Source organism: Narcine bancroftii, chromosome 1, assembly GCF_036971445.1.
Source record: "Narcine bancroftii isolate sNarBan1 chromosome 1, sNarBan1.hap1, whole genome shotgun sequence".
Lineage (NCBI taxonomy): Eukaryota > Metazoa > Chordata > Chondrichthyes > Torpediniformes > Narcinidae > Narcine > Narcine bancroftii.
Window position 1 is genome coordinate 371,148,371 of NC_091469.1, and position 144,179 is coordinate 371,292,549.

Genomic DNA, 144,179 nt, shown 5'->3' on the forward strand with positions numbered 1-144,179 from the left:
GTATCACACTCTAAAAGAACGCCACCAGAGTTGTTACACCTTCAATACACGAGGCTCTCAAGAACTATTTGTCGCTAGGATGTGGACGATGGGCAGTTTATGGACAGACAGACTTATTTTTGAGCTGGTGGAAGATAAATAAAGCTGAGGAAGTGAAGAACCGCGTTCAGTTGCAGCAAAAAATTGGGAAACTTGGTTCGGCCTGCTCCTTCCTGGCATAATTGCTGGAGCCGCGTCAAATATCGAAGTATCTCTATTCATATGAAACTTTCCTTTGGTTTTCAGAATGTTTGGTTTGGGCTGCGTCGTTTTCTGCATTGGGTCAATCAGCTCACTTTTCTTCTCCGAAGTCGACCACCATCCATGGAAACTAACCTGGTGTGCGCCTGTGTGACAGCTTGGGCTTTGCACCGCCCCTGGCGGGGTTCTACCAGCTCTGGATAATGTAGGGGAGTGAGCTGACACCACGACTGTGGTCACCATTCCAGCGCGGATCACTTCCTTAAAAAAAAGCTCAATAATTGTCTGCACGTACAGAGCGGCTGGGAGCCATGGCGGAGAGCAGCGTCGGCGGCGGAGCGGGCGGGCTTCAGCAGGGCTCCCCGGCGGTCTGTTTCGGAGCGGGCGGCGGCTCCGACTCCGTGTCGGTCTCCCTGGCTGCTCCGGTGTCCGTGCCGCTGCTGGGCTACGCGACGGTGGCGGAGAGCGGCCGTTCCACCGGCTCGGGCGGCCAGCAGCAGCAGCGGGAGAGGATCGCTCTGAGGAAGGCGCAGCTCCGCGGCTATCCCCGGACAAAGAAACTGGAGAAACTCGGCGTTTACTCCGCTTGCAAGGTGAGCGGCCGGAGCTTCCAACTCCCAAGGACGGGGAGAAATCAGTCGAGGGTCTGCGCCTCCGCACCCCAGTCAGACGAGCTCGTTTTTCAAACAAGCTGGCGAATAAAGTGACATGTCAGAATGAATTTGTTTTGATCGTGTTGTATCAGGTTGGATTGTTTCCCAACAGGGGGCGGGATTGTTTCTCTGGCTGGCGCTTGTGTGTTGTAAACAATGTTAGGTCGCTACATGCTGTGTCATTTTCTGACATCGATGACAGTTTTATTTTAGGAGCCTCGTGTCATTTCCCCCCCCCCCCCCAAGGCAGCAGGCAATACTGGGATGGATGATGTCGTGCACAGAGATAAGAGAGGAGAGGAACTGCTTTTCAAATTTCAGTTTGCCTTTTGTGCCCAAATAACTATTGGGGAAATTTGTACACACTTGAATTTCCGACAAAATATGGAACTAAACCCACGAGCACCTTGTGGTTTCTGAACGTGTGGTCGGTCAGCTGCATGAAAGCCCACATCTCCTCCAGCGATATTGGGCAGTCCTTGGGACTTGATTCCTTTCGACGACTTGAATCCCTGAAGGGAGGCGGAGATGGCGAGCATTAGAGCCGTCATTGGATTTATGAAATGGACCCACGCAAGTCTAAATGGCAGGTGCGCGATTGCAAAGGGCAGGGTGACAGGAAAGGAGACCGTGCTTCCATTCTCTGGTCGGAAACAAAAACACACGAGATTCGAAATGCGGGCAGAACTTTAATCGAGTCTCAAGGGTGCAGTAGTTTTATTTGGGGTGGACAGTAAACAAAATATGTAATGCAGGTAAAAGTGATTTTGCATTTGACTTGACAGCAGGGTTATACCATGTTTGACTGGAATTCAATAAAATCTTAATGAACTGCGCTTTTAGATTTCTGGCAGGATAATCACTCTGTCATATCGTTTTATCAGTGAAATGGTGAACATTACAGCATGCAGCGTGATGGACCAAAAGGCCACAAATAGAACTAATTTAGAATGCCATTTTAGTTGGCATGGATGAGTTGGGCCCTGCAGTACTGTACGACTCTATTAATCTGTTAAAGAGCAGAGGATATATGAACGTCATATATTCTTAATCTTCTTTAGGCTGAAGAATCCTGCAAGTGCAATGGTTGGAAGAATCCAAATCCCCCTGCCACTCCTCCAAGAGTAAACTTCCAGCAGGCGGCTGTTAGTCTTGCAGAACCATGCCGGAGCTGTGGCCACACGTTAGGTGAGTATGGGACCTCTTCATGCACACTTTCTGGCGGAAAATGAATTATGCCGACTAACTCTGAGGTCAGATGTTTATCTAAAATGACCTGAAAATTTCAACACATCTTTAGTTGGTCATTATCAACAGGAAGTTCCATGCTGCTTAAGACAGACAGTATTATTCAGAGAAAAATCTGTGAGAGTGTGTTCTATGCAGATGTATTTTTCAAAGCACAAATGTGGAGACTTGAGCTGACCTTTTATTTTATGTATTCTCCAAATTCAATTGATTTTAATTATGCAACAAAATTATTCTTGACATCTATGTATTTTGGGTTGAATTTCTCAATGTAGTCATATGTAATTTAGTGAAAATTGCATTTAACCATTACTCAGAAGTTATTACTGTCTTAAACGCTTCTGGTTTACCCTTGAAGTAAGGTTTTTCCTCAGGAAACAATGTAATTTTGAAACTGATAATTCAGAGTACTCCAGCCAAAAGCATATGTGATACTGTTTGACGAGATCTGATGTAAACTATTAACAAACTTGGCAAAAAAAAATCTTGAAGGGAATGAAAAATATGTTAGTGGTTACATCACTGGACTAGTTTCCACAGGCTTGAACTGTTAATCTAGAGGCAAGATTAAAAATCTTATCAGGCGATTCAAAGTAGTTAAATTAGGTGCAGAATGCAAAGTTATTGCAGGCTATCTTCAGGTAACAAGTGGGTTTTGGTTTTACAGAGGTCCATGAGTTGATTTTGTCCATGTCAGAAAATATATAAAAATGACTCGATAAAGTAACGGTACCACCCTAGATCGGAACAAAGGACCGATAAGAAAATACAAATGCTAAAACTATAGAGAAAGGAAACAGGTTCTGCTTCTAAAAGAAAACAATCTGTGGCGGAGCTCAATGGGTTGTACAGCATGAACAGGAGGGAAAAGAAATGTCGATATTTTGGCCCCAAACCCTACAAGGTCTCCCATTCCTGGGAATCAACACATGCATCCATGTCAGACTTTTGAATTTAATTAAAAAAAGAGAGCTCACTTGTATGTAGGGGTATCCATGGCTGCTGTTCATAACCCGGGGGGAGCCTGTATGTACATTGGTGACCATCAAACTAGCATTTTGTTATTTGAAAACTTCACTAATGCCCTTCAGGAAAGAAATCTGCTGTCCCTTTTTAGCCTGTCATATACATGGGTTCAGAGCCAGCAATGTAGTTCACTGTTACTGGCTTCTGAAGTAACCCAGTATGCCAAGTGCAGGGGGCAATCAGAGAAGAACAATAAATTCTGACTGAGTCAGTAACATCATATTCCCATGAACAGATGGAAGTGATCGGAAATTGTATTAGGGTGAGTAAATGAAAAAGAAATCTATTAAATTAAAATGAAAAGAAAAATCAGCAGATGCTGGAAATCTGAAATTTTTTTGAAAACTGAAAATGCCCAGGAGGTCAGGCAGCATCTGTGGAAAAGGAACAGAGTTATTATTTGAGATTGAAGAGGTGCATGAAGACTGTGAAAGAGAAAGCATATTAGTTTTAAGTTATGGGGAAGGTAGGGGAGGGATAGAAAGGATGAAAGGAACATTTCTGATAGACTGAGGACAGGGTGCCATGGGAATAACTTGTAGAGGATATCTGGTCACTGGTTTAATTGGAGTATTTAGATAAAAATAATGAACAAACATAAGGAGATGAGTTACAGAAATAGAATGCAGAAAAAAAATATGAAAAGCCCAAAATGACGGCTATGTAGCTTTATCTTTGCTTCATAAAGGACACTGTTTGACTTCAATAAGACAGTCATTGACTTCAGAACAGGGACAGAGTTCACACCCCGATTCACATCAATGGCATTGAAACCAAAAGAGTAGATAGCTCCATGTTCTTTAGAATAAATATCTCCAATGATCTTGGACAAGCACACCAACAGCTCTACTTTCTTAGAAGATTAAGGAAGATTGCCACGTTCCCTTGTCCCTCAACGTCTTCCACAGCTACACCATTGAATGCATTCTTGCCAGTTGCATCATGGAAGCTGCTCCGCTCAAGTTCAGAAGCTACAGAAGGTGGTGAATGCAGTTCAGAACATGATGAAAACTGCCCTCCCTTCAGTGGACTCCATCTACATCTCTTGCTGGTGAGGAGAAGCATCCAACATACTGAAAGACCAAAAAAAAACAACCCCAGACAATTCTCATTAGGGAAAAAGCTTAAGATTGTGAAAGCATGCACCAAGCTGGCTTAAAGACCTTTTTTTTCCCCTTCCCCTGCAGCCTTAGGTTTCTAAATGACCCATAACAGTGCTCTCCTGCTGTCCTTGTGTGGTGCGATCTTCCTTTTCATTGCAATATGTACTCTGATAAACAGTGGACAGCAAAGATTTTACTTTCTGAATACTTTTGGGTGCATTTTATGGATTTATTGCAGCTGATCATTGCAGCTACATTTTTCCTATCAGGTACCATTTTTTCAGTATTTCTGTGATTTCCTGCATTATTTTAAGTTTTCTCATACACTGCACACAAAGTAAGTTGTTTTGGTCAGTCCAAACATGCCTGAGCATGCACTCAGTGCAGATGCTATGCAAATGTTATCTTAGGCCTGCGCATGCTTAGAAGGCATTTAAAGATGTTGTTGATAATTTTCTTGGCAACTACAGAGCATCAAACGATGTCCAGCTAATTCACAACATATTCAAACGTACAAACCTACGAAGCGCCACATGATTTTTACACGGCTGCATGACTGTTAGCAATATCCTATTAGTCTGTTCACAAAAGAACCCCTTTGCTGTAATAGATATTTTGTGATAAATAAATTTAAAACGTAGTGGTAGTTGCACCAATGGATGGTAAGACATGACTAAGAATGAATGTGTAGGTATGGTTTGTTACATTGGCAGTTTACTTTTAATGCCTATCTAATTCTATCAATTAACTTTCCCTGGTTTCTAAGATTTTCCATTTTGTTACCATCTCAGCATGTCTTTTAATTTGTGTCATATTCTTTAATTTCCTTCATTGTACTCTATTAACATCAAATACTTTTATCCAGCATTTCTTGAAAAGCTTAACTTCACTATGCATTTGTGGGAATTTTACTCAATTTTTAGTCAGTGGTTGGCTTGAAATCTTAACTACAGTCCTTTTTTTAAAAATCTTCATTGAGTTTAATAAAAAAATGTGCACACATATCAATCGAATACATAGATTGAAATATAAGAGAAGACAATTTGTACTTCTCAAATAATACTTAAATCTTACATAGTGTAAATTGTGTGATTGTGTGTATACCTCTCAATCTAATCCCTTTTACAAAATATCTCAAAAGAAGAAAAAGAAAACAAAAAGGAGGAAAAAAAAGACCCCCCCCCCCCCACCACATTAGGAAACGACAGATGACATTAGGAAATCAGACAGCGCTGTTCATTAAATTATGGCAATTCTCCATGACTGAGCCGCATATCTTGAAAATATTCACCTTCACATCTTTAACATTATATCTAATTTTTTTCAAAATGTAGGAAGGATATGACTGCCTGTGACTATTGAGTATGAGTAGGTGGAGCACTGTCTTTCCAATTCATCAAAATTCTCCATCTAGCTATCAATGAGATAAAAACTAAAATTCACTTCTGAGATGAAGACAATAATATTTCCTCTTCTTGAATAAAACCAATCAGAGCAATTAATGGGCACGGTTTGAATTTGATCCTAAAATTAAATGATACATTTTGAAAATAATTTTCCCAAGAATCTTCTAAACTCGGTCGACCAAAAACACTATGTATCAATGAAGCCTCGAAAATTTTACATTTATCACATAAGAATAAATATAAGATAGTTAAAGTTTTGAAATATTGTCCTCTATGCACCACTTTAAATTACAATGAACAATATCATGCACTGAAGGAGGATTCATTAATCAAATTTAGAACAATATCCCAGTCCTCGTCTGTGAGTGACAAGTTCAAGTCATGTTCCAAGTCACTCTTAATCTTAACTAATGAAGCTATTCTCAAGTCCATCAAATTACTATAAATAATTGATATTGAGCCTCTATGATAAAGTTTAAAATCAAAACATAAATCAAGAATGTTTGTTACGTAAATCCATGGATATTCAAAAAGTTTAGACTGAACTAAATGTCTGACTTGTAGATATCTGAAAAAAGTTACTTTTGGGTAATTTAAATTTTGCTCTCAATTGTTCAAAAGAGGCAAAATTGTCATGAATGACAAGAACTTTAATTTTTTTTCCCCCTTTCCCCCCTCCTAAGAACTTTAACATTTTTAATGCACAGTTTGCACTACTCCCTAAAGCCTATATCTGACAAAGAAGGTAAAAAAAAAATGGTTAGCTGTAATTGGACAAGCAAGAGAGAAGAAACAATGGATTCCAAAATAATTTTCTAAACTGTGCCCATATTCTCATTATTGGATTACCTGTTAATTTAGAAAAAGAGAAAGGTAAAAAGAAGTCTAGGACAACCAACATAGATGTTTTTTTAGAAAAATTCAGTTCCATTTCCACCCAAGAAGGGCAGTCAACTAATTTATCAAAAGAAGCAAATAACGTATATTGATTGCCCAATAATAGAATCTGAAATTTGGAAATAACAGACCTCCACTCTATTTTAGTTTATTAAAGATGCACTTGATTTAAATGAGGTTGTTTTCCTTGCCGTATATACGAAGAAATAAGCAAGTCAATTGAATCAAAAAAGGATTTAGGGATAAAGATTGGTATGGACTGGAAAAGATGGAGAAATTTCAGTAATATATTCATTCTAATTGAATTAATAGACAAGGGTGACCAACCCGATAATATTACTTTAACCTGATTAAATGTTGGAGACAAAATTTCCTTCAATAAATTCTTATAAATCTTAGTAATAGTACTTCCAAGATAAAAGGGAAATTGCAATATCTTACAGAAGCCCCCTTTAGGGGTAATAATTCACTTATGGAAATTTAATTTGTAGCCTGAAAATAAGCAAATATGGTTAATATACTTGATAGAGAAACCTCTGGATTCAAACTAAGAAGCATCTGCATTTAAAGAAATGTTGTGTTCAACTCCATTCCTAATAATCCCTGAAAAATCTCTACACTTCCTTAAATATATGGCAAGGGGTTCTAATACCAAGTCAAAAAGCAACAACAACCTTGCCAAGTTCCCCAAATAAAGCCTAAACAATTTTGGCTGTTGTGAATTGGTACAAATTATGACCAATAATTTAACTACACTTCCAATAATCAAGATCTGGAGGCTGAGGCTGAAATTTTTGCTTCCTCTAAATTCTCAATTAATTATGCTGCTTTCTCTATTGTTTGTGGTATTAAGTTCATGTGGTTAACAATGTTTCATCAGGGATGGGGAGAAAAGTGGTGGTGTAAATCAATTATCAAGTTGACCTTGAGTCAACAGATAAGAAACAAAGCATGCTGAAACTTTCTGTAGAGATTTTGTAAACCAGACTATCATCACATATATTGCAATTTCATAATGTTTACTACTTAGACCAGCCATTCTCAACCTTTTTTATTTAGCTCTGCACCCCCCCCACCCCCCCACTTACTACTTTTCTCAAAGTTTATGGGCCCCTTCCTTGTGAAGGAATCATTTAGTTGCTTTTTTCCATACTTCTCTCCTACTGACTACATTTAAAAAAAATAATTTCAGTCCATGGCCACCATTGAGAATGGCTGTCCTGGACTGTTAAAACACCAGATTAACATGTAACGTGATAGTGGGATGGAATTTAAAACAAAACTGGTCTGGACTTTTTTCAAAAATAAAATATTCCTGAAAAACATAAAGTCACATTTTTAACTTTAAAGAAAATTATTTTCTGTTGTTCATTGTGCAGTAATTTTGTTCGGCCTCCAAAACTTCAAATGTTGATAGTGTGAAATCCTTTTTGGCTAGCCTTTGTCTAGCACAGAGGTCCTCAACCTTTTTCTTTCCACTCACATACCACTTTAATTATTCCCTATGCCATCGGTACTCTGTGATAAGGAAGGGGATTGCTCTAGACCCAAATGTTGTCTGAAATATTTTGCTTGAGAAAAACTGTCATCTGCCCATTTCCTTTGTTGTTATGAAACTGTGCACATAACAAGGCATTTTGATATGATTAAAACAGTAGTTTTCAAACTTTTTCTTTCCACCCACATACCACCTTAAGCAATCCCTTACTAATCACCAAACACTGATGGCGTAAGGAATACGTAAAGTGGTATGTGAATGGAAAGAACAAGGTTGAGAACCACTGGTTTACATAAACAATTATCGTTCTTAGATGAAATTCTGCTGACTACAGAATTTGAAATTTGATTTATTGGAATGAAAACAAAATGGGACTATCCCAAAGATTGACACCACTGTATGTTGTAATGTGTTTTGAGGTTTGATATTGTTGTAGATGTTGTGGATCTTGGCTTCTTGTCCTTTGTTGAGGTGCACTTCAAAAAAGAAGGTTACCACAAGTCACTTCCTGGTCATTATTTCTGAATCTTTTCTTTATCCTGTTGAATGCCAGTAAGAATTTTTCAGACCTCATTAAAGCCCACTTGATTCTTATCAGTAAATGCTTAACTTGTTATCCAGTAGGACAGAGTTTATGTTACTCCTGTTTTTCTGGCAGAATCAGGGCAGTAGAGATAAGAAGGTCAGTTCTTTGTGTTTTGAGACAAAATTTTAGCTGTGTTTATGGCCTATTTTGACTGCTTACTCTCTCTCTCTCATCCTCCGAATATATAATCTAGTGATCATTGGGGGTATCAGAGGTGGAGAGGGTGAGCAAATTTAGGTTCTTGGGAATCACTATCTCGGAGGATTTTTCCTGGTCCCAACACATCATCGTGAAGAAAGCATGTCAGCACCTGTTTCCTCAGGGGGTTTTAGAGGTTTGGTATGATACCAGAAACCCTGGCAAATTTCTATGGATTTGTGGTAGAAAGTGTGGTGACTGGCTGCATCATGGTCTGGTATGGGGACACCAATACCCCTGAGCATAAAGCCCTCCAAAAGGTAGGGGTCATAGCCCAGGACATCATAGGCAAAACCCTCCCCACTATTGAGTACATCTACAGGAAACTCTGCCATCAGAGGGCAACAGCAATCATCAAAGATCCAAATCACCCAGCACATGCTCTGTTCTCGCTGCTGCCATCAGGAAAGAGGTATAGGTGCCACAAGACTCACACCATCAGATTCAGCAACACCTGCTACCAATCAGGGACTCATTTAAGGACACTTGTGCACTTTATTGATTTTTTTTGTTCTCTGAATATTGCAGTTTGTTTACATTAATTATCTGTTTACAGTTCTTTTATCTTTTTTTTACATGTTTACATTTTTTTTGCACTACCAATTAGTGGTAATTCCGCCGCACCCACAGGAAAAAGAACTTCAGGGTTGTTTGTGATATCATGGATGTACTCTGACAATAAATCTGAAATCTAATCATTTTGCAGATGGGACAATAAAAATATCGATGGGTTTGATTGTACATTTTTGTGTTTATGTTTGAATTATAGGAAATTATTTAACTTGGCAGAAAAATTGAACACTTTTATATGCTTGCAAAATATGCTTTCAAATTGGGTGGTCTGGATGGGGAAGGATTGGGAGTTATCATGCAAACAAGTGATAGCCAAGAAGATTTTGTACTATTAACATTTGTACTATCAGAACAAAGGACAGAAAGGAAACAACAATCTTCTCTGTAAAAGATGTTGTTTCTTTTGTTAAAACTTAAGATTTTAAAGACTATTTAACTTGACATGCATAATTCTCTTGAATTGGGGTCATTTTTATGGCAGTGTGGGGATTTGCTCAGTATTTTAACATATTAGTTATTCTGTTAAAACTGACACCCGAAACTAAAACATTTTTTTCTCTTATTTAGCTGATCATGTTTCCCACTTGGAAAATGTATCAGAGGAAGAAATGAATCGGCTACTTGGAATAGTACTGGATGTGGAATACTTATTTACCTGTGTCCACAGAGAAGAAGATGCAGACACCAAACAAGTTTACTTTTACTTGTTTAAAGTAGGTATAAGGAAAGATTACTTTTCATTATCCTATGCATTTTGAATCTTTGACAAGTAGACAGCCAGTTATCATCTGAAGTGTTTAATACCTAAGTTGTAAAATAAATTTCATCAAATAGAATTTACAGGGCATAAAATTGATCAGCAAACTCTAAGACCTGGGATTCAACACCTCACTACGTAATTGGATCATGGATTTCCTCACCTCCAGACCATAAACAGTGAAGACTGGTAAGAAAATCACCTCCATAATCTTCATCAATACTGGAGCACCACAGGGCTATGTTCTTAGCCCACTGGTCTACTCATTCTACACCTATGACCGTGCGGCTCTGTATGACAACAACACCTGACCGTGCGGCTCTGTATGACAACAACACCTGACCGTGCGGCTCTGTATGACAACAACACCTGACCGTGCGGCTCTGTATGACAACAACACCTGACCGTGCGGCTCTGTATGACAACAACACCTGACCGTGCGGCTCTGTATGTCAACAACACCTGACCGTGCGGCTCTGTATGTCAACAACACCTGACCGTGCGGCTCTGTATGACAACAACACCTGACCGTGCAGCTCTGTATGACAACAACACCTGACCATGTGGCTCTGTATGACAACAACACCGACTACACATTTGCTAATACATTTGGTAGTGGGTTACTTAAAAAGGGCCAATGAGTCAACATGCAGGAGGACAATTGGAAACTTGACTGAATGGTGCACCAACAATAACCTCAGACTCAATTTCACCAAAACCAAGAAACTGACTGTTGATTTCAGGAAACTAGAGTTCGATCCAGTGATCACTGGGGGAATCAGAGGTGGAGAGGTTGAGCAAATTTAAGTTCTTGAGAGCACTATTTTGGAGGATCTTTCCTGGACCAACACACTAATGGCATCATGAAGAAAGCATGTCAGCACCTCTACTTCCTCAGGAGTTTGACAAAGTTTGGTATGACGTTGGATATCCTGGCAAACTTCTACAGATGTGGAGTGGAAAGTGTGCTAAACGACTGCATCGTGGTCTGGTTTGGGGACACCAATACCCCTGACCATAAAGCCCTGCAAAAGATAGTGGACACACCCCAGGACATTAAAGGAAAAACCATCCCCACCATCAAGAACCCTCAAGGAATGCTAGTGTTGGAGAGCAGCAACAATCATCAAGGATCCACATCACCCAGTACACACTCTGTTCTCACTGCTACTATCAGGAAAGAGTATGGGTGCTACAAGACTCACACTACCAGGTTCAGAAACAGCTGCTACCTGTCCACCATCAGACTCCTCAACAATAAACTCAATCAATCAAGGACTCATTTAAGGACTCATACTTTTGCACTTCATTTTTTTTTCTCTCTGTATTGCACTTTTTTTTGTACTTCTAATAGGTGATAATTCTATCTGGCCTGCAGGAAAAAGAATCTCAGGGTTGTATGTGATGTCATGTATATACTCTGACAATAAATCTGAAATCTGAATCTAGCCACATCCATGGCAATGATATGTTCGATGCCAATTTTAAATGCGTGCCTAGATGCATTTACAATCATATTCAGGCTCAGTTCTGTCTTTCCAGGACCTGAAGCTCATTGCAAAAAAATAGTTATAATAATGATAGAAAAGTTTAAGAACAGAATAATTTTATTTCATTATGAACAGCAACGACTGACATTTACTCAGTGCATTTGGAGAGCTATTTCCTATATTTCCAGTTTACTTGGAAATAGTTTTCAAAATTATACTTTTCCAAATGTAACTTTTCTTAAGACCTATTTTGAAAATTGCAGCACAAATTAGTCCACAAATCAACCCAATGAGGGAGGCTTTTTGTAACGTAATTCAAACAAATTTGCATTATGTTCCTTGATAAAATTAAAAGTTCCATTATATAATTTTATGTATACAGTTGTAAATAGATTTTATCACATATATAAGATCAATTTTAATAGTCTCCACTAATGGGCTCAAATGTTAGAAACTTGCCATGATAATTGGTCTGATCTGGGGATGTACCCCTTTTGTGGGCAGGACCAGCCTTCTGTTGAAAGATTAGAAAACATCAGGAAATTGTTTTAAATCTGCACAAAGGAATTCAAATAAATTACAATAAAGCCCCTGGTTTCCAGTATCCATGGGGATTGGTAGATGCCAGTTAAGTGTATTTTCTGGTTGCTTGAGACTTACTCTTAAAATGCTTAACTAATACACCCACATAAAGAATAAACAGTTTAAAAAAAAACAAAAATACTAAACTGATCTTACACTGAACAAATTCACTTGCATGAATATATAAGCCTTAAAGCATTTTACTTTATTTTCAGTCACATTCTTTAAAAACTTTAAACCATTGCTGCATTTGCAGATTCCTCCCCCTCCATGGAGCTGCTTCAAAGACCAACAATAACATTATAGATAATTAACCTCCCCTCCCACAAGTTTACAGATTAAGCCTTGGTAAGTTACTCTTACCAAGCAGGGATATGGAGTCACTTTAAGAGAGTCACCCCAGTGACAAGCAGCATCAACCAACTCTTCATCATAGACATCACCATTGCTGTTTCACACAACTTTATTCAAACAACTGCTACGAGCAAAACACGACCAAGGCACTCCGCTGGCTGAGTATTTTTTCCCATCTTCACCAAAGGTTTATGTATAACTTCAGAGAACATTTATTTGTACAATTTTAAATCTACAAATTTTTATCTATTATTGTATTCTTATTTAATTTTTTTAAAACTTTCCCTCGATTTATTTGTCGGTTACTTGAATTCAAGATATCAGGAGTTTTATTGTATTTGAACTGCAAAATTTTCACAAGTGTGAAAGCTGGTGGGGAAAATAAAAGAGAAAACTCCAGAATTGTGTTCTGTTTATATTAGGTGTTTTTTTAAAAAAAAATACATCTATGTATAGTAGGATTTCATACGTGATGCATCAAGAGTCTTTTGCACTTCCATTTCTTATCCTTGATTTTAACAGTCAGCCTGCTTCACACAAACTTTTCTCAGAAGCTCCACTTCTTTCTTATAGTAGTTTTAACTTGGAATCAGAATATAACAAAGTAAGTTAAATAAATTTATAACTTGGTCTGGCAGGTCTTCTCTCGTTATCTTTCTGCAGCTATTTTCTTTCATCATTCACTTTGCATTAAATGATAATCCAAAACAAACACAAGGGATGTAATTTCATATTGAATATGTCCATCTGGTTTTTCAGAGATGCCAAATGCTCCTTGAGAAACTGTGAGTGATCCTATATTGAGGAACATAATTTTCCTGCCAACTGTTTTATTAAATTTCTGTGAATACATTTATAATGCCAATAAATTATGTAAATTTATCATAATGTTACAGTATTTTACTATTTCCCCAATTATCTGGTAGGAAAGTGTAACCATAACTTTATATGGAAACTTTCAATTTTTATAGAAATTTATAGGCATAAGGAGTGATTGCATGTCTTTAAATTGAGAACTGAATTCTTAAAATACACCAAACAAATGTTCCCTGCATTTGAACCCCATTTGACTTGAAGTCAGTGACTGATAGGAAATTGGCTAAATGGGAAAAGACAGAATGGTAGTGGATGATTACTTCTCAGACTGGAGGCCTGTGACTGGTGGTGTACCTCAGGGATCACTGCTGGGACCATTGTTTGTTGTCTATATCAATAATCTGGATGATAATGTGGGAAATTGGATCAGAAAATTTGCTGATGACACTAAGATTGGAGGCATCGTGGACAGTGAAGAAGGCTTTCAGAGCTTGCAGAGGGATCTGGACCAACTTGAAAAATGGGCTGAAAAATTTAAATTTAATGCAGACAAGTGTGAGGTGTTGCATTTTGGAAGGACAAACCAAGGTAGGACATGTATAGTAAATGGTAGGGCACTGAGGAGTGCGGTGGAACAAAGGGATCTGGGAATATAGATACATAATTTCCTGAAAGTGGCATCACAGGGAGACAGGGTTGTAAAGAAAGCTTTTGGCATCTTTGTCTCCATAAATCAAAGTATTGAGTACAGGAGTTGAGATGTTATGGTGAGGCCAAATTTGGAGTATTGTGTGCAGTTCTGGTCGCCAAACTACAGGAAGGATATCAGTAAGATTGAAAGAATGCAGAGAAGATTTACTTAGGATGTTGCCAGGTCTTCAGGAATCGAGTTGCGGAGAAAGATTAAACAAATTGGGACTTTATTCCTTGAAGCGTAGAAGAATGAAGGGAGATTTGATAGAGGTATTTAAAATTATGAGGGGTATAGACAGAGTAAATGTGAGTAGGCTCTTTCCACTTGGATTAGGAGAGATAAATACAAGAGGACATGCTTTTAAGTTGAAAGGGGGAATATTAGGGGATCTTCTTCACTCAGAGAGTAGTGGGAGTGTTGAACAAGCTGCCATCTGACGTGGTAAATGAGGGCTCACTCTTAAGTTTTAAGAATAAATTGGATAGCTACGTGGATGGGAGAGGTCTGGAAGAAGTATAGAATGTGTGCAGGTCAGTGGGACTAGCAGAATGATGTTTTGGCACAGACTAGAAGGGCCGAATCACCTATTTTCTGTGCTGTAATGTTCTATGGTTCTATGGTCTGGACTTTCCTGAAGCAATGTTACTTAAAGCTGATTGTAGTTTGAGATGTATCTTAATAGGTTGTTTGTTTGTTCACTGATGTATACTTTTTCAATATTATGTGTCTGTTACTTACCGGTAACCATCACATAATGGGATAATACTTTTCATGGCTGAGATTTTACTATCAATTGTATGGTTGGTATTAAACTTGCCTTTAATGTGCTGAATTTTAAATCAAATTTTCGTACCTTTATGGTCTGCATTCCAGGTAAATGCAGTAAATGTTATTTCAATTAGTTATGGTTACTTTGTTTTATGACTTCAGGAAATGGTTATACTGTACATAGTTTCTTGCTATTTATTTTACTTTTGTTGGCTGTAAGCTCCTCCAAGAATAGATTCTCAGTTCTTGCTAAAGCTAATTACATAGCAAAACATAATTGTAGATACACAAATGAAAATGCAGAGATCTCTGAGGGGTATAGAACTACAGAGGGTAAAATATGAAGGCATTTAAAGGTAAGAATTAAAATTTAGTCTTAGTGTTAGAGGATCTGTCCTGGGTAAACTTGTACCTTTCACTTTGTTCGTTTTAGATTGGTCACAGTGTTTGAGCTACCGAAAGAAAACAGACACACACACCGAGAGTAGTTGAGTTTATACAAATCTTTATTACTAAATCTAAAGCTGAATTCAAATTACAATATGCAAGCCCTTCCCAATTATACTTATCAACGCCTGGACTGGTCCCAACTGCCGAAGCGAGGCAACGACCGCACACTTATAGTAGGTTGTCTGGGCGCCGGTAGCAGCTCCTCCATCTCCCCCGACCGGGATGTTGGTTGGAATCTAGAAGTTCTTCTTCTTGCTGAGAGATGTTGCCACCTCTCGGAGAGTCTCAAACATCAGCAATGGGACCATGGCTTATATTACCCAAAAATTGTTTACTCATAGCTTATCTCTTTGAATAAATGATTTAATTATCTTCAAGGTCTCCTGACAGTCTGCGACCAACAAAAGACAACTGCATCTATGGGCCTCATGGTGGAATTTAGATAATGTCTTCTGATGCAACTGCATCCCTTCTTGCATAAGCTGGTCTAAATCCTTCATTACAGGATCCAAAATCAATCTCAACGTACTGCTTAACTAAGTTTTCTTTTCTAGTATGTTATCCTCAAAGCTGTCAACAATTATTTTGAAAAATAATATTTTGTGCATCACTTTGTCAAATACCTTTTGAGAACCACTCCCCATTTTCAAACTCCGATCCTTACATCCTATTGTTTCATCCTCGTGAGAACAATCAGTTTTGTCAAACACAGTTTCCATAGCAACATTGACTGCTAGACATTTATTATGTTTCATGATATTAATAATGAAATTCCAGTAATTTCTCGAGGTTCATATGTCCGGCTAATTGGCATCTAATTCCTTATGTTCTTCCTCCTTACTTCCTTGAATGCAGATGTTGCATTTGCTACATTCCAATCCATTAGAATCATTCCAAAATCTATGTCATTTTGGAAGAAAGCCAGTAATGCATTCTCTATTGTCACAGTAGAATATTAGAATGTAGGCATCAAATTCATGGTATTTGCTACTTTAGGTCTCATTGTTCGCTGTTATTTTCTTTTTATTAATACTTTAAATTGCTAATTCTCATCAAACTATTGGACCCCTACTATTTTTCATTCAACAGATCCAAAAACTAATTTTTTATTGATTTTATTAAAAGCACAGTTCATGGTGCGTTAAAAGGAATAAAGAATAGGTTTGGAAAATGGTGGTATATATGTATTTACAAAAAATATCATGAGTCTTAGTTCAATGTTTCTATTTTAAAAATATTACTGAGAATAATTGAGCATGCATTGACTCAATAATGACATTTTGTGTCCTTTCAAGGAATCCAAACATGAAGTTGCAAACTACTCCATTTCAGCATTTAGTTTACTTGCAGCAAGATGTCACACTCTGGTTTACAATGAGCTTGTAATGTTTACCTCAGCACAGGACAGATTCAAACCTGGGATCTTCCTAATCTAGGATTTTGGAAAGTCAGCATGCTACCAAATGAAGGATTAGTTATCGCTTAATTGATTTTTAAAGATACTTTATATTAATTTACTTTTAAGGCTCTTCATTAATATTATTTGGTATTTCTACCTCCATGTCATTTTAAATTGTCTTCTACCCAGTTTCCTCCCATATTCAAAGACGTATGTGGTTAGTAGGTTAATTGGTCACATGGGTATAATTGGCAGTATGCGCTCATGGGCCAAAAGGCCTGCATCACTAAATTTAAAATTAAAGTATTAATAATTCTAACAGTATGAGGATATATTGTTTATTTTGTACATGTTTTCTTATCTGCGCTCATGCTTTTTATGAATTATCTTTTCAGCTTTTGCGAAAATGTATTTTACAAATGGGAAGCCCTCTGGTGGAAGGACCATTAGGAAGTCCACCTTTTGAGAAACCTAGTATTGAACAGGTAAAGAAAGAAGTTCTTTTCAATCTGCAATTTGTAGAATGAGCTTTGCCCTTCTGTATTGAAGGCACAATTTCATTCTAAAACAAGACTGGGCAGAAAAATAAAGATCGATAAATGGAAGAAACTGTTCCCGTTGAAGTTCAGTGCAGGAAAATGTGACCAAAGAGTACAGTGGATGATAATGTCCATGCTGGTTTAAATGTGTTAACATTTCCTCTTAAACCCTGGATTCCTCATTCATGCCTTGTGTCTGCATAAATGTAGTCTGATGTAATTCTCTTCTTTGGCTTGGCTTCGCGGACGAAGATTTATGGAGGGGGTAAAAAGTCCACGTCAGCTGCAGGCTCGTTTGTGGCTGACCAGTCCGATGCGGGACAGGCAGACACGATTGCAGCGGTTGCAAGGGAAAATTGGTTGGTTGGGGTTGGGTGTTGGGTTTTTCCTCCTTTGCCTTTTGTCAGTGAGGTGGGCTCTGCGGTCTTCTTCAAAGGAGGCTGCTGCCCGCCAAACTGTGAGGCGCCAAGATGCACGGTTTGAGGCGTTATCAGCCCACTGGCGGTGGTCAATGTGGCAGGCACCAAGAGATTTCTTTAGGAAGTCCTTGTACCTTTTCTTTGGTGCACCTCTGTCACGGTGGCCAGTGGAGAGCTCGCCATATAATACGATCTTGGGAAGGCGATGGTCCTCCATTCTGGAGACGTGACCCATCCAGCGCAGCTGGATCTTCAGCAGCGTGGACTCGATGCTGTCGACCTCTGCCATCTCGAGTACCTCGACGTTAGGGGTGTGAGCGCTCCAATGGATGTTGAGGATGGAGCGGAGACAACGCTGGTGGAAGCGTTCTAGGAGCCGTAGGTGGTGCCGGTAGAGGACCCATGATTCGGAGCCGAACAGGAGTGTGGGTATGACAACGGCTCTGTATACGCTTATCTTTGTGAGGTTTTTCAGTTGGTTGTTTTTCCAGACTCTTTTGTGTAGTCTTCCAAAGGCGCTATTTGCCTTGGCGAGTCTGTTGTCTATCTCATTGTCGATCCTTGCATCTGATGAAATGGTGCAGCCGAGATAGGTAAACTGGTTGACCGTTTTGAGTTTTGTGTGCCCGATGGAGATGTGGGGGGGCTGGTAGTCATGGTGGGGAGCTGGCTGATGGAGGACCTCAGTTTTCTTCAGGCTGACTTCCAGGCCAAACATTTTGGCAGTTTCCGCAAAGCAGGACGTCAAGCGCTGAAGAGCTGGCTCTGAATGGGCAACTAAAGCGGCATCATCTGCAAAGAGTAGTTCACGGACAAGTTTCTCTTGTGTCTTGGTGTGAGCTTGCAGGCGCCTCAGATTGAAGAGACTGCCATCCGTGCGGTACCGGATGTAAACATGGTATTGATGTAATGATGTACATGAAACCCTCATATTCTTGTTAAGAAAGTGAAGTCTTCCCACCGCCGCCACCCCCCCCCCCCACCAGAAAACAAATTTAATTGCCCACCTCTGATTGCTGATCGTGGGGATAGTTTTCGGGTGTAGTTGTACGAGGCTGGTCTTCCTGCTACCTTCTACTGCCCATGATTAGTGGTCAAACCTCTGGAGGAAATCCATGATTTGCTGGCATTAACAGTATTAATGCTGGCCAATGGGAACCTTATTAATTATTAATGTTTGCAGTTTAATTAAAGGGACATAAGGTGGCATATTTATGCTACTTCAAGTTTTGGGGTTGAATTGGATCTTGTAGGTGAAGATTTAAATGTAAGAGTATATTGAAACCCAACTAATTCATGTGTTGATGAGATGAGCAGGACACAGAGATTGGAATCATGTTTCATACTGATCTGCTATTTACTCTCACTGCAAAGCTCAGACTTTCAGGGTGAAGATGGGGACAATTTTTAAAAATTATATAAATCTTGAGAATTCTCTACTCTAGAACTATAAAACATTACAACACAGCTGTGCCAAACCATTTTTTCACCTAGTCCCACTGTCTTGCATCCAGTCCAAAGCCCTCCATACATCATCCATAAAGGTACTTGTCCAAATTCTTCTTAAATTGAGCTTGCATTCACCACTTTAGCTGGCAGCTCGTTCCACACTCCCACCACTCTCTATGTGAAGATGTTCCTCCTCATGTTCCTCCTAAACTTTTCACCTTTCTCTTTTAACCCATGTCCTCTGTTTGTAGCTCACCTACTATCAGTGGAAAAAGCCTATGTACATTTACTCCCTCTATAACCCTCATAATTTTAAATATCTCTATCAAATCTCCGCTCATTATCTGCGCTCCAGCAAGGATATTACTCCCCCTCCAGTCAGCTGCAAACTGTCCTGTCAGAACAGGTCCCACCTGTGATGAAACGCTGCGGTACATCACTTGGCCAACAGAGACACGGCACCCGGCCTAGAGACACGGCACCCGGCCTAATGACATCTGACCACCAGGTGGGCCCAGAGGGCCCATGATATAAAGCCAAAGTCCCGACCATGTGCTCTCTCTTTCTCCCCGGGATCACACTGTAAGCACAGCTAGCAGCCAACTAGATATTTATGTGAGTGGAATAAAGTTGTGTTGTCCCAAACAATATTGTGCCTGTGTTTTCCTTTGGTGCAGCCTGCCACACCACCATCCCTGGAAGAGAGCCCAATGATCCAGAAACCTGAAGCCCTCCTTCCTGCCTGCACCATGTCTTTAGCAATATATTAATTTGCACTATCCTCCTATTTTCTAACCTTACCAGCATGTTGCACAGGTAGCAATCCCAAGGTCACAACTCTGGAGGTCCTGTTCTTCATCCTAGCCCCTAACTCCCTGAACTCTCCTTGCAGGAGCTCTTCAACTTTCCTACCCGCATCATTGGTCCCTAAATGGACCATGACATCTGGTTGCTTATCCTCCCTCCTGAGAATACCGAGAACTCGATCTGAGATATCTCGGACCCTGGCAATAGGGAGGCAACATACTGTCCAGCATACTCAATCTCTTCCACAGTACCTCTTATCTGTCCCCCTAACTATGGAATTCCCAATTACTATAGCTTCCCTCTTCTCCTTCATTCCCTACCTAGCCACAAGTCCGGACTCCATGCCAGAAACCTGATCGCCATGGCCTGTCCCTGGTAGGTCATTTTCCTCCCCAACATTATCCAAAATGCTATACTTGTTATTGAAGGAAACAGCCACAGGGGTGCCCTGCACTGCCTGCCTGTTCCCTTTCCTTCTCCTGACTGTCACCCATCTACCTGCCTCCTAGGTGTGATAGCGTCCCTGTAGATCCTATCCGTCACCCCCTCTGCCTCCCGAATCATTTGGAATTCGTCCAACTCCAACTCCAATTGCTTAAATCGGCTTGTCAGGAGCTGCAGCTGAACGCACTTCTCGCAGATGAAGTCGTCAGGGATACTGCTGGCTTCCCAGACGACCCACATTCTGCAAGGAAGAGCATTCCCCTGCCTTGGAGAGATGTGAATGATCAGTGCCGCAGTAGTTAAAGCTGCTTGGGACTTTGGTCTGATCCCGATCTTGGCTGCTGTCTGTGGAGTTTGCAGGTCCTCCAGTGACCATAGGGATTTTCTGCCAGTTAATCTGTCGTCTCACAACATCCCAAAGATGTGCAGGTAAATTAATTAGCTTCTGAGCTATACCCCTTAATGTCAAGGGGAGCCAGCAAACCAATTCTTGAGGCTTCCTTCGCACTGCAGTGTATAAGTAAGAGTATTTGTACCTTAGATTTGGTGATGGTGATGAGAGTTTATTATTTATTATGTACAATATCATGAGGCAATGAAATTCTTGCTTGTTGCAGTTACACAGGTACATAAAGCACACTCACAAACAATAAGCAGAAACCAAATTAACAGTGTGACTTGAGAGGAAAAAAAAAGAGAATAAAAATAAAAGGATGATAAACCTTCACAGTTGTGGTTGTGTAAATAAAAATGGGCTGATCCAATGGTTCAGACATAGCGTAGTGCAGGAATCTAGAGTTTCTGGGTTTCAGGGTGCAGCGAGGTGAGCATGACCAAGGTGATGGAGAACTTTAATGATTTTAGCTGCCTATTGAGGCACCACCTCTCATAGATGCTTAGAATCAGAGGCAAATGTGGAAGTGGAGAGGAAGATGGGTTGAGCTGGAGGATCCAGTCATGATCGTAGTGAACGTCAGAGCAGGCTCAAGAAGACTACGTGGCCAACCCCTACTTCTGTTTAGGATCTTGTGAAGGGCAACATGTCATGGTTCAACAAGGGAGACGACAAAAATATATTTGTGAACATTTGAAGATCTATTTCTCAGGATATGGAAAAGAATCCACAACAGGAGAGATTGTTTTAAAAAAAAAACAAGAATGCACATAAACTTCGTCAATTTTATGCTTTGGGAGCTACAGTATATATTTTAGATGAATTGTTTATGTATGAAATGTGTGTTCTTTTAAATTAAATTGTTTTGCATTTCCTCTTGCTTCCTTGACAAAACGTACATACAAATTAATATTTGGACACCCTGGCTGCTGAAGACCCTTAAGATTCAAGAATGATGTTTGGGACAATGACATCTTTTTCCTTTATTGCCCCTGTGCTTCACAGTTTAAAATTTGTAATCACCAACAATTCTCAAAGAAGAATTCTGTGTAATAATTCTAATTAAAGTGCACATTCCAGATTGTAATCACAATTATCTGTATACATTTTTGTTTGACCATGTAGAAATTATGCCACTTTATATACATAGTTTCCTCATTTCAGGGCACCATAATGTTTGGGACATTTTGCTTCACAGGTGTTTGTGAGTATGCGGGTATGTTTAACTGCTTCATTGGTGCAGATATAAGAGAGCTAAGCTTGCTTCTAAGTTGTTGATCACCTTTGGAGTCTTTAGTTGCTATTCTTCATCATGAAGATCAGAGATGTGCCAATGAAAGTCAAAGAAATCATTATGAGGCTGAGAAACAAGAACAAAGCAGCAATAGACATTGGCCAAACCTTAGGATTATCAAAATCAACAGTTTGGAACACCATTAAGAAGAAAGAAAGTACCGGTGAGCTCAGTAATCAGAAAGGAACTGGTATTGCAAGGAAGACCTCCACTGCTGGTAACAGAATTCTTATCATGATGGAAAAAAAAATATCCAAATGTATGACTTACAGATCAGAAACACTCTTCAGGAAGCAGGTGTGGATGTAACAATGACTACTGTCCATAGAAGACACCATGAACAGAAATACAGAGGATACACTGCAGGATGCAAACCATGACAAAGGTGGTATGCTTTCGATCTAGTTCTTTCATGCCTCCACACTTTACTCTTGCCATCACCCAGATACCGGTTAATCTTGGTCTCATCTGTCCACAAGACCTTTTTTTCCAGAATTTTGCAGGCTCTTTTAAATACTTCTCGGCAAACTATAATTTGACCATCCTTTCTGTGGCTAACTAGTTGTTTGCATCTTGCAGTGCAGCCTCTGTATTTCTGTTCATGAAGTCTTCTGTGGACAGTCGTCATTGACACATCCAGACCTGTCTCATGAAGAGTATTTCTGATCTGTCGGACGTACATTTGGGGATTTTTCTTCACTAATGATGAGAATTCTTCTGTCATCAGCAGTGGAGGACTTCTTTGGAATAGCAGTCCCTTTGCCATTACTAAGCTCACCGGTGTTCTCTTTCTTCTTCATGATGTTCCAAACTGTTGATTTTTGGTAATCCTAAAGTTTGGGAAATGTCTCTTAACTATTTTGTTCTTGTTCTTCAGCCTCATAATGGCTTCTTTGACTTTCATTGGCACAACTCTGGTCCTCATTGTTGAAAAATAACAACTACAGACTCCAAAGGTGATCAACAGCTTAGAAGCAAGCCTAGTTCTCTTATACCTTATCACTGATAAACGATTGTGAAGCCAAATGTCCCAAGCATTATGGTGCCCTGAAGTGAGGGGATCTTTATGTATAAAAAGTGGCATAATTTCTACATGGTCAAACAAAAATGTATACAAATAACTGTGATTACAATCTGGAATGTGCACTTTAATTACATGTTAATTGTTTGATTACAAATATAAAACTGTGGAGCACAGAGGCAAAGAAAGGAAAGAAGTGTATTTGACCCAAATATTATGGAGCGTATTGTTGATATTTTTTCCTCGTGTTCAAAATTATACTGCTTTAAGATATTTGCATACAAGAGAGCACAAAGAAACCCAGCATCATGAGTAGAATGCATGCACTCCCTTCCGAATTATCCAGCTGTCCTGGCAAGGAAGTGAAAGTGTCGGATCTTCTTAAAAACATTGAGATTGATAAGTCCCCGTGGATGGAGGCCATATACCCCAGGCTGCAGTGGAAAGTGAGGGAAGAGATAGCTGGAGCAGGAGCTATGAGTCTTCTTTGGCTGCAGGGGAGGTGCCGGAGGATTGGCGAATGGTAAATGCAGTCCCCTTGTTTAAAAAGAGACAACAGGGAGAATCCTGGGAATTATAGACTGGTGAGTGGTGTCCAAACTATTGGAGAGGATTCTTTAGGATAGGCTCTCTGAGCATTTGGAGAAGTGCACTCTACTCAAGGATAATCAGCACGGCTTTGTGAAGGGAAGGTCGTGCCTCATGAGCCTAATTGAGTTTTTTGAGAAAGTAACAAAAGAAATTGATGAGGGTAGTCTACATGGATTTTAATAAGGGCATTTGACATGGATACCATGAGAGATTCATTCAGGAAGTCTTGAGGCATGGGATCCATGGATCCTTGGCTGTGTGGATAAAAATTGGCTTGCAGGTTGAAAGAAGAGAGTAGTAATGGAAAAAAAGTATACTTCCAAGAGGTCAGTGAGTAGTGTAATATCACAAGGATCTGTTCTGGGATCCCTGCTCTTTATAATTTATATAAATGATCTGGATGAAGAGGCGGAAGGATGGCTCAGTACGTTTGTGGATGACACAAAGGTTTGACTTGTGGATGGAGCCGAAGGTTGTCGAAGGTTATAAGAGGAAAAAGATGCAGAGTTGGGCCAAAAATTAGCAGATGGAGTTCAATCAGGATAAGTGTGAGATGATGCATTTTGGAAGGACAAACCAGAAGGCTGAGTACAGGGTTAATGGTCGGTTACTTAAGAGTGTGGATGAACAGAGGGACCTTGGGAAACAAATTCATACATCCCTCAAGGTAACTGCACAGGTTGATAGATAGTTAAAGCCTCTGGGATGCTGGGTTTTATTAATAGGGGAATTGAGGTCATGTTGCTACTCTACAAATCTCTAGTGAGACCACACTTGGAGTGTTGTGTTCAGTTGTGGTCACCTCATTATAGGAAGGATGTGGAAGCTAAGGAGAGAATTCAGAGGAGATTTACCAGGATGTTACCTGAATTGGAAAATAAGTCTTCTAAGGCAATGTTAGCAGAGCTGGGACTTATTTCTTTGGAGTGTAGAAGGAGTAGTGTAGAATGCAGACATCGTCAAGATTATGAGAGGCATAGATAGGGTGGACAGTCAGTGCCTGTTTCCCTGAGCAGGAATAGCAAACACTATAGGACATGAGTATAAAGTGAAGGGAGGGAAGTTTAGGGGAGACATCAGGGGTTGATTTTTTTCCCCAGAGAGTTGTGGGTGCCTGGAATGCCTTGCCAGGGATGGTGATGGAGGCTGAAACATTAGGGGAATTTAAGAGACTCCTGGACAGGCACATGGATGAAAGAAAAATAGAGGGTTACAAGGTATTGGGGTCATTTAGTACTTTTGTTTAGGAAGGGATATATGAGTTGGCACAACATCGAGGGCCGAAGGGTCTGTACTGTGCTGTAGTATTCTATATTCTATGTTCCATATTCTATGTTCAATACCTCCTGCCTCACCTCTGAGAAAATTTGTGCTTCCCACATTAGCCTCATGAGTCACCCCAGAACCCATAGAATTAAGAAGGAGACAGATCACCCCAGAGGACCACTTAAAACAGGATAATGGTGTGTTAGAAATATTTTAGCAGACATTAATATTTTTAAAGTCCAAGTGTGAGAACAGCCTGTAGCTGATGTTCACATACGTCTGTACTGCTAGGATTAAGAAAAAAAAAACATTTCTCTCCTTGGTTTTAACTGAAATCTTTTAGCATACAACAGGGAATAGTGAATTTGTTTTTTAACCTGCTATTTACATTTTCTTGTTTTGATTTAGGGAGTTACCAATTTTGTGCAGTACAAGTTTAGCCACCTTCCACCAAAGGAAAGGCAAACAATTTGTGAACTGTCCAAAATGTTTTTGAATCGAATCAACTACTGGCAATTGGAAACTCCCTCACATAGAAGACTTCGGACACCAAACGATGACGGTGCTGGATACAAAGTTAATTATACCAGGTATAATTGTCTACAAAAGGGAAAGGTATTAAATGTGGAAGCTTGGTACAATATGTGTTTGCTTTTTACTTACAGAACTGAATTTTTGTATCATGTATATTCTAACATTTACATTACATGATTGGGCATCACGGTTAACATTAGCAGTTAGTGCAACCTTGTTACAGCTCCAGCAGTCAGGACCAGGGTTCAAATCCCGCGCAGTCTGTAAGGAGTTTACTGTATTGCAGTCTTTATTACTGATTGGCCTACCCCCGATACTGTAACTCCTCTCTCTCCAGGATCCCTAATAAAGGCGGTATTGCTCAATTCTCCTCCCTCAGAAATGTCCGGAAAAACTTCAGTTTATTCAGTATTCTAATAGTATACAAATATATGAAAAGTATCTGTCAGGACTCTGTGTCTCTAACCATTGTCTTGATTTTTTTTTTCCTAACGTGGATGCTAACTTAAATTGTTATCAGATGTTCCACGACTTCTGTTTTGGATCCCTTCCAATTCTGATATCAATCCTGTCTTCTCAACAATTGGAATATCAAAATTCTTGTTGTCTGCTTAATAAATGGGGAAAACAGCTCGTTGTCAACCCTTCCAAGGCTTTCAAGAATTTTGCACTTTTCACTGAGGTACAAAATTCTTTTCACTTCAGACCTACCTGACGAAGAAGCTAACATCTTAGATGTGGGGGGGGGGGGGGGGTCACAGATTGATGACAGGAGTAGGAAACAAAAGTTTGCTGCCACCTTTGTGTGTATATTGATCTGCTTCCTTATCATATTTAAATAATTATATCTCAATGCATTATGTGGGCATGTGTGAGAGAGAATAGCTTACAAGTGAATTGAGTGAGAAAGTGCGATAAATCACACATTCTCATCAAAGAAAGTAAACATTGAATGACTCATACAGGTACAATATGCTGAACTTATTCATTTAGTTAAAATGCTGACAACTATCTGCAAATATTTGCTAGCAAAATTTAAAATCATTACAGACAAATAGAACATTGATAGACCCAAATCTTCCTTTTTTTTTGCAGTAGTTTTGGATAAGAGGAATAAATGGTATGAATTCAAACTTTGTGTCTTTACCAATCCTGCTGGTTTATAAACTGCCAAAGAGACATAGTGATATGGTACAGAACCCCTGTGGCCTAGCACAACAATGTTGGCCTTTTTGTCCATTTACATTGATCCCATTTTCCCACTGTTTGCTCTGAGTCTTGGAGCCATGAAATTTGTTGTGCCACAGAGGCTATTTTTACTGAGACTATAACAGAACAGAGTGACTTTGTGCTAGATTCCCTGTGACTAAGCTGCTCCCTGCATAGCAGAAAGCTGCTGCGAACATATCTGTTTTGCCTGTATGTTAAAAATGCTAGAAACCCAGTTTGTCCAGTATCATGATTAATCTTGTCACTTTGTTTTTATCTTATTTTCTATGAATTTTAGAATAAAAAAATTGTGACTTTTTTTTCCTGATGCACACAAAACAGTATCTCAGTGTGAAACTAAATCTAACACGATTCAAGGGCTTGTCTAAATATCTCTTAAACATAGAGATTATATTTTAGTCTGTTGGTAAAGGAACTTCACACTTGACCAAATATATTCCATTGTTTGTATTGAGATCCTGAAATGATCATCGGCCATAAAGATGAAAAGTTGAGAGGAATTTGGGTGCTGGATTGAGAGCATTCCATCACACTCCTGAATTGTAATTAGTGGAAAGGGTTTGGGATGGCTAAAGATGTGTTACTTACTCTAGGATACCCAGCCTCTGACCTGTCCTTAAGCAACAATATCAATGTGTTTAGCCTGGATAAAAGTGGTTTTCCAAGTGAGCAGAAATTGTAACACAGAAGGGGAATTTGGACCAGGCAAAATTAAAACATGTCTGAGATATAATTGAATTTTAACTTAGATACAGCATGCTATAGAGAGAGTATAATATAGCTTAGAGAATGGGAAACAATGTTCTAAATAATTGATTATGCTACATTTTGAACAAAGGCCAAGAGATAGAAAATCAATCCATCAAAAGGTAAACTGAAAAATGCCATTGAGAATGATATTGAAGAGGGTGGAGGCAATAATCAAAGTTTTTTGAAAAGCAAATGGAAACTAAATTTGACTGGATTACATTTCCCCAATGATCAACTGTGTTATAACTATAAAAAGTCCTTAAAATTTTCATCTAATGGAAATAAAATATAAAATGCTTGAGAAATGAACTGCCAATTAAGTCCAGGGGCCAAACAACTCTGGAGCCTCTTTTTATGTTATTGGATTACTTTTAGCAGAGAGCTCGTTACCCTCAATAAATTACATACATGGAGCATCAGGACTGTTGATCCCCTCTCCATGCCAGTGTTTCATTTACTACACAGGAAATTCAGAGAACAGTATGAGATCCAGAGTTACTACCAATTTAGAAATCTGCAGTATTAAATGCTAATATATGTTTAGATATATAATTAGTTCACAATTATTTTTAGATTATATCATCCCATATATAAAACATACTCTAAGTTTTAATTTTTTTAGTTTTAATTTAGAAATATCGCACGGTAACAGGCTCTTCTAACTCACATGCCCGCACTGCCCAAGTCCACCCATGTGACCAATTAACCTACTAACTCTGTTCATCATTGGATTGAGGGAAGAAACCTGAGCACCTGGAAGAAATTCACGCAGTCATGGGGAGAACATACAAGTTCCTTAGAGACGGCGTCGGATTCAACTTGGGTTACTGGTGCTGTAATTGCATTGTGCTAACCACTACACTTACAATGTCACCCTAAAGCATAATGGGAAAAAAATGCAAGATCTTTATTTATTTATACAATTTCTCAACTTGACTTGCAATCTGTTAATCCTTTTCAGATGGCTGTGTTACTGTAATGTCCCTCAGTTCTGTGATAGCCTTCCTCGACATGAAACCACCCAGGTTTTTGGAAGAATATTACTTCGCTCGGTTTTTACTGTCATGAGACGGCAGTTACTTGAAAAATCAAGGCAAGAGAAAGATAAGCTACCTTTAGAGAAACAAACGTTGATTCTAACACATTTTCCAAAGTAAGTACTTAAAGATTACTTGGTCTCATTCTCCAAAAGTCTTTCTGAGGTATTGTTTTATCGTGTTTATCTGTTTGAATTAGAATCAATAGTAAACGTGCCTTCAAAAAATTGTCAGGATTCAAGATTAAATTTATTGTCATTGTAATAAAACAGTGTCATATTACATGAAATTGCTCTTGTCTGCTGTAAGGCGGATAGAGTTGCCATTGGCAGAAATTGCCTGAAGCGTCTCTTAACAGTCAAAGAAAGAGAAGCAAAAGAGAGTCCCCCCACAGAGTCGCCGAGTGTCCGTAAGTTCGCCTTCAGCGCTTCTGCAGCCTCTGCAGCCGCATAGAGTCCAGTCCAAACCCATTAGCAACCCGAGCTCAAAATCTGAACCTCCGACGTGGTCAGGAACCCTTCGGCTCCCCCTTGCATCCCAGTTCCGATATCTGGTACCCCTTCATCCAGTTTCAAGCCAGTCTCCAGCAGTTTGCAGCCTAGCGTGAGTCCCCCGACAGCAGTCTCCATGGTTTCTTCGCCTCAATTCACCAGCAGTTTGCCGCATGCAGGGTCTTTCAGCCACAGAGCCCCTCCTCTCTCTGGTCCGCCACCATGGTCACTGTCCCATAGGTCCTCTCATCTGTTTCTCCTTCTCAGATGGGCGGGGGGGGGGGCGGGGTGATCTCTTCATTTTCTGGTGCCCTGTGCCAGTTCTCCACTCCCCTGGAGAATGGAACCTCTTGTGGCTGCTGCCGATCACAGGCGCCTCCATCTTGGGCGCAGACTTTAAATAAAACTACTGTCGTCTCCTTTAATGGGCTGTTCAAAGCCTGTGCAGAGACCTTGGCAGTTGACTGGGTGGTTGGACTCCGCAGGAGTGCTGTATCTCTGCTCCTCGCTCTCTGTGGGTCTGCACCAGCGGCAGTGCTGCAGTTATAGCAGCTCCAGCGGCGCCAGCATGTAGCAACAAATCTGGCAGAGAATTTGGATATGGAGAGCCCTAGGCTACTTAAAGCCATTCAAAGAAGCATAAAAAAGCATTATGTCCATTAGCAAGAAAATCCATTAGTTTTGCCTTCGCTGAGATCAAGAAAGAGTACACCTGCAAGTAAACAAGTGTAATTATTTAACCAGCATTATTGGTAGGTGTTTTAGCCTGTTTCAAACAGAGGCAATTCAGTAGTTACGCTACACTTGACAGCAAATCACAAACCCATGAATTCTACAACCAAGAAAAAGAAGAGCAGCAGGGACATGTCTCTAAAGTTCCACCAGCTGCAAATAGCCCTCCAAGTCACATTCAAACCCATCTTTTAAATATATTGTCATTCCTTCATCACTGGCATCTAAATTCCGGAACAGAGTTGGGGGTTTCCTGGCCTGAAGGATTGCTGTGGTTCAAAGATGCAGATCATTACCACCTCCTCAATGTTCCCTATGCCATTTGTAAAGTGCAAATTGATGTCTACATTTGTGTGGCAATTATACTGTCCAAAATCAGTTGTCAATGGTCAGGTGCTTGGAGGAAGCATGAGGTAACATAAAAAGCGGAGCCATACCAGGTTTAAATGCAAAGATAAGAATGTTAAATTTTAGGCTTTGAAGTCAAGCAATGTGTGAGTGGGACATTGTACAAAATGTGGTGGCAGATGGAGTTTGGCTGCCCTGACATTAATGATTTGATAAGCAGTAAGTGACACTGGCCCAGTTGGTACTGAAATGAAGTGATAAAATTCTCTCGATCAGTGGTTGTCAACCTTTTTCTTTCCACTCACATACCTCTTTAAGTAATCCCTATGTCATCTGTGATTAGTAAGTGATTGCTTAAGGTGGTATGTAAGTAGGAAGGGAAGGTGGAGAATCACTGCTCTAGACCCTTTTGCTTGAGAAAAATTGTCATTGGCCCATTTCCTTTGGAGTTCTGAAACCGTGCACATAACGAGTCAATTAAGTACGATTAAAACAGTGGTTTTCAAACTCTTTCTTCCCACCCGCATACCACCTTAAGCACCTATGGCGTAGGGAATACTTATTTGACAACCACTGCTCTAGATTTACATGCAGGAAGTATCATTTCAAACTTTGAAAATATGAAAAGGAGTTTTATATTGAGTTTTATATTGTTGGAAGGACCCATAGTAAGAGTAAGTATGCATGTAGAACACTGCAGCACTGTACAGGCCCTTTATCCTTGATGTTGGACTGACCTATATATTCCTACCAAAAAATACTAAACCCTTCCTATCTCATAGCCCTCTGTTTCCTTACGTCCATGTGCTGTCTCAGAGTCTCTTAAATGCTCTTAATGTTTCAGCCTCCACCATCACCCCTGGCAAGGCATTCCAGGCACCCACAATGCTCTGTGCATTTAAAAAATTTTTACCCCTGATGTCTTCCCTAAACTTTCCTCCCTTCACTTTTTACAAATGTCCTCTGGTGTTTGTTATTCCCGCCTTGGGAAAAAGGCACTGACTGTCTACCTTACCTATGTCTCTCAAAACCTTGTAGACCCCTATTAAGTCTCTTCTCATCCTTCTTCACTCTAAAGAGAAAAGCCCTAGCTTTGCTAACCATATCTCATAAGACTAGTAAATCTCCTCTGCACCTTCTCCATAGTTTCCACATCCTTCTGATAATGAGGTGACCAGAACCAAACACAATATTCATTTTGAAACAAAATGAAAAAACTTTAAAAAGAGTGTAGGAACAGAGCCAGGGTGGATACTGATGATACCATGCGGAAGTGTCCAATTCAGGGCATTATACTTCTGGAGGGAAAAGCATTAAATCTATTGGCTGGTGCTAAGTAGGTTTGTTAAATTGGTAGCAGAGATGAGAAATTATGGCTGAATGAGGAGATGGAGAAACAGTGGTTAATATTCTTAAAACAGAAGGTGTCAAAGAATCATACAAAATTATGTTGCTGTTTGGTGGGAAAAATCTAGTCGAGTTTCAACTCAAGTTTATTGTCATCTGATTATACAAGTACAACCCGACGAAATCACATCGTGCAAAACATTCAACTGGACGTAACTCACATACAGATAAACAATACATGGTATTGGACAAGCATTTCATCTACACAAATAAATAAATATTGTTTCATCAGTATGGGAGACTCGGATGGTTGATTGAGCAGTTCCTTTGGTCATTCAGCATTCCCACTGCCTGTGGAGAGAAGCCATTCCTCAGCCTGGTGGTGCTGGCTCTGATACTCCTGTATCTCCTCCTCGACAGGAGCAGCTGAATGATGTTGTGTGCAAGGCAGAAGGGCTCCTCAATTATTTTGCACTCCCTCTTCAGACAATGATCCCGGTAGATCTTGTCAATGTGGGAGAGGGAGACTCAAGTGATTCTCTCTGCCACTTGTATGTTCATGTGAACTGACCTCCGATCAATTTCTCTGCAGCAACAGTACACACTGTTATGCAGCCAGCCAGGAGCCCCTATAGAAGACATAATGGCAGCCGGTTGACTTGCCCACTTCAGTCTTCTCAGAAAGTGCAGTCGCTGTTGTGCCTTCCTGACAAGTGAGGAGATGTTGAGTGTCCACGATAGGTCACTGGTTAAGTGAACTCCAAGGAACTTGGTGCTCTCCACTCTCTCTATTACGGAGTTGTTGATGTGTAGTGAAGGATGGTTGTTCCTCGTCCTCCTGAAGTCCACAATCATCTCCTTCATCTTGTCCACGTTGAGACTCAGGTTGTTAATTTGCACTATTTCACCAGATTTTCCACCTCTTCTCTGTAGAGTGACTCATCCTTATTGCTGATGAGGCCAACTACTGTTGTGTCATCTGCAAACTTGATGGCACTGTTGGAACTGGATCTGGCAATGCAGTCAGTAGCACGAACAGTAATGGTCTGAGCACACAGCTCTGAGGTGCATGACATTGCTCGACGTTATGCTGGCAACCCAGACAGACTATGGTCTTTCTGTTAGGAAGTTCAGGATCCAGTTAGCTTCTCTGCCAGCCTCGGGGGAATGATTGTATTGAACATTGAGCTGAAGTCAATGAATGGCAGCGTGGTGTAAGAGTCATCGTTCTCCAGGTTGGTGAGGACGGAGTGAAGGGACAAGGCTATAGCATCATCTGTGGAACAGTTTCTTCTATAGGTGAATTGAAATGGGTCCAATGTCTCTGAGAGGTGTGCTTTGATGTATTCCATCATCAGACTCAAAGCATTTCATAATGGTAGAGATCAAATATCAGATTCCACTGGTAGGGAGTTGGTGACAAACAATTAATTGACTTAAAAAAGTAGGGGAAATGATGTGGATAATTTTGCTATTTTAATTTGGTGCATCTGAACAATATTGCTGGAAATGGAGTTGAAAGAAGATTAAATTTTGATCTAAAGGTAACTCAGTTTGAGAAAGAAATAATTCCAGGGTATGGACATAAAGCAGGGACGTGGAATTTATTATTAGCCCTCTTGAGCAGTCAGACAGTTTCTTTTTATGCAAAATAAATCTGTGGCTGATTGGCTGAGACAGATCATTAGCAATAATTATTCTGGAAGTGCAAGTGATTAAGAATATTGGAAGCTTCGCTTGGGATTGATTGATAAGATTGATAACTGCATAAATTTGGGCTCAGCCATAAGTAGTGGTAGGGGAGAAAGTGGGGAACGACCTTGGTGTACATGACAATACTGGTGATTGGAGAGGAATCACTCCAGTTATCACCCTGATGTTGAAATAGAAGAAAAAATATCTCTTCAAGGATGGCATTTGGGCACAAAATCTGGCATTTGGGCAGTAAAGAGGACGATTGAGGTGTCATGGTTTTGTATATATGGAAACTAATTTCATGTTTTCTAATGATGTTTCAATTAATTTGTTAATTAAGACAGATGAGGAGGACCAGCACACATTCTTGGAAGATTCGAGAGTTAAAAGTTTAAGAAGAGGTGTAATTTCTGATCATACTCTGGCATTAATTGGCTAGGCAATGTTGAAAACAATTGAGAGAAATCTAACCAATCTGGATACTTGAAGAGAGAGTCAGAGGAAGATGATCTGATCCCAGGATTTGTGAGGGGGAAATATATAATGTGTCTTGTGTCTTGGAGACCTTGTTTCATCACTGCAGGAATAAGCTCAGTCATTCTTGACTGATACTGTATTTCAGTTTATATTTCACTTTATGGCATCAGCCGCTTCCTTAAAATATTGATGCTCACAAACCATAAAAGTAGATCAAGTTTTGTCATGATCCACTTTTAAAGATGGAATGGCATCGTTAGTGTTTGCATTAAATAGTTACACTGGATATTTTCCATGAGGTCACAATATAATGTGGTAGACCAGTCAATGCAGGAAGAGGTGTTTCTATTTGCCCGAGACTATTCTGTTACATTTACTGAAGGATTATTTAATATACAGAGACACGATATAGGATTCTAAATCAGCATCATACTGAATAAATGGACAGGATGTTACGCCATTTCAGTTTGTGTGGAAACCAAGCTCTTTACTTGCTGTGATTTTTTGTTTGGCAAAGTTGTTCTATTTTCTGAGTTATGTATCTTTATCTTTGTTATATAAAATACACTATTTGACCTGCTGAGTTTTTCCAGCTTTGTGTTTTTATATTTTCTTAGTTGCAATTCTAAATGCAGATGAAGGATGGCTAATGTTGTGCTGTTATTTAAAAAGGGCAGCCCCCTCCCTCTAATCAAGGATATAAGAAAGATGGACCTCTAGAAGATAGACTGAACAGCCCGAGAGCACCCAAATCGTCTAATTCTAGCGATTATGATAATATTCAATAAATGAGCCCCATATCTTGTCAAAATGAAACTTTTTATCTTTTTTTTCTTTTACCTAAGTGGATTTGTTGGTTTAATATTATCCTGCATATCCCTTTTTTTTAGATCTTATTAAGAAATATTGAGAATTGTTGAAATAGTAATTAATTAATCAAGCTATATTTATAATTACTTTAATAGATAATCACAATTAATATTAAGGGTGGGATGTATACATTTTTATTTTGTCTTGCTTTTTAATATTCTTTACATGGTTATGTTAAACTCAATAAAAATATTTTAATTTTAAAAAAAGGGCAGCAAGGATAAACCAGGCAATACTAGGCCAGTGAGCCTAACGTCAGAGGATGGAAATTGCTGGAATTGATTTGAAGTGACAGGATCTACCAGCATTTAGATAGTCAGTGACTGATTGGAGGTAGTCAGCTTGGATTCATGTGTGACAGATCGTCTCATGGATCTGATAAGAGTTTTTTGAAAAGCTAATGAAAAGAAGCATTTTATATATGACCCTTGACGAGGTCCTGCATGGCAGGTGATCTGAGCTGTTGGATTCAAATCTGGCTTGGTGAAGGAGGTAGTAATAGAAGGTTTTTCTGATTGGAGACCTGTGTCCAGTGGTGTGGCGTAGGGGGTTGGTGCTAAGTCTACTGATGCGTGTCCTCTATATTAATAATTTGAATGGGAATATAGTTAACTTGAATAGTGAATTTGCAGGTGAAAGCAAAATTGGTGACATAATGGACAGTCAAGAAGAATATCTAAGTTTATAAAAGAATCTAGATCAGTTGGGAAGGTGGGACAATGAGTGGCAAATGGAATTTAACTCTGACAGGTGTGAGGTGTAACACTTTGTTAAGTCAAACCAAGGCAGAACTTGAACAGTAAATAGCCCCTGGAGAGTGTTGTAAAACAGACAAGTAAGGGTAAAGGTATATAGTTCCTAAGCATACCAACTCAGGTCAATAGCATGGTGAGAAAGGAGTTCAGCACATTTATAAGAAGGCCATCAATAAATTGTAAGGGGTGCAGAGGAGATTCACATGGATGTTGCTGGGGAATGAGGGCTTGAGTTATAGGGAGGATTTAGATAGGCTAGGTCTTTATTTCCTAAAGCGAAGAAGGCTGAGCGGGTGATCTTTTAAAAATCATAAAGGAATATAAAATCATGAGGGCATGGGTGAAATGAATGCTCACAGTCATGTCCTAGGATAGATGATTCTAGATGTCGAAGGCATTAAGTTGAGAGGGTAAAGATTTAGGAGGGACTTGAGAGGCATTCTTTTCACTCAGAGGGTGATCCATATCTGAAATGAGCTGCCAGAAGAAACTATAGAAATGGGCAGAATAACACGATTCAAAAGATATCTGGATGGATTTATGAAGAGGAAGGGTGTCACCAAATGCAGGCAAATGAGGTTATTCCAGAATTACAACTAGTCAGCATGGACTAGTAGAGCTGAGGGGTCTGTTCTATGTTGTATGACTGTCTGACAGTACTTCACTCATCGTAGAATCATCACCAAACAGGAGCAGGCCAAATTCAGCTCCTATCGAGCAGTCATGACTGATGAAAACCTTAACCCATGCAGCTTGGATTTCCTACCACAGCCTGTGATCCACTGTTGCAGCAGACACAAAACTTCAGTTAAAGTGGAAGCTGTACTGGTGACTCCTGAGTGACTGGCTCGGGAGGGGCTGGCTCAGGATTATATCCCGAGCGGTTGATTGACAGCCGGCCGGGTGGAGTTAGGTCTATTCAGGTGGGCAGATTGACAGCCGGCCAGATGTGGTCTGTCCTCCAGTGATCTTCCTGCAGGTACAGAGATTGCCCCCTGTAGTAGGCTTGTGGTATATCACCACACAACCAAAGACATAATTGTTCAGTAATTTACAGATTTTAAGTACGGTCCCAGACTGTACTTTTCTTTTCTATATCAGGGTTTGTTACCATGTTTAAAACTATAATTGTATAGCTATTTCATCTAATCTCAATGAATAGGCATTGATGTGTCATTCTTTCCTCAGACCCATGATGGTGTGTAATTTGGTTTGTGACTATTAAGAACCAGAAAGACCTCTTCCACTTCAAAACTATAAAATGTAATCCTTACATTTTCTTATTTTATCATGTTAATAAAAAGTAATCTGCAGAGTTGCCTGGTGTATAATGTGTTAACCCTCTCTTTCACCAAAGAGCACAACTAAAAAAAAACAAGCGATGAGACAAAAAAGTTATGGACATTGATTGCAGACTGTGAAATGGGAATGTATTTATCCACAAGTACTACATTGAAAAAAGTACCTTTGTTTTTTATTTTATAGATTCCTTTCCATGTTGGAGGAAGAAGTGTATAGCCACAACTCTCCTATATGGGATTTAGACTTCATGGAAATCAAAATAGGGATGCAACCAGGTAACAGATTGTCAGCAGTTTTTTGAATACTCAGTCAGAAGTCATAATATGAGAAAATATTTACAGAAGGGAAAATTAAAATGTCTTCTAAAATATTTTGGCCTTTTTTTAGTTTGGATGTACAGGTACATCTTGTTTGTTTTAGAACAGATTATACTGTTTGAATTTTACAAGTTTATGAAAATTAAAATATTTAAAATAAAACATAGAACAATACAGTAGAGAAGCAGGTTTTTCAGCCCCCAATGTCTGTACTGATCAAGGTGCCAATTTTAAGGAAGTGAAACATGAAAGTCTGCAGGTGCTGTGATTGTTGTAAAATCACAGAAGTGCTGGAGGAAGTTAGCAGTATTACCTTGAAGAAGGGCTCACGTCGGAAACATCAGTAACATATCTTTACCTCCTATGGATGCTGTGAGACCTGTCAAGTTCCTCCAGCCTTTCTGCCAATTTTAACTAATCCCATACACCTCCATGCGGTCCATATTCCTCCATTCCCTCCCTATACATGTATCTGTCTAAATAACCTTTAACCATTGCTATTGTATCTGTTTCCACATCTTCCCTGGCTTTGGATTATGGGCACCTGTGTGTTTATATAAAAAAAAAGTCTTGCCTTATAAATCTCCTTTAAACTTTCCCCCTCACCTTAAACCTCTGCCCTTTTGTATTTAACTTTACCACTCTAGAAAAAATAATTGCCCATCTATCCTATTTTATATGCAGATTGAAGGTCTCCCTTCAATCTCTGATACCCTAGAAAAAATATACAATCTGAGTGTGATAGTACAAATCTATCACCAATGTATATAGTGTATATAGTTACAGTATCTAGACTGTGCTTACAGCGATTGGCTGAGAGCTAAGCCACGCCTACTGTCTGGGCCTTAAAGGGTTGTGTCCCTAGCCAGGTTGGATCCTTCCTGGACTGGTCCACCACCTGTGAAGAGCTCCTGTCTTTTGCTAATAAAAGCCTTGGTTTGGATCAACAAGTCTTTGGTTCTTTCGACGAGCTCTACACTGAGTTTGTTCACTCTCTCCTTATAGCAAATACTCTCTTATACAACCAATATTCTGATGAACCTTATTTACACCCCCTCCAATGCCTCCACATACATCCTGTAATGCAGCAATTAGCACTATACACAGTATTCCAAATTTTACTTAACCAAAGTTTTATCCAGCTGCTACATAACTTGCAAACTTTCTTACTCAGTATCGCCGATAATTAAGGCGAATATGCCATTCCCCTTCTTTACCATACGACAGACTTTATTAGTTTTATAACAAAATGGTAAGTTATACAATTCCTGAGCACATTGTTATGATAAAGCTCACCTGGAGTTACTAAAACTTCCATGGCTTTTTTGTGTGCTTGAAATTTTAGCTGTCAATGCTCCCATGGTTCCAACCAGCACACCGTTTGGGTATGGGTCAAGCCCAGCTTCTGGCAGCACTGATCAAATCAACTCTGGAAGTTTGAGTCCTGTCTGGAGGAAGAAAGTGACGTCTGGCTCTGACCAAATGCTGGGTAGGACAGATTGGTAAATCTTCTGAACAGAAATTTTTTTTTTACTGATGCCTAGCCACAGCTCAATGATACAAAACCTATTGAGCTTTTCTGAAATCAGGCTTCAATATTTTGCACAAATATGTTTTGACCAGTTTGCATTGAGATTAATTGGAGTCTTAACAGTAAACATCGAGTCCACGCTGCTGAAGATCCAGCTGCGCTGGATGGGTCACGTCTCCAGAATGGAGGACCATCGCCTTCCCAAGATCGTGTTATATGGCGAGCTCTCCACTGGCCACCGTGACAGAGGTGCACCAAAGAAAAGGTACAAGGACTGCCTAAAGAAATCTCTTGGTGCCTGCCACATTGACCACCGCCAGTGGGCTGATAATGCCTCAAACCGTGCATCTTGGCGCCTCACAGTTTGGCGGGCAGCAACCTCCTTTGAAGAAGACCGCAGAGCCCACCTCACTGACAAAAGGCAAAGGAGGAAAAACCCAACACCCAACCCCAACCAACCAATTTTCCCCTGCAACCGCTGCAACCGTGTCTGCCTGTCCCGCATCGGACTTGTCAGCCACAAACGAGCCTGCAGCTGACGTGGACTTTTACCCCCTCCATAAATCTTCGTCCGCGAAGCCAAGCCAAAGAAGAACAGTAAACATTATTCAACCAATAATTTGTTGCTTTGAAACCTATCTTCTTGAATAAAAAAAGTCAAGAATGTAATTATTCCCCAGCTTTCACTTTGGTAATATCTTATTAAATATGAGTTAAGTCTTTGACACTAGTACCACTAATCCTGCCTGATGGTTTCTCTTCAGATTGAGTATATTGGAAGAGGAACAAATGATTTTCCCTTTGTTGTTGCAAGTTTAACTCTAGCTTTGGGATCACCTCACACCCATGCAGAGGTAGAGTCCAGCATTACAGTGTATCTGATCTCGTTGCATTGAAGAAGGTTGATAAGGAAAGACTGATCCCAAATGTGAGCCTGGGAATGGGTTACCTACTGTAGTTACACACTCAGCTGCCAGAAAAGAAGTAAAATATCAGTTCTTGTAAATATATTTTTATTTCATAATCTCTCACATATCTGGGCTTCAAATTCATATTTTAGGTATTTTTGTAAATGGTTGAAAAGCAACATTTGGCATATATTGATCTCATTTATCTTTAGCATTCAGTTTCACAATATTCACTCTTTGTGCAAAGAGGATTATCAGGTAATTTTTTAAAATTGCCATTTGGTGATTTCTAAAGGTTGTCATTAGTGGTATTGGTTGATGCCTCGGAAAGGAGCAACAGCTGCCGTTTTAGCTCTCTATAGCTTGTAACCAGTGCATAGAAAATTAATATTATGTCCCTGCAAAAAAGATTGAAATATTCACCCCTCCCCCTCAATTTCTGAATTAGCAATCTGGTCACTTGTTATCTTAATTAATTTTAAATTTAATTTTTTTTAGACATACATGGTAACAAGCTCTTTCAGCCCAAGGCCCTGTGCCTCCCAAATACACCCAATTAACCTACAACTCTTACGTTTTTTTGAAGGGTGGGTGGAAATCGGAGCATGGGGAAGAAACCCAGGCAGACACGGGGAGAATGTACAAACCCCTTACAAGATTAGAATCCAGGTCGCTGGCACTGTAACAGGGTTGTGCTAATGCTTCACTAAGTGTCCCCGATATTTATTTATCATGCAGATTTAAAAAAAAAATATCTAGTAGTGTTTATTATTAAGGTAGATAAAATTTCTGACCAAATTGGTTGTTTCAAAAGGAGAGAAAAGGAAACCCACAGAATCTTTTAATATGGATGATGCAAAGAGACAAAGAGGTTTGGGGGATATCCCTATGGAACTGGTGAATGAAGTAATGTCAACCATCACAGATCCAGCTGCTATGTTGGGTCCAGAGGTAAGTGCATCACATACTCTCTGGAAGCTACATGGCCTGTAGTTCAACATGGTTACTATGCTCTTAAAATTGTTTAATCCATATACCTTTAAATATCTCTGTCAGTCTTCATAAAATGACTCGTTTGATTGAATTTTGCAGAGGTACAAGATGGTCAAAGAAATGGCAAAAGGAATTTAATCCTGAGGAATGTGAAATTATGCATTTTGAGAGAACTAATGAGGCTAGGATATAAACAATGAATGGTAGGACCCTTGGGTGTACTGAGGAAAAGAGGTTAATGATTGCTGAATGCAGGATACTTGCCTTCTAACTAGGGCACTGGATTTAAGAGCAAAGAGGTTGTAGGTTCAACTATATAAGGATCTTGTTAAAAGATCTGACCCAAAATATTGACGAGACATTTCTATTCATGGATGTAGCTTGATCTGCTGAGTTCCTTGAGCTTCCTTTTGTTCACTTAGTAAAGATAGGTACTTGATGGCTGGATGGACACGGAGACCGAAAGGTCATGTATCATGGAGTCGTACAGTGCAGACCAGGCCCTTCAGTCCAACTTATCTATGCTGACCAAGTTGGCATTCTGTCTAGTCTCATTTGCCTACATTTGGTTCATGTCTTTCTAAAACCATATCCATATATCTGTTCAAATATCTTTTGAACATTTTAATTGCGTCCACTTCTATAGCTTCCTTTAGCAGCTCATTCTAGATATGCTGTACCCTCTAAGTGAAATATGGACTTCTCCCTGAATCTCTGCTCTAGAATGGCTCTCTCCTCAAAGTCTACCCATTTCATTTCAAAATTTCTTGTTGCTTAGGATTTGATTAATAGCACTGGCAACAATTTTATTCAGAAGGTTTGCTTTCCCAAAATTAATTGGGGATTATGATAGACAACTTCAAGCTAAACAGAAAAATTACTGACTGCACCAAGATCAGCAGGGAAGAAGTCCAAGTGCAAATGCAGAAAATGAATTTTCAGTGACATGTTGCACTTCGTGTATGGTTGAAGTAGAATTATAATATGAAAGAAAATCACAGAAATAGGTTATATCTAAAGAAACAAATGTGATAGGAAATTTTAAGGCGATCTTCATGATCAGCAGACCAAAATCCATAAAATACCACCAAAAGTGTCAGGAAGCAAAATTTTCATTCTCCACTGTAAGTGAGCTATTGTTATGGTGTTTTCAACAAAGTCATCCAAAATTGGCAGTATGATGACAAACATCCAGTTCAATTTTATTGCCATACCCTCAACCACTTCACAACTTCTGAATTACTAAGGGTTCCTTCTAGTTTTGTGCATGTTACCAAGAAATAATGCTCTACTTTACTGTAGTTAAAATTAAATTGTATTAAATTGTAATCTATTTAAAGCTGACAAAGTACAATGGTAAATCATCGTGACATTTCTACTGTGCTTCCCAAGACTAGCTTGTTATCTGCACACGCAGCCAGAGATGAAGCAGCAAGGCTTGAAGAAAGAAGGGGTGTAATCGAGTTCCATGTTGTCGGAAACTCATTGACCCAAAAGCCAAACAAAAAAATGATGATGTGGCTTGTTGGACTGCAGAATGTTTTTTCCCATCAGTTACCGAGGATGCCTAAGGAATACATCACCCGGCTTGTCTTTGACCCGTAAGTGCCATTTTCCTCTCCAGGGCTTTCGACTGTTGTCAGTGTTGAATGTAGGGGGCTGGCAATCAATGCTTGGAGGGGCTCATGCCAGTGAAGAGTTTGGCAACAAGACTCAGATATTGTCCTATTCACTGTGGTCAAATTCTTTTAAATTTTTAAATTTAGACATACAGCACGGTGCAGGCCCTTCCAGCCCACAAGCCCATAAAACATTCATATGTTTTGAAAGGTGAAAAGAAACCAGGGCACCTGGAGGAAACCCACGCAGACACAGGGAGAACATACAAACTCTTTGCAAAAGCGCCGGCTTTGTACCCAGGTTGCTGCCGCTGTAATAGCATTGCGCAAACCACTACGCTAACCATACACCCTCGTGAGTGTTAGAAGCAATATTTCCCAGCCTTGCTCCGACAACCACATATGAACATCATCTTAGGATTTTCCTCTATCTCTACTCAGCATGGTCAAATGTAGAGATTGGGAGAAGGGAAGATTTGCTGAGGGGTAGTGGCTAGAGGACTGGAGTGAAGAAGGAAAGGTGAATGAAAAATTGGGGGGTTGATTAAGGGGTTTGGATTGGAGGTGGTTGAAGTTGATGGAGAAAGAACGTTGTAAGGTCAAGAGATGGCAGATAGTTTTTAGGGAATATCTGGAGGAGGTGGAATGCTAGGATTGATCCAGGAGTGTTGGAGCGTGATGAGGATTTTAAGGATGGATGCGTCCTTAGAAAATCCTCTCTACTAGGGTCCATGGCTGAATCCAGACAGGACTGAACATTGATGGACAGCAGATGCTGCTGCTACCCCACGGTCCGAGGTTTAATATTGACCTTGAATGATATGTGTGTGGAGTTTGCATGTTCTCCCTGTGATTACGTGGGTTTCCATGGGTGGTTTAGGATGTTGGATAAACCCAAAATTGCCAGGGAAACCCATGTGATCACAGGATAACATGCAAAGTTTACACAAATATCTCTCCAGGTCAATATTGATACGCTGTTGGTTAATTAACCATTGTGAAAATGAATAAGGATAATGAGTTTATTGATGTATCTTGTTCACTGTGCATATGCACCAAAATTCATCCTGCTGCAGCCAAACAAGTACTTTGTTAAGAAAACCTCTAATATCATACATTAAATTAAATTTAAAAAAAATATATATATATACAAAAGATAAATAGATAATAAACTCTTTACTACAGTGCAAGGAAAAAATGTGGTGCTACATTAGTGCGGACAGTTCTTGTGGTGTCAAAGCAGTCCATGATTAGTGTAGCAAGGGGAGGTGCAAGATCCTGATAACTGTTGGAAAGAAACTGTTCTTGAACCTAGAGGGCTGGTTTTCAGACTTGTATATTTTATACCCTAAGGTAACAGTGAGAAAATGTTATGACCAGGGTGATGGGCATCTTTTATGATGCTACCTATCTTTTGAGGCAATGCCTCACATAGATGTATTAATTGGAAGGGGCATCAGAGCCTGCTACCACCTACAGCCTTCTACATTTTTGGGCATATGAATTACCAAACCAGGCTGTGTTGCATCTGGTCAATATACTTTCCACAGTGCATCCGTTTGAGGGTATTTGATGAGTGGCAAGAGAATCAGTGGAGTTGTTAATGGTGGAGGATAGTTGCAGAGAGACATTGCATGGGGGAGTGGGGGAAACAGAACTGATGGAGGATGGAGCTGATGTGTATTCTTAGACCTGGTGGACTTAATGAACTCCTTCTGTGTTGCAAGGAAATTTTTTTAGACATACAACATGGTAACAGGCCATTTTGGCCCATGTATCCGTGCCGTCTAATTTACACCAAATTAACCTACACTCCTCATACTTTTTGAACAGTGGGAGGAAACCAGAGCCCCTGGAGAAAATCCATGCAGACACAGGGAGAACATACAAACTCCTTATAGACAGCATGGGGCTCGAATCCCGGTCCGGTCCCGATCACTGATGCTGTAAAGGCGTTGTGCGAACCACTATCCTAACTTAAGGAGTAGATCTGAGCACTGCAGGGCCAGTGGCCTCCATGTATGTGTGGGTCATATTAACAAGTGAGAAGATCCTGGTTCACATACATGTGCTGTGTATGTGCAAAATATACAAACATCAACAATGGTCCCAATGAAATTCTCCTAAATGGGGTAGAAGATCATTGAACCATACAAACATTTTTTGGGCTAATATCCAAACTCAATTTGTGTATTGCTTTGTTTATTAACATGGAACATACTTATTTGTCATGTGGTATGACTCAATTTTTTAATCATATTCTTGAGTAAACAACTTTGTTTTTTGCACTTCTGATAAGTAGAAATTCTGCCTGGCCCACAGGAAAAAGAATCTCAGTGTTGTACATGATGTCATGTATGTATTCTGACAATAAATAAGAATTTTGAACTTTGAAAGATTGAATGGGAGCAAACTAATAACCCATTTTGTATGCTACTTTGAAGTTTGATCCTGTTTTTTCTTCCTGCAGTTTTTGACAAGATATTCTCCCCATTGATTAGTCCAGTGGTTCTCAACCTTTTTCTTTCCACTCGCATGCCACTTTAAGTATTCCCTATGCCGTAGGTGCTCTGTGATTAGTAAGGGATTGCTTAAGGTGGTTTGTGGGTGGAAAGAAAAAGTTTGAAAATGGCTGTTTTAATTGTACCTTTCTTTTCTCTTTGGCTTGGCTTCGCGGACGAAGATTAATGGAGGGGTAATGTCCACGTCAGCTGCAGGCTCGTTTGTGGCTGAAAAGTCCGATGCGGGACAGGCAGACATGGTTGCAGTGGTTGCAAGGGAAAATTGGTGGGTTGGGGTTGGGTGTTGGGTTTTTCCTCCTTTGCCTTTTGTCAGTGAGGTGGGCTCTGCGGTCTTCTTCAAAGGAGGTTGCTGCCCGCCGAACTGTGAGGCGCCAAGATGCATGGTTGGAGGCGAGATCAGCCCACTGGTGGTGGTCAATGTGGCAGGCACCAAGAGATTTCTCTTTTTTTTTAAATTTTTTATTTTTCACACCATAAATCACATTAGTCATGATGTACACTTTTTCTTTTTCACACATATACAGTGACTTTTTCTCCCCCCCCCCTCCCAATCCACCCCCCCCCCACCCCCCCCTCTCATCCATTTTAGGTATACAATCTAGGTTGCATTAAACCCGTCAGACAATGTTGTCATTCAACAAAAATACACCAGAAATTCTACTGAGTCCATTCTTTTCTTTCCATCTCCTTCCATCAACTTAGGTAATGTTTGTCCCCGGTAGGTTTTCGCTATTGTATTTAATGTAAGGCTCCCATACTTGTTCAAATATTTCAATATTATTTCTTAAACTATATGTTATTTTTTCTAATGGAATACATTTATTCATTTTTATATACCATTGTTGTATTTTCAAATTATCTTCCAATTTCCAGGTTGACATAATAAATTTTTTTGCTACGGCTAGGGCTATCTTAACAAATCTTTTTTGTGCATCCTCCAAATCAATTCCAAATTCTTTGTTTTTTATGTTACTTAGGAGAAAGATCTCTGGATTCTTTGGTATATTGTTTTCTGTTATTTTATTTAATATCTGATTGAGATCATCCCAAAACTTTTCTACTCTCTCACATGTCCAGATTGCATGAATTGTTGTTCCCATTTCTTCTTTACATCGAAAACATCTATCAGATACTGTTGGGTCCCATTTATTTAACTTTTGCGGTGTAATGTATAGTCTGTGTAACCAATTATATTGTATCATACGTAGCCTCGTATTTATTGTATTTCTCAGTGTACCTCTTCTTTGTGCACAGTTTCATAACTTTAAAGGAAATGGGCCAATGACAATTTTTCTCAAGCAAAATATTTCAGTAACAATTGGGTCTAGAGTAGATATTCTCAACCTTCCCTTCCCACTCACATACCACCTTAACCAATCTCTTACTAATCACAGAGCACCGATGGCATAGGGATTACTTAAAATGGTATGTGAGTGGAAAGAAAAAGGTTGAGAACCATTGGGTTCGAGAATGTTTCTGGATGGTAGAACACAAGCTGCCAGTGTAAGAGTGATTGAAGGGTGTGGCTCAGAAGTTAATTATTTGACTCCAATAACTATTGTTGCAAGCAGCTTTGAATTATAGAATAAATATTTAAACTTTGGCTTGCTGAGTCCTATGTGTTAACTACTATCCCTGAAGCTAATACTTTTTTGGATCACTATCTAGATCTTCAGAAACAGGTATGAAATCAGAGTAAAAATTTCTGACAGCTACATCACTTACTGTGAGGCGTACTGGAATATCATAAAGACTGCAAAAGGATTGGTTAACCACTGTTAAATGTTAAAGCCACTTTATTTCATTACATCTTCGTAGTAAACACAAGACCCTTGCTTTGATCAAGGACGGTCGAGTTATTGGTGGTATCTGTTTCCGGATGTTTGCAACACAAGGTTTTACAGAGATTGTGTTTTGTGCTGTAACCTCAAACGAACAAGTCAAGGTAGGTGTGAATTTGTTTAAAGATATTATTTAATTTATCAGCATGCAGTAAATTAGAAGAAATAGTCTCTATGTTAAGGTTAGGATTCTATTTTACAAATAATAATGGATCAAGGACTATAATTCATGTTTACTTTTATCAATGCCCAAATAAGGCCCATTGACTTATTGGGCCAGTTCTACCTTGAATCTGGACAATCTGGTTTTAAATCCAAAGTGAATGCCCACAGAATAGAACATATTGAAATCCAATTGCCATTATTTTGGTGATGAATTTAATTTGGTGAAATCTCTACATTCTAATGTGACAGTTTTGTCAACCCAGGTCCTTGCACAAGTCCAGTAGTGACATTCTCACAATTAGAATACCTTCCCTTCCTCTTTCCACAGGGTCAGTTTCCAATCAGGTCAGTAATTTGCCTTGAAACAACAGGTGAACTATCTGGAAAGGATTACTGATTAGTATTTAGAAACAAGAAGCTTCTCCTGCCCGTTCTCATCTGAGGAGCAATGAGATTCGCTTAATGTCTCATGTCACTCAAGGTGCAATCAGATAATTTTGCAGAGACCAGAAGATGAAGCTTGCTTGAATGATGAGGTCAAAAGATGATGTTGCAAACTGAACAGCCAGTGAAGAAACACAAAAATTGCAGATGCTGGAATCTTGAGCATTGGTGGAGAAACTTGGCAGGTCAGAGAGCATCTATGGGTAAATTAAACCCTCTGTCAAAACTAAGACAAAAATGCAAAGTTACATATATAAAGGGAGAATGAAGTTGGGAGAAGGGCCCAGGGATGATGGGGTATATGGCAAAAGGTGTGGGAGGAGGAGGAGAGAGAGAGAGATAGAGGGAGCAACCATTAGGAGGGTGGGAGAGGTAGAAAGATTAGAGACTGAAAGGGAAAAAATTAAGTTCAGGGTAGGTAAAGAAGAGATGGAACAAGTGGAACCAGAACAGGTGAGAATTACCTAAAATTAGAACAATCATTGTTCATGGTGTTAAATAAGGTTATCATGCAGGAATGTGATGTTTTGTTCTCCAAGTTTATATGTAGCTTCTCCCTGAAAATGATGAGGCTCTTCCCTCTGAACTCAATCTTTTAACTCCTTAGGCACATCCCGCTGTAACTGCAGGAATTGCAAAGCTTGTCCCTATATATCCTCCCTCACCTCCATCCAGGGCCACAAACAGACCCTCCAGGAGGGGAAGAGCTTTATATGCACGTCGTCCAACCTAACCTACTAAATGTAGTGTACCCAGTGTGGTCTCCTCTACATTGGTGTGACCAAATGTAAATTGGGTGACCACTTGGCTGAACACCTGCAGTCAGGGGTACAGTGCTCATTTTTTAGGTGCCAGAGCTCTCCAAAAACAGCAACAAGGAGGTATCGTGAGACCTGGCGTTGCTGGCCGTCATGTTGTACTTAACATTGTATAATTGAGAGCGAATGGTAAGACCAGAAAGGAGGACAACTGGTCATGGAAGAAAATAGGACCAGAAAGGAGGACAACTGGTCATGGAAGAAACAGATACCCTTTATGCCCAGAATAGTGCTCAACAGGGCAAGAGGTGGGGGGATGGGGTGGTGGTGGAGCGGAGTGATGAGGTTCCAGAGCGGAGTGATGAGGTGTCGGAGTGGTGCTCTGGCAGCACTGCACCCCTGCCTGCACTCTGTTTCTATGTCCAAACGTGAGTTTCCTGTAGCCAGCCTTTTTAACTCCCCCAATTATTCCTGCAGTGCCATGTCTGTCATTGGCCTCATCCACTATCAGGATCAGACTAACATAAATAAACCTGAGGAAGCATTACATTCCTCTTGGACACATGAAATTTTCTAATTTTAGGTAACCCCCCCACCTCACCCCCCCAACCCTGATCTGATTCCACTCTTTGCATTTCTTTCTTTTTAACCTACTCCTGGTTATTTTTTTCTCTCTCCAACTTTTTTTCACCCCCACTCCCTCCCCCACTTCTTCTTGTTTCCCCCTCAGCCTGTCTCTCCACCGCTCACATCTTCTGTCACATCACCTCCGGAATTTTTTTTCTCTCTTTAAATCTGTAATTTCACCTTTTAATCTTGTGTCTTGATCAGGGGTTTTGACTCAAAATATTGACTGACCATTTCTACCTATGGATAATGTTTGAGCTGCTGAGTTCCTTCAGCAATTCTTTGTCTAAATTATCAGCATTGCTGTAAATAAAGGTGCAGACCAGTGCAGACCACAACATCCAATTCATAGGCCAGATTCTATCCTGACAAACCTTGATGAGCCATCTTCAGAAATAAATTATGGATTACATTTCTTCTGCTATAATTAACTTTTGAGTTTGTTTCAATACACAGTAAGTGCAATAGAAAGATAAATGACTATTCTTCAAAAGATGCTATGATTGCCACCCCAAGAATAGAAGTTTCTTCTTTTCCAAATGGCCCACCTGCTTCAGGAAGGGCACCATCTCTGAAGAAAATGAAAACAATAGACCTAAATGATAACCGACTGCCGACTTCGACGTACCCTGTGCTTTGAGAGGCTGGTTATTGGCTCACATAACCGGCCTTGACCCATTTCAATATCCCTACTGGCCAAACTGATTCATGGCAAACACCATCTCCCCAGTTCTCCACCTGACCGTAGAACACCTGGATGCCAAGGACATTTATGTTAGAGTACTGTTCGTAGACTACAGCTCAATCTTCAATACCAAAGTCCCTTGAAAACACATTTTTCAAACCCTGGATCTAGGCCTTTGTGCCCTCCCCACAACTGTCTAACAGACCACAGTCACATCACCTCTACGATCACACTCAATGCTAACGCTCATGAAGGGGATGTACTCAGTCCCTACTATAATCACTCCACCCACAACTGTGCAATTGAATTCTGTTCCAACTCTATTTTCAAATTTGCTGACAACACCACAGTAGTAGGCTGGGTTTCAACAGTAGTGAGATGGAATTCAAGGAAGTGACTGAAAGTTTAGTGGCATGGTGTCAAGATAAGATCCTTTCTCTCAACATCAATAATATGAAGATGATTATTGACTTCAGGAGAGGAAGAAGAGTTCACACCCCTATTTACATTAATGACATTGAAGTCAAAAGAATAGATATCTTCAATTTCTGAGGAATAAATATCTTCAAAAACAAGCACATCAACATGACAACAGCTCTGCAGAAGGACTTGGAAGTGCTTGTACATGAATTGCCAAAAGTTGGTTTGTAGGTACAGCAGGCTAACAAAATGGCAAATGGAATTTTGGCTTTCATTGCTAAAGGGATTGAGTTTAGAAGCAGGGAGATTATGCTGCAACTGTACAAGGTCCTGGTGAGGCTGCATCTGGAGTACTGCATGTAGTTCTGGTCTCTTTATTTGAGGAAGGAGGCGGTGCAGAGAATGTTCACCAGATCGATTCCAGAGATGAGGAGGTTCGCCCATGAGTAGAGATTGAGTCATCTGGGACTGTACTCACTGTAATTTAGAAGAATGAGAGGGGATCTTATAGAAACATATAAAATTATGAAAGGCAAAGATAAGATGGAGGTAGGTAAGTTGTTTCCATTGGTGGGGGAGACCAGAACTAGCTTCAAGATTCATAGTAGGACAGAGATGAGGAAGAACTTCTTTTCCCAGAGGGTGTGAATCTATGGAATTTTCTAAGTATTGAAACAGTGGAGACGAGGACAAGGTTAGATAGATTTTTATATAGTAAGGGAATTGGGGGAAAAGGCAGGTAGATGGAGATGAGCCTATCATACATCAGCCATGACGGAACAGGCTTGACAGGGCGGATGGCTTCCTCTTGCTCTTATTTCTTGACAATCAATAAGTGCACCAACTCCTCTACTTTCTTAGGAGTCTAAGGAAGTGTGGTATCTTCTTCCTTCAACAACTTTAACAGGTGCACTGTCAAAAGTATACTTATTGAATACATCACAGCCTAGCATGAGAACTGCTCTGCTCAAAGTGAGAAGAAACTACAGAATGCAATGAGTGATGCTCAGAACATACCCCACATGTCTCTCTCCTCCATGGATCTACATCTCCGACTGCCTAGGAAGGGCAGCTGATATACTGAAAGACCCATCATACTTGGACATTCTTTAATCATTGCTCCCATCAGAGAGATTGCCTTTAGAGTATGATAGTACACATCAATGGGCTTAAAGATGGTTTCTTCCCTGCAGCCATCAGGTTCCTGAATGACCCTATAGAATGCTGTAATGCTGCCCTTGCATGGTGCTAATTGATCTTCCTTCTCATTAAATCCTATACTCTGTAACCTGTGCTCTTTACATGGCTGCATGTCATGTTTGAGATAACCTGTTGGTTTATTTGCAGAAGAACTCTTCTCCCTATACAAGGTATTTTGTGACAAATTGTAAATAAATGTTTATTCTGCAGGGTTATGGCACCCATCTCATGAATCATCTCAAGGAATATCATATCAAGCATAACATTCTAAACTTCCTCACTTATGCAGATGAATATGCAATTGGCTATTTCAAAAAACAGGTAGGTACTTTTATGGTCTTAATATTCCTTGGGGATTAAGATTTATTTCATAATTATATCGAAATAATTATTGATGAAAAGCCCAAATTACATGTTTTAGTGGGAATATTTAATTTATGCAATGTGACTCCAATTCCCAGACTTTTTAATATTTATTTTCCAATATCATGAATTAAAATTAAATTATCAACATTTCACGTGTGTTGTGAAGTGATAGATTCACTCAAATGTAATAAAAATGTGCAACTGTGGTGATACTTAATATGTGTTTCCTGCTTGGGTTCTTTCTAGAGTATTAATTGGAAAAGCAAGTGAGATTCTTCTAACTGCATGTAGAATTATTACTGTTGGGTCAGGGAAGCAGACATGTCATCCCCACATTCTATTAAGGTCTTTGTAGACAAAGAAGCTTTCCTGATTGGAGCTTCCCACTTTTAATTATCTTTCAAATGACTGAGATTTATGCCACATTATATTCTGGTAGCCTGGAGGCGCTGAGCTGAAATGGAATCCCCATGCAAAATGTGCTTCAGTCTTCCACTGACTCACTCGTTCTGTGCAAGGAATTAACATTCAATGTCTTACATGTTTAGTTTTCAGAAACATAAAGTAACATTACACAATAACAGTTACTTCTATCAAAATAAACTGCAACCACACAGTTACATATATATAATGTCACAAATGTCCCAACATGCTGCGCAGGAGTATTATGAAGCAAAAGCTGACACTGAACTAGAAAAGAAAATGTGAGGGCAGATGGCCAAAGGTTTAGCCAGAGAGATGTCTGTTAAGAAATGACTCAAAGTCAAAAGAGAAAGTGATTTCCAAGATGTTAAAGAAGGGAGTTCTATATCATGGGTCCTTGACAGCTGAAGGCATGAAGTTTTAACAGTGGAACAGTTAAATTCAAGGAAGATTGTGAGACCAATATTAAAGTAACGCAGATAGTGGGATAGTTCAAGTTTTGGGAGATGGTAGGGAAAGCACAACATGAGAGCACAAAGGGATTGAAAACAAAAATGAGAACTTTAAAGTAGAGATATGTGACTTACTGTGGTCAGTGTATGGAATAAGTGTAAGTTCGGACACAAAGTTTTATTTAACCTGCAGTTTATATGGAGTAAAGTAAGTCATGCTAGTCAAGTAACATGGAAATATCATCCAAGGTTCACTTTGGAGTCAAATATGACATTAAGGTTGCAAAAGGATGCATTTCAATAGACATTTGCCAACAAGAAGGATGGATTCAGTACCTTGGGAACAGTGTGAGTGATCATAACTGAGAAAACATATTTTGTTGAGTCAAGCAAGCTATGTGACATCTTAAGGAACTGACATTTGGAGAGCTGAAACATAGAGACTAAGTGCAGAACTAGGTCCTCTGGATCTTGGAGCAGAATAATCATGACTGATCTCGGTACCATTCTGCTATTCTGACCCTGTGCCCTTCCGATGCCCTTTGGGTATTGAAATCATTCTCCCTCTTTCTTAAAGGTATTCAGAGGCTTGGCTTCCTCTGCATTCTGTGCTAGAGAATTCTACAGGTTTATCACCTTCTGAGTAAAGGAATTTTTCATCTCTGTGTTAAATGGCTCATCTAATATCCCGATACTATGACACTTTGTTCGAGAACCTTCATTCAGGGAGGGCATCCTCCCCACGTCCAGTCTGTCTCACCTTGTCAGAATTTTATATGCTTCAGTGAGATCCCCCTTTCACTTTTCTGAACTCTAATGAACACAGGACTAGTCGACTGGATCTCTCCTCATACAACTGTTTCAGGAATCAGTCTGGTGAACCTTTGCTGCACACCCTCCATGGCAAGTATATCCTTTCTTTGGTAAGGAGACCAAACAAACACTCATCTCCCCCATTGTGGTCTCACAATCATTCTGTATAATTGTAGTAACCAGCCTTGCTCTTCTACTCAAAACCTTTTGCAATGAAGAATTTCCTAACCGCTTGCTGTATCTGCATGTTTGCTCTCAGTGATTGATGCACAAAGATCCCAGGCTCCTCTGGACATTAACATTTCCCAATCGATCACTACTTAATTAATGCTCTCTGTTTCTCCTTGTGAAACAAATCATTTTACAGTTATCCACGTTACAATCAATTTGCCACATATTTACTCAACATGTAACCTTGAAGTCTCATTTCATCCTCCTCACAGCTCAATCTGTCTGACCCAGTTTTGTGTTCTTTGCCAACCGAGAAATAGCAAATTCTATTCCCACTCCAGATCATGGTTGTATGTTTTCAACAACCATAGTCTGAGCACTAATCCTTGCAGAATCCTGCTAGTCATTGCCTGACACCCTGATTTCCCATCTTATTTCTGTCAACCAATTTTCAATCCAGCACCAGTTAAAAATGAAAAAGAGGCAGTATTGTTAGTGAAGTCGAAATGAGTCCTTTTAGCTTATACATGGGATCCAAAGCCATTCCTGTCAAGGAATAATATGTGATGGATAAACGGGACAGGGTAAACAGCGGTTTGGATGCATTGTGGGTGAACTAGTAGGCTATGATGGAGGAGCATTTGTGCAGTTAAATTCATCAAGACCTGCAGCAGGATGAAGAGAGAAAGATTATCTTTGTCTCAGTCAGCCAGGTTGATTTGAATAAGTTCAAGTTTATTATCATCTGACTGTATGTAAACAGCCTGATGAAACAGGTGGATCCATTTGAGTACCATAGCAGATGTGCAAAGCGCAAGTGGTGAAACAGGAGTTGTGGGTAAGATGGTCTTCTGTGTGAGGTTGGACTTGGGAGGAAATAGGAAAAAAAAAGATGTAGCATTTTTTCAATGGTATTGAGGGTCTTACACCTCTTCTGTTGAAATTAAGTCAGTTAAAGATAAGAATCTGACATGGAAATATACCCCAGAAAGTTTAAAGAGAAAACCGATTAGTCAGTCAAGGTAAGGTTCTCGCATGCATTTGTATCTTCTCCTTAGGCTCAAGATGACTTGCTTCCACTCAAGTTCTTTAGGTCCTGAGGCAGCTGGTGAGGCCAATAAGGGAACTGCAGAACATGCCATAGATGGGCAGGAAATGCTTGATGGGAAGGGCAGGTGGGTAGTTTGGGAAGCAGTACGCTCATTTTCACTCCCCCAATTCAAAATATTTTCTCATTTTTGTGCATCCGTAGTCAGGGAGTCCCAAAATTTGCTGGCTATGTTACAATTGTGTTCAAGAAGGCTTTGAGAAAAGCTTAACTCAATTCCTCAATCCTCGTAATCTTTTGGCATGACAAAGCTCAGAATAGTGTGTTAATTTTGGGAGTGTGATTTTAAGCATATGAACAGGAAGTGTGCCCGATGCTGCTGACTGGGTCAGTGTTGGTGTGAGAGAGAATGCCAGCATTAGTTCATTTATTTATTTGCCAGTGAATTTGAATAATTCAGTGGTGTCTCTCCAGTGCTTTGTGTATCCTACATGTCTGAGAAGTACCATAAATATTTGTGTATAATGCATTCCGTGTATAATTCCCCACCCCCCATTTTTGAGGGGAAAAAGGGGGAAAGTTTTACCCCTGTGTATAATACGACCCCCCCTCCCCTCACCTACCTGAGTCGCACTGGCGTCTCTCCGCTTGCCTGCCCACCCAGCCTCCTGAGTCGCGTTCACGTCTCTCTGCTCGCCCGCCCGGTCACCTGAGTCACGCTTGCGTCTCTCCACCCGCCCGGCCTCCTGAGTCGTGTTCATGTCTCTCCGCTCACTCACCCGGCCGGCCACCCGAGTCACGCTGCCGACTTCCGCTTGCCCGCCCGCCTGCAGATAAAAGAATTTTTAAATTTTACTCTCGTGTATAATGCGACCCCTCTCTATTTTTGAGGGGAAAAAGGGGGAAATTTTTTTTGCTTTATGCACGAATATTTACGGTACATGGTTTGGAGGGAAAACTGTTGATTGGTAGTCTTTAAATTTTGTGTTGTGTGAGAACTTGTTGAACATTTGTCAGATGTTAAAAATTGAAGGCTAGCACACTGAAGGCAATGATGAATTTATTATTAAGATTTGGTTCCCAAAATAGGAGAAATCATTCCCATTTTCCAGAGTTTTGCCATGAACCTATATTGCTGCAAGATAATGTGATGTAGCAGAGGCAGGTTGATGGAGAACCTATGCAGTGTGGGTGTAGATTGTAAGGCTTAGCTTTTTGAATATTTTTTTGCTAAACTGAAGCTCAGCTTCCAAATATGCATGCGCAAGGATGCAAAAACTTTCAGCAGTTTAACAAATGAGGTTGGGGTGACCTTGGTCTGGATTGGAGGTGCTATCATCTTAACAGCTTCCCATGGTTCTGTAGGATAGTTTCATTTCATCCGGAATTTTTTTGGCGGTGAGGGAGCATTGCAAGAAGCAAGATTCAAAAACATATTGGGTGATGATGCACTCTTGCTTGACAACAGTCTGCAATGAGATTGTATGTTGATGGATTTACTATTAAAGATTGATACAGATATCACTTCACTACTTCAAGAAAGAATTGAGTATTGATTCTGACATAAGATGCTGGAAATATTCAGCTGGTTAGGGAGCATTAATTAATGTTTAAGTAGAATCAGAACTTTAAATGTTAGCTCCTTTTTTTTCTCCACAGACACTGCTTGAGATTTTCCAGGTTTACCTTTTTTTTTTGAAATTCAGATTAATAGCATCTGCAAGAACTTGCTTTTGGATTTTGCTGTGTTGTTAACAGTGAGGTATGATTGTTGAAAATGGTACAGCTTCCAAATGTTAGAATTTTTTTTTTACAATTAGATTGAAGAGAATTTTCTACTCATTGTGATTTTCAAAACAAATATACTGCACTTTTATTAAATTCAATACTGTTATAAATGGATTTAGTAATTAACTGTTGTACATTCCAAGTGCTTCACTGAACACTAGTGTTAATCACCATGGGTGAGTGAGACCTATGATTACGTGCAAAATTGATCATTGACGAACCCAATTAGTATTCACAATTTATATTCACTTAAAATAACTGAACTAAATGCAACAACAATTATCAGATATCTTACAATTGTTCAGGACATGTATATCTTTCTGTCTGATATGATTTTGTAAATTATGTGTTTTCAATTAAATAACTGGGAATAAAGTCCACTAAAACCAATTTAATTACTTCACATCTGAGCTATTATGTTTGCTCTTCACGTGAGAAACTGCAGTTTTCTGAGACTAATATTTACTTTTTTTTGAAGAGTATTGATTGGTACACACTTCAGAAAACATTAAAAGCAGATCTCCATTTAATTGCTTTTGAGAATTTATTTTCTATTAAATTTTGTTCATTGAATGCAAAAGAAAAGAGATTCTTTATTGTTTCAGGGATTTTCAAAGGATATAAAAGTTCCAAAAATGAAGTATGTTGGTTACATTAAGGACTATGAAGGTGCCACTCTGATGGGCTGTGAGCTCAATCCACGGATCCCATATACTGAATTCTCTGTAATCATAAAGAAGCAGAAAGAGGTGAATTCTCGCTCTATCCAAGTGATGTTATATTTTCTAATATTTCCCTCAACTGTGCACAAGTTTGGAAGTCAAGTTATCAAGTTTAATTCCAGGATGTATCTTTGAATTAAATTAGTTCTAAATAGTATTTGTATCATTGGTCTGTGCGTAGTACAAAAATGATCTACAAACAACGATCAAACCAATAATTAGTTAAGTGCAGGTAACAGAACAGAATGTTATTTTCCAGTGATTTGCCACCTGATGTGCAGCCAGTGAATTGTGATTTTTTTTCTCTCTGTAAAGACACTGATTTGGCTGAGACTGTGAAGTTTCTGAAATGTCTTCTATTCTCAACTAAGCGTTTCTCTCGAGACTTATTTATATATTCCCACTTCTTGTTTTTAAATACTTTTCTTTTTATTTAATAATTTCCTTCCTCATCAATTATATTCCCCAAAACTGTCCTCACTTTTCAATCCTCCAACATAGTGACACATAGAGCACATAGCTTTTTCCTGCAGATGGGATCATGGGTCAGATAATTTAATCACTTCTCTTTTTTGTGATTATTATTTTTGTTGACACTTTTTCCTATCCCTTCCTCATTTTCAGATGCCACCCTACAATTCACTTTAAATTCCTAAGCTTATTTTTTATATTTACAGATTTGCACGAACCTGCTATAAATGGTCAAAAGATTAATAATATTTCATCACAATTGAATATGTTACTTAATGGGTTATAGATAGTTGGTGGAACACAATGGATGAAGAATCTGTTCAAGCCATTTCTTATCCTTAATTATTGCATATTTTCTTTCACCTTAAGATCATAAAAAAGTTAATAGAAAGAAAACAAGCACAGATTCGCAAGGTGTACCCTGGACTCTCCTGCTTTAAAGAAGGTGTCCGACAAATTCCCATTGAAAGTATACCTGGGATAAGTAAGTAATCTAGCACAGGTTTGAAGTACTTTGGCTGTTCTTTGTAACAAGATCACAAAATGTTACTCAATGCCAATTTTAAAATTGAACATGATTTTAGTTGACAAGAGCTGAATGTGATTTAATTTGTCAACAGAGGAATCTGGTTGGAAACCTAGCGGAAAAGAAAGAGGGTAAGTCTGTTTCTTAAAATTAACTATCTCCACAGCAGGATTGGGCAAAGGGTGAACTACAATTTCCTTTGTTAATTATCAGAATTAAAAACATTGTTTTTGTGTCTTTGTATAAATACTGGTTCTTAGCCATTTACTCTTCTCCTGTGCAATTAGTTATTTATTTGCAAGGTGAGACATGGAACAACTTGCATTCTGTTCAACCCATAGGTTGTGTTTACACTTGATGTATTGCCTATAGCTCCTGGAACAGATGCATAAATATAATGAATGCAAGAACAAGGCTGAGAATGGGTATTCTGTGTGAATGCTTCACTGTCTGATTCTTTAAAGCCTCACTAAGGCAGAAAATCACCCTTTTACTTTAATTTTAACTGCATCAATATGTGTTAAACTGACAACGGGCAGGATAAAGCAGTCTGCTTAGACACCACCCTTCTACCACGCCGTAGTTGGAATGTATGTTTTCTGCACATTGAACTGTAGAAAGTTGTTCTGCCTTCCTTGAAATATCTCCTAAACTTACCCACAACCTTTGCCAACTAAAAGGAAAGGACAAATATTCACAGAGAGAGAGAGAGAGAGAACTGGCCCTTCAGCCCACCAAGTCCATGCAGACCTTCAACACCAATCCAACCCTTCCCATCTACTACTCCCGACATTCTAATTGTATACTAGGGGCATTTTACCATGTGTTTTTGAGACATTGGAGGAAACTGGAGGACCTCGATGGGACAAAATAGTTGCCTGGACGAGAGCATCTTTAACCTCTTTCAACCGACGTGGTTACAGGGAAAACAAACTAAATCCATTGAGACAGAACTGAAACAGGATTGCTTGAGCTGTGAGGCAGTTACTCTACTAACGGTGTCATGTGACATCCATCTGTTCTCCAGAGCTTGGTTATGGACCCTGTTCCAGTCATTTTGTAATCAGTGGCACAGCTTGGTTTTCTAGACTGCTACTGTTACTTCTCTTCCTTCACTGAAAACAACAGAAAAAAATAATATAGACAGAAATTCTTTGCTTAGTTAAGGATTACCATTCTTCTTTGTAGCAGGTTCAAAATCCCATAACCCTACTTAACAATACTGATATAATATACTATTGGTTCAAGATCAGCTCAAGTCCTATTACCACCTTCTCAGGAGCTAGTAGATTTGGGCAATAAATGTCTGTGTTTGAATAATTTGTTTTTAAATGTTTATTTCACCTTTATGACATCCTCCAATATTTCTTTATCGCACATCACTATCAAAGCTTCTGAATCTCTTGAATTTATAATGCACCATAGCTACGAGCTGAACTGTTGAGTATTTGCAGCAATGAAGTGGTTAATAAACCTTTAGAAGTTGGATCGAGAATACAAACAAATCAAAATAGAAAATTGTAAAGCATGGAATTTCCATAATACGAAAGGAACACATTTGATCTGGGCAATCCCCTCAATCTCATTCTTCGACCCTTCCCCATAACTGTCTTTCATGGCACTAACTATGATTTTGCTTTCACTGCCTTTACAGAAAGACGATTTCTGATCAATTGTTAAGCTTCGCTTTATGGTCTAATGAGCACTGGTTCCAAAGCATTATCCCATTGATGTAGGATCCACTTAGCCTTTAAATTCCTAGAACCCAACTTAACACTGGCTCCTTTCTTTTTGGGTTGGAAACATTTTATTAAATTAATTTATGGGATCTGGGCACTGCTGACAAGGGCAGCATTTATTCGCCATCCAATATTACCCTTGATAGGCTGGTGCCTAGCTGCTTTTTTTAAACATCTCCAGTCCTTCTTGCATTATTCTCATGATACTGTTGAGTAGAATGTTCCAGGATTTAAATAGTACTTTGAGGAACCAGTGACACATTTCTAAGTCAGAACCACTCTCAATTTGGCAGATAATGGTGTTTTCACAGGCTACAAAGGGTGCGACCTTCTTGGTGATGCAGCTCAAAGGTTTCAGGAGTAGCCTGGGACAGGAACTGCCCTACATTTTGTAGTTGGAACACAGTGCAGCCATTATGAGTTGGTACTGGAAAATACTTGCTTTGGGTGGTGGATGGGCTACGAATCAGGTTGCCTTGTCCTAGGTGGTGTAAATATCCTTGAGAGAGGTTAAAGGTACACTCGTTAAGCTAAATGCTTGTGTATTTTAAATGATGGCCAGGCTTTGGGATGTCAGAAGTTGAGAAGCTGCAGGATGTTGCTAGAAGAATTTAGTTTCTCGTCAATGGTGACTTGTTAAGGATGAGAGTACAGGACTCGGCTATGATAATGCCAATGAATATCAAGCTAAGGCAATTTGGCTCTCTCTCTTTTTTGGAGATAGGTATCAACTGACACTGCTGTGTTAGAAATCACCTGCCACTGATCAGCCCACATTTGAACAGGTCTGGGTCATTCTGCATTCAGGAATGGACGGTTTAACTTTCTGAGGAGCTGCAACTGGAATTGAATATTGTGCATCCATCAGCAAACATTTCCACTTCTGACTTCATGGTGGCAGCAGACACATCCAGGGAATGGCAGGTTGTCATACGAGAAAGGATCAAACAAATTATGTTTCATTGAACTGTACGAGGTTCTTTAAAGCTTGAGAGAGTTGATACATAGTTGCTGTTTCCTCTGGCCAAGGCATCTAGAGCCAGGAGCCACCTGGCTCCAGACCTCATCACTACTTAGCCCTAACATAGATGAAAGGGCTGAATTCACAAGGATAGATGAGGGTAACCATCACTGACATTAACGCAGCATTTGACTGTGTGTTCTTTAATGTGTTTTGATGACCATTTACTGTTTTACCAAAGCTAAAACAGTCCAATGTTTGAAATCATGCCTAAAACAATGAAATATAATTGTAGTTGCAGATTTCAATCATCTCAGCATCATTGTTTGATTTCCTCACTGTATTATCTAGATGCATCATCAATAACTGTATCCTATTGAGGACTGATGTTCATTCATGATTTCACAGCATTCAATTCCATTTGCAACTCTTCAGCAAATGAAGCAGTTTGACATTTTCAGGATGTTGATGGTGGACTATTCTCCAATGGTAATACCATATAGTTTCATTGTCAAGATGGAATCTGTCAGTGCCAGGCAGTGTTAGCCAAGCAGTTCTTGGACAATTAGAGATAGATATTAAATACAACCAATACCTGCATCTTGTGAAAGAAATTGTTAATGGTCCAAAGACATCAATTCAATGAAAACAAATTACTAAAAGAGAAAAAAATATTCTCATAGGGTTTTGTCTCCCAAATCTATTTGCGTATGCTGCAGAGAATCTAAGCACTTGAATTAGATTATCTTTTGTGGCTTTTTTAAAAAAGCATAGAAATATTAAAATATGGCAAAAGGAATAGGCCAGAAATCCCCTCAAGCCTATTTTACCATTGACTGAGATTATTTCTGAACTTTATTTCAAGTGCACTACCTAATTCGAAGCCTTGATCTTCAAAATTAAGGCATAATTTCAACTGTTTGTGGTTTGCAATACTAAACATCCATTCATTTTAGTGGGCATGGATGGCTGGATTGAGCTGATCCTGGTACACATCTTTTATTTACCACCCATGTCAGCTCCATGGCTGATATGTTTGTGACTGAATGACTACTAAAGTCCTGTTCGCCTCCCTGATGCATCCGTTTGTGGACATGCAAAACTGAATAAATGAAGCCCTGCAACTAAATCACAAGAAACAACTGAAAATGTTTTGAAATAATGAAGAGTGAACAAAAACTTTAAGTAAACTTGCCTTTTGAAATGAAGATTGGTGACCAAGAATGAATGGGACCATGTTAGATCTGTCAACTATGACTGGCAACTATGAAGCTGATGGATCAAGTAAAGATCATACCAATGCCTTGGCTCAGCAATTTGAGTCATGCCTTTGGATGTGGTAAATCCAGGAACAGTAAAAATTTGGATATGCATACAGCTGACCTCCAACAAGTTTTTGACTTCTGAGACAGCAAGCATAAAATTTCCGTAGTGATGCCACCACATTGCAGATACCTGACAACTTTTAATGGACAGACCATCTATTCATCAATGAATCCATTGATTTTGCATATCACAAAATAACATAGCAGAATTAAAACAGCTTATTAAAACACAAAAGATTTGGAAAAATGGATCCTTGGAATTAAAGAAAAGTAATACCCTCTTTTTTTAAAATCATTTGATAAAATTGATGTGAGAAATTAGAGAATATTTGTATTTTGGTTGGGAGGTTTGAGATAATTGAGTACATGTTGGCCTCAACATCTGTTACTGGAACTTGTAAGAAAAAATTGCACAACTAGAATCTTTTAAATGTGGTCAAATATACCCACTGCTAGCATATATTAGGAAAATGATTCCTACGACCATTGTCATGTTGTGACGTGGTATTTTGATTCAGGTTCTAAGAAATGAAGTTTCTTTTCTCAGTAAAAAACATTGCTTCTTAGCACCTCTATGCTGAAGGCAATTACTTATTAATAGATAAGATTTCTATTTTTGTTTCCTGACTCAAAAAGCAATTGATGTTTAACTTTTTTTCAGAAAAGATTCAAGAGACCCTGAACAGCTTTACAATACTTTAAAGAACATTCTGCAGCAGGTGAAGGTAACAACCAAATTTCACCTTAAAATCCTTCCTTAATACTGACAGATATATCCTGCATTTATTTTTTTCCACATGAAACTAAAAATCTGAATTGTTCATTCTGCTCTGTTATAATTCACAGAGTCATCAAAGTGCTTGGCCCTTCATGGAACCAGTTAAGAAAACTGATGCCCCTGGTTATTATGAAGTCATTCGCTTTCCAATGGGTGTGTAAGAAATTTGTTTTAAAACTTCAGACAAAACAGCCCCCTAATTAATTATTTTAGACATTACAGTTGCGGACCTCCACATTACATTTGTTACATTTCCCTGAAATACTGTGCCAACAAGAAATGCTTGAATAAGAATACAAAGGATGGGAGATCAATGGGGTTATCTATCCTATCCATCCACATACAACATGCAGCACAAACTCTTCACTCTCTTCTTCATTGTCATACAGTTTTCCAGGAATTATGCCATTTAATAACTCATCAGTTTCACAAATGTCCTTGAGAAAAATGTAGTCCTTACTGAAACAGCTATGTGCCCTGACAATATCCCTGCTGTATTGTTGAAGATGTTCTCATGAACTAACTCTACATGAAGCCAGCCTGTTCCAGCACAGCTGTAACCCAGGTGGCTAGCCAACAGTCTGAAATATTTCCAAAGTATGCCCTATTCATAAGAAGAAAAACAAATTCAATACTGTACAGTTATTGTCAATCTCATCAGCCTTTTCTCAATTGTCAGTAGAGGGAGAGCAGATATCTTGGACACTACTATCCAACAGGCATAGAGTTTGGGTTCTGCCAGCACTATTTAGCTCCTGGCCTATTCAGCCTTGGCCCCAACAAGAGGAAAAATAGAAGTGAATTTCAGAAGCAAGGTGTGGATGATAGCAAACATTTGACCAGATATCACAAGGGGTTTAGTAAAAACGAAGTCAATGGGAATTGAAGTGAAATTTTCCTCTGGCTGAGTCATTCCTTGTACAAATGAAGTTGATCAGAGTTGTTGGACATTGCTGAAGGAGTTCTTCTGAATAAATGCCTTAACTCACCCATTCTGATTGAAGGTCCAAGGCCCAAAATATCGACTGCCTTTTACTTCCTATGGATGTTGTGTGTCCTGCTGAGTTTCTGCAGACTTTTGCAAATAACATTTTTCAAAAACCTACCCACTATCATGGTCTGAACTGGAGTTGTTTGCTGAGCATTGCAGTGTTTAATTTAATTCACAACTCAGAAAATGAAGTGACCATGCCTCCCTGCACCAAGATCCTTCACACATAAAGTGGCAGGTAACATTTGTGCTGTGCAAATGCCACGTATTGACCAACAAGAGAAAGTGTAAACATCTCTTGTCAATCAACAGCAAATTGTTTAAAGAAGGTGTCTGACAAATTCCCATTGAAAGGACTGCAATGAGGGGACTATATATAAAAAGTGATGTAATTTCTACATGGTTACACCAAAATGTACACAAATACAAATACCCTTTAATAAAATGTAGAATGTGCACTTTAATCACATGTGAATTGTTTGATAACAAATTTAAAACTCTGCAGCTCAGGGGCAAATTAAAGGAAAATATGTCTTTGTTGCAACATGGAAGGCACTGTAAGTTGCTGAGACAAAAAGGAATATCAACCGATTGATTTGATAAGATAGTGACAGATGGATTATAATGTGGGAATTGTGAAAATCCCTTTGAAAGGAATATTAGAAAAGTGACAATTTTTGGGAGGTGATGCAAGGTCAGGGGATTTTAAGGCTTTGGCAAAGGATTATACTGAATTAGTAGTAAATACAGAGCTGGCAGAATCCGCAAGCATCGAATCCATGCTGCTGAAGACCCAACTGCGCTGGGTGGGTCTCCAGAATGGAGGACCATCACCTTCCCAAGATCGTGTTCTATGGCGAGCTCTCCACTGGCCACCGAGACAGAGGTGCACCAAAGAAGAGGTACAAGGACTGCTTAAAGAAATCTCTTGGTGCCTGTCACATTGACCACCGCCAGTGGGCTGATATAGCCTCCAACCGTGCATCTTGGCGCCTCACAGTTCGGCGGGCAGCAACCTCCTTTGAAGAAGACCGCAGAGCCCACCTCACTGACAAAAGACAAAGTAGGAAACACCCAACCCCAACGAACCAATTTTCCCTTGCAACCACTGCAACCGTGCCTGCCTGTCCCGCATCAGACTTGTCAGTCACCAACGAGCCTGCAGCAGACGTGGACATACCCCTCCATAAATCTTCATCCGCGAAGCCAAGCCAAAGAAGAAAGAAAGAAGACAGCATGTAATTAGGCCAACAAATAAGTTAGCCTTTATTGCAAGTTTGAAACATGACTGAAGATGGGCAGGGTTGAGTTTGATCTTTGGCTGAAAGCAATAATAATAAACATGTTGTCTGCTGGTTATATTATTTGCATGTTGTGGTGGTACATCACTGGCCTACTGCAGGGGGAAACCTCTGTACCTGCAGGAGTGTAAGGGGACAGGACAACACCTGTCCGGCTGTCAATCAGTCGGCCTGAATGGATCAAGCCCCACCCAGTCGGGTGTCAATCACCCTTCGGGATATAAGCCTGCGCCGGCCTCCCGAGGCCTCACTCAGAGTTGCTGCAGCCATAGACAGCCTGGCTCTGTGGAAGTTTTTGTGGATTAAAGCCTGTGGTACAGTCTTTACTTTGTGTGTATCAGATTCTGTCTAACAGCGCACCACAATTTAATCCAGAAAATTTTCCCACGGTGGCTATGGAAAAACTCCTGTGCACAGGGAGTCTCAAGGTCGACCCACGCCACCCGGAAGCCCAGAAATGCTTCAAAATCTGGCAGCACGCCAACCTATCAGCTCTGGCCAACCTGTGGCCTCTCCACACTGCGCATTACTCCACCAGCGCTCTTTCCACATCTTGCGCTAGGCTGCAAGCCGATCGCTGCCAGAAGTAGGCGCTATTGTGCTGCAGACAGGGACTTCATCAAGGCGAAGGTTTGGCAACTCCTGGCGGAAGGCATTATCGAGTCCAGTAACAGCTCTTGGAGAGCCCAAGTCCTGGTGGTCAAAGTGGGAAGTAAGCCGAGGATGGTCGTGGATTACAGCCAGACCATTAATCTGTGCACCCAGCTGGATATCTACCCCCTGCCGAGGATCGCCAACATGGTCAATGAGATAGCCCGCTACCGGGTTTTCTCCACAATTGACCTGAAGTCGGCGTATCACCAAATCCCTATCCACCCGAAGGACAAGCCCTACACTGCCTTTGAGGTGGACAGGCGCCTGTACCAGTTCCGCCGGGTTCCTTCTGGGGTCACAAACGGGGTCTCTGTCTTCCAGCGGGAGATGGATCGCAAGGTAGACCGGCACAAGCTGAAGGCGACGTTCCCATATCTGGATAACGTCACTATCTGTGGCCATGACCAGCAGGACCACGAAGCTAACCTGGAAAAAACATGCATTCACATTCAAAAATCATATATAGTATATTGATATATAATCATGTTACATGATGGCTTTTACAACCCAAATCTAATCTACCCTCCCCACCCACTCCCCCAAATAAAAAAGATAAGAAATCCCCAAAAAGAATATGAAAAAGAACATAGAAAGAAAAATAGAAAGAAATGTCTTGGAACTATCATCCAAACTAGAAAAATTTGTTTTGTCAGTCTGAATTTCATAAATACAAAAAAGCAAGTTAAATTTGCAGCATTATGTTGTCAGATTATCCAGCATGAAAACCTTGTTACAGAGATATAATTTTGGTGAGAGCTCACATAAAGTACTGCTTACATAAATGGGTCTCATCACTCATGTACGGTATATTTGCATTTGATTATGCATTATCATAATATCTTGCTTTACCATTTTCTTTGGTTTGGTTGCTTCACAGATCTGAAAACAATGAGTGAACGTGTCAAGAACCGCTATTATGTGACAAAAAAGTTATTTATGGCAGACATGCAGCGTATCTTCACAAACTGTCGAGAATACAATCCTCCAGAGAGTGAATACTTCAAGTGTGCCAATATCTTGGAAAAAAATTTTTACAGTAAAATTAAAGAAGCTGGACTGATAGACAAATAATTTCCAGTGTTTGTGATCTTATAAGCTTAAATTAGTTTAATGTACTTTATAATGTACAGTCGGCCTAGTAATGCTTAATGGTAATTCTAGAAACTGGCTGTAAACAACCTTTTGGGAAGTTTGTAATCCAGTCGGTTGCTATTGGAGCTCTCCTGAGAAGATGTTTCCACATTATTGCGTTGAGGCCTGGGAAATGCCTGCTGACGATAGACAGTGTTTGGTGCAGAGGTATGTGAATACATGTTCAGGTATTGAGAGTTCAATGACTGATTTGATTGCTGAAACTTCATGTGTTCCTTGAGTGAAACTACTTTTTGGTGGTTTATAGTGTGTTTCTATGATGGGTTACAATGCAGGTGGTAGTGTGTTCATAAATGTGAACATGCTCCCTTACCACATTTGCTGGAATGTTTCTGCTGTCTCATTTAATTGTACTCTAATCTACACCTCTCAGTTAATTGACAATTAATTTAAATTCCTGCCATTAAGAGAGGTAGTAACCAAACATTGCAAAGAAACACTAGAAGCAAATAAGGCATTATTTTACCAAATAGTTCTGTAGTACTTTCTAGTCTATGATTATTGACCTACCTCACTGAAATCACCTGATGGGCCAAATCACCAGTTACTCTTTGGAGGGGAGAGGTGGAGTGTGTGGGTAGCAATTACTGTAACTCTACCAGTCAAGACCATAATAAACTGGATGGCTCTTGCTTGACATTTGCAAAGTTTTCTGGTACTCTGTAGGGTAAACCTCCAGGATGGAATTTTGGACTTTATTCCATGTGCTAATAATGTGTTATATAGTAACATACATGCTTAAGTCTGGTTACATTGAAGGCAATGAATTGAGTTTCAGATCTGGAGTTTTTACATGAAAATATGATAATATTACATGTTTGCCACATGTAATTGGGCCAATTTTTTTTTATCCCAAAAAGGTTTAAACTCCAAATAAGTTTGCAGGCTTCTCAGAACTGGCGCTTAAGCTATTTGGAAAAGTATCTTTTCAAATCGGCAGAGAATAATTCTTACTCCTATTTCATAATAATTTGGATTGAAGGAAAGATTTATTTGAATATTAATAACAGCCTGACAAAAAGGAAATCAGTGTTTTAAGATCAACTTGATTCACTTTGAGTTGTAAAGTATGTATTTTAAGCTGTTGGGATTTAAAAATTTATACGGGAAGAGAAAATGTCCAAAATGTGAAGTTCACTAACTTTATAAACTGAGGAAGGCTGCCCTGCATGACTTTCAGTCTGATTTTCACAACCCTCTTTCTAGCAAAGAGATTCATTTCTGGAATTTTCTGTTGAGTTGTGTTTTTCGGTTCCGTAGTTGTCCGAAATTGATAATTTCATGAAACTGCGTGATACAAATGAAACTCTATGGAATATTTAACATAATTTTTGTAAGTCAACCAACTTCTGTTTCCATTCTTATCCATGCATCTCTCTATAGGTATTACAAATGTTTCCCAATTAGTCTGCTGCCTTCTGATATTTGGTCATATATATGCAACTATTATCTAAAACAGATCATTGAACATTTTAATAGACTAATTCCTAATAATTAAGCCCTTGTTCTGATTTGCATTTCCTTTCAATTCCATAAATATTCTGACATATTGCTGGAAAAAGGAACATTGGAAATCACAATAGCAAACACATTATATTTCTAGAGAAAATAAACTAAGGATAGTTTACATGTATCCTTAAAGATAAACCAAAACCAAAAAAAAAACATTAGAAGATGAAAAATCTTTTATTATTCAAAATGATGGGAACAATCAGGATCAGAAATATGAATAATCTTATCCCTCTGTGGCTATCTCTAAGGTGTAGACATATTGCAAAAATACATTGTTTGGAGGATTTCGAAACTGAGTGGAACTAGATGGTGGTTATCCAGAAACTGGGTCCTGTCCTGCTTCTATGACTACTGAAATTTATCACCAAGCTACATCTAAGTGACCAATAGAGCTACCCAATCAGGTGGTAGACCAAGGTCAAATGGAAACCATGGTCCAAAGAAAGCAATCGGATCCTGTTTGCCATTTTAGAATATAACTGCACAAAGTGTGTTTAGTATTACGTAGCAGTCTAACCGAAGAGGTGATGTAGTGCTGTCAGAACTGTTATTTAGAAAAACAAGAACTGCAGATTCTGGAATCGTGATCGAACAAAGAAATGGACAGTTAACATTTTGGATTGAGATCCTTTTTTTGAAATCTACTGTTATGCAATTAGTAATTTCTTAATGAGTCACGTCAAAATGAAGGGCTTTATTTCATAAGTTAAAGTAAAATTGTTGAATGAGGATTGAATACTTTACGACCTTGCTTTATTTTTCATAAGAACAGGAGCATCATTCTATCAAATATGGGGAGTTTTAGAACCGAAAGCATGCGATTGGTTTTGTTGTCACCTCTGGATTTTCCCCATAACCATGTCTTGTAGAAAGGTCCTAAAACAGCAGCTCTTTGAGTTGTAAGAGGAAGAGATAAAAATGGATACAATGTCTGCCGTTAGAATAAAAACTTGATACCCCCCATCTCTCTCTCTCACACACACACACACACACACACACACACACACACACACATTCTTATGGCGATAGAATAACTTGCATTCCTGGTGAATCCCTAGTGCAGTTAACTTGCCATAATTTTTTCCAACTTCTTATAATTAGCTATATTGTTAATAGAAATACCTTGAAACAGTAGAAAAAGAACAAAAAACCTTGAATAGAATTATGGAGTTCTGTACTACAGTGTTCTACAGTGTTTGACCATCCAAGCTTAAAATTCAACACTTGAGTAAAAAAAATTAGTTTGTGGCCCCTACCTTATATTGGTGTTTGTTAATATGAACACACCTTGTTCTGACTGAGAATGTACACAACAGTGAGGCAATAGTGCTTCATAACCCCATTTAAATCTCACAAAATCCAGATTAATAAAATGAAATAATGATGTTGACATCAAAATAGTTAAAGAATATACAGTTTAGAAAAAATACATACATCAGGCCCGATTGACTTTCCTGGACTTCAAAGATGATCAGGAGGGAAGGGAGGTTGATACGGTAAGTTGTTAGGGGTGGAGGAGAAAAGAAGTGCAGATTGTTCACTTTCACTACACATTTAGATCAGAGTATAATTTCTAAAATATTCTATAGTCATGGTTATTTTGCCTGATTTATGCACAAGACAAGCAACCACCAAAATGTTAACATAGATACAATAAAAAGCTAGAAATGACCAAAACTTTCTTTTTTCTAAAGTTATTTGCTGTTCCACTTTGCCGAAATAGCAAATGATATATCTGACAGCATAATCAGTCATTGGATGAGTGACCGTTTGCTACTGTCTTCACAAATATTCAAAAAATATTTTAAGTATCCATCAACAAAGACATGGAATGTTCAGTACTTCTGATGGAACATTCACATTTTTATCCAGATGATTCAGGAAAGTTCAAGCTGTCCACAAATATTTATATTAACATCTAGAGTGGAAAACAAAATTTTTAATGTGCATTTAAGGATGTGCTTTTTTTGTGAGCATCTATGTAGCTTCCTTAATTTAAAGCCATGCAACCTTCATTTAGATAGATTTATTCTAAAGTTAAATTTCTTACAATAATACGAAAAGAGCCCTCAAATTTCATTGGATTATTACAACTATAGAGTATTGCACTGTTGGAGTAACTACAGTACTCATGAACTGTGCTTAAAATGCTGTGTTCTACGTACAAACCTGTTTGACAAAAAATTTATTTAAACAATACTGTAAATTATATTTTTCACATTTAAGTTTGGTTAGAAAATGAAGTACAAAATGTAACCTTTTGCAAAATGTTAAATTCTCCTCTTTCTTTGTGTTGTGCTATATGAATTGTCAACATGCTTTATTGCAAATAATTTTGGTTTGCTCTTTAGAGCAGAGGAACCTCTGGGTAAATTGTGCAGGTGTGAATTGTTTATATGGGGTAATTGCTAAATGCAGTTTTCTCTCTTTGTGGAGCTGCCCCATGAATATGGAATTGGTGATCATCAGAATCTTTAAAAAGACAAGTCTCAAACATTGTCTACGTTTGTGAAACACCTACAAGTTTTGCAGTTAATTTGCTAAGAGTAACATTTTCTTTTTTTACACTGAATGGATGAAATTTCTGAAAGCACTTTGTTACTAAAATGGCTGTGGCATCCATATGAGAGGATGAATATTCCAGAAATCATATTTGAAGGTGTTTTAAATTACTCAGCTATTTTGTTACAGTTTTGATCCACCTATTAGGCCAGTGGATTTGTGCATAATTTCATTGAAAGAAGTGTTAATGCACATGTCACTTGAATGTAATTTAAGGCAGAGCAGACAGGATTCCAAAACAAACGAAAACTTAAGTTGCTATGATCTAAGCTTCTGAGTTTTCTCTCCTCCAATAATTTGAATGCCATTGTTGGAACACACGGAACACAATTTAGATAATTGAATATCAAGATTTTTATATCGTAGCAAAAGCAAAGTAATTTAACGTGTTCTACGATTGTTTTTCTATTTAAAAGAAATGTTTGTCCAGTAATGCAAAATTAGAATTTAAACAAAGCTATGACTAACTTATTAAGAATTTTTCTAAATTTATTGGGATTTTTTTTTCATTTTAAAGGAAAAATGTAGATTTTGTGCAATACAATAAACTTCAATTTTGAGGTTTTGTAAATTTTTATATTTACTGCTTATTTAGTAAGTGTCCTTTTGTAAAATTAATATATTGTACTAAGAAAAATAAATAGTGTAATTTTCAAATTATGAACTTGAATAGAGCCTACTTGTATTTACAATTTCATTTCTCTTCCTGTCCACCTCTACTAGAAATTGATTTGAATATGTCAATTTATATTTTATATAACCATATAACAATTACAGTACAGAAACAGGCCATATTGGCCTTTCTAGTCCACACTGATTTAAGTGAACTCCACTATTACCACCTACCTGCTCCCTGCTCATAACTCTCCAAACCCCCTCACATCCATGTACTCATCCAATCTTCTCTTAAATGACAAAATTGACCCTGAGGCAACCACCTCTTCTGGAAGGTTTACCCCCTAATCCTTATGGCCCCTCATTCCAATCTCTTCTACCCTTAAGGGGAAGAGCCTATTCACATCTACACTATCTATTCCCCTCATAATTTTATATATCTCTATCATATCCCCCTCAACCTTCTACGCTCCAATGAATAACATTGTCTTGTACGTTATTGTGTCTAGTTCTATTTTTTAACTCTGCCATTGTAGGTTATTATACCATCAATTTTCTCTCCTACAGAGCTGTAAAACATTGAATTGATTCAAAACATACTGGATATCGAGAATCAAATGATGTTGGATTACATCAAGAAGCAAAACTGAGGTAGAAAATCAGTCTTGATCTTGATGAATGGCAGAACAACCTTGAACTCTGCTCCTATCATAATGTTATGCAAGGTGATACTAATGATAGTAGATGGAGATTTGTACCATGAATAAGAGGAATTTTCTTGGAAAGATGAAAACACGAACTTTGCAAGAACTGAACACATTCAATATAAATTGTAGCAATGCACAAGTGTTGGAAGAACGCAACAGGTCAGGCAACATCCACAGAAAGTGAAAGACTCAACATTTTCAGCCAAAAAACTTCATCAGGAATAGAAACAACTGAGCAGACGCCTGAATAAGAGGATGGGCAAGGAGCACAGGCTGACAGGTGATAGCTGAATACAGGTGACAAGGAAAGAAAAGAAAGGAGCTAAGAGATAATAGGGACAGAGGGATAACAAAGATGCTCTGATTGGAACAAAGTGAAGAGGGTGAGGGGCTAGAGGAAGGATGGTGTAGGTGGACAGGCAGGAAGGGAGGGGAAAAAAATCAGAATTGATTGTCGTGTTGGAGGTCAGTATTGATGCTGTCTGATTGGAGACTGCCAAGATGAAATGTTCCAAGATAGAATAATGAAAAACCAAGGAGATGATTGTGGACTTCAGGAGGAAGTCCTCATTGAGGGCTCAGTAGTGGAGAGGGTCAAGAACGTCAAATTCCTGGGAGTCAATATCTCCTTAGATCTGTCCTGGAACTTCCATGTTGATGCAATCATGAAGAAGGCACTCCAATGGTTATACTTTGTAAGGTGTTTGAGTAGATCCAGTATGTCACAGAATACTCTCAACCCTCTACAGGTATACCATGGAGAATATCCTGGCTGGTTGCATTACTGTCTGGTATGGAGGTGCCAATGCTTACGACTAGAAAAAAAAAATCAGAGGGTTGTTAACTCAGCCTGCAACATCTCGGGTTTCATTCCATCGAGCCTGATAGACTAATAGTCTGAATACACCTGAGATTGTTTAATCTCAGAAGCTAACTAGGCTAAGGCCTGGTATGACAAGAGTATTTTGAGGTGGCTTGAGAGGAATTGTTGAAGCAGTTTGCACACACACATTTTAAAACAGAATTTTTGCAGGACTTTTGCAGAATGCTTTTTGCAGAGGAGCAACCAAGTTGCAGGATACAGCTGGCCTGGGAGAACATGTGATTTTTGCAGGCAGACGCAGAACAGTTTTGCTCTCAGAGAGGGAGGGAGTGAAACAGAGAGGAGAAACACAGAAATCAGTTCCAGAAGGACAAAGCTCGCAAACCTCTGGAAGGCTGTCTGGTCAAGGGAGAAAACTACCTGTCTGAGGTGACCCGAAAGAAAAAAGACCATCTGGAGGACCATGAAGGGGGCAAGTTTTGTCAGCAAGACTGATTGGAAAGGAATCAGGTGCGGATGTCCTGGAACAAAAGGAATCTCTCTCTGAAAACCAGCAAGAAACCTCCTGAGTGGTATTCATTTGCCTGTTAAACATCAAAGCCTGGTGAACTTTGTTAATGTTAACTTCTGTGCACAGTACAAGAATTGCCTGCAACCAGTGAGATTGGACTGTAATCCAAAAAACTTTTCTAATCCTAAATATACATTACACACACCTGCGCTTAGTGTTAGAGGGGGGATTAAGTAGTTAAGTAGGTAAAGTAATAAGTTAAAGTTTAATTCTGTTTTCTTGTTCAATTATAATTAAAAACTACTCTTGTTTAAGTAACCCTGTGTTGTGGTGCATATCTATTACTGCTGGTTTTTGGGGCCCTTTGGGCTCGTAACACTGGTCAGTACTTGAAGGGGAGACTGACTATGAGCATAAAGTGCTGTATGATTCTGTGAGGGGTGCTGGACAAGTGGCAACTCTCTTATGGTAGACAAAAGTTAAAGAATTTCATGCATGTTACATTCTAAATGTAGTATTACATGACAATAATTGAACCTTTACCTTTACATCTACAAGAGGAGGTGTCTTAGGAAGGCAGCCTCTATCCTTGGGGACCCCCACCACCCAGGCAAGGTCCTCTTCACGTTGCTGCCATCAGGAAGGTGGTACAGCAGCCTGAAGATGAGCACTCAGTGGCACAATGTCAGCTTCTTCTCTACTGCCATAGGATTCCTGAACAATCAATGAACTAAAGACACTGCCTTACTTTGACTTTTCGTGCACTGTTTTTGTCTATTGTTATAAGGTGGTTTACATCAATATTTGCTCTGTAATGCTGTTGCAAAACAACAAATTTCGTGACTTGTTATTGACAATAAATTTTGAATCTGATTCTGATTCCTCCAATTTACGCATGGCCTCAACCTGGCAGACATGGACAGACATGTCTGTATGGTAATGGGGAATGGAAGTGAAGTGACTGGCTGTAATGGAGGATTTAGACCAGCTGATGCAAGAAGGGATGCAGTTACATCAGAAGACATAATCTAATTTCCACCATGAGGCCCAGAGATGCAGTTGTCTTTTGTTGGTCGCAGACTGTCAGGAGACCTTGAAGATAATTAAATCATTTATTCAAAGAGATAAGCTATGAGTAAACAATTTTTTGGGTAATATAAGCCATGGTCCCATCTCTCAGCAAGAAGAACTTCCAGAGTCCAGCCAACGTCCAGGTCAGGGGAGGTGGAGAAGCTGCTACCAGCGTCCCGACAACCTACTACAAATGTGCGGTCGTTGCCTCGCCTCGGCAGTTGGGACCAGTCCAGGCGTTGGTAAGTATAATTGGGAAGGGCTTGCATATTGTAGATTGAAATCAGCTTTTGAATTTATAATAAACATTTGTATAAACTGAACTGCTCTCGGTGTGTGTGTCTATTTTCTTTCGGTAGCTCAAACACTGTGACCAATCTAAAACGAACAAATTGAGAGGTACAAGTTTACCCAGGACAATTGGCGCTGCGAGCAGGGTTCGTCTCGAGATGTTTCGCCGAAAGAAAGAGATAAGCCCTGAGCAGTTCTTAATTCCGGGATGAACTTCCAAAGACGATGGGTTTGGCATGTTGGCCAATACCCTGTCTTTGTTGGGACCACCCATTAGTTGGGATGAGAAGTTAGATCCATCAAGTGCGCCTCTGGGAGAGCGGGTTGCCACTCTCCTTCGAGAAAATAAATTTCCTGTTAAAAAGGGGACGCTGATGGATGGTTTTTGGTTGCTGGCCACAGCCTTATGCCGCTCTATTCAGCGTGAAGCAGAATCAGTTCAGCGAGAAGTAGAATCTCAGCACAAGAGAGAGCAACTGGAGGAGGAGCTAGAAGCCCTGCGACAACGCTGTTCCATGATGAGTGAGATTGTTCGCACCAGTCAGGACTGAGCAAAGAACGGGAGGATAAGGATGTCCAAACGATCTGCCGTAATATTAAATTCTGGCAGCAGTTCTGTGCAGATAAAAGAAAGGCATGGAGTAGAACCCGATCCACATCGTATTCGTGCCATGATAAGGAATGGCGACGATCCTGATGTAATTGATGATTGGGACGGGAATATCTGGAATGATGACATTGGTAATAATGCAGATACTCCTCAGCATGTGCCTAACAGAGTACCCTCTCCACCCGCTGTTCACGCCCACCCTGTAAGGCAGCGGATTTTCCAAACAGATGGAGAGGGAGCGGGGCGGAATGTAACTGATGAGATTGAAGAGGTAGATGATCCCCTGATCTCACTAGAGGACCCAGGGGAAGGTACCCGAACCCCTGCTTATGCTCAATGGCCCACCCTCTCTACAGGAAGGCCTAGGCCTCGTCCCGTCCACTGGGCAAAGGATCCTGTGGGCCAAAGTGGGAGCAGGGGTCAAGAGCAGTCAATAATACGTGACTTCTCTATAAAAGAGCTGGCTGCCATTGGAGATCGATTTAGGCAAAAGGTGGGAGAAACTCTGGCAGCCTGGCTCCTGCGTGTTTGGGAGCAAGGAGGGGGGTAATGTATATTAACCCCTGAGGAATTGTTGGGATTAGGAACATTGACTATTGATATCCGGGTCACTGCTGAGCTGCGGGGTAGAGGAAGAGAGGTGGATTACTTACTCGCCACTCTAGGGGATGCCCTGCTACAAGTATACCAGTCACCAGTAGATTGAGATTTACATTTGCAGAACAATTGGGTCACCCCAGAGGAGGGTATAGCAGTATCATCAACAGGCCCTGGCCTCTGCCTTGTATGCAGGGCGTTTGAGGCTGTGGGTACATGGGGGGAGCCCTGATGAAGAGATATTCACGGCCAGAATGCATACCCGATTGGTTCGTTCCGCCCAACCCACTGTACGGTGAATGGTTCTGTCCGTAACTAGTCCGCTAATTGGGCACCCTGTGACTGAGGTGGTGCACGCCTTATCTGGGTTTCGAGAATTAGATTTGGGAGGTAAAATCCACTCACGTACAGCCCAGGTTAAATCAGACAAGCAGGATGAAAAGAGAGGGGGTGCTGCTAATAACGGACCGACAAGAAAGGACCTTTTTCTAACCTTGTTAAAGTTAGGTGTACCTAAAAGTGATATTGATGGGAAACCTACCACGGTCCTTTATGCCTCTGTCCCAACTGTGCCTTCTACTCCCACTGCTGCTCCTATCTAGCCAGCTTCTCTTGCTCCAATTAAGCATGATGAGATACAACAAATGGTTAAAAAGGCTCTTATGGATAATAGTGGCATGTGGCCTGGAAGCCCCCAAACCCTACAAAAGCATGAGGGTGTTGGCAGGGCCCCCGTGTCTACTCCATTGAGATACAGCAGATACACGGGGACCCACGGCCCTTCATACCATTAACAGTCCATTGGGATGGGGGTAATGACCGCCAATATTTGGCCTTGGTCGATACCGGTGCGGAGGACTCGATAATTCCGGGTAACCCTGACCTCTGGACTGGACCGACATTTCGAATAGAGGGGAAGGGAGGAGCGATCACCGCGCCACGGTGGGTGATGGCCCTTCCCCTATATGGTTACATGCCCTGGTGGCTGCCACTGACGAGTGTATCCTAGATATTAATATGTTGGCCGGAACGGCCCTTAATACTAGCCAAGGGGGATTTGCATTTGGAATTCGGACTAGTACAAAAAGACTAGTGGTGGGTCAGGCTAAGTGGGATCCTGTGATGGTGCCTCCTCCCCCGAAACCAGTGTGCATTCCACAATATCGCTTCCCTGGAGGGCAAGAAGAGATTACTGCCACCATCGATGTTTTGCAAGATGAAGGGGTAGTGAGGCCCGCAACGTCACCCTTTAATAGCCCTATTTGGCCAGTCCAGAAGCCGGATGGCTCCTGGACAATGACAGTTGATTATCATTTCTTGAACAAACATGCCCCACCACTTGCTTCGGCAGTTCCGGACATTGTCACCCTAATTGAAAACATTGCGACTGGGAACTCGGTTCCATGGTAATGCCTTCTTCAGTATTCTTATAGATGAGGTCTCACAGGATCAGTTCGCCTTTACCTGGAAGGGGTGTCAATATACCTTCACCCGCCTCCCTCAGGGCTATGTACACTCTCCCACTATTTACCACAGCCTAATTGTCCGTGATTTGGAGATGGTGCCAGTATCGCCTTCTCTCTCGATTCACCATTATACTGATGATGTGATGATCCAAGGGACCACGGAAGAGTTGGTACAGAAAGCAGAACAAGAGGACGCCTGGTTTACTGATGGTAGCAGCCGATGGGTGCAAGGAAAGCAGAAGTGGAAGGCGGTGGCTTTCCATCCCAGGTCAGGAACTCACTTATCAGAGGAGGGGAATGGTGGCTCCAGCCAGTATGCTGAGTTGAAGGCGGTAACTTTACCACTAGATTCCCATGATCACTCTCTTCGGCTGTTTACTGATTCCTGGGCTGTGGCTAATGGACTAGTGGTATGGATGACTGATTGGCAAAAGAATGACTGGCTGGTACATGACCGGCCAGTATGGGGAAAATAGTTGTGGCAGCTGTTGTGGGATACTTCCCATCATCGTGAGATAACCGTTTATCATGTTGACGCACTTACCAATGCGACGACGAACATGGCACAACATAATGCAGTAGCAGATCAGCTTGCCACTATCAGCCATGCTGATACCATCCACCTGGCTCGATGGGCACACGAACAGAGTAGCTATTTGAGGGAGAAGGGATCAGCTATGTGGGCCCGTACACATGCCTTACCCATCCATCAGGACGATGTCCGCATGGTCGTTTGGACATGCCCAGCGTGGCAGCTTGTGAAGTCCCATACCGTTCCTCCTGGTCCACTTGGCTGAAAAAGACAGGTAACTCGCTCAGCTGCAGTCTGGCAAATTGATTACATAGGCCCTATGCCAAACTGTATGGGTAAACGTTACATCCTAGAAATGGTTGACACCTTTTTGGGCCTGGTTTTTGCTTTTCCCACCAAGACAGCTGACCAAGCTAGCACTATCTAAGGACTAAACCATTTAATTTCTCGTTATGATGTACCAGAGGAGATTCAGTCTGATAATGGCTCACACTTCTCCGGGAAGGCAATCTGTGATTGGGCAACTGACAACAGTATCTTACGGGTCCACCATATTCCTTTTTACCCGCAGGCTGCCGGGTTAGTTGAACGAATGAATGGCTTACTGATGGAACAAATTCGTTTGTTAACACCACTGGGGATGCTGAAGGGGTGGAGCCATGTGCTGCAGCAGGCAGTCGACAATTTGAATCATCACCCTTTAAAGGGAGGTACACCTTTCCACCGACTTCTTCACACTTCTGAACTACAGCCCATTCCAGAGGAAAAACAGTCATTGACCCCATTCCCGAGCAAGAGAATGTGACAAAAGGTATGGGTGGCACCACCAGGTAGTGGCCCTCCTATAAAAGGGGAAATAGTGACACCTGCCTAGGATAACACTCGGTGGGTAGCTATTGAGGGACAGGATGGTTTAGTTTGTTTAAATACTGAATGCTTACGGCATCGTGAGTGACATATGTCAGGCTTCTCTGTTCCAGGTCCTCCATCTTGTGCTCCTGCTGATCTGGCTTAACAGCTATTTTGATGGCAGCAATTGGATTTGTAATGTCGAGGATGTTCGAGGGAGTTGCCCGTGGGGGACACAGCCCGATGTATCCACTAATATATCTGATATTGTTCAGCATGTTTTAAAATCTGTTCGTGTGCTTCAGTGTCTGGATATTGTGCCCCACAAGGATAGTTTGAGCCTTGGTTGGAATCCTTTTTCATGGTTAACTGGTACATTTGGGGGATTGGGCCACAATATTCTCTGTTGGTTGCTCGCATTATTGCTTATTTTTGTGTTTATTATAGTTTTAGTTTCTCTTTTTTGCTCCTTCTGTACTCAAATGCTTGTAAGGTCTCGTAAGTGACAGGCTGCGACCAAGGGGTGGAATGTAATGGAGGAGGGATGCAGTGCATCAGAAGACATAATCTAATTTACACCATGAGGCCCAGGATGCATATGAATTAGTAGGCACATCTAAATTCCATGAGGCCCAGAGATGCAGTTGTCTTTTGTTGGTCCCAGACTGTCAGGAGACCTTGAAGATAATTAAATCATTTATTCAAAGAGATAAGCTATGAGTAAACAATTTTTTGGGTAATATAAGTTATGGTCCCACTGCTGAAGTGGAGGCTCTCCGAGAGGTGGCAACATCTCTCAGCAAGAAGAAGAACTTCTAGAGTCCAGCCAACATCCCGGTCGGGGGAGGTGGAGAAGCTACTACTGGCGCGCTGACAACCTACTACAAGTTTGCGGTCGTTGCCTTGCCTCGGCAGTTGGGACCAGTCCAGGCGTTGATAAGTATAATTGGGAAGGGCTTGCATATTGTAGTTTGAAATCAGCTTTTGAATTTGTAATAAACATTTGTATAAACTGAACTGCTCTCGATGTGTGTGTCTATTTTCTTTCGGTAGCTCAAACACTGTGACCAATCTAAAATGAACAAAGTGAGAGGTACAAGTTTACCCAGGACACTGGCCACTGGCAGGTCACTGCTGTTGCAGGGAACAGAGTGAAGGTGATCAATGAAAAAAATCTCCCAATCTGCGTCGTGTCTCCCCGCTGTACAGGAAGCCATACAAGATGCATTAAATGATCCCTACTGATTCACAAATGAAGTGTTGCCTCACTTGGAAGGACTGTTTGAGGTCCAAATAGTAGTGAACGTGTGTAGGTGAGGGGAGGAAGCATTTTTGTAATCATAGTAATGAGTGCCAGAGGGACAATGATTGGAAGGGACGAGTGAACAAAAGAGGTGCAGAGAGAGCGATCCCTAGAGAAATTGGTGAAGGGAAGATATGTTTAGTGGTGAGGAAATTACAGAGAATAGTATGTTGAATGTGGAGGTTAGTGGGGTTATGGGTGAGGAAAGCCCTGTCCCTGTTAGCCACACTTACTGAAGGAGGATGACATTTTGGATGTCATGGAATGGAAAGCCTATTGGTTAGCTATATAAATTTTATGCATTCCATTCAACAATCCAAACTTCATTGAAAAATACAAAATGATTTAGAGGAAACATTTTGAGTAATCTGAGATTTTGAGTTAAATTTTTCAATATTGCTTAATTAAAATGTTAAGGAAAATGCTCATGTTGTTTAATAAACAATTAGTTGGAAAATGCTACTCATCTTAATCATTGATTTTTCACCCTGATCCCCTCTGTTCTATTTGCACTAGACAGGTCCAAGGAGAAACATAAAAGATATCAGATTTATTGTCAGAGTACATACATGACATCACACACAACCTTGAGATTCTTTTCCATGCAGGCCAGGCAGAATTATCACTTATTAGTAGTTCAAAAATAATCTTGTGGCAGATTGCACCACTTACTTGAACCATCGCCTGGAGGTTTGGGCTCTTGCGAGAGCGGGAGCCCGGACATGATGACATCCAAGCAGTGGACTGGCAGCATGAGGCTGGGTGGTTTCTCTTCCTTTCTCTTTGAGCTGGCAGGTCAGCTCATGTTTTCAATCGCAGATAATGACATCTGAACTGAACTGTGGAATTATCAAACTTTTTTTAAATGTTATTTTTGATTTTTTTCCAAATAATACAATCTTCAATTTCACAAAAACAAAACAATCCCTCCCTCCCTCCCTCTTTCCATACATACAGATCTGCACACCATCAGAGCTTATAAATCTTTTAAATATATAGAAATCAAATGGGGAAATCACTTTTGGGTATGCATAATATTAGCATTTATATTCCTTTCTGTTACTGTATTTGGGCCCCAATGTGGTCCAGGTATGGCTGCCAGATCTTTTCAAAAGTGTCATACTTATGTGTCATACTTAAGTGTCATAGTTATATGTGATATACCCCCCCCCCCCCCACCCTTCTAGGTTTACAGCTGTTCATTTCCACAGTCCATTGTGCTATAAGTACAGGGGAGCTAGACTTACAAGTGATCGCAATACATTTTTCTTTGCTACTGCCACTGAGATATCAAAAGAGATTTGATATTTGGTCAATTTGTTGCTTATTGCCATCAAATTACCTAGTAGATATAACTCCAGGTCACCTGTGAAGGCCACTCCTGATATCCTAGTTAATTTTTCTGCAATTTCTTGCCAAAATGGCCTCACCTTCACGCACGACCACGTGGCACATAGAAAAGTTCCTGTCTCAGTCCCACATCTGAAACACATCTCTGATATTTCTGCTTTTGATCTATGTAACTTCAGTGGGGTAAGGTATAAATAATGTAAAAATGATACTGAACCAATCCATATCTTGCATTTATAATTGATGGCCTGCTGTTCTTATACCAATCTGACCAGTTTCTTTCTGAAATCACCAAACCCAAGTCTGACTCCCATTTTTCCCTTGACCTCTGTAGCCTTGGTTTTGCACTTTCACTCTGGAGAGCATAGTACATTTTTGTTATAAATTTGGGTGTATTCCCATCCAAATCATTTGTTCAGTTTTACTAATTTCAGGTGGGGTCAACATTGGTCTCCATCTTCCTCTTAAGAACAATCTAAGCTGGAGAAAACAAAAGTGGGTCCCATTGGACATTCTGTATTTATTTTAGTTGTTCAAAGGACACGAGTTTCTTCCATATAGCAGTCTTTAATATATCTTATGCCTTTGTCATACCACACATATAATATTCTATTACCTATGTTCATACGCAGAAACACATGTTTACACAATGGTGCTTTTATGAATCCCTATTTTTTTCCCTACATTCATTAATTTCTTGCCATATTCTGATCATGTTTTAGTATGAGATTATCTGTCTTTTCCTAGAGATTTGGCACTCCATTTATTGATAAATCCTTTGCTTTCCCCTCCCCCATTGAGTGCATTCCCATCTGAATCCTAGAGGCCAGGCTGTCTTCCACAAAGTAGGCTGCGAGAAATCTAGCCTGTGCAGCTAGGTAGTATTTTTTTTAAATCTAGAAGACAGTGCGATTCTTGGTACCTTATTATTCCATAGGAATTCTCTAATATGATTGTTTAATAATTCAAAGAAATTTTTAGGTAACAGAATAATCAGTGATTGAAAAGGATACTGCAGTCTTGGCATTACCTTAATTTTGACAATTAATCCTTCCCACTAGAGTAATCGATAGGTCACTTCTTTTCTGCAGACCTTCTTATATCTTCCCCAAAAGAGGAGCATAAATTATATTTTGCAAATTGTAAACAGTTGCTATTCCAAGATATTTTATTCCATCTGTTTTCCATTTAAATTTACTTTCTTGCTGTCAATGGCATTACCTCGCTTTTGTCCACATTTATTTCATAACAAGTATTCTTCCATATTTTTCTAGACTTCCTTGTAATTTTTCCAAAGATTTAGCCAGGTCTGATAGTTACAGTAGCACATCATTGGTAAATAGACTAATTATAATTATCCAACTTTGAAGCCCTTTATATCCAGATCCCTTCTTATTATCTCCACCAGCAGATCAATTACTATAAAAACTGCTGGAGACAGAGGGAATCACTGTCTTCTTGATGTACTCAAGGGGAACGCCACTGACAACTGATTATGGGTTATAATTCTTGCTTGTGGTTTACGATATAGTTTGCATCCTGTTTATAATTGTTCTGCCGATGCCAAATTTTTCCAGTGTTTTAATTAGAAAGGACCATTCCAAACAGTCAAATGCTTTTTCCACATCCAGGGAGACTGTAATACGTGGATTTTGCTTGAATTTTGCCATGTGTATTATATTAAATAATCTTCCTAGACTATTTGAGGAATGTCTTCCAGGAATCCTACCTGGTCTGTATGTATCAATTTTGGTAGATATAGTCCTATTAGCCAATGCTTTTGCTGGTATCTTATAACTGGCATTTAACAGAGAGATTGGTCTACATGACTAAGTTTTTAATGGGTCCCTTTTTTTGGTAATGCTGTAATAATCACAGTTGAGAATGATTCGAGGAAGATCTGTGTTTCTACTGCTTGATCCAGAACATCCATTAACAGAGGCATTAATAATTCTTTGAATTGGGGGCGTGGCCATGCTGAGGATCTGAGGAGTCGTGTTTTGAAAGAGCTCTCCATAAAAAGTATTAAAAAGATGGTATGAAAGTCCAAAAACTGGAATTTTATAATCAAAAATGGATAAAACTAGTGCAAAGCGATCAAGGCAACCGAAAACCAGAAGAAGCAACAGCTCAGCCAGGAACATTGACTGAAAGCCCAATGAGGAGTGGCCCAGGAGGGGCCTTGGGACTAGCTGAACCCAACAGAGCTGGCCAGTCGGCCCAAGATATAGCATGAAGATAGAAATTTTGTGCACTCGTTTCACGAGTGTTGAATCAGTGATATGAGACATATCAGAAATTAAAGAAATTATGGAAAATTTAATGCATAGATTCTCAAGGTGGAACATGGGAATATTTTGGTGGGGCTTGGAGCTTAAGAGTATTTAGGTGGAGCATAGGAATATTTTGGAAAAGAATTAAAAAGTTGTTTTGAAAAAAATAAACTCATTATGTTGGTTAATATTATAATTAATTTTTTTCTGGCCATTCTTATTATCAGCCATTCCAAATTATCTCAACAAGCATGATTCTGTCCATAGCCCTATACTTTTACTGCTACAAATGTCATTGTTGACATTACCGACTTCAATGATAGATTTTGTGATTTAAAGACAATAGATCATTGGACTGAGAGAAGTAATCGAGGGGAAAGACCTGGTGAGCTTAATTGAAACATGGATCCCACATATGCTGAGATATAACAAGTTAAATGCAAAGTTGCAAATTGAAATGGCTCACCGGCTCTTGGATCCAGAAGAACCAGTGAATACCAACAACAACTAGTTCTGGCAAGACTTTAAGTCACCGGGAGAGGGATACAACCTTGGGAGCAGCATACGAATATTCAAAAATAACGATGGCCCATTAGTGGTGGATGTGGTGCGCTATCAAAAAGAAGCAAACACACAAAACAAAGTCTGTTCTACAGGCTTTATTCAACATAGACTTCCACAGAACTGGCTGTGAGAATGCTGATGCAAGCAAGCTCTGAGACTGTCTTTGAAGGACCGGATCTAGCTTATATCCTGGAGGATGATTGACAGCCAGCCGGGTGGGGCTTTATCCATTCAGGTCAGCTGATTGACAACCGGCCAGGTGTTGCCTTGTCCCCTGTGCTCTTCTGCAGGTACAGAGGTCACCCTCTAAAGTAGGGCTGGTGGTGTACCACCACAGTGGACAATGCAAAAATAATGTTTTTTTCCAGGACTTTAGCCCTGCCTTGGTCAAACAAAGAAAGGAATTTGATGAAGGGACAACAGCGATCTAAAAACTAAATATTTAATAACTTACCCAGTGATGTTGAGGGTGGATGTCTGAGAGGGCAATTGACAAATTTTCAAGAACAAAGAACTGGGAGAACTTTTAAGAAAGTTATGGAAAGATTGAAGTTGTCAGATGAGAAGACTGAAAAGACCATTTTAAAACAGGACTAACTGAAATACTTTTAAAAAAATTATATTTAATAGTTCTGAACTGTCTTGTTTTTACTGCTAAAAGAGAAAATCATTGTAATTTACATGGAGAGTTCTGGAAAGAAAGTGGTGAATAAAGTAGCAGGGTGGGAACTCCGATTTACGGTGGAAAATAGTGCGGGAGAGGAGCGGTTTTAAGAGGGGTTGTTCTTCTTCTGAAGATTCCACATACTTTTTTTTTTGCAGGCTTTCGGGTTCTATTGTTAACGTCGCTGTTAGAGCTAGGGATGTGTGTGTGTTTCTTAAAGGGGAAATGTGTACGTTTCTTCAAAAGGAAATGTTTCTTCAAAGGGAAATGTTAGTTTTTTTTTTAAAATGGAAAGATTTTATTGTTATACAATATTTGTTTGAAAAATGGTATGGATTTAACACTAAAGTTTAAACGGGCAGGTGAAGAGGAAAAGGGTCTTGGCATACCTAAAGAAACTAAAAGTGGATATAATCTTTCTACAGGATACTCATCTTACCAAATTTGAACATGATAAATTAAAAAGAGGAAGGGTAGAACAAATAATATTGTCTTCCTTTGGTTCAAAGGCAAGAGGGGTAGTGATTCTAATTAATAAAAATACACCACTATTAATAGAAGACACTTCAATTGATCAAGCCGGAAGGTATGTAATGGGCACATTTTAAAATTTATGGAGAAACATGGACATTTATGAATATTTATGCTCCAAATTATGATGATGAAGCCTTTATGAAGGTAATCTTCTTAAAAAGAGTAGAGGGAAGACAAAATATGTTGGTTGGAGGAGATTTTCATTTTTGCTTGGGCCCAATACTACATAAATCTGCAAGAACAGTAAAAAAACACAATTTCTATATGAAGGATCTAAATTCTATCGATATATGGAGGCAATTAAATCCCACAGAGAGAGACTACAAGGGTGCACAATACACATACTAGGATTGAGTTATTTTTAATGTCTGCCCAGCTAAAAAGTAGAGTGATAAAAACAGAATCATAGCGAGACTTCTATCAGACCACTCACCACTAACATTAACTACTGTAATAGTAGAAAAGCAAGAAAATGTATGCAGATGGTGTCTTAATACCACATTACATAAAAGAACAGACCTGCAAATATATAAAGAGACAGATAGAAAAAATTTGTGAAATAAATCAGCTGTCTATTAACATTAGTTTTTTGATATGGAACACACTTAAACATATTTGAAGGGACAAAACACATCCTATACAAAAAAATCTTGAGAGAATATATAGCAGAAGTAAATAGTTTGTAAAAGGTATTATAGAATTAGAAAAAAAATCAAAAATATACATAATAAAATTTTAAATATGATATATTAAACTTTTTGTTATAAACAACAACAAACAAAAAACAAAACAGTCCCTTCTCCCCCCCTTCCTTACATATGAATTCATGCATCATTAGAGCTTATATATCTTTTAAATAAAAAATAGAACACAATTGGGGAAACCAATTTAAATATATATATAGTTGCATTTATAGTACTTTTTTTAAAATTACAATATTTGGGCCCCTATGTGGTCCAGGTATGGCTGCCAGATCTTTACAAAAGTGTCATATTTATTCTTTAAACTATATGTGATTTTTTTTCCCCACAGCTGTTCATTTCCACAGTCCATCATACTACAAGAAGATGGAAGTTGGACTTTCAAGTGATCGCAATACATTTTTTTTTGTATTAGGGATACTGTGTAATAGCCAGTGCTATTTTTATAAATGAGATTTGATATTTATTCAATTTGTGGCTTATTTCCTTAATATTACCTAATAAATATAGCTCCGGGTCACCCGTGAAGGTTACCCCTGTTATCCTGGTTAATTTTTCTGTGATGTCTTGCCAAAATGACCTCACCTTCATGAATGACCATGTAGCATGTAAAATATTTCCTGTCTCAGTCCCACATCTGAAACACATATCTTGCATTTATAATTGATGTTATGCTGTCCTTACACCAATCTGACAAGCTTATTACTGAAATCACCACACCTAAATCAAACTCCCATCTTTCTCTTGACCTCTGTAATCCTGGTTTTGCACTTTCACTCTGGAGTGCATAGTATACTTTTGTTATAAATTTGGGTGTATTCCCGATGCAGACCGTTCATTCTGTTTCACTAATTTCAGGTGGGTTCAACATTGGTTCCCATCTTTCTCTTAAGAATGATCTAAGCTGAATAAAACTGAAGATCCCATTGTCCACTCCATATTGTATTTTAATTGTTCAAAGAACCTAAGACTTCCTTCCGTGTAGAAGACTTCAATATATTTTATGCCTTTGTCATACCACAAATTTAATATTCTATTGCCTATTTTCATAGACAACAACACATTTTTACACAGTGGTGCTTTTATTGATATCCCTACTTTTTTCCTATACATTTATTAATTTCTTGCTATGTTCTGATCATATGTATTAGTATGGGATTATCTGTCTTTTTTTCTAGTGATATGACACTCCATTTATAGATAAAATCCTTTGTTACCCCTCCTCCCTTGAATACATTCCCATCTGAATCCAAGAAGGGTGGGGTGGGAGGGGGTTCCTTCAATGAAAAAGGTTGCAAGAAATCTAACCTGTGCAGCTAAGTGATATTTTGTAAAATCTGGAAGTCTAAATCCTCCCAGCCTTAAGTCCCATGTCATTTTTTTTTTCCAGTGCATTTCTTGGTAACTTATTATTCCATAGGAACTGTCTAATATGATTGTTTAGGTAGTTTAAAGAAGTTTTTAGGTAAGGCAATAGGCAGAGATTGGAAAAAGATTCTGAAATCTTGGAATCCCTCATTTTAATGCAATTAATCCTTCTCACTAAAGTGATCAGTAAGTCTCTCCATTTCTGCAGTTTCCTTTCTATCTTCCCAAGAACATAGGAACATAGGAAGTAGGAACAGGAGTAGGCCAAAAATGGCCCATCGAGCCTGCTCCGCCATTCAATACGATCATGGCTAATCTAATTTATGACCTAACTCCACCTTACCTGCCTTCTCCCCATATCCCCTAATTCCTCTATCATGTAAAAATTTACCTAACCGAATTTTAAATATGTTTAATGAGGCAGCCTCAACCACTTCCCTGGTTAGAGAATTCCAAACATTCACTACTCTCTGGGAAAAACTATTTTTCATGTAAAAATTTATCTAACCGAATTTTAAATATGTTTAATGAGGCAGCCTCAACCACTTCCCTGGTTAGAGAATTCCAAACATTCACTACTCTCTGGGAAAAACTATTTTTCCTCATCTCTGTCCTAAATCTACTCCCCCGAATCTTGAATCTTGAGACTGTGTCCTCTCGTTTTAGTTTCCCCGGCCTGATTTGTATAATTTTGTGTAATATTGTCTAAAAATGTAATTGATTTCCTTTTGTTTATATATTAGTGTCTATCTCTGTTTTTATAGTGTTTATCATTCTTTTTTTCTTTTTTTTTTAAATTTTTTATTTTCCACACCATAAATCACATTAACCATGGTACACACTTTTTCCTTTTCACACATATACAGTGCCATTTTCTCCCCCCACCCCTCCTCCCAACCCACCCTCCCTACCTCCCCCCTCTCGTCCATTTAAGGTATATAATCTAGGATACATTAAACCAGTCAGACAATGTTGTCATTCAATAAAAATACACCAGAAATTCTACTGAGTCCATTCTTTTCATTTCCTTTTCCTTCCATTAACTTAGGTAATGATTGTCCCCGGTAGGTTTTCGCTATTGTATTTAATGTAAGGCTCCCATATTTGTTCGAATATTTCAATATTATTTCTTAAACTATATGTTATTTTTTCTAATGGAATACATTTATTCATTTCTATATACCATTGTTGTATTTTCAAATTATCTTCCAATTTCCAGGTTGACATAATACATTTTTTTGCTACGGCTAGAGCTATCTTAACAAATCTTTTTTTGTGCATCCTCAAAATCAATTCCAAATTCTTTGTTTTTTATGTTACTTACGAGGAAGATCTCTGGATTGTTTGGTATATTGTTTTCTGTCATTTTATTTAATATCTGATTTAGATCTTCCCAAAATTTTTTTACTTTCTCACATGTCCAGATTGCATGAATTGTTGTTCCCATTTCTTTTTTACATCGAAAACATCTATCAGATACTGTTGGGTCCCATTTATTTAACTTTTGAGGTGTAATGTATAGCCTGTGTATCCAGTTATATTGTATCATACGTAACCTCGTATTTATTGTATTTCTCATCATTCCGGAGCATAACTTCTCCCATGTTTCCTTTTTTATCTTTATATTTAAATCTTGTTCCCATTTTTGTTTAGTTTTACCATTTGTTTCCTCATTCTCCTTTTCTTGCAGTTTAATATACATATTTGTTATAAATCTTTTGATTATCATTGTATCTGTAATCACATATTCAAGGTTACTTCCCTCTGGCAAACTCAAACTGCTTCCTAATTTATCCTTCAAGTAGGATCTCAATTGGTAATATGCCAGCGCTGTATCTTGAGTTATATTGTACTTATCTTTCATTTGTTCAAAGGATAAGAATCTATTTCCTGAAAAACAATTTTCTATTCTTTTAATCCCTTTTTTTCCCCATTCTCTAAAGGAAAGGTTATCTATTGTAAAAGGGAGTAACTTGTTTTGCGTTAATATTAGTTTTGGTAATTGATAATTTGTTTTATTTCTTTCTACATGAATCTTCTTCCAAATATTGAGGAGATGATGTAATACTGGAGAACTTCTATGTTGTACCAATTTTTCATCCCATTTATATAATATGTGTTCAGGTATCTTTTCCCCTATTTTATCTAATTCTAATCTCGTCCAATCTGGCTTTTCCCTTGTTTGATAAAAGTTTGATAAAAATCTGATAGGTATCTTAATTGTGCGGCTCTATAATAATTTTTAAAGTTTGGCAGTTGTAAGCCTCCTTGTTTATACCATTCTGTTAATTTATCTAGTGCTATCCTCGGTTTCCCCCCTCTCCATAAAAATTTCCTTATTATTTTCTTTAACTCCTTGAAGAATATCTCTGTCAGTTGTATTGGCAATGCCTGAATTAAGTATAATATCCTTGGAAAAATGTTCATTTTAATACAGTTTATCCTTCCTATTAGTGTTAGTGGTAAATCTTTCCAATGCTCTAAATCGTCCTGTAATTTTTTCATTAGTGGATAATAATTGAGTTTAAATAGTTGGCCGAGATTTTTGTTTATTTGTACACCTAGGTATCTTATTGCTTGCATTTGCCATCTAAATGGTGATTCCTTCTTAAATTTTGAGAAATCCGCATTATTCATAGGCATTGCTTCACTTTTATTTATGTTTATCTTGTAACCCGACACTTCTCCATATTCCTTCAATTTCTTATATAATTCTTTTATTGATAGTTCTGGTTCTGTTAAGTACACTATAACATCATCTGCAAATAAGCTGATTTTATATTCCTTGTCTTTTATTTTTATTCCTTTTATATTATTATCTATTCTTATCAATTCTGCTAGTGGTTCTATAGCTAACGCAAACAATAAAGGTGATAGTGGGCATCCCTGTCGTGTTGACCTGCTTAAGTTAAATTGCTTTGATACATGTCCATTTACTGTCACTTTCGCTAACGGTCCCTCGCTAACGGTCCCTTATATAATGCTTTAATCCAATTAATATACTTCTTTGGTAAACTGAATTTTTGCAATACTTTGAACAAATAATTCCATTCTACTCTGTCAAAGGCCTTCTCTGCGTCTAAAGCAACTGCTACTGTAGGTGCTTTATTCCCTTCTACTGCATGAATTAAGTTAATAAATTTACAAATATTGTCTGTTGTGCGTCTTTTTTTGATAAATCCAGTTTGGTCTAAATTTACCATTTTCGGTACATACTCTGCTAATCTGTTTGCTAATAGTTTAGCTATTATCTTATAATCTGTGTTAAGTAAAGATATTGGTCTATATGACGCTGGTGAGAGTGGATCTTTCCCTTGCTTTAGTATTACTGTAATTATTGCTGTTTTACATGAATCTGGTAAGCTTTGTGTATTATCAATCTGGTTGATTACTTCCAGGAGGGGCGGAATTAATAAGTCTTTAAATGTTTTGTAGAATTCTATTGGGAATCCATCCTCTCCTGGTGTCTTATTATTTGGTCATTTTTTTATTATCTCTTGTATTTCTACTATTCCAAATGGCTCTGTTAATTTATTTTGTTCCTCTATTTGTAGTTTTGGTAGTTCAATTTTAGTCAGAAATTCATCTATTTTCCCTTCTTTCCCTTCGTTTTCAGTTCGGTATAATTGTTCATAGAATTCTCTAAAGTTTTCCTTAATTTCTTTTGGATTATATGTAATTTGTTTGTCTTTTTTCCTTGATGCCAATACCATTTTCTTAAGCTTGTTCTGTCTTAAGCTGCCATGCTAGGATTTTGTGCGTTTTTTCACCTAGTTCATAATATTTCTGTTTTGTCTTCATTATATTCTTCTCCACCTTATATGTTTGTAGTGTTTCATATTTTATTTTTTTATCCTCCAATTCTCTTCTTTTAGTTGTATTTTCCTTCATTGCTAATTCTTTTTCTATATTTACTATTTCCCTTTCCAACTGCTCTGTTTCCTGATTATAGTCCTTCTTCATCTTGGTTACATAACTTATTATTTGCCCTCTAATGAATGCTTTCATTGCATCCCATAGTATAAACTTATCTTCCACTGATTCCGTATTTATTTCAAAATACATTTTTATTTGTTTTTCAATAAATTCTCTAAAATCTTGCCTTTTAAGTAACATGGGGTTTAATCTCCATCTATACATTCTTGGAGGGATGTCCTCTAACTTTACTGTCAATATTAAGGGTGAATGGTCCGATAGTATTCTAGCTTTATATTCTGTTTTTCTTACTCTATCTTGCATACTAACTGATAACAAAAATAGGTCTATTCTTGAGTATGTTTTATGTCTAGCCGAGTAATATGAATATTCCTTTTCTTTTGCGTGTTGTTTCCTCCATATATCCAAAAGTTGCATTTCTTCCATTGATTTAATTATAAATTTGGTTACTTTGTTCTTTCTGTTAATTTTTTTCCCAGTTTTGTCCATATTTGAATCCAAATTCAGGTTGAAATCCCCTCCTATTAATATGTTCCCTTGCGTATCTGCTACCTTCAAAAAGATATCTTGCATAAACTTTTGATCTTCTTCGTTAGGTGAATATACATTGAGTAGATTCCAAAACTCCGAATATATCTGACATTTTATCATTACATATCTCCCTGCTGGATCTATTATTTCCTCTTCTATTTTAAATGGCACATTTTTACTAATTAATATAGCTACTCCTCTTGCTTTTGAATTATACGATGCTGCTGTTACGTGTCCTACCCAGTCTCTCTTTAATTTCTTGTGCTCCAATTCAGTTAAGTGTGTTTCTTGCACAAATGCTATATCAATTTTTTCTTTTTTCAGTAAATTTAGCAGCTTCTTCCTTTTAATTTGGTTATGTATTCCATTAATATTTAAAGTCATATAGTTCAACGTAGCCATTTTATACTTTGTTTATCTTCCCTTTCCGTTTCTCCATCATTACCTTTCCTCCTTATCCATTTCTGTTTTCTTGTTTTAAACCCTTTATAAGACAACATTCCTAAAACATCAAACATTTTCCTTATTCTCCTATTTGAAACTTCTTTAGCCCCAATCTCTCCTTCCCCTCCTGAGTTGTCCTTTATCCCTTGTCGGACAACCACATCTCCCCTCTCCATTTGGATTTGCGAATTCACTCGCAAGCGTCAGCTGATTTTGCAGTGACCGCAACTCCTCCCCACCCAGTCCCCCCCAGAAAAGATTTCACTTTTCATATGTAACAAAGGTCACTCTTTTAGTTCCCTCCTTATTCCCTCTATTCCATTTCCTTCCCTTATTAATTCTTGTCTATACTATCTATATTTTCCTCTAAATACGGATACATTCATGTATGCACATTATACATATACACACATATACCTCTTTACCCACATACATATAAATCGTGGTCATTTTTACTCTTATTACATATCTTCATCTCTCTGGTTGTTTTGTAGTTGTTCTGCAAATTTCCTTACTTCCTCTGGATCTGAGAATAGTTTTTTTTTCCATAAGATCGTTTTCGATGTATTGAACTCCTTTCTCTTCTTCAGGAGTTCAAAACTTATGTGTCTTTTTAGTTCTCAGTCTTTTGTACTCTCGTTACACGTCTTCATCCCTCAGTCTATTTTGTAATTGTTCTGCAAATTTTCGTGCTTCCTCTGGATCCGAAAATAGTCTGTTTTGTTGTCCTGGAATAAATATTTTCAATACCGCTGGATGCTTTAGTATAAATTTATACCCTTTCTTCCATAAAATCGCCTTTGCTGTATTGAACTCCTTTCTCTTCTTCAGGAGTTCAAAACTTATATCTGGATAAATGAAGATTTTTTGCCCTTTGTACTCCAGTGGCTTGTTGCCCTCTCTTACTTTTTCCATTGTCTTCTCCAGTACCTTTACTCTTGTAGTATATCTTAGGAATTTTACTAAAATAGATCTTGGCTTTTGTTGTGGTTGTGGTTTAAAGGCCAATGCTCTATGTGCCCTTTCTATTTCCATTTCTTGCTGTAGTTCTGGACATCCTAGGATCCTGGGGATCCAATCTTTTATAAACTCTCTCATATTCTTGCCTTCTTCATCTTCCTTAAGGCCCACTATCTTTATGTTATTTCTTCTGTTATAATTTTCCATTATATCTATTTTCTGAGCTAACAGTTCTTGTGTCTCTATAACTTTTTTATTAGATTCCTCTAATTTCTTTTTTAAGTCCTCTACCTCCATTTCTACTGCTGCTTCCCGCTCTTCCATCTTGTCCATTCTCTTTCCCATTTCTGTTAAGGTCATATCTATTTTATTCATTTTCTCCTCTGTATTGTTTATTCTTCTTCTTAAATCATTAAATTCTTGCGCTTGCCATTCTTTAAATGACACCATGTATTCTTTAATAAGAGAAAGTATATCCTTTATCTTGCCTTTCCCTTCTTCTTCTATTTCACTGTACTCTTCCTCTTCTTCTTCCTCTGGGTTGGCCATCTGTTGTTTCTTTGTTGCCCTTTTCTTCTCTTCTTTCTTGTCTTCATTGTCTTCTGTGTTCTCCTCTTGCTGCAGGTGTTCTGCAGCTGTCATTGCCGGCTGTGGAGATCGACTCCCCAGCTGGTCACCTCTACCGTTGGTGTTTTTTTGCATGCGCATCGCGCATGCGTGACTCCTCGCGCATGCGCAGTTGCGCACTTTTACTCGGCTCAGCGAGCCATTTTTGTAGTCCACTTTCTACCGACCTGAGGGAGCGGGTTTCTCTCTCCACTGCGGGCCTCTTCGAACAGGTAAGGCCTTCTCCTTCTTCTTCCGTTGTCTTCTCTTCCTCTCTTCTTACCGTTGATTTCGATTTTTCTTTTTTCGTCGCCATCTTCTTTCCACCTTTATACTCACTTTTCTTTAATTTTATTTTTGTGCCTTTGTGTTTTCCTTTGTTTTTTCTGACTTTTCTGGAGAGGGCTGGAGTTCACCGTCCGGCCACTACTCCATCACGTGACTCCTCCGTTTATCATTCTTGATGACTCCTCAGCTTTAATTTGCCAAGATAAGACTTTATGAACCCATTCATCTAACTCAGTGATTCTCAACCTTTTTCTTTCTACTCACATAACACTTTAAGGAATCTCTATGCCATAAATGCTCTGAGATTAGTAAGGGATTGCTTAAGGTGGGAAAGAAAGGTTGAGAATCACTGCTCTAGACCCAATTGTTACTGAAATATTTTGCTTTACAAAACTTGTCAGTGGCCCATTTGGTCCTGAACATCATCATCTGCAATCCAAAAACATTAAAATTATTCAAACTAAATACTTAATTACTTAAAAAAAGGAAGAAAAAAAAAAACAAAAATCCCTCCCCAAGAGCTAGAAGAACTAGTACTACCTCCCTCCATTTTATGGGTCATGGCCAAGCCACGAAAACACACATGGCTGCCAGAAATCAACCTAACACATTCCCCTCCATCCCCATGGGTGACTTTTTATCTAAACAACAATTCCATCCAATATAAAAATTCTTCATCCGTCAAAGAAAGGTTAAAAAAATTGGGGGGTAATACCCCCCCCCTCTCCCTATACGTTAAATTCATTGCAACAGATTGGTACCTTCTGTTACTTGAATTTTAGACAAACTCTGAGCATACTCTTCTTCTTGAACACAATTTGTAAAAAAAACCATATTCTGTTGACCTGGTACAAATATTTTCAAAGTTGCTGGATTTCGCAAGACAAATCTATAACCTTTATCATATAAGACGTTCTTAACTGGATTAAATTCTCTCCTTTTCTTTAATAGAACTTGGCTCAAGTCTAGATTTTTAAAAATCTTATCCCCTTCATAGCTCAAAGGTCCATATACTCCAGCTCTTCTCATCGCCAAACCTAGAAGCCTCTCTCTATCCTGGTAATTCAAAAATCTAACCAGATAGATTGAGGTCTCTGGCTTGGACCCGGTTTTGGTCTCAAAACTCTATGAGCTATCTCAATTAAAATCTTTCGACAAAATGTTCCTTTCCAAATATCTTCAGTATCCATTCTTGAAAAAAAATGAATTATGTCTTCTCTGTCTTTACCTTCAGACAATCCCACTATTTTAACATTGTTTCTTCTACTATAATTTTCCAGAATATTAACTTTTCCATTCATTGAAATCAAATTAATCATCATGTCTTCAGATATATTGGATTTCTCTTCAATATATTTACCTCTTCTTGAATATCTGGAATCTTATTTTCCAACTTATCAACTCTCTGTGAGATGTCATTTATCACCTTTAATGCATTATCCACTTTAACTGTCAAATTTGTTTCAACTTGCTTCAATTCTTCAATTTAAAATTACTTTCCAAAGACAAATAAAGTTCATCTATTTTTGTCTCAATCTTATTCATTTCATTCTTAAAAATCTTTTTCTTGCCTCTAGATTGTTCCTCTTCTGAACTTGACATTTTTTCTTCACTCTCATATTCTTCTGAAGCCTCTTCCCCTGGAGATGTATCTCCTTCTTGTTCAGATGTTGAGACTGCCCCTTTAAGAGCCCTTGCATTTTTTTTCCAGCTTTTTTCCTTCTATACCATGCATGCGCGATGCAGTTTTAATTTTTCCCTGCCGCCATCTTTATGGAACGCTGCCAGAAGGTCCCTCATCAGCGGATCCGGAGAGAACTTCAGCGGCTTGCTTCGTTGTTAAGGTAGGCCCAACTTCTTTCTTCTTCTTCTCTTCTGATTTTTTGATAGGTGTTAATTTAGGCATCTTTTCTTTCTTAAGTGACATCTTCTTTCTTCTATTATTCACCTTGTGTTAACTTTAAAATAGTTTTTATAGAAAAAACTTTTCTTAATATAGACAATCCCGCAGGAGTCACTTCACGGCATCACGTGATGTCGTCCCCCGTCCCCCCCTCTTGTTACTATTCTTGAAGATTTATCTAGTATTGGGTCCAAGCAAAATTTAAAATCTCCTCCAACCAATACATTTTGTTTTCCCTCTGCTGTTTTTAAGAAATTATCCTTCATAAAGGCTTCATCGTCATAATGTGGGGGGTAAATATCATAAATGTCCAAGCTTCTCCATAAATCTTACAATGAACTATTATATACCTTCTGGCTTGGTCAATCGATGCATTTTCTATTAATACTAGTGTATTTTTGTTAATTAGAATCACTACTATTTTTGCCTTTGAACCAAAGGAAGACAAAACTATTTGTCCTACCCATCCTCTTTTTAATTTATCATGTTCCAATTTAGTAAGAAGAGTTTCCTGCAGAAAGATTTTATCTGATTTTAATTTCTTTAGGTATGCCAAGACCCTTTTTCTCTTTAACAGCCTGTTTAACCTGTTAATATTAAGACTAAAAAACTTTAGTGTTTTATCCATACCATTCTTCAAACAAATATTGTATAACAATAATCTTTCCAATTTTTAAATTAATTCTTTAACATTTCCCTTTTATGAAACATACACACTTCCCTAGCTCTGACAGTGACATAAACATTAGAGCCCAGAAGCCCATGAAATAAAAGCCCAAAGAGCAACTCCTCCCTTTGGCACCATCTTTTAAAACTGCTTCTCTCCCGCCACTATTTTCTCCCTTAAATCGGGGTCCCCACCCTGCCACTTTCCTCACTCATCACCTTCCTTTCTTTCCAGAAGTCTCTATGTATATTACATGATTTTTCTTTTAATAACAAAAACAAGAAAACTAATGCTACAAAATATAAAACAGATGCATCCTTCAGTTAGTCTTGCTCCAAAATAATCTTTTTGATTTTCTTATCGAGCAGTGCAAATCTCTTCACAACTTTCATAAAAACTCTTTCACTTCTTCATTCTTGAAAATTTGCTGATTACCTTCTGGGATATCAACCCTCAACGGCACTGGGTAAATCAGTGAATATTTTAAGTTTTTGGAATGCAGTTGTATCTTTACTTCATCAAATTCTTTTCTTGTTTGACCAAGGGAAGTTTAAAGTCCTGAAAGAAAAACATTTCTTTTTCATTGTCCACCATTAATGGGCCATTATTATTTTGTGAATATTCGTACACTGCTCCCAAGATTGCATCTTGCTCGCGGTAACTTAAAAGTCTTACCATGACTGATCGTTGATCACCATTTCTGCTGGGTCCAAAGGTCCGGTGAGCACTTTCAATTTGCAGCTTTGCTTTTAACTTGTTTTGTCCAAGCATGTGTATCCATGTTTCATAGAAGCTCACCAGGTCTTTTGCCTCAATTCCTTCTCTCAATCCTATGATTCTTACATTATTGCATCTGCAAAAATTTCCAAATGATCGATCTTGTCCATCAATGCTTTTCTGTGCCCCATGTTTTTGCTTTTTCTTTAAGAGCCTTTAGCCTGTCTTTTCTTTTGTCCAGCTCAGTATCCACTTAAGTCATTCATTCCATTAAATCTTTCACAATCTCTTTAATTTCCGATATAATTTCCAATATGTCTTTTTATCATTGATTTAATGCTTGTAAAACGAGTGGACAAAGTTTCCACCTTGCTCAGAATATTGGCTATATCATGGGCTGAAGCTCCCCAGCTTTGCTGGGCTCAGCCAGTCCCAAGACCCCTCCTGAGCCACTCCTCTTTGTGCTTTCACTGGATGTTCCTGGCTGAGGTGTTGCTTCTTCAATTTTTGTTTTTTGTTGCCTTGGTCATTTAGTACTAATTTTATCAATTTTTGATGAAGAAATTCTGATTATTAGGCTTTCAAACAGTCTTTTTAATACTTTTTATGGACAGCTCTTTCAAAAGACATTTGCTCAGATCCTCTGCATGGCCACACTCCTTTGAATTATTAAACTTAATATTCGGACCAAATTGTTAAACAATTAAACTTAGTGTTCGTACAACTTACAAACGACTGCAGTGGTGACCCCAATTATCCAAATTGGCCTCTTTTGGATTGCAAAATGCTGGAAGGAGACAATTCAGATCTACAGAACTCAGTTTCACTCAAGCTGCCCACCTTCTGGACATCTCAATTACAAGTATGGTTTGAATATGCCTAAACCCAATTTCACATAAATCAGATAACTGCTGACGCCACAAAGTACTACTATGTAGTCAGTGTGCTGAATCAGGAAAGTGCCAGGCGCATCATCAATGACCTTCACCAACCACCAGCCGACAACAAGTACGAAGGGATCAAAATGGTCCTAAAGCATGCATTCAGTTTCTCCTGTCACAAGAGGGCGGTGAAACTGCTGCACATGGATGGCCTAGGCAACCGCAAACTGTCCACACTTATGAATGAAATGCTCACCCTGATGGATGTATACCAGACCTGCCTCCTCTTCGAACAGATTTTCCTCGAGCAAATGCCTGAGGACATCCACCTGCTCCTCTCCCCCCATCAACCTCCCCCAATGGCTGGCAGCCCATGCTGACATACTATGACAAGTCAAACAGCAGTGGGAAGCAACCATCAACCGGGTGGTGGCTGTGCCTCGCCAGGTGATACGGACAGCCCCAGCCTCCATGGAAAAGGGCAACAGCGATGTCAGACTTGAACAACACTAGTAAGAACAAATGTTGCCATTACCATCAAAGATGGGGCTCTGCGACCCACCAATGTTCTCCACCTGCACGCATCTGGGAAACACCTTGACCAGCAAAAAGATCAACTCCTAAACATCTGGGATCATCATTCAGGGCGGCATTTTCTTGTTAACACAGGAGGAGAGGTCAGTGTGTTGCCCCCCCTCAAGCATCGACATTCGTTCTGGAAAGAAGGAGCCTCCCCTGACCACCGCCGACAACAGAAGCTTCAGTATATGCAGGATCCACACAATCCCACTCAATTTTAACTCCTGCCATTTCAAGTGGACCTTTACCATTGCTGATGTCTCACAACTACTGCTAATATGCAGTCTTCCTCCAGGCGCACTCCCTGTTAGTCGATTTTAAAGGAAAATGTCTTGTTAATTCCAAGATGTTCAAATCAATCGCCTTGCACTATACCAAAATGATTGCACCCCACCTCAGCTCAGTGATCTTCTCCAACGAATATACCAGGATCCTAGCCTATTTCCCGGACATAACTCTCCAGTTCGCAACAACCAGTCCCAAGCATGAGATGCAGCACCACATCCCCACCACCGGACCCCTAGTCAGTGCACCAGCATGCTGGCTGCCCCCCTCCCCCCCCCCCCCCCGACAAGCTCCAACTGGTCAAAGATGAGTTCTGCAGGATGGAGGAAATGGGCATAGTGCGCTGCTCAGTCAGCATGTGGGCATCCCCACTTTATGTGGTCCCTAAAATTTCTGGGGGCTGGAGACCCTGTGGGGACTACCGCCGTCTTATCAACCAGTCCCCTGTCCCTCACATCCAGGACTTCATGGAAAACTTGGACGGTGCCAAGGTATTTCCCAAGATCAACCTGGTACATGGCTACCATCAGATTATGGGCATGGAAGGCCATGGACTCAACTTCGTATTCATCTACCACGACATCCTTGCCAGCCACTCTTGCCAGGAACACTGTGCACACCTCCAACAGTTCTGTCAGAGGCTCAACGAGCATGGCCTGGCAATGAATCTTGCCAAGTGTCAGATTGGCCCCATTTCCATCAGCTTCCTCAGCCACCACATCAACCAGCATGGAGCAGTCATGTTCCTGTCCAAGGTCGAGGTCATTCGCAAGTTCCCCAAACCCTCTACTGTGAAGGAACTCCAAGAGTTTATCGGCATGTTCAACTTCTATCACTGTTTTGTGTCAGCAGCAGGCAGGATAATGAAACCAGTTTTCAAGGTCATGGCCAACAAGCCCAAAGAGCTCATTTAGGATAATGCCGCCACAACCATGTTTGACAATGCTAAGGAAGTGATGGCAAAGGCAATAATGCTGGTACCTCCACAGGTCAACACACTGACCACTCTCACGGTCAACACATCTGGCACAGCCGTGGGTGAAGGGCTGAAGCAACTGATCAATGGTAGCTGGTAGCCCCTTCAGTTGTCACCTGAGATTCCCCAAACAGAAATACAGTGATTTTGACTGGGAGCTCCTTACTCTCTACCTCTCCATCCAGCATTTCCACTACCTTCTTGAGGGCAGGGATTTCACAGCTTTCACGGACCACAAACCACTCATCTTTGCCTTTGCCAGTGATTGACCCTTGGTCAGTCCGACAGCAGCGCCAGCTGTCTTGGGTAAACTTATACCTCTCATTTTGTTCGTTTTAGATTGGTCACAGTGTTTGAGCTACCGAAAGAAAATAGACACACACACCGAGAGCAGTTCAGTTTATACAAGTCTTTATTACTAAATCTAAAGCTGAATTCACACTACAACATGCAAGCCCTTCCCAATTATACTTATCAATGCCTGGACTGGTCCCAACTGCCAAAGCAAGGTGATGACTGCACACTTGTAGTAGGTTGTCTGGGTGCCGGTAGCAGCTTCTCCACCTCCCCGGACTGGGACGTCGGTTTGGAATCTTGAAGTTCTTCTTGCTGAGAGACGTTGCCACCTCTTGGAGAGTCTCAAACTTCAGCAGTGGGACCATGGCTTACATTACCCAAAAGTTGTTTACTTCAGATCTTATCTCTTTGAACAAATGATTTAATTATCTTCAAGGTCTCCTGACAGTCTGCGACCAACAAAAGACAACTGCATCTCTTGGCCTCATGGTGGAAGTTGGATAATGTTTACTGATTTCATATGCATCCCTGGGCCCCATAGTGTAAATTTTGATAATGTCTTCCTATTCAACTGCATCCTGGGCCCCATGGTGGAATTTAGATGTGTTTATTAAATATGCATCCTTGGTCTCATAGTGGAATTGAGATTATGTCTTCTGATGTAACTGCATCCCTTCTTGCATCAGCTGGTCTAGTGCCCCATGGTGGAATTTAGATTATGTCTTCTGATGTAACTGCATCCCTTCTTGCATCAGCTGGTCTAAATCCTCCATTACACCATCTGACCTACATTTTGGAATACACAACTTCTGTCCAGCATATCGCAGGCAAGGGCAACCAAGTTCCAGATGTGTTATCCCGTATGGACATCAATGCCATCCAAGCTTTGGCCCCAGGTGTCGACTACACAACCGTGGCGCCCATCCAGTTAGAGGATGAAGAGATACTTGCCTACTGCACTGCCATCTCAGACCTAACGTTAGAGGATCATTAAAGATCAATATGACTACCGTGTGGAACCATAGGAGATGGCCAAATTTTTAAATGAATATTTCTCAGAAGTCTTTACTGAAGCTAAAGAAATGAACCAAAAGAGTTGTGATATCCTGGACCATATACAAGGTGCCAGGGAGATGTTGGTGGCCTTGGAGGCCCTTCCTGAGATCTTTACCTGAGAACAAAGATGATGTAAAGTGCTAGAAGATGGGAGGGTGGCTAATGGTATGCTGTTATTTAAAAAGGGCAGCAAGGACAAGACAGGGGAGCTACAGGCCAGTGATTCTACAGCAGTTGTGGGAAACTTGCTGGAGAAGATTCTGAAGGACAGCATCTATCAGCATTTGGATAGTTTGGAAGACTGATTAGAGGTATTCAGCATGGCTTTGTGCTTGTGAAATAGACTCAAGAATTAGAAGCATTTTTGAAGAGGTGACCAAAAGGGTATCTGGATTAGTCAAAGCATTCAAAAAATTAAAGACAAAAGAAGAAACAAACATAACAAATACATAACAATACATAACAAAGGTTACTTAAGATGGGATGTCAATTTATTCAAAATTTCCACGTTATTAATAATACTCAAGAGAATTCTAAGTGAAACTACAGGTTCAAGGGGGTTATGTACTCATCCACCAATTATTTTACATGATCCTGAATGAACTGCATGGTCTAAGCAGTTTGATAAAGAAATTAGGCATCACATGAATTAATAGGTGGTCAAACACTGTCAAGATGTAGATGAAAGCTTTTCTTGAGCATCTAAAATATATTGGAATTTACCACAAGTCAAATTAAAAACCAAATTTAATCCATATAGTAAATGACAAATCTAAGTTCATAATGATCTCAGTTTATATTTAGTTGAAACTATCGGCAGCCGACAAAAGCTTCATTGTATTTACTAAAGTGAGATCGCTTTTTCCCAGATTTACGTAGAGATTCATCAGTCTTTTTTTGTTTGAATATAGGTGAAGTCAAAAATTGGATATCGGTATGTCTGTCTCCTCTTCGTAATTTCCTGTTCAACAAATTAAAAAATTCAATTAATCTTAATATTTATGTTATTTGTCCATGCTTTATAGTGCTGCCCGATATCAATGCAAGAACTTCCTTCATTTCTCTTTGGGTTGAACACACATTGAATTTTACAGATCTTGATAGATAACACCCTATATGCAAGTATCACTGCACAAAATTCAACTTCAGAAATAGCTGAAATGGAAAGCAGATCAATTTTAAAGTTAGAATGAGACCAAATGTTTGCAGATGCGAGAGGAATTCAGCAGGTCTTGCAGTATCCATAGGAGGTATGAACCTTGACCTCTTTTGGACACTACGAGACCGGCCAGCTGAGCTCCTCCAGCATTTCTGTGTAATTTTAAAGTTGGGGAATGTCTTTTTTGACCAAAACTGGAACGCCTGCTTCATCACATGGTAAGTACCACAAATTAATTGGTGGGGGGGGGGGGGGGGGGGGAGGAAAACGGGGCAGGGGTCTCAAGCCAGACATTGGATGGCAAAAATCATTTTATTCCAGTGTAATTTACTGTGTGGGTCAGCATTTACTTTGAAGTTGTTTTCATTATAACTAAAACTGCATTTATTAAAATTCTCTTAATATTTCATGTAGCTTCACACTATTCTTCTCAAATATTTCACAACCAACCGATAAATGAAGGTGATGAAAGTCTTAAAAGGAGATTAAGGAGCAATTGATAGAAAGGAAGAGAGAGTTATATGAAGGTTCTGTCAAGGATAGAAGAAAGATTAAAATCAGGGGTGGCAAAACGATAATTGGAGGATAGGAACCAGAATTCTAAGACCTATGGCGAAAACATATTGTAATTTGCAAACAAGGATGAAAATTTTATGGAATTCAACACTGCACAGACAGAATTGAATGTGGCTCAGGGAGCTGAGATGAATGGAATTTACGTGAACTGGAACACGGACAGAATGTGGAGGTAATTAACAAAGATTGAACAAAGACTAAATGGAAGGTTTTGTGTCTACTTTGGCCTCTTTTGTGATATTAATCAATTGAATCCAATTAATCTAAAGATATTCAAAGATTCTAAATCCAATCTAAACTCACTATTTGCATCCTCGCAGAAAAATTTATTTATGATCCAACTCTGCTCAAATAAAAATGAGAATACGAAGATTAAGATAGAAAATCCATGGGAATATAGATGTGAATTACATTTTTGTTTATCATTTCTCCGCCAAAGGAAGTTGACTAGGTGTTTGACCACTGGCTTTAAAATGAAGATTTGAGGGGTTGGATAGTAAAGAATTGATTCCACTGGTCAAAGAATAAAAATGGTAATAAAGATAAGAATTTGGGAAATTTTATCATGTGCTTAATGAACAAAAGGCATTTTGTTAGTAGGAACTCGAGTGCATAGGAAAGGTTATAATAAAAGAAATGGAGTACACAATTCCACAAGAGCTTGAAGAAGCCCTAGTACATGTTTATCTGAAACTACCTTCTCAATATATATAGATAAGTACAACTTACAAATTGAGCTTGGGTTCCTTGTAATTTACAGTCACAGTACATCTCCGTTTATGGACAGCTATAGGAGATATCTTGTTTATTTCTTCGAAAAAGACAGGGCAGGACATTTTCTTTCCTCGGTTTTCAGAGGGTAATGATGAACAATTGGTGACATCACTCAAACTGAAGCGAGGTCCACAGTCATTCTCTGCTTCAAGAAAAAAGTTTGCATTTGTGAAATATCTTAAAAATATTTTGATTGTAAACACAAACTGCTGTATGTGCATGGACATTTGTAAACATTTAAAATCTATTTATCAAAGATGATCACTGTAGACAATGCCAATATTTGTTGTCCTCTTATTCCTGTCAAGACTGTGATTGTGAGGCCCTTCCTGACCTGCTATACTAGTTCAGAACAGGATTTAGAATTACAGATAATGAATAATTGCAATAGATTTGTAATTCAGCATTCTTTGATTTGTCCTAGGTAGCAGAGGTCACAGGCAAACAATGAGAAGCTGAATGATTTAGCAGGTTCAGCAGCATTTGTGGAGAGAACGGACAGTCAATTATTTGGATTGGAACTACAACCTCTTCCCTACTTTTGACCAATGCAACTTATGACCATCCGTACAGACAACAAATAAAAATACTGTATAAATTATAAAAAATAAAGAAAAAATATCTAAATATAACAGTTCCCCTTGTTCGTATGTTCACCAGTGCTAACAGCCATGTATGTAGGATAGCCACAGTCAGACAATATCCCGGCACTGGGAACATCACATCTTTCAATTCTCGCTCTCAGTTGCCATTTGGTAAGCGCGCGCTATTTAAGTAAATCTAATGAATTTTCATGGTGGATTAAATCATTATTGTAAACATACGTCAGACTTGCGTCCATTTTGATATCCGACTGGTTGGTCGGAACGGAACTCGGAGATGTTGGGGAATGGCTGTATTTTTTTCTTTTTGAGACCCAACCTGAAATGTTGACTGTCTATTTATAGCCATGGATGCTACTGCCCAACCTGCTAAATTTCACCAGCTTCTCATTTGTTTGATCAAGATTCCACCATTTGGAGTTTTTTTTTCCATGGGTCTGGGTAGTGCTGTTACTTGAGTAATTGGAGTGCACAAGAAGTAAATTTTAAAAAGTGATTGATATCTGGAACATACTGCCAGAGGTGGAGGAAAAATTAGATGCAATCACTACATTTGGGAGAGAAGTAAATAGGCATTAATACAGAAAAATAGATTAAGGTAGGAAAATATGAAAGTCTGCAGACACCATGATTGAAATAAAAAACAATGCTGGAGAAACTCAGCAAGTCAAACAGTATACTTTATATAGCCAAGTTAAGGATATACCGTATTTGATGGCATATAAGATCCACAGGCATCTAAGACTGTCCCCTTCCCATTTCAGCTGAAATATTAAGAATTGCTTTGAGTGTATTTATGGGTAAGCATTAAAACTTGCTCAAAACATGCAACGAGGACAACAGGAAAAATCTTTTTAATAATAATACTGCTGTAATTAACAAGAGAAAACAAAAACTGCTTAGCTATAACAGAAAACATTTTATAAGAGAACACGCTACCAGACCGGTTATCATAAACAAAAATACAAGAAGATTGGAAAGCATCAGTGTTCTGTAACAAAAACTTTAATCTTCAAAGCCTGAACATTCATCAGCATCATCATTATCAAAGCCCAAGAACTCTTCATCACTGATGCTGGTATCACTGTCTTCAAATAATGCATCATCTTCAGTGCCATCAAGGCCATTACCAATTCCACACTTCTTGAAAGCCTTCACAAGAATTTCAGCTCTTACATTTTCCCAAGATTTCTTCACTTACTCACACACTTGTGGAATGGTGGAACGTTTCACTCTTCCTATTGGTGTGAGTTCATGGTCTAAATCTCCCATCCAATTGTTCTCCAGTGTTCTTGCATGCTATTTTTAAATGGCTTGTTTATACACACATCGAAAGGCTGCAAATGGCTCGTCAGACCACCAGGAATGACGGCTACCTGGGTTTTCAGTTTTCCTGCCTTCTTTTGAACAGATTCAGTTGTGTGCCCTGAACTGATCCCAGTCCTGAAGTGAAAATTTTCTTTAGAGTCCACTAGGACACCTTCCCATATTTTCTGTAACCATAAATTTGTTCCAGCTTCATCCATACAACTTCTTGAATGAACATAAACAAACACACCATGTGTTATTTTTTCTTTAGACTGAGTTCTTCTTTTAAACATGAAAAACGGTGGCTGTTTTTTGCCATCAGCACATCACGCCAGAACTACTGTATGGTGTGTCTTTTCATGACCAGTGGTTTTCACGATGACTATTTTAGCCCCTTTGACACTCACAGTCTTGTTGGATAGTATAGCGAATGTTACTGGAACTTCATCCATGTTCCCTATTTGGCCTAGTTCAAAACAAGTTTTTTTTTCATGCATTTATTACAAATTTATGAAATTCTAATATTTTCTTCATAATCCTCTGGCATTTTCTGTGCAATGGAAGTTTTTGTATGTATTGATAAACCGTGCCTTTTCATGAAAACACCAACCTTTTGTTCCTGTAAAACCTTATTCTTCTCCTAATCTCCTGGCCTCATTACTTACCATTTTGGTGGAAACACATTTCCCTGAATTCCCCACATTCATCACCCAGTTTTTTTTAAACTCTTCCTCAAGTTCTGGCCAATGTGAGACAGGACAACGAAGGTTACGTTTACCCTTTTTAGCAGTCTGTTGCTGTTGTTATTCCTGCTTTCTCCATTCTCATATAATTTTTGCTGTAGGTGGTGCCCCAAAAAACTCTCTCTGCACTCTATTACCATGCTCCTTAGCAGAGTTTACCACTTTTAGTTTGTATGCAATAGCTTTGCTTGAGCGATTTCCTCCTGTAGCCATCTTGAAGGTAAAATCTTCCACTACTATCATCATGCATTTGTGTTTTGGTGCTCAATGAAAGATGACGGTCAAGCTAGTGAGCCACCCAGCGACGATGATCATTGTTGGCTGAATGGCAACTGAGAGCGAGAACTGAAAGAGATGCTGTGATGTACAAAAGGCTGGGATATTGTCTGACTGTCACTATCATATGAAAGCAGCCGTTGGGACTGGTGGACATACGAACAAGTGTAACTTTTATATTTAGATATATTTTTCTTTAATTTTTATAATTTATACAGTATTTTTCTTTCGTCATATGTATGAATAGTCGTAAGTCACCATTATTACTCTAATTTCAACTTCTCATACAAGACCTGGAGGAATATTTTTGAGCCATTTCTTGAGTAAGAAAGTGGGTCTTCTATGCCATCAAATACGGTACATAACCAATGTTTCAGGTAGGATCAAAATATAGGCAGAGGCCTGAACAAAATGTTTTGTTTGTGCGCCTGTCTACATTTTGCTCATGCAGGTAGAGCCTGAATTACAATGCGATTCAGTTCTGGGACTCGCACGATAAGTAGAAATTATCGAAAGTCGGGGTCTACCTGTCTTGTCCCTGCCAGGAGGCTGACGTCCCCACTGTTGCCGGGAGGCCGATGTACCAGCTCCTGCAGGGAGGTCAACGTCCCCATTGCCGCTGGAAAGCCGAGGTGGTGCTGGGTAATTAGGGACAGCGGTGTCACCTCGCAACCTACGCTATGATTTGGAATGCATGTGCAGATTGCCATCGCTCTCTCTCCCTCTCCAGTGACGGCAATCTGCGCGTGAGTTCCAAAAACTCTTAGATGGGCAAGAAATGTCTGTTTTACTGCAAGAAAAAAAGAGGGTTATGGTTGTGTGTTAGGGAAAAATTAGATTCAGGTGGAGTAGATTTACATAGGTTGGCACAATATTGTGGGCTGAAGGGTCTATACTGTGCTGTAATGTTTGATTTAGCAGATAACCTCCATGCCCGTTTTATGAATTGATTTACGTAATGATCACATTCCTTCCTGCATTTTCTCACCTTTTTGTTTCAGTAACAAACATTCCTTCTGTACTGGTTTGAGATGTTCAACAATGCTGCTTCCTTCAGAATTTAGAAAGTTGTTCAGGCTTCCATGTTTGACAGAAATGTTTCCTTGTTCACTGCCGGATTCAATATTTAACTGCATGTCCTTTCCAGCAATGTTGGAATCTTCACATTCATTGCTTGAAACTAATGAACAAAACACTATAAATATGAAATAAATCAACTTATTAAGTGTAACAAATGATTGTAAAAGGATTTCTCCAATATGCCAATCGTTAGAATTCATTCATTCCTGAAATATAAAAATATCCCTTATTTGAAATGTCTGGGTTTGAATTTTTTTTGGATTTTGGAACACCATTTTAAAAATGCACTAGTTCACTCAGATTTAAAGATATATGCATTCACTTTACAAATATGTACAAATTAACTGAAGTAGACATGTATTGAAAAATCTACACTCGATAATGCACTACTTACATCCTGTTCTCCAATAGGGATTTCTGAACTCTATGACATATTACCTTATGGGATAACAGACAAAAAATGTTTCAGATTTTTGGATTATTTCATATTTTGTATATTTGGATCAGGGGTGTTCAACCTGTATTTTGATTACTGTATTCTCAAGCTCTACATTTAAATACTGATATTTCAATTAAGATTCTACAAATGAGTAATATCGAAGTTCTGTAGTTTGAATGGGAACAAGATACAATATGATAAATCTAGGAGATAAGGTGCAAGAGTGGGACAGAAAATAGAAAAATTTCTCATAATATCATGTGCCTTGATCTTGCTAATAAAAAATCCAGTATTGAAATGGAAGCATATACAGGACTTTATAATGGACATGCCAAATTGAAATGTCCCTAAATTTACAGAAAGAGTTAAATGCTAAAAAAATATACATTTACACTTCAGGTTTAATCTAGGTTGGGGTGATGTCATGGTGTAATTTCTGAGAATTTATGCTGGGAGAGAAGAAAATAACAAAAGTCATCTAAAATTCTGCACCAGTTCTAATCCACAGCAAGATCTGATAGTCCATCAATTTCAATACATGTTGTAGGGTTGTTGAGAGTTGTGAATGTGGCTCAGTCCATATACACACCAACCTCCCCTCCATCGACTCCATCTATAACACTCACTGTCTTGGAAAAGAGGACAACATATTAAACACTCTCCCATCCTGGCCACACTCTCTTCATTCCCCCCTTCCCCCCACCCCCAAAATCAGGAAGAAGTTTCACACCACCAGGGTTCAATGGCAGTTTCTTTCCTGCCGTTATCAGAATGATCACCAAAATAGGAAAATTATGTTAGTTACCTTGACTCTACACCAACTGACCTCTCTGTAACACTACTGTTACTGTCTACTGTTCTGTCCACAAAGCAAGCTGTATCACTGCATTTTCAATACTCGTGACAATAAATTGAAAGGGACTGGGTTCTCCTACTGCTCAGGTCATACCTCTGGATGCCTCTTCAGACCAGTAACGCAAGCCTTCTGATTCCAAATCTATTACTAAATCCCCCTCATATAGAACGTAACAGCACAGTACACATCCTTGACCCATAATGCTTTGCCGACCTACATAAACCTTCTACACCATATCCATAATACCTCCAACCTTCGTGTCATCTGCAAACTTACTGACCATCCCTCTACTTCTTCAACCAGGTTATTTATAAAAATCATAAAGATCAGGTCCCAGAACAGAATCCTGCAGAACACCACTAGACACTGACCTCTTCTTTTTAAAGGAAAGTTCATTCTGAAGGTTCCATGCCTCATGACCTTGTCAAATGGTTTACTAAAATTCATATACACCACATCTACCACCCTACCTTCAATTTCTTGTTTTGATCATTGCCAACTCCTCAAAAATCTCTTCCCTAACTTCTTGTAGTAACTGGGGGTATATCTCATCCAGTTTGGGGACTTATCATCTTAATATTGTTGTATAATCCAGTTTTATATCATTTTATTGAACACAGTTTACATACCAATAAGAAGCAATTCTGCCTGGCCCACCAAAAAAAGAATCTCAGGATTGCATGTGGTGTCATATATGTACTCCGACAATAAATATGAACTTCCTCCTTCTTAACTTTAACATGCTCCATCATACAAGCTTGTTCTGTACCGACCTCAAATTGACCAAAATCCCTCTCTCTGGTGAACATTGAAGCTAAGTATTCATTTAAGACATCCCATACCTTCTCAGTCTCCAGGCACATATTGCCTCTTTTATCTTCAAGCAGCCCTACCTTCAATCTCGTCATTCTTCTGTTCTTCATTTAAGCAGAGAGCGCCTTAGGGTTTTCTTTAATCCTACTTGCCAACGCCTTCTCGTGCCCCATCTCGCTCTCCCAAGTCCTTTCTTAAATACCTTCCTGTCTTGTTTACTAAATCTTATGCTTCCTTCTTCCACTTAACTAGCTGTCTCACCTCTTTTGTTAACCAAGGATCCTCAATCCTATCATCTTTCCCCTATCTCAGTGGGACAAACCTATCCAATAACCATGCAAGTGGTCTCTAAGTATCACCCACATTACTTCTGTGCTTCCCCATCCACTCCCTCACCTCCGAGAACAACTGTTCTGAATTTACTCTCCCCAGTTCCTGTCCAATTCCATTGTAGTTATTCTTTCCCCAATTAAACAGAATTAATCTGATTACTACATGATTTTTAAAAAAATGCATATACTTTTATCAAATCACCCCTCAAACCTTCAGGGAAATCAAGCCCATCTTATCCAATCTCCCACATAACCAAGATCCTCGAGTCCAGGCAACACCTTGGTGAAGTTCCTTCTTGCACAATCACATCCTTCTGATAGTGCAATGATCAGAGCTATAAGATACAGGAGCAGATGAAGTCCATTCGGCCCATCTAGTCAACTCTGCCATAAGCTGATCCATTCTCCCAGACAGCACCATTCCTCTGCCATCACTCCAAAACTTTTGATACTCAGAATTTTCAGATACCTATCAATCTCTGCCTTGAATACACCCAATGACAGCCTCTACACGGTAGCAAATTCCAGAGGTCCACCACTCTGGTTAAAGAAATTCCCCTGCATCTCCATTTTAAATGGGTGTCCTTCAATCCTGAAATTGAGCCCTCTTGACCTGGACTCCATTACAATGGAAAACAACTTTGTTACATCTACTCTATCCAGGCTTTTCAAGATCAGACATGCTTCTAAAAGTTCCCCCCCAACTGCTCCAATTGTTTTTCTTTAGGTTATTTTTCAACAAGAGAAACAATCTGAAGAGAAGGGCTAGGGTCCATTAAGTCAAAATGTGCTCAGAAAACTAAATGTCAGTTATTTATTGGGTTAAAGTAGCATGGTAATTACATTTCTGGGCTAGTAAATCAAAAAAGTATGGACAAATGATCCTGAGAGCCAAAGTTATTCCCAACTTATCAGCCAGGGAATTCAAATTTAGCCATTAAATAGCTCAAAATTAAATGGACATCCATGCAACTACAAGTTTATCTCACAATCAAACTGGGCCACTAATGTTTTAAGGGGAAGAAAACAGCAATCGCTTACCCTAGCCACTTGGTTAAAGGAAACATTAGCATATAAATCCTGACTTTGCACATACAATGTAGTGATTTTATCCAGTGAATGAGCAAAATTACAGTGATTGCGTGGATGTCCTATGCTATGCCAGAGAACGGCATGAAGTAAAAATGAAGGGGATGACTATCTCAGATTTCCCCGATCTTACTGCAAAATGGACTGAGCCTGGACAGCATTGAACAACATCAGATGGGAACTGCGTACCCCACAGGGGGTCTGATACGGGTTAATTTTCCCAACCAAGTATCATTCTTGGTGACGAGGTGAAGGATTTCCTCTTGGTTGAAGAAGCAAGAGTAAATGTCAAGTCGTTGAAAAACAACTGATTAAAGTGTGAATGCAATGGGTCGCTGCCACTTGTTGGGAATTCTTATTTTAATCTGCAGTTACCAAACTTGCTACAGTTGTTATGGTGGAATTCCAAGACTTATATAATATGGCAATACTACTGTTAAATGTAGATGCAAATTTAGTGGGGTGAACAATGTAGAGTTGACTGAAGTGCCTTACAATGTGCCTGTAAATCTAATTCAAAATTCACATTCTGCTGTTTCTGTTCTACCCAAGCCTTGATGTTGAGGAGCAAGGACATTTGGACCACGTGTATGTCAAGTGTTATCCCTTTGGCTTAGTCTTAATGCAGGGACAAGTGTAGTAAGTAAGTGGGCATGTATGCAGATTTGTTTGTGTATGTTGGGGGAGAACCACCTTGGCGCTTACACTCAATTAGGGAGGTGCAGCCCACAAAATCTAAATGTGCTGTATAATCCAATGAATCTGAACACACCTGGCGGGGGGACACATGACAGATTTCTCAGTTGGAATATCAGTGCAATGGGAAGACCTATAAAAAGATCAAAAATTTTCTCCAATCTGAACCAGTTAAATGAAAATTGAGGAGAAACTGTGGGAAGTGGCTATTGAGAGAATTTGTTCTACCACCTCCTGTGGTTGCCTGGGACTCATTCAGTTCAAGATGCTACATAGGATACACTTTTCAAAATCCAGACGGTCAGCCGTATACTCTGAAATAGAGGACAAATGCAATAGGTACAATGGCTCCCCTTACTACCTAAGTCTCATGTTTTATCAGTGCCCCAAAATACAAAGGTTCTGGAGTGGAGACTTCAGCATACTTCCCGAAATATTTAAAGTCAATTTGCAACCCTGTCTGTTGACTGCAATATTTAGAATCTCTGACAGCTCCTTAAATTCCCTACAGAAAGACACAATAGCATTTACGTCCCTATTAGCCAAATGTCTAATCTTGTTACACTGGAATTTTAGCAAGGGTCCTTCTATTACACAAAGGATTAAGGATATCAGTGTCTTTATTAAACTGGAGAAAATCAGATAAAAATTAAGGGGATCCATCCAGAAAAATTTTCCACAAATGGCAACCCTTTATGCTTTTTTTCTCTATTATAAGCGCTTACGGAGTAAAAGACTAACTGAGAGACAGTTGCACTCATATAATCAGTAATATACCGATTATACTATTAGCAAAGGTGCCAAGGTGGTCAGGGAGTGGGGTGTCTGGGCATGGGCATGAATCTGACGGTGTATGTGAGCATTTGTGTACAAGTGTGTTGGTTTTTCTGGTTTTTTTTAATAAAAGGAACATGATGTACATCTGTTTAGTGTGTACTTAGTTGTTTTTGATGCTCAATAAATATATTTTGGAAAATAATGAATCTAAAAAACACAGTAAAAGGACAAGATTTTTTTTTTCTCCTCAATCTTCTTTCCTCTCGAGTCAAGTAAATGCAATTTACATTCACTGTTACTTTGCTTAATAATTTATTATCCATTAAAGAAAGGTGTTTAATCATTCATATCTGGGCCCATTCAACAATCAAAGCTTTTAAAAAGCACACTTGATCAAAGTGGATGTAATTTTGCACACAAGGAACACAATAACTAAAGCAGAATCCAAGGACTCCTTTGGATGGGAGTAAGCTCTTTGATTAAAATACATTTTAGGACTCAAAAGATAGGCTAATATTGAGCAAATTCAAACGAGTGTTCCTGTGAGTAAAAGTCAAAGGTTCAAAACTAAATTCTGGCCTGATATCTGACAAGGTCATCACATCTTGACAATCTCTCAACTACGTGGTACAAAATAAGACCATGGACAAAGTGATCCTTTGACTGCCTTAGTCAAGTTGGGAATCAATCATCAAATTCTTCAGACTACTTCATATTATCCTTCTGGGGGCAAAAAAAAAAAATCACACTACAAAAACCAAGTGAGCTAGATGTTGAACAGTTCCATATAACTGGGTAATAGAGCAGACCATAACACTGTGCAGTCCTGCAAATACCTCTCCTAATGGATATCCATTCAACATAAATGGAAGAGAAATGAGGTGGGAGCACATTGACTTTACTTCCTTCCAGATTACCACATTAATTTTAATGTGATGCATCTCTTCTATAAGGAAGTCTTGGAATCTGTATATTGAAACTAAACTAGATGCCTCATACTGTGCATATCCATTTGCGTGGCCAGGGAATAAGCATCCATGAGAACAAAGGCAGAGAGAAAGTGAAATATGCCTTTCAAATAAGAGTTGAATCAAGTAACACAAAGGCCGATAAAATAATCCTATACTTGCCATTGTTTGGTGTTTTTGACAACTCATTTTGAATGATCTTCTCCTTTTCAGTAATTTCACAATCTTTGTAAGCCCTTTTTTGGAGAGTTACTGTCGCTCTGCTTGACCTTGGTCTGATGGTTAAAACTTCTGGCTCTTCATTTTTATTTTGATTATAATTTGATCTTTTTTGTCGTTTATCAGCAGGGGGTACATAAAGACTATCATCGAAATCCTGGTTTGAATCACTCTCCATATCAGCACTACTTTGCGTATTGTTCATATTCCCAACTGCCACCAGTTCATCCTTTCTACGGAAAGGCGTAAGGTGAGCGCTTTCTTCAAAATCAAAATTATAAGCATCACTCGAATCCCGAGCATTTTTCCTTTCTTTCCAAGAGTTCCTTTTGCTTTGACTTTGGTCTCTGCTTGTTGATTTGGTTCTAGGTCTTGCAGCCTCCCACATTTTCTTAAAAGGCATGCTTTTATTTCCTTCATTCATTTTTCCATTTTTTTCCTTTTGCTTTACTCCAAATTGATCAGCCTCCCTTTTTTCCAATTTAGACTTCATCTTTTGCACACTTCTTGAATTTATAATTTCCATGTCTTTTGTGTTGTTTCCGGCCGTAGTTTTGACTTTCTCTGGATACATGCAGTTTGTTGTTTGCAAATGTCCCAACTCAGTACATGCTACATCAGTCATATTGACAAAATTCAGGGAATTAGGCATATTTTCATGCACTTGGAAATTAGTGTTACACCCATGTTCTTCATTTGCCCAAGATATTTCTGGATGATTTTCAGAAGTGCAAAAAAAGTCCAAGGCATCAATGTGATCAGAGGAAAAGCTTTTTTTTCTTCTAGATTGTCTCCTAACTGAAACTCCCTTTGGCAACACCTCAATTATTTTGAAAGGCACATCGTCCAAAAGAGTTATTGCATTGCTATCAGAATCTGGACTTGGATTATACATAGATCTTCTCCCTTTTTGAAAACAAAAACATGTTCAATATTTCAATATTTTCCTGATTTTTACATTAAAGCCTTGAAATGCTTAGAAATTAAAGTCACATTCTCCTGTTTAATTAGCAAAGTTTTTTTGGAAATACAGGTTGTACCTCTCTTATCCAGCACTCTGTGGTCCAGCAACTCACATGGTCTGCTGTTGTTAGTACAAACTCCTTACAGACAGCATTAAACCCCAGTCCTGACTGATGGCTCTGTCAGGCAATATGCTAATCACTACGCTAACTGTGCCTCTCCACAGTATTATTTCCTGTTTTAAATTTCGCTCTACCTTTGATATGTTTACTTAAGAGGTTCCCTAAGGGGTCAATTTCTGTTTCCTGGCATTTTCTATGGCTCGGCAATGGCCAGTTCCCAATGTCGTTGGATTAAAAAGGTACAACCTGCACTGTTAAAAAAAATTCAAGTGTCAACATTTGCTTTTGTTTGCTGCAGAAACTGGTTTTACAGGCGAGTTGGTGTTGGAATCGTAGGGTGGTCGAGTGACTGGTAAGTAAACAGTGATTGGTGGGGGGGGGGGGGGGGGACTGTTTAAAAAGGGCACATAGAGGAACTTGGGCCTTTCTCGTTTCATTGAAAGACAAGTTGGTGTTAGAGTTGGAGGCGGGGACTGTTTAAAAAGGACGTGGAGGGCAAAAGGTTAAGAGTTGATTTGGGAGAGTTACTAATTGGGTAATTGAGCTAATTGGTAGGGACCAATAAAAAGAGGGCTAGTTGAAAGAGTAGCCAGTATGGAGCGGTACTCTGACGCTTTGGCTCAAGAGGCTTCAGTGAGGCAAAGGCAGAGAAAGAGCTAGCTTGCTTGCTACCAGAAAGGCCAGAAGAGGTAGTTTAAATCCTTTAATTAAAGTTAGATCATGGAGTCAGCTAGGACAGTGGGTTGCTCCAGTTGTGGGATGTGGTAAATCTGGGACAGTGTACTTGTCCTTGATGACTATACCTGCAGAAGGTGCGTTCAGTTGGAATTCCTTACAACCTGCGCAAAAGAACTGGAGCAGAAGTTGGATGAACTTATTTTGAAAGGCACGTTGTCCAAAAGAGCTATTGCATTGCTATCAGGCAGAGGTAGTGGCAGACATGAGTGTCAGGGAGGCAGATACCCCTCTAATTCAGGCAGAAAGCTAAGTGACTGTCAGGAAAGGGAAGGGAAAGATACAGACAGTGCAGAGTACCCCTGTGGCTGTCCCCATCAACAACAGGTATATCATTTTGGATACTGTTGGTGGAGACCAAAAAGGAACAAGTTGAGGTGGTAACATCTCTGGTGCAGAGGCTGGCCCCCCAGCTCAGAAGGGAAGTGGGGGGGGGTGGGGGGGAGAGAAAAGGAGAGTGACAGTGATTGGGGACTCATTGGTGAGATGAATGGAAAGGAGGTTTGCTGGTTGAGATTGAGGCTCCTGGATATTATGTTGTCTCCTAGGTGCCAGGGTCTGGGATGTCTCTGATCGAGTACACAGCATTCTGGATGGGAAGGGTGAGCAGCCAATGTTGTGGTCCACGTGGTGACATAGATAAAAATGGGGATGAGGTACTGAAGGAAGAACATAGGGAGTTAGGGAAGAAGTTAAAAAGCAGGACCTCAAGGGTGGTAATCTCGGGATTGCTGCCTGTGCCATGTGCTAGAGGATAGGAATAGGAAGATGTGACGAATAACCGTGTGCTAGAATTGGTGCAGGGGCTCATAATTATGGATCATTAGAAACTCTTCTGGGTTCAAGAACTCCACCTGAACTGGAGGGGAATGAATATCCTAGCAGGCAGCTTTGTTAAATCTGTTGGAAGGTTTAAACTAGTTTAGCAAGAGGGTAGGAATCATGATGAGAGTGTAGAGATCAGGGTAGAAGGACAACTAGATTTGAAGGAAGAGAAGAATCAGATTGTTAAAATTAATGAAGGAGAGGGGTAGTAAAAGTAGATGGCAATCAAAAGGAGTGAATGTGGGAGACATTCTCTCAAGTGTACATATTTCAATGCAAGGAGCATGGTAGGCTATGTGAGGAGTCAGAAGAGATGGGGGAATTTTTAAATGATTCTCTTCAGTATTCACTAAAGGAACATTGAGTCAGGTGAAGTAAGGAATACTAGCAGATGAAGTCATGGAAAACATACAGATTAATGAGGAGGTAGTTCTGGCTATTATTGAGAATAAAGGTGAATAAATCTCTAGGTCCTGACAAGACATTCCCTAGGGCCTTGAGGGAGGTTAGTGTAAAAATAGTGGGGGCTCTGACAGAAATACTTAATGTCATTAACCACGGGAAAGGTGCCGGAGGATTGGAAGGTATCTCATGTTATTCCATTGTTTTTTAAAAAAGGCTCTAAAGGTAAACCAGGAATTATAGGCCTGCGAGTCTGATGTCAGTAGTAGGTAAATGAATGGAGAGTGTTTTTAGGTATGGAATGTACAATTATTTGGATAACCAGGGACTGATTAGGAGTAGTCAGCATGGTTTTGTGCATGGTAGATCATGTTTAACAAATCTCATTGAATTTTTTGAGGTTGATGAGGGGAAGGCTGTGAACGCTGTCTATATGGACTTTAGTATGGCCTTTGACAAGGTTCCACATAAGAGGTTAGTTAGAAAGGTTCAATGATTAGCTATTAATGTTGAAGTAGTGAAATAGATTCAACAATGGTTGGATGGGAGATGCCAGAGAGTAGTAGTGGAAAATTGTTTGTCAACTTGGAGGCCAGTGACTAGTGGAGTTCCTCACAGATTGCAACTGGGTCCATTTTTGTTTGTCATATATATATATATATTAATGATCTGGATGATCGGGTGGTAAATTAGATTAGTAACTATACAGATTGGTGATGTTGTGGACAGCGAGGAAGGTTTTCAAAACTTACAGTGGGATTATAGGCTAATTAGAAGAGTGGGCTGAAAGATGGCAGATGGTGTTTAATACTGGTAAGTGTGAGGTGCTACATTTTGGTAGGAATAGTCAGCAAAGGTCCTAAACCGTTAAATGGTGGACAATTGAGTGCAGTACAAAGGGATTTGGGAATTCTGGTACATAATTCCTTGAAAGTGGAGTCCTATGTAGATAGGAAAGTGAAGAAAACTTTTGGTATGTTGGCTTTCATAAATCAGAGTATTAAGTACAGGAGTTGGGATGTCATGTTAAAGTTGTATAAGGCATTGGCAAGGCCAAATTTGGAATATTGTGTGCAGTTCTGGTCACTGAATTATAGGAAGGACATCTACAAAATGGAGAGTGCAGAGAAGATTTACAAGAATGTTGCCTGGGTTTGAGTTGCTCCCTGGAGCCTGGAAGATTTGATAGAGGTATTTAAAATTATGAGGGGGACAGATAGAGTAAATGCGGATAGTCTTTTTCCATTGAGAGTGGGGGAAATTCAAACAAGAGGACATGGATTGGGGAAGTATAGGGGAAACATGAGGGGGAATTTCTTCACTCAGGATGGGGGGAGTGTGGAATGAGCTTCTGGCCAAAGTGGTAGATGTGGGCTTGATTTTTAATATTTAAGTACAAGTTGGACAGGTATATGGATGAGAGACGTAAGGAAGGTTATGGGATAGGTGCGGGTCATTGGGACTAGGTGGGAGAAGGTGTTTGGCATGGACTCGAAGGGCTTAACTGGCCTGTTTCTGTGCTGTAATTGTTGAGAGCTTATGTTGAATCCAAGTTTGCAACAATTTCCCAGGCTAAATTTGCATCGGATCTATCAACTAAAAACAGGCCAACATCTTCCATTAATTATCAAATCAAGTTAACAGCCAACACTTCTGCTTATTCATGCCAAATTGGTTCAGGGAGAATAAATATCATTACACCTGTTTGTTTGGAAAGCAGGAATAAATTGCTTATAAGATGCTCAACATTTACTACCTAAAAAACCCAAGTCCTAGAAGTGCAGCAACGTAGTGTTAGAGAACCCTATGCATTATGGAATAGTGATCAGAAAAATTTGGTCGTTAAATTGATTTTTTAACAAAATACTACATAGGCCAGAAATTTGACAGAAAATGCTGAAAATATGCAACATTTCAGCAGATACAGTCTGTTTTCATTACTTGGTACATTGGGTTCATATGTCAAAGATAAATTGGCCCATTTCTTTCCTAATGTTAGTCCTATGTGTGATAAATGTAAATCACAAGTGGCCACACTAAAACATATATTTTGGTCTTGCTCTGTGTTGGAGAAGAATTGGTCAGGTATTTTCAAAATGTTGTCATTTATACTGGGTATTAGATTAAAACCCATTATATTGACTGCTATTTTTGGAATTTTAGCTCCAGAGGTGGGTCAAGTTCCCACTTCTGCTGCACATTGGGTTGTAGCATTTACTACACTGTTGGCCAAGGAGAGTCATTTTATTTTAAATGGAAAGATCCTAATTCACCAACTTTGATAGAATGGTTTTCACAAGTTACATCATTAAGTTTACAAAAAATTAGAAGTTGCACTTTTGATACCTCTGTTAAGTTAGAAGAGACTTGGCATCCTTTTATAAACTATTTTTGTATGAGTTAATTTGTATTTTCACTTTACCTTCCAGACTGTTTTGGATTTATGTTGTTTTTTTTTATTGGCAAAGGCCAGATAAATAGTTTACATTGATCTGTTTAGTGAACTCTCAGTTGCTGGTTTTTGTTTATTATTGGTAGGTTAAATGGAGTTTTGATAACAATTTCTTCTCTTTTCTGAATATTCAAAATTGAGGAGAAAGGGATAATATTGTTTAATATGTTATAATGTTATTGCAATATATTGATATTTCTGTTTTCACTATTTGATTCTTTATTCTATTCTCCTCATGCATTGATTACATAAAATATTAATAAAAAGACTGAAAAAGGATGATAATTCCCCAATTATCCTGATTACCCAAACTGATTTTCAAGATCCCTTTTATTGTCATGCAATAATAAAAAATATGTAATATACATGATAAACAGTACAACTCCAATTATATGAAATTGGATTTTCTGAAATCTTCATTTATCTGTATTTTTAAAATTTCAGATAAACGGGATCAGAAACAAACCAAATTTATCAGAAATTTTTCGGAGTCAAACTGACCTCACAGATTTTTTTAAAAATTCATCTGTCATGAAATTAGAACGACGATTGTCCTTGTTTCAGGTAACTCCCTCCCCTCTCTCTTTCCAATTTTTTTTCTTTACTTTTCCCTATTGACTTTTCTCACCAACTCTCTCTCTCTCTCTCTCAAACTTCATGCCACTGTCTCTCAGTTGCAAGTGGTAGGAAGAATTCCATGTCCGGCATCATCAAGGAGAGCGGTCTCCCAGGCAGAACCGCAGACTTTGGGCTCCCAGATGGGAGCACAGATCTCGGGCTCAGTGGCGTTCCCTCCCCTCCAATCATCTTCCCTCCTTGGTACACCAGAATCCGACTCATCCCCTCAGCTTACTTCCCTGGTGTGCATGTGCGGTAGGCCTTCGGGTCAGGACTGCAGCATTGGGAGCTCCTGTGACCAAGGAGACAGGAGCCTGCTGGCTTGCCAGTGAGTATTCTGGGAGGCGTGGGAAGCCTCCCCGGGGATCAGTGTCAATGATGGGTTCATGTCGGGGTTCAGTGGTGGTGGTTAGGTGGTCTCAGTGATTGGTGGCTGTGTTGGGTTTGTTTTAGTGATAGGTGGTAGCCAGCAATTTTTTTGGTGAGAATTAAACATTACTTTAATGCTTAAAAAGCCTTCTCTTGTTTGTTGTTGTTTAAGCATTGATACAAGTGATTTGCTGTTGCTACTGGGCTGTTTTTAAAAATTGACCAGTTCTCTGGAAAAAAAAATGATCCAACATAGGCCCAGTCCTGACCATTTTGGATAATCGGAGTTGAACTGTACTTCAACTTTTGCCTCCCATCAAGCAAATATCCCTAATCCATTGATAATTTGTCTGTATTTGTCATGCCATTGAACATATTCTGGTTGTTCCTTGCTACATACAAATAGTTATTAAATGGGTAAATATTTAAAAGAATTGACAACAATATCATTTTCTACCAGGGAAAAAAAACTACAGGTTCTGTAGGTATTCAGCAAGTTAGGTTGCATTTGTAGGAAGATAAACAATCAACATTTCAGCCACAGATACTTCATCAGAATGTTACCAGTTCAGCGGCTACTACGGTAGAACTACTAAAGTAATACAAACACACATGCCAGATTAGTCAATTTAAAACTGATTTATTCAGACTTTACAAGCTTCTTTTATATACCACATGTCCTGGGCTCCACAGGACAAGGTGGGACGTCACTATGAGTTTGCTGCCAGTCCACGGGATTTGCATGTTTAAATTCAGCCTTGAGTGTCTCGCACCTTCCAGCAGGAGACTCAGCAGATGAACGTGCCATTCCTTGACACTCAGTATCTCTCGCATGCGGTCCAATAGGTGAGTATTCAGCTGTTCATATTATGGTTCCGCACGACTGCAGAACCGTGCTGGTGACGGTTTGTGATACTGTGCAGTATGCCCACTCATTCAATGCCCCCAGCCCAGATGACATGGCCGTCCACCTAAGGCACACACAACTGGGGTTTTAGTTTCTGGCGATGATTCTGGGGGGGGGATGATGTAGCAGCCATGGAATGGGCACACAGCTGAATACTCACTTAATGGACCGCAAACGAGAGATACTGAGTGCCGAGGAACGGCACGTTGATCTGTTGAGTCTCCTGCCGGAAGGCACGGGACACTCAAGGCTTAATTTAAACCTGCCAGTCATGGATCAACAGCAAACTTGTAGTGAGTGCAACCAGGAACCAGCAGACCGTGCAGTGGCACTGGCCAAGTGATCTAGCGGTTGTACGGCTAAGGCAGCATAGGGGCCAGCATCCCTAACATGGCTCTGGCACCCAGTGCATACCCAACAGCTTGGGGATAGCGCACGGGGAAGGCATTGTAATGCAAGAAGGGGCCCCTACATGCTGGAAACCCGCTATTGTTATGCAGGTGGTGACATCAGTTGATGAGACAAACAGCGGGAACGCCAACAGTATGAAAGCTGGGCTTCAGCCCCAATAAAACACAGAGCTTGTCGCGTGAAGCCCAGGACATGCAGTATATAAAAGAAGTTTGTAAAGCCTGAATAAATCAGTCTTGAGTTGACTAATCTGGCATATGTGTTTGTATTACTTTAGTAGCTCTACTGTACTAGCTGCTACACCAGTTCCCTTTTTCCACTGATTGCTTTTTCATTCCTCCTTCTCAAAATAGAACTCCATTTTTATTCATGGATACAGCAACTTGAAGGGAGCTTCATGTTGTTCAAGAGTATTTTCTTCACAACCATATGATTTAATGCATTTGATCTTACCACTTGATAATTTTCTTGATGTAGGCTGTGTGTCTACAACACTGGATAGTACAGTTAAGTTCTCTGCAGATGTGACTCTGGAATTTTCCAAGGGAACATCACTCATAATATCCCTTAGAAAGTCAATTAAAAAATACATTAAAGTTGAATTTGTTTTACACTTTTGCATACAAAACAAGTTCTCCAGGTGCTATTCAAAATAATTCAACAAACTACAAAAAAAAGAAAAAAGAAACCAAACCATGTTAACAAAAGCAGGTATTGTGGTGCATTTCCAGCAGGAAGTGTCTACTGAAGGCAAAAGAGGGGAAGCAGTGATACATCTGGGACAGAATCTGGTTGAAGGTGACATAAATTGCAAAGGTTGCAATGCAAAGGTTGGTACAGTGGATCAGGAAGATCAAGGAATCCTTGCTTAGGGCAAAAGCAGATGCATGAAATGTTGTGAGTAGCTTGATCAACTCTTGTAGTGGGCAAGCCATGCTCAGCATCAGGTCAAAAACAACAGAAACTGAGAAACTAGAGCAGCCTTCTCAACCTTTTTCTGGCTATACCCCCCTTTGCTCAAAGTTTATGGGCCCCATCCCATGAAGCAGTCAAGTTTTGGTTTCCTCTGTACTTCTCTCCTATTGACTACATAAAAAAAAACAATATTTATGTTATGCAAGGAGAAAAGAAAACAAGATTTTTACTTAAATGTGCTGGGCCTGGGGTGGGTGCTGTAGAGAGAGCCCCCACTGAGAATGGCTGAACTAGAGGAATGGAGTTGGTGCAGCCAACATTCCTGTGAGTCTGAACTTACTTGACCCAATAATTAAATTCTCTATTCTACTTCCAATTATAAAGCTCCAAAACATACTCACGGAATGAAGGGTTCAATTGGTGAGGAACAATTTGGTAAGAAATGCAGCAAATCCTCTTCAAAGATGCTTACATCTCCACTTATAGAATCAGGAATTAATCTCAAATTCTGTAACAAAAGTAACAAAGGGTATTACAATGATTCTACACTATTTTTATTTTGCTTCAATGAACTTCCTGCTCATTGGGTCACTAAGCAATGCTGAACTTCATAATTTTAATCACAATATTTCAGTCAGTCTAAAAGTCACGTTCTCTAATGCAAATACGGATTTTCTCAGAGAGCAAACCACCAGTTGTTTTGATGGCAGGCAATGATGACTTTTTCCAAACCAAATAAATGGATTCAATCAGAGCTTCACAAAAAGCCTGCATCTAAAAAGTCATTTATTTTCACTGCAAATGTTGACTGGCCTATTGATTGCAAAAAAATCAAAATATAAAAATTAAATATTAAAATGTCATGGAGAATACTTAGATTTCTTACTCCCATTGGAAGATCTACTGCTTCCCACAGAGTAAAGATGAGAAGAAATTTCCTGACTCGTGGGTTAATAAATCCTTAGAGCTCTCTACACAAGGGTGTTGTGGATGACCAGTGACTGAGAATATCCAAAACAGAATTTTACAAATGATCAAGACCTGACAAGTAGTTCTGAGGTAAAAGATCAACCATGGCCATATTGAACTGTGGAGCAGGCACAAGGTGAAAAGAGTTAGATATGCCTCCATTTCCTGTGGCCTATAGAATATTTTCCCAGTGGTTTAGCAATATCAGCTGATGTTCTTCCTGAGGACTGACTGCTTAGAGAACAGAAAAAGATAAACCCATTGCTACACACTTCAAGCAAGCACCTAAATTGCCAACACTTACTCAACATTAATTTTCCCTATCAATGACTCACAGATTTCTGTTGTACAGTTGCATAATCCAGATTAAAAAATGTTTCCTCTTGGAATTGCTGCCTGTAAATCTTATTCAAGTTACAATAAATTCAAAAATACCTCCAAATATATAATAAAGGCATCACAAAATAAAAACAAATCAGCAATCTAATCCACTTCTTAATAAAGAAATCCCACCTGAGATACAAGTACAGGTGGCATTATTGCTTTACTCTCAGAAATGTTCTACTTATATTTGTACTCAATTTGTACCACAGGATACAAAATGCATGCAGAAAACCAAAGTAAAGTACATAAGCAGCACATGAATCTTTTAGAAGATTAAAAGGATACATAATAGCCGTACACTACTCGAAGAGACACACACACAGGAGTACTGAAGTATAGTTCTGTGCTTTATTGGGACTGAAGCTCAGCTTTCATACTGTTGGTGTTTCCGCCATTTGTCTCATCAACTGATGTCACCACCTGCATAACAATAGTGGGTTTCCAGCACGTGGGCCCCCTTTCTTGCATTATAATGCCTTCTTCCCCATGCGCTATCCCCAAGCTGTTGGGTATGCAGCGGGGGGCCAGAGCCATGTTAGGGATGCTGGCCCCTATGCTGCCTTAGCCATATGACTGCTGGATTACTTTCTGGGGCCAGTGCCAACTACATGGTCTGCTGGTTCCTGGTTGCGCTCACCACCCAGAGCGCCAGCCTGATTGCTGCGGCAGCATGCTGCTACAACATTATTAGTTCCCTTTTCAAAAAATATGCATTTCCTAAGAGTAAAAAAAAACTAATCGCAGTCAGTTTTACTTTTGCTCCTAAACAGTCTTTTCAGATCACATTCATAAACTCCTGTGAAAAAAAGATAAAAACTTTAAAATAGCTTGCATTCAACAATATTATAGAAATTGCAGGCATTCACTATTAATTAATGACAACAATTAAAATAAGTTTCAATCTGGTTATATACCTCAATTTGTTCAGAGTTAAAATTTTCAAGCTTTTTTTTTAGCATGAGGATATGGAACATCATTGCTTGCCGTTCTCTTTTCAAGGACAATATGATATCAGAGGCAACTCTCAGTTTCTTTTTTTCTGCTTCAAGAGATAAAGCGAGGCTTTGATTGTTTGCTTGGATACTTTTCATGAAAGAGGTCTGATCTGTCAAATTTTAAAAAAATAGTAAGGGCTGATACAAACTGCAATTTTTTTTTAAAAAAACAGACATAAAATGCCATACTTACTTAGTACTTTGGGATTAGCTTTTGAATTCAAAGTTTGCTTAGTCCTGTTGATTTTAGCCTGATTCTGATTCCGTTTTTCTTTCATTCGTTCCTTGATGGCTTCCAGATTTTCTTGGAAAGAAATCTTTTGGCATTTTTCAAAAGCCATCTTCTTTCTTAATCCTTTAATATTCGATTACAAAAAAAAACATTATTAAAGTTGTAAGAAAAAAAAGAGAGGCAAGTTTATTCCTTACATTTCTTTTCTGAGATGTAGAGTTCTGAGACTTTATCCCTGAGACTTCTACCTAGCAAATTGAAAGGTACATGTATCAGGGTTAGAGGAATGGGAAGTTTAGTGTAAATAGAAATTATTGAGTACACTCAATTCCCATTTTCCCTTCCAATGTTTTTTAACCAATGTTATGTTTACTTAACTGCCCAGTGCTTCATATTTGTGAGCATTTCCACTTATCTGTAAACATTTCACTTTGCATAGATTTTATGAATCTGGACCATTTTTGAAAATTATAAATAGTGCAGTTGAGGTATTCAAATATCCCAAACATGGGAAAACTCTGCTTTTATTGTCTTTAAGATAGTTTTGTGTCCTTTCCAAAGGCTTTCATGAAACTTCATTATGACAGTGAAACCTGAGATTTGAATTTGTTACCAGTTTTTCCTTCTTTTAAATAAAAACTTCAGGAAAGATGTTTAAACACTAAGGCAAACCATTTCGTGGCTTACAATCTATTTGATAGTTTGGATAACCAAGGAAGCAGCTCAGCAGATACTTATTTTAGCTCTGCAAGATTATCTAACACAAATAGAGAAAAATAGAGTTGGCGAAAAATAATCTATTGTGGCGGCACACATCCTCATGGCGAACTGGCCCCGCTTGTATCGCCATGTTGCGGGGCAGCCATGGGGAAATGGCTTTGTCAGAGGTTTCTCTCTGACTCCAGCATCCCTTCCAGTGCACACCCTAGGCAGCGATTATGACATCACAATGCACCAGATGACTGAGCTCATGCTGCCCTTAAAGGGGTGCGCTGAATTGGAATAAAAAGTCGTTAACGACCCTCAGTGTGGTAGCAGTGATTTCCTTCAGCTCCTGCAATCGCCACACTATTCAAAATATTAACTCTCCACAGATGCTGCCTGACCTGCTAAGTCTTATTTTGCCATTTCTGTTCCCAGCACCTGCAGTGTTCTGCTTTATAACTATAAATGACAGACTGCTGTAAGAATATTGAAGAAGTACACTGTGCTGCTTATCACTGCACCTTTGCACAAATAAATAGAGATGTCAAATAATAATAATTTGGAAAACATGTAGTGCAACACTGTTACAGTGTCTCTAAGGAATTTGTATAATTTTCCTATATCTGTTTGGGTGTCATCTGGGGGCTCCGGTTTCCTCCCACCCTTGGAAACGTACTGGGGATTTTAGGTTAATTGGGTGGCACAGACTCGTAGGTCGAAATGGCCTGTTAATATGCTGTATGTCTAAAATAAATTTAAATAATCATTTGCAGTTTGTTCATTTTTACTTCCTTTAAACACCCTTTTGATTTGTACCACCAGTCACTTGCCATTTTCTCTCTTGCTTTCCCCACTGCTTTACCCTCCTTTTCTCAGCTTTTGAACCTTCTTAAAATCTGTTATATATGTAACATTTTTCAAATTCTGATGAAATATCATGGAAACATTTAATGCCCAAACTTCTGGGTATAGCAAGTTTTTATTATTTTTGATGCTTTCTACTTTCCAAATTAATATTTGAATTTATAAAAGAATACCATTTTCTTTTTTTCTTACATAATTAATCTGAAACTGAGAATTATTAAATTCATTTACATTCAAATGTAGTGACAGTTCTCATTGTTGCAGTCGGAAGTTCCCACCTACTTCAAAAGGGCATCAATAAAGAGCAGAGTGAGCTGCCTCAATGACTAACACTCAGTAGCACTTAAATCTACTGTAATGAAATGCTTTGAGGTTGATATGGCCAGAATCAACTCATAACCAAGTAAAGACCTGAACCCACTGAAATTTACCTGCCACCACATTTGCTCCACAGCAGATGCAATCTTACTGGCTCTCCACACAGCCCTGGATCATCTAGACAACAGCAGCATGAACATTATTATGATAGCCTTAGCTGTAGCAAAAAAATGTATTATGTCAACCTGGAAATTAGAAGGTAGCCTGAGAATACAGCAATGGTACATAGAAATGAATAAATGTATTCCATTGGAAAAAATAACATATAATTTAAGAAATAACATCACAGTATTCAAACAAATTTGGGAACCGTACATGGAACACAACAGAGAAGTCCTACCGTGGACCTCCACCACCTAAAATGACAGAAGGAGAAGAAGACGAAATGAACTGACCCAGTGTGTAAAAGTAGAAGACACAAATTTCTTGCTTATTTTCATTGTGTGATGACATTGTTTAATGGGTTTAATGTATCATATATGTTGAACGTTGAGTGGGTGGGGGGGGGGGGGTGAAGGAGGGAGGGAAGGGAGGGGGGAAAAGGGGAGAAAATGACACTGTGTATATTCAAGAGGGAAATGTTTGTGTGTATTTTGGTCAATATGCTTCATAGTGTGAAAAAAAAATAAATAAATAAGCTGCTTTTCACTGATAATAGCTCAGTTTTCAACACCATCATACCCTCAGTATTGGTCAGCAAGCTTCTAAATATGGGCTTCTTCACCTCTCTCTGCAACTGGATCCTTGACTCTCATCAGAACACCAATCAGTACGAATCAGAAACAACGTCTCCTCCCTCACTGAGGTTCAAAACAGGAATACCTCCGGGATGCATGCTTAGCCCACTGCTTTCCTCAACTTACATGAAAGACTTTGGCTGGGAACTATTCAAATGTCCTCTACAGATTTGCCAATGACACCACGATTGTCAGCAGAATCATAGATGGCAATGAGTAACGTACAGGAATGAGACAGATCAGATGGTTGAGTGAAGTTACAACTCCAACTTTGCACTCAACATTAGTAAAACTAAGGAACTGATTGTGAACTTCAGGAGGAGGAAATCAGCAGAGCACAAACCAGTCCTCATCAAAGGGTCAGCAGTGGAAAGGGTTAAGAACTTCAAATTCCTCAGTGTAAACATCTCTGAAGATCTATCGTGGGTTCCCCATGTTGATGCAATCACGAAGAAGACTCAGCAGCAGCTTTACTTCATAAGGAGATTTTGTATGTCAGCATAGACTCTTGCAAATTTCTTCAGGTGTTCCATGAAGAGCATTCTGACTGGTTGCATCCATATACAGTATGCACAAGACAAGAAAAGGCTAGAAAGTTTTGAATTCGGCCTGTGCCTTCATGGAATTAGTCTTCACTCCATGAAGGATATCTACAAGAGGCAGTGTCTCAAGAAAGCAGCCTCTATCATCAAGCACCCTCATCACCCCTCTTCTCACTGCTACCTTCAGGAAGGAGTTTCCGGGGCCTGAAGACAAACACCCGCTTCTTCCCCTCTGCCATCAGATTTCTGAATGGACAATGAAACACAGACACTACCACCCTTTTTTTTGCATTAATTTTTTTTATTTTTAATGCAATTCCTAATAATTTTGCACCTGCAATGCTGCCACAAAACAACAAATTACATGACACGTTTCAGGACAATAAATTATGATTCTCATAGTTTCTCACCTTTACAGCAATATCTCTGAGAAAGTCAGCTTGAAAAAGACCAGTAAGTCAACCAATCCAGTCCCATTCAAACCTGTCCCAATTCCATAAGCTGCCATGTAATTGCCTGGAAGAAACAAAAATCAGTAGAAAGAACCAAATAATTCTAAAAAGATTTCCAGGAAATTATAGCAAAAATCACTCAAAACTATCAGGAGCAAGGTCCTGGAAAAAAAGTGAAATACACTCCCAAACTGGAGGCAGTAAACATCCATGTAGGAAGATTTTTACACACTATTTGAACAGTGGAGCAGCTAGAAGCTAGCAGCGAAATGAACGGATATGCAAACAAGTGGTGAAAAGCAGTGAGAACAATAGGGTTATAGTAGGGAGGGAACTTTAACTTTATGAACATTAACGGTGATTGCTTTTGTGCAAGGGGCAGAATTTGTTAAATTTGTCAAAGAAAATTTCTGGAGACAACACATCCTTTCAGAGCAGCTGTAGTTAATTGAATTTGTATATAGCACTTTTTTTAAAACTCCTGGTTAGATGCTAATTTGTATTTCATTGGCTTAGTATTTAACTTGGCTCAATGACAATAAAGTTGAATCTAATCTAATCTAAATTCTCAACAGGGGTTACAGTACATTTAAGGAGGACGACAGAGTAAAATCATAAAATATTTTTTATGCCGTCAGTAGGACAAAAGTGCAGAAGACACCAACTAAACTTGACTGCTTCGCAAAGAAAGAGGCCCATAAACTTTGAGCAGAGTCCTAAGAGGGCCACAGCCCAAAAATAGGTTGAGAATAGCTGTTCTAGAGACAGGGCAGCATTTGACCTTTTCTTACAACACAACAATGAACTTATTAAAGTGATGGTGGGGAAAACTTTGGGAAGTGATCAAATTAATTATGGAAACGGACAAGATTAGGCTTTAAGTTAAGATCCTATATTGGGGTACGGCTGATTAAAATAAAGCCAGGGTGGGCCTGACAAAATTAGACTGGGAAAAAGTGCTTGCAAGAACAACTACAGTTAAAGTTCAAAGCTCTTTAAAGAGTTCAGGGACAATATGTTCCTGCAAGGGTGAAATGCTAAAATAACAGGATTAGGGAACCTTGGATGACAAAAAATAATTGAGGAATATTTCTTGAGAGAAAAATAAATTAGGAGGGCAAATAGAAGTCATGAAATAGCCTTGACCACAAAATCAAGAACCCCAAAACATTCTATTATCAGAAGCAAAGCTGCAGTCAGGGAAATAGGACCAAAGGGGTAATCTATTTGTGGAGCAAGATAATGTGAGGAAGATCTAAATGAATACTTCTCTGTATTCACCAAGGAGTCAGACATGTTGCAGCATGTTCAGTTAGGGGTACACAAATAATCTGAACTCTTAATCTACTTAATTTCTTACCTATTTAAGGAAGAGTATGTGTTAAATATTGTGAAACACAGCCCTAGGGATATTAATTAAATCTCTCGGACCAGATGAGATCTATCCTAGGTTCCCGTGAGAAGCAAGGGAGGAGATAGCTAGACTTAACATTTTTTTGCATCTTCTTTATCAAAGGTGAGGGGCCAGAAAACTGGAGGAAGCACAGAGAGCCTTGCTTCAGTGGAAGGAAAATTATTAGACAAAAGTCCATGGGATAATTAGATATCCATGTTTAGAAAAAAATGAGGGATAATCACGGATAGCCAGTATGGCTTTGTGCAGTGCTAAATCTGGTCTCATTAATTTCATTGATTTTTTTTGAGAGGTGACAGAAATGTGTTCCCTAGTTCTTGAACTATCCACAACAGGTTGAGTTTCCCTTATCCAAAATGCTTGAGACCAGACATTTTCAATTTATGAGTTTTTTTTTGATTTTGGAACAATAGAATTAAGTAACATCAGCATAATACCTGTATCAGCAGTTAAACAGCAACAACAAACAACGGCAGGCTTTTTAGTTGCCAACATGATGCCACAAGTGGAAAATTCACATGAAATAATGTTTAGTACTAACCAAACTAAAACTTAATCTTTGCTTACAAAATAAGATCACCTCCCCAATGCCGCCGCTGTCTCCAACTCCTGTCCCGGCTCTTGCCAGAGAGCCCAAGGTCCCCACTTCTGCCTGAGGCAACTTCTTCTATTCAAACAGCACCGCACCCAATAGAGAATGATGTCGCCGCAACCAATGCTGAAGACTTGGACCCAGCTCCATTTGGCATCTTCCTAGCCAGAAGCAAAGATTTCATTTTTTCATTACTATTTTAATCAAACTGGCACCAAAAGAGCATCAGACACCTTCATGGGCAAGTCAGGTGTTGAATTTTTTTCCACTTGTGATGTCACGTTGGCGCTTTAAAAAAAATTGGCTTTTGCATCTTTTCTGTTTTTAGATCTTCAGATACTTGACCTGCATTGTAAGCAGCCTCATTCTGTTTGTTCTATCTAAACTTGTCATGATCATGTAAACCACTATGAAATTCCTTAATCCCTCCAGTCTAAAATTGCAGTTGAAACCCCACTCCAGAAAAACTGCTGTGGTGCCCAGAACACCATGTGTTTTTAATTAATGCTTCAATTGTTAACCACTCCAATAAGCAAAAACAAAACTGTGCTGGGAATTTAAAATAAGAAAAAATAAAATGCTGGTGTTTAATCGAATGAGAGGCAATCTTGTTGAAACACCAAATAATGAAGATGACTATAAGGATGGTTTCCCTCATGGGGGCATCCAGAATCAAAAGGGTTGGATTCAAAATATATATATTTTTTTAACTTTTTGATCTATGACTGCATCGCCAGATCCAGCTCCAACACTCTCATTAAGTTTGTAGATGACAAAACAGTAGTCGACCTCATCAGCACCAACTATAGAGAAGAGGGGTAAATCTCATGAAATGGTGCAAGAGTAATAACACGAGTCTTAACGTGGACAAGATGAAGACTATGTTCATGGACTTCAGGACCAGGAATGATCACCCTCCACAAAACATCAACGACTCTATAGTAGAGAGTGGAGAGCACCAAATTCCTTGGAGTTCACTTAACTCTTGGACACTCAACATCTCCTCACTTGTCAGGAAGGTGCAACAGTGACTGCACTAACTGAGACGACTGAAACGCTCAAGACTAACGGCTACCGTTATGTCAACCTTCTATAGGAGCTCTATCCAGAGCTTCCTAGCCAGCTGCATCACAGTATCGTACGGTTGCTACAGAGAAATGGATTAGAGATCAATCAATAGGACCATAAGAGTGGAAGAGAGTATCACTGGAGTCTCGCTTTCCCCCCCAATCAACATGATCTACCAGGATCATTGTCTGATGTGGGTGTACAAAATCATTGAGGATCCCTTCCACCCTGCACACGGCATCTTTCAGCTTCTCCCATTGGGGAGGAGATACAGAAGTATCAGAGCCAGCACCACCAGGAACAACTTCTTCCCACGGGCAGTGAGAATGCTCAAACTACCTATCCAAGACTCTCATTTGTAAAAAAAAACAATAGATACAAATCTAGTTCTGCATATGTATTATTTGTTTGTATGTGTGTTATATCTGGTTGTATGTCTGCATGTTTTTGCACCAAGGACCGGAGAACACCATTTGGTCAGGTTGTACTTGTGCACTCAGATGACAATAAACTTGACCTGTTTAACCTTTCCCTGTAACCCAGTTGCTAAAGTCTCCATGGCTCCTCCCACAGGCTCCCTTCCCAGTGCAGAAGTCAAGCAGCATGGATGTGCTTTTGTTCTAAAGCTAATAAAAGCCTATCAGTTTGTTCAACTTCAGTCTTTTGGAGTTATTGATGGTGTTTTAGTTCTATAATGGAGCAGATCATGAACCCAGAGAAGCTGAGGTATCTACCAACTCTGAACTCTGGCTATGCTGTTTCGAGGCATTCCTGCAGGCATCTTCAGCCACTGTGTGGTCAGAGACCGACAAACTATAGGTATTGCAGGGGAGTCAAATGCCAAGTTCCTCCAGGCCCTGTGAACCCTTGGAAAGGCCTGTGAATGTAAGGCTGCGACGGCTGTGGAGCACTCATAGGATGACTTGACCATGGATGCCTATGTTGCAGTGATCAGGTCAAATAACATCCACCAAAAATTATTGGAGCAAGAGGTCAATCTGTGGAGAGCAGTTGAGCTGGCAGGTACTCTGGAAATGCCCCTTCAGAATATGGAGGCCTACTCAACCAACAATGTGGCTGCCTCAAGGCTGCCTTGCGCGCCACCATCATGGGACGTGCTGCCACCCCATCGACCTGCTAATGATTCGACTACAGTGGTAGTACCTCACGAATGCCTTCCATCACCACTGCCAGGTACAGTCAGCAACCCCCAATCACTATACGCTGGGAGCACCCAAAGTGCTATTTCTGTGGGCTGGGCAAGGAACCGAGGAAACTCTGTTCAGCAAAAGACAGAATCGGCTGTAGCTGTAGGAACAAGGGAAATTATGCTTAGGTGTGTAGATCAAAACCCCTTCCCAGCAGCATCGCGTGCGGATCATGGGGGCCACCATTGCAGAGAACTAGCAGCACCACGTGCAAGTCATGGGACCATCATCTAGGGCACCATCTTCGGGATTCAGCAGTACCTATTTGATAATGAGAGTACGGAGAGCTTCATTCATTCATTCTTACACTGTGCATTGCTACTCCCTTGTGATAAGGCCAGCAAACCAAAAGGTCTCCTTGGCCTCAAGTTTAGATACAGCAGATGTCTGTGACTACTGCGTAGCAACTCTGACCATGCAGGGTACAGACCATAAAGATTTTAAACTTTTGGTGATGTCGCAGCTCTGCGCCGCCATGCTACTGAGACTTGATTTTCAATGTCACCTGAAAAGCGTGACGTGGAGTTCGATGGCCCTCATCCACCCCTCACTGCGTTCCAGACTCTTCAGTGACCCCTCCCCAATCGCACCCAGCCAGCAACCCAGTCATTCACTATGCACAATCTGCGGACTCTCCACTCTCAAAATCACCCCATCCACCGCTGTTTGCCAATCTCACCCCCGAATGTAAACCTGTCGCCACCAAAATTAGGAGATACAGTGCTGGTGACCAGGCCTTTATTCGGGCAGAGGTTACTTAATGAGGGGATCATTGAGCTCAGCCCCAGACCTTGGAGAACACAAATAGTGGTAGTGAGGAATAGGAAGAATAGGACATCATCGACTGGACAGACCATTAATAGTTACACACAACTAGACGCGTACCCCTTCTCCCTATATATTTGATATGGTGAACCAAATCGCACAGTATCAGATCTTTTCTACCATCGACCTGAAATTCACAAATCATCAGCTCCCTATCTGCCCAGAGGATCGCCAATATACTGGGTTTGAGGAGGATGGCTGCCTCTACCATTTCCTATGGGTCCCCTTTGGCGTCACCCATGGAGTTTCAGTCTTCCAGTGGAAGATGGACTGCATGGTAGATCAGTTCAAGCTACAGGCCATATTCCCATATCTTGATAATGTCATCATCCTGCAGGATCATGACATCAACATTCAAAAATTCCTCAAAACTGCCAAGCTCCTCAATCTCACATACAATCTCACACCCAGACACTGACCGCATGCACCCACTCCTGGATGTGCATCACTCCTATACTCAATACTTTGATTTATGAAGCCCAATATGTTAAAAGCTCTCTTTACAGCCCTATCTACCTGTGATGCCATTTTCAGGGAACTATATTCCCAAATCCTTCTGTTCTACCGTACTCCTTAGTGCCCTACCATTTACCATACGTGACTTTTCTTCTCAATTCCTTCACCTCCATCGCACCTGTTCCCAGGTCGAAGACTTTTATGCCAGATCATCAGGCTTTCCCCCTCTACCACCGTCAACTTGACACTCACCTGCATATACTCCATTACCTGCATATCTGGCCAGAATTCCTCTTTTCATCAACTACCACCCCACCAACCTCTGCATTGAACACCTCCTCCTCTGCCATTTTTGCAACCTACAATGTGATCCCACCACTAGACACATATTCCCATTTCCTACCCACTCTGTCTTATGCAGAATCACCTCTGAGATTCCCTTGTCTACTCCTCCCTCCACACCAATCTTCCCCTTGGTACCTAACCCTGTGACCACCGGATCACTTGCATCCACTCTTCCTCCCTCACCACTATTCTGACCCCAAACAGTCCTTTCAAATGAAGCAACATTTCACTTGTGAATCTGTAGAGGTCATCTACTGCATCCGGTGCTTCTGTTGATAGTGGTGGCCAGTAGTCTTGCCCGCTTCAGTCTTTTCAGAAACTGCGGTCGCTGTTGCGATATCCTGAAAAGTGTGGAAATGTTGAATGTCTATGATTGGTCACTAATTAACTGAACTCCAAGGAACTTGTGCTCTCCACTAGCAAAACCAAGGATATGACTGTGGTCTTCAGGAGGAAGTCAGGGGAACACAACCCAGTCCTTATCAAGGGCTCAGTAGTGGAGAGGGTCAAGAACTTCAAATTCCTGGGCATTAACATCTCTGAGGATCTGTTCTTGAGGCTCCACGTTAATGCAATCACAAAGAAGGCTTGTCAGTAACTATACTTTGTGAGGTGTTTAAGGTGGTTTGGTATGTCACCGAAGACTCTCGTAAACTTCTATTGGTGTATCGTGGAGAGCATTCTGGCTGGTTGCATCACTGCCTGGTATGGAGGTGCCAGTTCTCCTGTCAAGAATAAACTCCAGGGGGTTAACTCGGCCTGCGACATCATGGGCATCAGTCTTCACTCCATCGAGGACATCTACATGAGGCGGTGTCTTTAAAAAGTAGCCTCTATCCTCAAAGACCCCCACCACCCAGGCCACACCCTCTTCACTCGGTTACCATCGGGGAAAAAGTACAGGAGCCTAAAGATGAGCACTCAGCGGCACAGGGACAACTTCCCCGCAGCCATCAAATTTCTGAATAATCAATGAACCAAAGACACTGCCTTACTTTTCATGCCCTATTACTGTATGTCTTATAGTATCATTCCTGGTCCTCCTGAAGTCCACAATCATCTCCTTCGTCTTGTCCTTGTTAAGATGAGCCGGTGACTCTCGCCCCCTTTCGCAAGATTTTCCACCTCTTTCGTGCGACTCATCGTTGTGGCTGATGAGTCTGTTGGTGTGAGGTCACCTGTAAACTTGAAGACGCTGTTGGAGCTGGACCTGGGCAGGCAGCCGTGGGTCAACAAGTGTGTACAGAAGCGGCTCAGTCTACAGCCTTGACAGGCGCCAGCGCTCAGTGTGACGGTTGGTGCTGGAGGTTCTGCTGACACCCCAGACAGACTTTCTGGTAGGGAGTCCAGAATCCAGTTACAGAGAGGGGTGTTGAGTCCCAGCAAGGAATGATCAGATTAAACGCTGATCAATGAACAGCACTGGAGTGAGGCGACAAGGCGATTTTAATTCAGTCAGAACTGTTGATGGAAGCCCCCCCCACCCCCACCCCCACCCCCCCCATCCCACCCCCACCCCCACCCCCCATCCCACCCCCACCCCCACCCCCCCATCCCACCCCCACCCCCACCCCCATATCTCATTTACATCCCTCAAGTGTTGGGTACTGGAGACTTTTGTGGTCTGGAGCATTCACACCAAACGCCTTTTCCATTCCAATGACCTCCAACAGGTAAGGATGGGCCTCTGTCAAGGAGCAGCCGGCGTTCCTTGACAGAGGACACCCTCCCCTCTCAGCCCTGCTGAGGGCGCTCCCAGCGTCCTTCTCTCCAGGCTGCGCGAAAAGACAGAACGAATATACTGTACCGCGAAGCGACACGCACCGATCCAAAGAGTCCCCACCTTCTCCGGGCTCGGCCGTTAATGGCCGGGCTCGCGCAGCCGCATGCTCAACCGTCACCCGCCACGGATTCGAAACAAACGATTCGCCCGATTGGTTGGTCTACGGTCACATCTGATTGGCTCGGCCTCAGCCGAGCGTGGTGACATCAGACGCCATAACACCAGGGATGCTCCGCTGCCCCAGGTATGAACTCTGGCCGGAGTCGTGTTTGGTTGATCTTGGAATGGATTGATCCTAAGACTGCAAAGAGCTTCAAATATCTCTCAGCTTCGTCGCTGTTTGCTTAAGTAGGGTTCATGCAATTCCCCCCCCCCCCCTCTTAAAAGGATGTTATTATTTTCCTCAGGTTCTTTTGGAGCATTTCTTGTCAAATAGTTTAGTGTATTGTTTTGCACTACAATTGCTGTTTCTACTTTGTAAAACGTGCTCAGCCATTTCAGCCATGTCCTTTGTATAGTCCCCTTCTATTCCTAGTTTTACGTAAATTGTACATTGACTGTTTTCGAACAAACCTATAGCCTGCCAAAGTCCAGTAAGGTTATTCAACCTTTAGAAGGTAAAATAATTGTCCAGCGAGCGTACTCTTTAGAAACCATAGTGACTCATTAATAAAAGTGTTTTCAGTATATGGAAGCCCAGCACATCCTAGGCCACTTGAGGTGAGTTATGGCAGAAACGTGGTCTTGAGGACAGTAGTCATTGCTTCCTATTCTGTGACTGGGAGTATCAACACTAAAAATCTTAAATTGAACATTGCAAAAGTTAAATCATACAAATTCACTGGTGGGGCATACTAAGATATGAATTTCTCTCTACCAAATCGATAAAAATATTTTAAAAATAAAGATGTGTATGCACATAATTAAGACTTGGAGACATGATGCTTTCTCATACTTCTATTAGACTAATGTGACTACTGACACACAGGATTATATATATATATATAGAATAATCTATATATATATATATATATAGAATAATCTATATATATATATACCTTTGGCTTGGCGTCGCGGACAAAGATTTATGGAGGGGGTAAATGTCCACGTCAGCTGCAGGCTCGTTTGTGGCTGACAAGTCCGATGCGGGACATATATCTATATATATCTATATATAGATATATATATATTATATTATATGACATCATGATGTGTGTGCCATGATGTCCAGCAGAGGGCGGGCTTATACCCAACACTCTTTCCCCCACTGTGCGATAAATGCTGACTGGGCCTCTTGGAACTAATATGATTACATCGGGCCCAGGACTACAAGTGAGAATTAGAATGCATCTCATGAGTAATTATAAAAGAGAAAGTATTTAATAATAATCAGGGTACATAGTCCTTAAATTATTCAGGTGGTCTTTCTCTTTTATAATTAATCATGAGATGCATTCTAATTCTCATTTGTAGTCCTGGGCCTGATGTAATCTTATCAGTTCGAAGGGGGCCCAGTCAGCATTTATCGCACACTGGGGGAAAGAGTGTTGGGCATCAGCCTGCCCTCTGCTGTCCACTTAATAATTTCTTCTCGTTGTTCTGTGTCTCGGGTAGTGGCATGCGTGATCAGGCATCTGCATGGCTGTTGAGTGTTCCTGGTTTATGGTTTATATCATAGTTATACGCCGCTTTAGTTGCCCATTCAGAGCCAGCTCTTCAGCGCTTGACGTCCTGCTTTGCGGAAACTGCCAAAATGTTTGGCCTGGAAGTCAGCCTGAAGAAAACTGAGGTCCTCCATCAGCCAGCTCCCCACCATGACTACCAGCCCCCCCACATCTCCATCGGGCACACAAAACTCAAAACGGTCAACCAGTTTACCTATCTCGGCTGCACCATTTCATCAGATGCAAGGATCGACAATGAGATAGACAACAGACTCGCCAAGGCAAATAGCGCCTTTGGAAGACTACACAAAAGAGTCTGGAAAAACAACCAACTGAAAAACCTCACAAAGATAAGCGTATACAGAGCCGTTGTCATACCCACACTCCTGTTCGGCTCCGAATCATGGGTCCTCTACCGGCACCACCTACGGCTCCTAGAACGCTTCCACCAGCGTTGTCTCCGCTCCATCCTCAACATCCATTGGAGCGCTCACACCCCTAACGTCGAGGTACTCGAGATGGCAGAGGTCGACAGCATCGAGTCCACGCTGCTGAAGATCCAGCTGCGCTGGATGGGTCACGTCTCCAGAATGGAGGACCATCGCCTTCCCAAGATCGTATTATATGGCGAGCTCTCCACTGGCCACCGTGACAGAGGTGCACCAAAGAAAAGGTACAAGGACTGCCTAAAGAAATCTCTTGGTGCCTGCCACATTGACCACCGCCAGTGGGCTGATAACGCCTCAAACCGTGCATCTTGGCGCCTCACAGTTTGGCGGGCAGCAGCCTCCTTTGAAGAAGACCGCAGAGCCCACCTCACTGACAAAAGGCAAAGGAGGAAAAACCCAACACCCAACCCCAACCAACCAATTTTCCCTTGCAACCGCTGCAATTGTGTCTGCCTGTCCCGCATCGGACTGGTCAGCCACAAACGAGCCTGCAGCTGACGTGGACTTTTTACCCCCTCCATAAATCTTCGTCCGCGAAGCCAAGCCAAAGAAGACGCCGCTAGTAGCATGGCCCATCTTTGAATTCTGGCTGCAGTGTGGCCTCAAGATTAAACTAAGCGGTTTGCCTGTGATAAGGGTGAATTTCCTTCGGTAAAGATATTGGTGGAATTTTTTTTACAGCAAAAATTACTGCTAATCCTTTTTCTATTTGGGCATAATTACGTTCACTTGTGGTTAATGTTTATGAAGCGTACGCTACTGGTTGCTCAGCTTTTTCTGTGATTTGGGATAGTACCTCTCCTAATCCCACTGGTGTAGCATCCACGGCCAGTGTAACTTCTTTACTAGAGTTGTAGTGGATCAGCACCTTATTTGTTGAAGTTAGTATTTCCTTTAGTGATTTTAGTTTCTGCATTTCAATACCATGTTTGATCTTTCTTGAGTAATTGGTTCAACGGGCTGCCCAGTGTAGACATATTAGGGATATCTTTTCGGTAGTGATTAACAAGTCCTCGGAAGGATTGTGATTCCAATTTGTTGGTTGGGTATAGATGTAGAGCTCGTCGAAAGAATCAAAAACTTGTTGATCCAATGCACCACGGCGGTCACGCCGGATGGTCAGACCCCCTGACCGCTACAGTCCTTAACCTACCCCTTCCTTTCATTCTCTCCCTCATTTTTTTTTTCCAGGGTCAGTTCTCCAAGAAGGGGTGAATGTGATAGTACAGATCTATCACCAATGTACATAGTGTATATAGTTACTGTATCTACGATCTGTACTATCACAATGGGGCCTTGTGAATAGCTCTGTTCCTGCTAGATTCATTTACACCCCCTCATTGTCGATTGTGAAGCCAAATATGTTACTGAGGGGATCATGAAGACATATTTGTCCTTTCGTAATCACCTGTGGTGGTCTGGTTAAAACCTTTTCAATGGCCCATGATGATGTCATCATCTAGGTAACATCCAACTGAGAGTCCATGTAGTAATCAGGTGTTGCTGAAATTCCGTAAGGCCCGTGTGTACAGGTGAATAGTCCCAGATGGGGATTGATTGTTATACAGTCTCTTGATTTTTTTTTGTCCAATTCTATCTGTTGATATGCCTGTGACACATCTAGTTTTGTGAATTTTTGCCCTCTGTTTAGTGCTTGGAACAATTCTTATGCCTTGGGCATGGGGTGTTCAGGTATTTTGAGTGATGCATTGATGGTGACTATAATTGCCACAAATACGAATCTCACAGTTTGCTTTTCATATGGGTACAATGGGCTCTGCCCAATCTCTGTATTGTATTGCTTCTAATGTGTCTTTATGTTTTAGTCTGTTTAATTCAGCCTCAATTTTCCCTTTCAGAGCAAATGGGACTGCTCTGGCTTTGAAGAATTTTGGTTGTGCATTATCTTTTAATTGCAGTTTGGCTTGAACACCTTTGATTTTCCCCAATAGGAAATCTGCGATTTTGTGTGTCCAGGAGGCATTTAGAATTTTTGAAGAAATAGTTTTCTGGTTGCTAGTTGTATTTCCCACAATGAAAGCATTGTTGGCAGGAAAACCTCCCAACCAGTAGGTCTGGTTATATAGAGAATTTAGGTTAAAATGACTTAAGTTAAAATGTGATGATTAATCATAAACAGGGAAGCCAGAACGGACAGGGAGTTTACTAGCAGTCAAGGACAAAAGGATCTGCTGAATATGTTTTTTTTAAACCTATCTTTTCATGGTCATAGTGAGAGACATGCAGGAGACAAAGGATTGATAAGAAGGGTGAGAAACAGAATTTAGTGTATGTAGAGTTCACTGCATACGTAACGAACGTGATAATTAAAAATGCAGTTATACTTAGAATGCTTTTGTAATACTAACCAATTAAAACAGTATTAATAAGAAGGGGAAGGGCAAACAATAAGGGTATAAAAATCAATGCACTGTATGTATCGGGGCTTAACTGGTGAGAAACCAGTTGAGTCCAACTCTGCAGACTTGTAAATAAAGCTTGTCGTGTCATCAGTTTTAAAGAGACTCATGTGTGAGAAGTTTTATTTCTGACAAATGGGGGCTCGTCCGGGATCTACACTCCGGCCGTGAGGGGAGGCGAGAAGAGGGACATCGGAGGCGGTGCACCCCGCTGAGTTCAGCGGCTCCTAGTCCCTTGCTCGTCGCTTCGGGCGGCTTGAGCGAGTGGTATCCGGACAAGGTGACACGACAAGACGGAGAGGAGAAGGGTGACGGTTCAATCCCCGGGAAGACACTGGTAAGTGACGACTTACGATTGTGGTGTGGGGATTGGGTAACAGGTGTAACGGGATACACCTGTTTGGATAAAAACCTAACGTAATAGATCAGGTATAGATCTTTTGTCGTAGCGTGAGGACCCTGTCGCGGGACTCTAGGATAGACCCCAGGGAAACCTCGGCGGTAACCGAAGGAGGGACAGCACCTCCGACGAAGTGCCGAGAAGAGAGGGGTCAACCCCAGGAAAACCTCAGCGGTAACCGAAGGAGGGACAGTACCTCCGACGAGGCGTCTGAGAAGAAGGGAGTAGGGTCCAGAACGAGAGGGTCCTCAGCAACGATAAACAGATCTAGGTGGGAAAAATGGGAGGATCAAAATCTAAGGGCTCGTCTGAAAATTCAGGACAATTCCTGGGAGTACCCCTTGACAGCCCTTTGGGGAGAATGTTTGAAAATTGGGATAGTAAAAGATATCGGGACAAAAACAAGAAAAAGATGGTCCAATATTGTCTCCTTTGGTCAAAACAACCTATTAAAGGTTCCTCGGTCTGGTGGCCGAAATTTGGATCTGATGAGGATTGGGTTAGACAAGCATTAAACATATATGTAAATTCGAGACCAAAGGTGAATCAAGAAGAGTTAGCATATGCATTTTGTTGGGTTCCCTGGCCAGGATCCTTAACAGAATGTTTTAAATTGAGGGTAGCGGGAGAAAAGAAATGGGAACCTCTGGACAACCTTCCTCCTCCTTATATTCCCCCGGTGCCTACTGCGCCCGAGGAAAGCTTATTACCGGAGGGGAAAGGTGATGAATCTGATTGCCCCGAAGGGGGCCGGGAAAAAAAGGATGAATTAAGGGAGTCGGACCCTAAACTTCCACCGGTAAACCGACCCTGGACAAGATCCCAGACTGGTCCAGGACCATCAAAGTTTTCAATAAGCCTAAATCCCCTGAGAGAAGTTCCTATGGGAGGACCGGGAGGGGGAACGGGATATGTGAATGTTCCCCTAACTAGTACAGAGGTGCGGGGATTTAAGAAAGAAATGAAAAAGTTATTAGAAGATCCTATAGGACTGGCTGAACAGCTTGACCAATTCCTGGGACCAAACACATATACGTGGGAAGAGATGCAGGCAATAATGGGAACATTATTCTCACCCCAGGAGAGGCAGATGATTCGACGGGCTGCCCTCCTCATGTGGGAATATGAACAACCTGGGGACCCTAGACCCCATGAACAAAAATATCCCTTAAATGAACCCAGGTGGGACAAACGAACACCCGAGGGATTGGCAAGTATGAGACAATATAGAGAGTGGACAATTAAAGGGATACGGGAGGCTGTGCCAAAGGGTCACAATTTTACCAAGGCATTTGGGAACCACCAGGGGAAAGACGAGTCCCCTACTGATTTTTTGGAGAGGGTGAGAAAGAATGTCCAACAGTATGCTGGCGTGGACCCTAGTACACCAATGGGTGAACAGCTTATTCGAATTGAATTTGTTTCCAAATCATGGCAGGACATTAGAAAGAAACTAGAAAAGGAGGAGGACTGGAGTGAAAAACCCCTAAGTGACCTGTTAAAAAAGGCACAAAAAGTATATGTGCAGAGAGAAGAAGAAGATCAAAAGAGGGCGACAAAGGTTATGGTACAGACTATCCGACAGATGAATGCTGAATCCAGAGGGGAAAGAAAACAAAACCTTCCTCTAAACAATCCAAGATATCCAAGAGAGGGAAGACCCCGGAGGTTCATTAAGTGCTATTACTGCAATGAGGAAGGACACTTTAAGAGGGAATGCCCCCGATGCAAGAGGGAATTGCGTGCCCTCGAACTTATGGAAGAAGATTAGGGGTGTCAGGGGTTCCAAATGTTAGGGACCAAATATAAGAGGGAACCCCTGGTAAAACTAAAAATTGGTCCCAAGGGAGAAGAGGTGGTGTTTATGGTGGACACAGGAGCGGAACGAAGTAGTGTAATAACTGTGCCAATCGAAACTGAGCCTGTAAAAAGTAATTTGACAATTTCTGGGATAGAAGGGGCTCCCAGAATGGTATCAATAATTCCCCAAGTAACAGTGAAACTGGAAGAAAGAGAAGGGGTACAAGACCTCTTGTTATTACCGTCGGCTGGATTTAACCTCCTAGGAAGGGACTTACAGGCTCTCCTAGGTTTGGGTGCTCTCCCTGTGGACGGAGAAGTGCGAGTCCACCTCTGCGCTTTAAAGGAAGAGGATGAACGGCAGATTGACGAGAGAGTCTGGTATAAGGAGGGAAATCGAGGAGGTCTGGACATCCCACCTTTACATGTCACATTAATACCAGGTCATCAGCCGGTAAGGAAACGTCAGTATCCTATTTCTTTGGAAGGGAGAAAAGGGCTACAGCCGGTAATTGAGACTCTAATACGAGACGGACTATTAGAAGAATGCATGTCACCTTATAACACCCCTATACTCCCAGTGAAAAAGTCAGATGGATCCTATCGCCTAGTTCAGGATCTAAGAAGTTTGAATGCTATTGTTCAGACCCGCCACCCAGTGGTGCCTAATCCCTATACTATTATGAGTCGGATTCCCCCAGACCATGAGTGGTTTAGTGTTATCGACTTGAAGGATGCCTTCTGGATGTGTCCATTAGAAGAGGAAAGTAGAGATATGTTTGCGTTTGAATGGGAAAATCC

General features: G+C 39.8%; 2 protein-coding genes across 16 annotated transcripts; one reads left to right on the forward strand and one right to left on the reverse strand.

The window, feature by feature from the left end:
• Nucleotides 1-210: 210 nt before the first annotated feature.
• Nucleotides 211-70,846, forward strand: LOC138751233 (histone acetyltransferase KAT2B-like). 3 transcript variants are annotated; one of them, XM_069913269.1, is made up of 18 exons: nucleotides 214-833; nucleotides 1,955-2,081; nucleotides 9,996-10,141; nucleotides 17,134-17,223; nucleotides 25,371-25,552; nucleotides 28,438-28,629; nucleotides 36,714-36,805; nucleotides 38,193-38,336; nucleotides 40,101-40,237; nucleotides 41,672-41,880; nucleotides 46,239-46,365; nucleotides 50,771-50,881; nucleotides 56,227-56,370; nucleotides 57,184-57,298; nucleotides 57,435-57,471; nucleotides 62,027-62,090; nucleotides 62,212-62,296; nucleotides 65,967-70,846. In XM_069913269.1, the coding sequence occupies exons 1-18, from the start codon at nucleotides 552-554 to the stop codon at nucleotides 66,158-66,160; spliced, it is 2,478 nt and encodes an 825-aa protein (XP_069769370.1). In that variant the 5' UTR covers nucleotides 214-551; the 3' UTR covers nucleotides 66,161-70,846. The 3 variants fall into 3 exon arrangements, with proteins under 3 accessions (XP_069769371.1, XP_069769370.1, XP_069769372.1); XM_069913271.1 differs by lacking the exon at nucleotides 214-833 and adding an exon at nucleotides 1,120-1,483; XM_069913270.1 differs by lacking the exon at nucleotides 38,193-38,336 and having other exon boundaries at nucleotides 211-833.
• Nucleotides 70,847-101,743: 30,897 nt separating this feature from the next.
• On the reverse strand, nucleotides 101,744-136,778 carry LOC138751241 (shugoshin 1-like). 13 transcript variants are annotated; one of them, XM_069913279.1, is made up of 12 exons: nucleotides 136,687-136,778; nucleotides 130,949-131,121; nucleotides 128,913-129,018; nucleotides 127,277-127,340; nucleotides 125,238-125,399; nucleotides 124,964-125,154; nucleotides 123,098-123,204; nucleotides 122,235-122,347; nucleotides 113,921-114,883; nucleotides 107,697-107,903; nucleotides 103,735-103,924; nucleotides 101,744-102,231 (listed from the first exon to the last, which is right to left on the reverse strand). In XM_069913279.1, the coding sequence occupies exons 5-12, from the start codon at nucleotides 125,383-125,385 to the stop codon at nucleotides 102,081-102,083; spliced, it is 2,070 nt and encodes a 689-aa protein (XP_069769380.1). In that variant the 5' UTR covers nucleotides 125,386-125,399; nucleotides 127,277-127,340; nucleotides 128,913-129,018; nucleotides 130,949-131,121; nucleotides 136,687-136,778; the 3' UTR covers nucleotides 101,744-102,080. The 13 variants fall into 13 exon arrangements, with proteins under 13 accessions (XP_069769380.1, XP_069769386.1, XP_069769385.1 ...); XM_069913285.1 differs by having other exon boundaries at nucleotides 107,697-107,888; nucleotides 130,936-131,121; XM_069913284.1 differs by having other exon boundaries at nucleotides 103,735-103,921; nucleotides 130,936-131,121.
• Between the last annotated feature and the right edge of the window lie 7,401 nt (nucleotides 136,779-144,179).

What these genes read in the sequence shown, in the direction of transcription:
- LOC138751233 (XM_069913269.1), top strand. Translation starts at nt 552, where the DNA reads ATGGCGGAGAGCAGCGTCGGCGGCGGAGCGGGCGGGCTTCAGCAGGGC. An exon ending in CTGCTATGTTGGGTCCAGAG is followed by an intron (nt 40,238 to 41,671) that starts GTAAGTGCATCA and finishes GTGCTTCCCAAG; the next exon opens with ACTAGCTTGTTATCTGCACA. An exon ending in CCTAGCGGAAAAGAAAGAGG is followed by an intron (nt 57,472 to 62,026) that starts GTAAGTCTGTTT and finishes ACTTTTTTTCAG; the next exon opens with AAAAGATTCAAGAGACCCTG.
- LOC138751241 (XM_069913279.1), bottom strand. Translation starts at nt 125,385, where the DNA reads ATGGCTTTTGAAAAATGCCAAAAGATTTCTTTCCAAGAAAATCTGGAA. An exon ending in GTCAAAAACACCAAACAATG is followed by an intron (nt 107,904 to 113,920) that starts GCAAGTATAGGA and finishes TCATATTTATAG; the next exon opens with TGTTTTGTTCATTAGTTTCA. An exon ending in TTTGTTACTGAAACAAAAAG is followed by an intron (nt 103,925 to 107,696) that starts GTGAGAAAATGC and finishes TTTTTCTTGAAG; the next exon opens with CAGAGAATGACTGTGGACCT.